Source organism: Cynocephalus volans, chromosome 16, assembly GCF_027409185.1.
Source record: "Cynocephalus volans isolate mCynVol1 chromosome 16, mCynVol1.pri, whole genome shotgun sequence".
In the NCBI taxonomy this organism is placed as follows: Eukaryota; Metazoa; Chordata; class Mammalia; order Dermoptera; family Cynocephalidae; genus Cynocephalus; species Cynocephalus volans.
In genome coordinates, this window is record NC_084475.1 from 48,714,450 (window position 1) to 48,836,345 (window position 121,896).

At 38.3% G+C, this 121,896-nt stretch overlaps 1 protein-coding gene and 1 pseudogene across 1 annotated transcript; one reads left to right on the forward strand and one right to left on the reverse strand.

The window, feature by feature from the left end:
- The first annotated feature begins 35,230 nt into the window (after nucleotides 1-35,230).
- UHRF2 (ubiquitin like with PHD and ring finger domains 2) lies at nucleotides 35,231-113,926 on the forward strand. The gene is made up of 16 exons (XM_063080528.1): nucleotides 35,231-35,695; nucleotides 41,615-41,848; nucleotides 55,822-56,081; nucleotides 74,189-74,407; nucleotides 85,470-85,579; nucleotides 87,650-87,836; nucleotides 91,855-91,978; nucleotides 92,524-92,631; nucleotides 94,921-95,025; nucleotides 99,452-99,558; nucleotides 102,869-103,031; nucleotides 103,730-103,870; nucleotides 107,683-107,779; nucleotides 108,092-108,249; nucleotides 111,708-111,806; nucleotides 112,933-113,926. Exons 1-16 carry the CDS (start codon nucleotides 35,543-35,545, stop codon nucleotides 113,077-113,079), a joined length of 2,412 nt encoding a protein of 803 aa, XP_062936598.1. The 5' UTR covers nucleotides 35,231-35,542; the 3' UTR covers nucleotides 113,080-113,926.
- Nucleotides 78,500-78,564, reverse strand: LOC134365285 (U4 spliceosomal RNA; annotated as a pseudogene).
- Nucleotides 113,927-121,896: the final 7,970 nt, after the last annotated feature.

Sequence of the window (121,896 nt, forward strand, 5' to 3'; positions counted from 1 at the left end):
CTCGGGTCTCACACTGCAAGATCGCAAAAGCAGAGAGAGCAGAGAGAGAGCAAGGCAGAGTCTCCTCTTCTTTTAAAGCCCTCAGAACCACACCCCTGACCACCATTTTTAATCCATTCACTACTGCACAGTCCTACAATCCAATCACCTCTTCAAAGCTCCTCCTTTAAATTACCATAATAGGATTTCCCACCCTCGTAACAGTCACAGTGGGGGCCAAGTTTCTAATACATAAAACTCGGGGACACAATTCAAGCTTCAATGAGTTTTGAGGGGACATAATTCAATCCACTACACACTGGGTCATGATGGCAGAATTTATCTACCACAGAAATTCTCTCTGATACTTATCAAGTCTCATATCTATGACAGAAAAGGAAAGAGTCACTGAGGTGCTTAAAGTACAGAAGTTATCAACCCCTGGCCTTCTGATTCTTCCTGCACATCTTTGTGAATATTCTACTCTTTCAGTTTTCTGGTACCCTCAGCTCACTCGGGCCATATTCTTAACCCTATACCACCTCGATTTCCCTTAACAGCTTTGGGAGAGAAACCTGAGTATATCATTAACTGGGTTCTGCATTTAGGGTCACATTCAGCAAAAATCTCATACTTATTCCCACCAGGAAAATTATAGAGGTCAGAGGGGCAGTCTTGGGAATCACTGGGAAAGCTAGTGAAACACTACCACACTGGCTGGGAGTAGCATGTAGTTGTTGTTTTAATTATGAAAAAGTTTATTTTTTCATCCAAAAAATATTTATTGAGCACTTACCGTGTGTCAGGCACTGTTTAGGTGCTGGGGGACACAGTGAGCAAAACAGACAAAAAATCCCTGCCTTCACAGAGCTTATGTTCATATGGGGGAAAAAATTAAATAATAAACACCCATTTGTCCACCACACAGCTTAAGACCCAGCATAGCTATTTACCAGAGGTTACAAACACTATACAAAGTCCTGCTGAAAACTGATTCCATCCTAATTAGCTTAGCTTTACGTCTCGCTTAGCCCCTCTTTTTTATTTATTCATATTTTAACTTGGTAGTATGGCTTCAAATATCCTATTATTGACTTAGAAACCTGCATTGTAACCCAGGTCACCTACACTTCTGACCAACTAGTTATGAATTTGAGGTTCCCACTACCCCCTCAAGTTCCATTATCTGTTAGGACAACTCATAGAAAGCACTATAGTTTTTACTATAGTTTTATTATAAAAGGTTTAAATCAGGAGCAGCCAGATGAAGAAACACATAGGATGAAATCTGGGAAACTCATATCAGATTATTCCCATCCCTGTATATTCATTCTGTCTTCTACTTACTCTTGCACAACCTGGTCCATTTAGATCCCAACTCACCTTCACGTAATATCTGCCAGCCCTCAAAACCTAGGCTGGGAAGCCAGAGCACATAGAAGTGTTAGACACTTGCTAGTTGGTACCTTGGGCTCCCTCTATAATTAATATGGTAGAGAAGTTTGGGGGCTAAAAAAATTGGCCATAGTAATCGGCCTCCCACCTCAAGCATACACTAAATTCTCACCAGAGCCTTTTCATGGAGCTCTCCTGATAGGTATGGGTGGGGAGCTAAGAGAAGAGGCATGAACCTTTGCAACAGTCATCTTGAACACCCTCTCATTTATTCCTGGCCTGCTGTCACTCTGAACCCTCTTTCTTCCTCTGAACTCTGTCCCTGCTTCGGTATGACTCCAAATCTTTGTCTCTCTATACCCCAAACTTTGACCCTGCCTCACCTGCTTCACCTGCTCACCTGCTCAGGTGCTTGTACTTGGTATTCAAACCAGGTGTTCCTATCAAATGACTTGTCTTTTCCTAATGAATTTTTTCTGATTTAGTTCTCTATTTGATCTCTGATCCTGTCTTCCTGTCTAGGAAAGCTGGATAAGCCTGTCAGAGAAGATAGGCAACACACATATTTGGAGGCACCAAAGATGAATTCACAATGTCTGTATTTGCCAAGAAGGCAAATACATTTATAATACCAAGAGCTAACATTTATATGCCACTTACTATGGACCAGGAACTATTCTGAAGTTTCATGCCTTAATTCATTTAATCATCACTATAGTTCTTTGAGAGAGGCTCTTTATTATTTCTGTTTTACAGATTAGGAAACCAAGACTCAAAGAGGTTGATGGAGTTCAGGACATGCTACCCTAAAACATGGCACCTCGGAATATTGAATATTTTAAACTGAAAAAAAAAATGAGAAAATGACAGAAGCGGGAAGGTCACTCTCACCTTCTTCTGGCCTTTTTCCCATGAACCAGGTCATAAAACCTAGGAAGGATTTTCTGACCTTCCTCAGAAGCAGCTTGTAAAGCTATGAGATTACAGTTGTCGTGTTAAGGCAATAGCTACACTAAAGCCAAAACATTTCATTATTGTCAGGGCTAGGGCTCAGACCCTTTAAACCCATTATACAGACTGGGTCACCAGACCCCTCATGTGCCTGCTGGATTATCAGACCCCTCACATACAGGTCATGTGCTAGGTAATTAGAAAAGATCCTGGGAGCCGTTGGCAAAGCTGACAGGTTCATTCCAACACAAGCTCAGTCCTCAGCTTCCTTAGCAGCTGCAGTGGCCTCCTAGGGCACCCAGGGGCCCTGGCAGCAGCAGTTTACAGCAGCTTGCAGCAGCAGCAGCTTGTATCAACAGCCTCCAGCAGCAGTAGCAGCCTCCCCGTGGCCCACCCCCCACCCCCAGGGCATCCCAGGAGCATGGGGGGAGGGGGGAGGCACTGTGGATCAGAGCCGTTTGTCCTTTATACTTAAGTCTGATAACCCAGGAATACCTGGGTGTGAGTTAGACAACCCAGGAACGCCTGCACACACATGTGCAATTACATCAATAACCAAGGAACACCTGGGTGCACGTGCACAGTTAACATTTACATCAAAGGGGCTAGCTCATGCTTAGCAAGATTCCGGACACCTGAGGGATCCTGACCATTTATCCATTTCATTTTCCCTACAGTTGTCTAAAAGGCAATGGATTCTCTAATTTTTCTGTACATGATTGAAATAAATGTTTTTCCTTCAAATATTTGCATGGCTAATTCTCTCACATCTGTTATGAAATGAATTGTATCCCCCTCAAAATTTATATGTCAAAGCCCTAATCCCCAGCATTCAATGCAGTGTCTGGCACATAGTAAGTGGTCAATAAATAAATGACAGGAAGAAAGCAAGTCCCGAGGGTTACTGAGCCCTCCTCATATCTCACCAAACTCCATAGGACAGGAAGGAGGCAGGGCTGGAGTCAAAAACAGAGACCTGGTTTGTGCTTAGAATGGGGTCAGCACAATGACAAATAGTAAGTAGCCTCAACAAAAGATCAGGGCAGCCAGAGTCAGAAAGGCAAACTGTAGTCAAACCAAGGACACATCTGAATTCCCTAAAAATGTAAGGGCATGAAAGCAGCCTAGGACTAGTTCTGCCATATCACTGGTTGTTAAGTCTCATGGCTTTTACTTCTGCTTGCTTCACCTGCTCCGGCAATGCCTCCAGAATGCTCTGACGGCTCCTCATTCTGTCCCGGTTCTCTTTTGCCCTTAGCCCAGGCAGGATCAGTGGTGATCTAAGGAATGGGACACAAGTCTACTCAGTTCCTTCAAAAGTTTCCTTCCAGGCCAGCCCATGGCTCACTTGGGAGAGCGTGGTGCTGACAACACCAAGTCAAGGGTTAAGATCCCCTTACCGGTGGGGGGGGGGGGGAGGTTTCCTTCCCTCCTAGAGTCTGAGTGTTCTAGAAAAGAAAATGCTTAGATTGCTCCCCCAGGCAACAGCTCAGGCAGTCTCTCCAGACTCTGCTGGGAATCTCTTGCTTTGGCTGAGCTTCCCCCACCATCCATCTTGTTGTCTGTCACTTGAATTTCACCACTCGTCCTGGTCCTCTTTGAATTACCTTAAGCACTTTACTCAGAAGTCTCTGAGCAGTCCGATCCAGCATATGGGCCCCTGCAAGAGGGGATTTAGAGCAAAGGAATAGAGAGAAAAATCTGTAACACACCCGTTCTCCCAGTCACCTCCCTGACTCACAGCTTCTCCTCAACACTAGAGGGTGCTACTCACACAGTCACTTTACCCTACTTTGTACCACACAAACCCCATTGTCATGTTCTTCACCCCAAACCACCATCAGCCACAACTCTTAAAGAAATGTTTATGGAAGCCTAAATCTAGGATTCTGCATGCACTGTGGATAAACCTCTGTTCCTTAAGTAGAAAAAAACTAACCTTAACCTGTAGAACCTATTGCTGTATGAGAAAGGGGTTGGGGGAATTTTTTTTTAACTCCATAGAGTATGGGACAAAGTCCTCGTATTTTTGCAATGCCAAGCAAGTAGGAGGGACTCCTTGTTCTGATCTGAAATGAGGAGAAAAATGTTTCATTGAATGAAGAGGTCGTTTGACATGGTGAAGAGAGAAGCAAGATGATCAATGTGGGGGTTCAGTGGATAAAAAAAAGAAGGAAGTGATCCAGGAGCTGCTGAAGTTGACTAAGGAAGAATCACAGCTTGTCGCAATGCATCATCCCCCATCCCCCAAACTCTGAGAGCCTGCAGCTGTACACCAGTTCCACACCTCATTACCTCATTCCCAATCATCTCGTTGGGAGAGATTCCCTAACCTAAGTGACAGAGCCTCAGAAGTGGGGGAAGGTGGGGAAGGGAAGAGTCCCCATTCCTAGCATCCTTAGCTTGACCCTTGAATGCATCTTCCTGTAAAAATATTGCTCATCAGGTAGCCAAGTCCTATAGTTCTGTTAGAATCCTACTTTAGAGCATTAAGGGTTAAACGTAACTAACCACCATGCATAATATGGTTACTATGGAGAATGCGTTCTGAATTCCACATAACTCACTTCTACAAATGAACCTTTGGAATTCTCCCATCCTGAAGAGGGGACAGCTTATGCAACTCTCCCATCCAAGCACTAACCAGGCCTGACTGACCCTGCTCAGCTTCCAAGGTCAGATGAGATTGGCTGTGTTCAGAATGGTATGGCTGTAGATTGCTTATGCAATTCTCAAATGAGAGAGCAAGATACATTGATATCTGTTGGAACTGATAGTTTCATAGAACAAGAAAAGATTATATGTCCTTTTTGCTTGAGAGCTTTCTCATATTGCCTTTTGATCATCCTGGAGGTCAAGAAATATGTTCTCTTCCTTCTGGCCAGTCTTAAAGGACCCGGAGGCCACTGATTGGCACATCCATTGATTCCAGTAGCATCAAAGCAAAGGTATTGTGTCTCACTTGCTTAGAGATTTAAAGGAATAAGTAAAATTTGAAAGCTTAACTTTTGCTTCTTTGGGCTTTTTGATCATGAAAACTGCTAAAGCATATTTGATAAAAGTACACTTCTTTACTGAAGTTTAGAGAGTCGAGTTTATCTAAATTCAGATTATTAAACTGTATTTTAGCTGCTTTAGCATTATTGTTTGTGTGTGCCTGTGAAAGTGACACAGAGACAGAGAGACAGAGAAAATGACTAGTGAAGCCGAAGTCTAGTTAACTCTGAAAAGACACCATTACTAACTGAGCTCTAGCTCATTGTTAATATGCAAGCTAGTCACCAAATTGTATTTATTCTTTTTGGAGGCCCTTAGAAAAACAATGCAATCATCTTCTAGTGCATGGAAATATTTCTACACTGCAAGTTTTTCTGGAAAAAAAACAAAACAAACCACACCATGATTTGAAAATAGCAAGAGATGAAACAGGCTTCTTTCATGTGATGCTTCAGTAATGAAAATTATGTGTAAAGAATGTCCTCCAAATATTTAAAAATCATTCATAAGTGGGAGGACAGTGATAAATCCCAATAAACCTCTATCTCATGCATTTGAGTACTTGCTATGTGCCAAGGACTTTATATATCTTATCTTCTTTAATCCTCACTAAAGTCCTTTGAGGAAGGAAGTAATACTCCCATTTTACAAATGAAGAAATTAAGGCAGAAAGATTAAGGAACTTGCCCAAGTCTTCACAGCTTACAAATGGCAGAGAGGACATTTGAGTCCAAATCCATCTGACTCAAAGCCAAGCTCTCAGCTCCTCTGCTGCTTCCCAAATGGCAGAAATCCCACTCCCACTATGACACATCAGCTACTATTACCAAGGGTAGCCTAGGGGCATCTTTTCAGTGTAGCATCATATGCAAAGCACTCCCAAAAGTTTTCTCTGTAGGAAAAATGCCACTTTTTGCTAGAGCAAGGCGTTCCTGAAATTGTCACCAGTAAAAAATCCTTTAAATTAAAATAATATATACTTTTTGTATGATAGACATTCTTTAAGCAAGCATCTTTTAGAAGTAGAGTATGAATAATGCTATGCAGTCTGCATAAAGAACAGGCATAATGTCTTGCAGGGATATAGGTGCCCTACTTGGGGGTCGGGGGATGGGCATGCACAAGCACACTTAGACTCCCACACACCGTTCTGCTACCCCCCAAGAGAATGAGGAGGCATTATTGTGTGCTAGTCCCACCTCTAGCCTTGTACAGAAGCTTGTTAATATTGGGAGGCTCAAGCCTGGTGACCTGAGCAGGTCATTGCAAGCCTCTCTTGAGGCTGTGGCTGAACTGTGGTGGAAGTTTGGATTGCGCCCCTTCACCTCCCCCAGGATAGCTGATAAAGCTCTAGGAGTATTAATCCTTCTTCCCAGCAGATGAACAATGCCTATTAGCTCCTGTGGGTGGACCTTCATTAGCCGCCTCTAAAAATGGCTGATAGGCTTCAGGAGAGAGGCCATCACCTCACATGTCTCCTAAAATGCAATGTATTAGAAATGTAATCAGTTTGCATCCGCCAGCCCCCCTTTCCCAACCAAAGCTCTGGATATTCATGAATCATTATGTCTGTTTGATTTCAGAGAGTTTTGCTGAATTGCCTCTAAATTTCTCTGGATGGGTGAGTAGGAATGAACTTGGCCTCCCATAGCAGCTGCCAGCCCCAGTATCTGTGAAGGCAGGGTTTGTATCTCCATCCCTACCTGAGCTGATTGGGTGGACTCAACAGGAACCTGTCCTCAGGGCTCTGAATTTTCCTTCTTTAAAGTCATATTCCCTAGGCCCAGGGACTAAAGAAAAGCAGAACCATTGCCTTGTTGCCAGGACAACCAAGCAGTTTGCTCTCAATCCAGTGGCTCCTAACAAAATGCCCAATTTCTCCATGTTGGGAGGCAGAAGTTGTTCTAGTTAGGGTAGAAGTTATATTCCAGGTGGTCAGAACTGGAACAGTATTTGCCATGTGGCATCAGGAGGTCAGGAGAGCCAACTAATTCAGAATCTGTTAGAGAAAGCTTACATTTAAAAGCTGGTAAGACAAAGAGCTAATTCGTAACCCAAAGAATAGAGGTTGGGATTACAGAACCAGGACTTGAGAGTCAGGCAAACTGGGCTTCAGTTTATAACAAGAAAGGAAGCAAATAAAGGGGTCCAAGGGCATTGCTATAAAGAACCTCAGGGTGTTTGTGAGTGAAGGAAAACACCATGAAACACAAAAGGATACATGGCCAGCTTTGTCAGCCTCACAGCAAAGTGCAGTCTTCTACTTCCTGCCCAACTCTCGGGTTAGTTGGAACAGGTCCTGTTTCCAGTTCTAGGCCCAGGAGTGTGAATCAGAGAATCATATTATAGAAAAGCTCCCTCCTCAGAGCTGTGATACCACATTGGCTACATCCTCACACTTTGGCCTATTTTGATCTCTGCTTGACCACAGACTAGCTCAAGAAATCTCAAAGCCACTTCTTACGAAAGGTCTTCCTGTCCCAGAGTTTTGCAGATAAATCTCAGAAAAGGTCCCAAGTCAGCTTCCACTTAAGACTCTGCAGATCTAAGTGCAATCTGACTGTCAGACAACCATACCAATAAAACAAAAATCCAAACACCTCAACATGGTCATCAAGGCTTGGCCCATCAGTCCTGTCTTATCACCACAGCCTCTCATGATTACCTCCATCCAGCCTCAACAGTCTTTTTGTTCCTTGATTATGCCAAACTCTGCTACCACCCCTAGATCCAGGCCTTTCCCTGAGTCCTGCACTTTATAGGATCCCATCTAGTTTTCTTTCGTTAAATCCCTTTCCTATAGAGTGAGGCCCACAAGCCAAGGGACATGCCTGCCAGGACCCAGTACCTCCCATCTTTCTAGATCACACTGATGATTCCTGGGACCACAGAATGGACTGTCCAAGCAGCCTCAAGACTGCTGCTAGTGTTTACAAGGACCTCCTCCCTAGGTCCATCCTCCCGAAGGGACCACTCTCACTGGTATGTACATATCTAGACTCTGTGTTACCCGCATATCATGGCATACGGTGAAATAGAAAATAATCATTGGATAGAGAAATAAAATTATTCAACATATTTGGTTAGATCTGCCCAGAGAAAAAGTGAGTTAAATTAAAAGCAGTACCTTCAGTGCCCTGATGGTCAACTCATTAAGGTTTTGTAAAACCAGAAAGCCTGGGAACCTTTAGAGCTCAGATTTCCCCCAAGAGGCTATTAGTCCTTGCCTTTTTTGTTGAAAATCTTGGAACTTGTTCCATGTTTTCCAATATACCCAGCATCTCAGAGCCTTGAGGATTAAACTTGGCATTTCACAAGTTGGTTGCTAAATTAATGCCACAACACAACCTTTGTCATTGATGGTTAAGACTGTCTCCTTAAAATATTTTACAAATTAGAATGCCAATCATATTTGGACTCTGGTGCAGAGATTTGAATATTTAGTACTTGCTATTTTAAAAAGAGCTGGCTTACTGACACATTTTAAATGATAAATGTAAATAAAAGTAATCAGATGCTATATGAATATTCAAAAGGTCTGTAGCTCCAAGCAATATTATTAAGGAATAGTAAGTTAATTTATAGACTAAGACATCTTACTTGTTAGTACAAAGGAAAATAGAATTTTTATTTCTGTTGTGCAAATATTTTTAAATGCTATCTGTGGTTAACTTTTAAAAGCACTCTATTTTCTTTGAATAGCTAATCAAGATGATATTGAATGTTCCTAACCCAAAGAACTAACAAATGTTTGAGGTGATAGACATACTAAGCACCTGATATGATCATTACACACAGTATGAATGCATCCAGATATCATACTGTATTCCATAAATATATACAGTTATCATGGGCCCATTAAGAAAAATAAATTAAAAAGAGAGAAATAGAAAGTAGAATAGTGGTTACCAGAGGCAGGGAAAGTGGGGCGGGGTGGGGGGTGCATGGAGAAAGGTTGGTAGACTGGCACAAAGTTACAGTTAGATAGGAAGAATAAGTTCTGGTGCCCTAGGATGACAATAGCTAATAATATTGTACTGTATATTTCAAGATAGCCAGAAAAAAGGATCTTGAATTTTATAACCACAAAGAAATGATAAATGTTTAGTTGATAGAGATGCTAACTATTCTGATCAGATCATTATACAATATACGCATGTACTGAAACAACAAACTGTATCCCATAAACATGTACAATAAGAAAAAAATTTTTTTAAAGAAATATAACTCTGTACCCCATAAATACATGTAATGAGTATGTTTCAACAAAAATTTAAATAAATGAAAGTATTCTATTTGATTTTTACTTCATCTTCTCTATTAATTTTATAGAAATAGTGGAGAGAAGCTGTCTTTCAAAACTTCTGCTTATCTACATATTTATGTTTCCCTTTCTAAATTCTACCACCTGGCTGGATAAGGAGAATGTGAGAACTATTTTCTTAGTTCAGATTTCTTAGAAAACTGAACATGAGGCAAACTTTGTGCTAATTCTTCACTGGAGATTCAGTCCCTGGGAGGTAAGAGTGCGGGGTGAAAAGGCAAGTGAGGTGGGACAGGAGAAAAAGGTAACATAAGATTGTATATTTACTGAGCTGGCCACACCTTTAAGAGACTGTAGAGGAAATAGAGGAAAATGGTCAGGGCCTCTCATATGTTCAGAATCCTGTTGAGCATTTGATGTAAATATGCATGTGTGCCCAGGTGTTCCTTGGCCATTGCCTAATGTAATTGCATATGTGCACCCAGGTGTCCTGGGTTATGGACTTAAGTATAAAGGTAAAGCAGCTCTGGTCCGCGGGGCCCTCTGCCCCCCCACCCCCGATTCCCCCAGGGGGGCCACAGGGAGGCCCGCTACTGCTGCTGGAGACTGTTGCTTCAAGTTGTTGCTGCCAGTGCCCCTGGGATGCCCCAAGAGACCACCACTGCTGCTGCTACTGCTAAGGACTGAGCGCATGTTGTCTGCCAATGCCTCCCGAGATCTTTCCCAATTACCTAGAGCTTGTGGACCTGCATGTGAGGAGTCTGGTGACCCAGCCTGGCATGTGAGGGGTCTGTGACCCAGTCTGTACAATGGGTTTGAAGGGTCTGAGCCATAGCCCAGACAACACAAATGGAAACTTAGTATAACTAAAATAATGAAATGTTTTGGCTTTAGCAATACAGTTGCCTAGCCATACAATTAACATAGTCATGTAGCTATTGCTGTAACCCAACAGAGACCTAACAAGTTTTTTGGTGATGTGATGTAAGGAGAATTGAAGGTAGATGGTCAGGGTCCCTCAGATGTCCAGAATCTTGCCAATCATGTGCACCCAGGTGTTCCTGAGTGGTCTGACTCACACCCAGGTGTTCCTGGGTTATCAGGCTTAAGTATAAAGGACAAGCGGCTCTGATTCACAGCACTGCCCCGCCCCTGGGGTGCCCGGGGGGGCGGGGGGGGGGCAGAGAGACTGTTACTGCTGTTGGAGGCTGTTGCTGCAAGCTGCTGCTTCAAGCTACTGCTGCCAGGGCCCCTGTGTCCCCCGGGGGGCCACCGCTGCTACTGAGGAAGCTGAGGACTGAGCTTGCTTTGGAATGAACCTGTCAACTCCATCCATGACTCCCAGGATCTTTCCCAATTACCTAACTTGTGACCTGCATGTGAGGGATCTGGTGACCCAGCTTGGCATGTGAGGGTTCTGTGACCCAGTCTGTACAATGGGTTTGAAAGGTCTGTGAGCCCTCGCCTGACATGTGGGATATCTCTAGAGAGGCTGCTTGGAATAACTTGCATCTTAGCATCTTTGAAGGGGAAGCAATTTATCCATCAGCTTTTCTTCATCTCCTCTCTCCCACTAGAAAAATTTGCCCCATACAGTATTAACTCCATGCTGCCCCTGACTTGTAAAGGCAAATTGATTTTGATTCTCCTTTCTGGTGCTTCTGCAAAGATATCCTGCCCACCAGCTTGTGCCTGGGACTAATGCTAGACTAGATGTATCATGGCTAACAATCATCTGCCATGATCCGTCTGGTTTTGAGAGAAGCAGAGACATGAATTGAAAGAATGTGAGGGGAACTACCCCTACACCAACAAAACATGCAAATATCCTTGAAATCTGATAGTGGTGCTAATTGCTGCAGTCCTTTCTGGGGTGAAGTATTGTTTCTAATTGATATTCTTGACTGGGAGTGAAAGTGGGGTCAGTTTCTGACACCTCCACTTGGCCTTTCTGAAAATGAGCCCTTAATCCACTCAGTGCAGGGAATTCATGTAAGAATTCTGATATCTAGTCCATCTGATACCTATTCCATTTATATATTGAAGGACTAGGAAAATTACTTCAGGGCAGGTCTGCTGACTTCCTGGTTTTACTGCAAATTAAACTCGGGCTATGCCTTGCTAGGGCTATTGTTAGAATCCTGCCAATGTAGCCAATTGTGTGGCTAGGGTTAGGGCTAAAGCTAGAGCCCAAAGACCCTTCAAATCCATTGTACAGACTGGGTCACCAGACCCCTCACACTCAGGTCCATGCAAGGTAATTGGGAAAGATCCCAAGAGCCATTGGCAGACGACAGGAGCTCAGTCCTCAGCTTCCTCAGCCTCAGCAGCAGCAGCAGCTTACAGCAGCCTCTAGCAGTGGCGGCTTCCTGGAACATCTCGGGGGCTTTGACAGCAGCAGCAACAGTCTCCAGCAGCAGTAGCAGCCTCCCTGTGCCCCCCCACAGGGGGGCATCCCGGGGGCACCATAGAGAACAGGTACCACCAAGTTTCCTGAACTAGTGTACCCAGCACTAGTGCTTGTATATTTTCTATTGCCTTTGAGATGGGAATGTCCTGTAGCTTCTTCCAGGGAACATAGCCAGTAATGGGTTCTTGAGTAAATTCATTCTAATGTTCCTACTTTCCTGATCTATATGACCCCTTTGCTCAATATAATGCCAAGACAACATCACCTCACATACTCTAGGCCATTGTCATGTCCAAGCTTTAAGGAGCCAACCTGACTGTGTTTAGATCAAATCTAGGTCCCAGAACATTGAATCCTGAGTCATAGGAGAATATCCCATACCAGTGAATTCTCCTCTATCCAGCCTTATATTCTTCTCCCAATCTGATATTCTCAAAATCCAACATATGTTCCCCTGTTTCCTGCTGGTATGTAGTGACCAGATTCTGTCACTTGTTTGGTAGGTAAGCTATTTCTTCCCAGAGCAGGGATTGTACATTCCCTCTCAGGCTGTGCTGAAATATGATCCTGGTTACTGGCCTGGAAACAATCAGGTGTGGTGGAGGCAGCTTTTGAGGAAAACAAGTATCATCCTGTTAGGCACCTGCTTCGGGTGAGGTTATTGCACAGTCTCTGGGCAAGGGGAAGCTGTTCTCCTTCAGCAGGAGGGAGCAGGTTGGTTCCATTGGCCCAGAAACATTCAGGGGAATTTTCATTTCAGGTTTTTTAGGTTTATCCATTCAAATATCCTCATCCCAGGTCTTTGTGCCTTCTTTACCATTTGGGCCCTGGCTTTAATATAGTATATTCATTAACGTTGCACGTTTAATTTATTTTACATCTCTACTAGCCTTATAATTAGAATCTGAATCTGATCTTCCACCTGTTCTACCCTGAGGCCAGACTGCCCTTGAGACCTGTGGTTTTCAGAGGAACCCTTAAGTTAGCAATTAGCTGCCCTAAGCCTACTATTTTCTTTTTATAAGAAAAAGAAAACTTGAACTGCTACCAAAAACAGCCACCCATGTCACAAGCCTTACAATTATCATTTTCTGCATATTGATCTTCCAGTGCCTCATCTTCTGCCTTGCATCTCCTCCCAATTAACCACAGGCCAAAGCTTCATTTGTTGTGATCTTACTTCAAGGGGTTATTATAGCCCCATTTACCACCAGCAATGGGGTCCCTATTGCTTTTAGTCAATAGGCAATCGAAATCCCATCCTGAGAGTTTGGTTTATAGAGCTAATCCTGGAATTCATTTTCTTCGCCTCAGTTCCCTAAAAAAATCAGAGCCTGAGGCAAAGCTTTTGTGCTATTTGTGCTAATGTTTTATTGGGGGGTGCAGTCCAAGGGAAGCAAGAGCGGGGAAAAAGAAATAGAGCTGGGAAAAAGAGAAGACAAACACAAACTAGTGTGCTACTAAGCTGACCACAGCTGTATAAGGCACATGACTGATTGCTCAGTGTCATGAGATCTCTCTAGAAAGGCCACATAAGTTACTGTGTCTTGAAATCATCTGTCAGGGAAAAGAAGGGTGGGCAATTTACCTGCCGATTCCTTTCTGTTTCCCATCTCTTTTTAGTCAAGTTTGCCCCATATGGCATAATGCCCTTGCACTTCCATCTTCCCCCTGGACATCCACTTGTTCCAGATGGATCAGACAGGGCCCTAGAGTTACTGCCATAAGCAGCCAAGAATGATGGAACCTGTGGGGTCGAATGGATCTTTGAAGGCACATAAGCTAGGTCTGGTATAGGCATGAGCACAAGAGAGGGGGAAATGTTATCCCACAACTAGAGCCATACACACTTATTATGAAAACTGTCAAAGAGAAACAAAGCTGGACACCAGTCAAAGGCAGTAAAGACAGATTTTACTCAGTAACTACTGCAGTAGAGAAGACAGTCTAGTGTAAACTGAGCTCAACTTTGATCTGTGTAGAAGTGACTGCGTGTTTTAAAGAAAGAATGAGGGAGTAGGGAGAGGGGAATGAGCTGGGGCTTGACCAGACTCAGGGAAGTGGAAAATTACAACAAGCGGGTAGGGGGGTAGGTCAATGTGATTAGGCCATCTGGGTTTGCTAACTGGTGCTTTTCTAAGTTAGGCTTTTACCCTCCCACAGAGACTGAGAGATTGGGGCTCTATCTCCAGGTGTTGACTGAAACAAACAGTAAATTCTTTTGGCAGCCTTGAGCTTTCCCAAGTAGGAATTTAAAGGGGGGGGGGGAGCAGGATACAGGTCATTCCAGGATACAGCCTTGAGCTGTAGAAACCATGCTATAGTTTGTTCAAGTCTCTTAGTTACGTGCGTGTAGAGGGTTGGGGGAGAGCAGGGGGGTGAACAAAATCATTTGTGCTGACAGTCTGCAGCCCTTACAGGCCAAGGTTGAGGCCTAGTCAAGAAGAGGGCCCAGAAGAACCGGAGCTTGGTCAAAGAGAAAGTCTTTTTCAGGACACCCATGAACTAAGGACTGTAGTGTCTGATACATATCACTATCTGACATCAGCCAACTCTCCACTCGAGAACATCCTATACCATACATGTAAAAGCAAGCCTTTTAAAGCTAGTGCCTTTTACTGCATTTTATTTATTTACTATTGTTTTTTATTTCAAGAGTTTTTTAACTTCTGGAGGGATGATGATCAGGGTAAATGGGAAGACATATATATAAGTTAGTGAAGTTCTGTTGAATTTCAGTAAGAGATCCTCTGATACCAACTCTTTGTTCCCCATGGCGACTCCCTCAACCAAACGTCCTGTTCAGTGGAGCCCTGGACTTTCAGACTGATGCTCATGTATATTTTGTCCCACACTTCTCTGAGAAAGCTGGATGTTTACCAGTTCCTGACTGACTCACAGATGGAAACCGCAGCACCTTATTATAAGACCCCTACTTCAGCCTCCTAGAGCCACAGATAAGTGTCTTCAGGTTTCAATTCTGCCCCGACCCCTGGGCATTCTCTTCCTGACATCCATTGACTCCAGCAGGCCAGCCTTGGCTCTTTAGGCCAATTCAATGTACTAGAGCCCTAGCTTGGCAAGGAATGTTAAAAAAAACATTCACCCCAGTAAGAGAAGGATCTTTTTTCCAGCTGGGTACCATCCCCTCAACCTTGACAAAACAGCAAGAAAACCTGATAAATACCCTCCACTCTTCTCTGCAAGGCATTGGGTAGCTACACTGTAATTTAGTAAGAATGGATTAAGCCCCTGAACCTCTAAAGGAGTTAGTAAATTAACTCTAGTTTTCTACTGTCCAAGGAGAAATGGGTGTTTGTTGTTGTTGTTGTTGTTTAGGGAATAACAGGCATTACCTTCTACTTATTACAAATTCAGATTTTAACATCACTGACTTATTACAGACATAGTTTTTAGAAAACAAATGTCTTCATTAACCTGGCTTAAAGTTATTTAAATTCAGTTTAACGGTAAAGTGACTTGTGTAAAAACTAGGTTGCCACTCTGAAATTGTATAATATTATAGTCAAGAATCTGAGTTACTGAGTTACCTTCAAATCCTAATCCAACTCTGTGAAAAACCTACCTGGTGTGTCTCAGAGGATCTACACCTACTGCTAAGATGCATTTAGACTTTTCAAACTTCTAGCTTCAATTTGTTTTAAGAAATCTGAATATTAGATTTACAAAATCTCTATTACAGAAAACTTGGGTTAAGAGAATTATTTTCCTAAGAGTCATTTCTCTAGAAATAAAAGGTTGGATAAAGAGGGGAAATGACCCAGATGGGCTATTTTGTTATCATAACCAAATTTTGTTATAAGACTGTCTGTGGGTAAAAGAGAACCATAGAATCTTATCCTTGAGTTAAATATTTTGACTGATCACCTGCCTAAGAAATGCCTGGAGTGATATTTTGCATATTCTTGGGACTTTCCCCAAATAAGAATCTGTTAGGATGGTGTGTCAAGAATCTACAGTTTAAATGACCTCTGCAAGGGATTCTTATGAACACTGAAGTTTGAGAACTAGGGTAGAAGGAGTTAAGCACTCCCATACATTGCCCTTAAGAAGGCAAATCAAAAAAACTTTCCTGGAAAGCAGTTTAGTAGAACCAACCCTGGGTTAACCAAGTTATCAGATAAACTGACACTCTATTCCTTCTATAAACCACACTGCTGGCCAGGGCCCATCAAGTCCTTGATGCCAGTAGGCTACTCTTTGATCTTCTCTTGCCATTTTGTATTATCTGCCTAGAAAGGGTCAGTTGTGTGTGTTTTTTAAAAAACTTTTACGCACACTCTGGTTTCTCTTCAGATCGTATAAATCTTTCGCCTTTTACTAAAAAACTTTTATGCCATTTGTATTTGTTTTGTAATTATGTTATTTAATAAATATTAGGTAAAAGAAGAAAAAGAGTTGTCTCAGAGAAGAATAATTTGAATGCTTTGGATAGATTCTAAAGACAAATTACAACATATAAATGTCAAAATAGGAGTAAAAGATTGGGGGAAGAGTAAACATTGTGAGTGATTCTGTACTCAGATTGCTTTGTAAGTTTTTTCAGTTCTTGCTCCACCTTAAAAAAAAGGGAAACTAAAAATCTTAGACAATTCATTGTGAAAGTCAGTTATCCAAGAATGATTATGTGGAACTTTAATCAGAGGTCCCATTGTCAACAACAAGGACAACAAATTCCTTGGTCCTGAAAAGAAATTTAAAATTTCATCTAAATTAGTGAATGAATATACATTTATATTTTTAACTTATTTTTTATATTCATATTTTAGCCTAAAATAAAATGTTTCTTGTATAAATATTTTATATATAAAAATATTTTTATGATTCCTTTCTTTAACCAGCCATTGTGATTAATAGGACATTGACCATCTTTTATCACTTTGGTTAGGAGAGCTTCTATTCTTTGTGTCAAAATATACATGTTCTTTAGTCCAGTAATTAGACATACATTTAGGAATTTATTCTAAGGAAATAATCATTTGTGTGCATAAAGAAAATATATAGATACAGATATAGATGTGTACGTGTATGTGTGTGTGTTGTTTTCATGTCAGCATTGATTACAGAAGCAAAACTTTACAAGCTTCCTAAAATGCCCATCAACAGGGGTTTGTTAACTATGCAGAACTACCAGAAATATTAAAATAGCTCTATATATAATGAGAAGGAAATACTCCGGTTATTCTCTTAAGTATTAAGTGAAACCTATATACACATAGAAAAATGTCTAGAAGTATTTACATAAAAATATTTACACTGTTTTTCTCTAGAAGATGATAGAAACTCATATGATTTTTTTTCCATTCTTTTTATCCATGTTTTCTACAATTAATATATACTGCCTAGGTATTAAAGATAATAAAAATAAAATGAAGAAAGTTTTGGGCTTAGAAAGACAATAATTTTTTTAGTTTTAAAGTTGATCAGTTCTGATTCTTTGACTACTTAAAAACATATTTACCTGTGTGGAGCTCAGTGGGAATGACCACATTGTTCTCTGAATTTTCTACCACAAAGCAAGGTACCTGGATCTTCAGAAGGAAATTTTTCATTTTAATCATGTTTCTCTGGATATTGCAATAGATTTTTTATCACTGCATTATAAGCTTTTGAAGTGCATTTATTTACCACTGTGGGTGGGGGACAGTGGGAGAAAGGGGGAAGACTTTCTCTTTCGATTTTCATAAACCAAGCCAAAAATATTAAGGTGAGGCACAAAGATACATAAAAATTTCATTTCTTTCTCTTTTTTTGGCACTGGCTGATACTGGGATCCAAACCTGTGAACTTGGTGTTACAAGGCTGTGCTCCAACCAACTGCCAGCCAAAAATTTCTGTCAGAAAACATCATAGAGCAGCAACAATAAAAATATCTTAGCTAGATTTTCAAATAAAATTAAAATATTTTACAATGGGTAAAATCTGTGGTTGTAGTTACAGGGGAAAAGGAACAGATTGTCAGTTTTTCTAACTTGAATTTTGAAAAGTAAATTAAAAATGTCTTTTATATCTATAACTTTAAGTGATCATAATATCATGCTTTAAATCCTAATGAAGGATTTGAATTTTTAAAAGAGTGGAATTTCTCTGAAAACAAGCATGCCCAAACTTGCCAGTGCACAAAAGCACCCCAGCTCTGCAGACAAACCAAGTGAGCAACCTCAGTCCTCCTGTCTTGCATCCTTGTCTTTTTTATTGAAAAATATGAAAGCCAAATCAGAACAATCATCTTTCAAAACTACTACCTCTTATTCTAAGTTGAAGAGCTATTTTTAAGACAAAAAGTACATATAGTTTATATCTCCACAAGTTATAGACACAAAGCTTTCTTTTCTCATTACATACTTCTAGCATTTATGAATTTGAATTATTGGGTTCTTTGGTCTTACAAGAAAAAACATTTAATCTTAACAATATAGCTTTAGAAAGCAAAATTCTTTACTATTTTAGGATTTAATATGAACCACTGAAAGGAAAAAGAGCTCTGAAAAAATCTCATTTCGTTTTTTAAATTTGTAAAGTAAAACAGGTCATGGGCTGGCCCGTGGCTCACTTGGGAGAGTGCGGTGCTGATAACACCAAGGCCAAGGGTTCGGATCCCATATAGGGGTGGCGGGTTAGCTCACTGGGTGAGTGTGGTGCTGACAGCACCAAGTCAAGGGTTAAGATCCCCTTACCGGTCATCTTTAAAAAAAAAAAAAAAAAAGGTCAGATCATGGTATTCTTTTTCACAGTGTCAGTTTTCTATTCAGGTATGTCTTGTTATTTATCTGTCAGTGATCTTATTCTCATTTTAGATAATTTAAGTTTTCTAAGCTTAATATTCAACATGTTGTTATAATTCATTCATTTCTTAGCAATCCAAAGTTCTACCTGGCTGAAGTAAATTTTAAACTCCTAAATTCGTTGCAGGGTGTTTTCTAATAGCGATCCATACTTTATTTAAGGTACTTTGCTGTTTATAATTAGGAGTAAGTTGTAATCTTAAAAGGAAAGAGGCTAGTGAGAGAATTTCAAATTCATGAGTGCAGCAATATCCCATTCTTCTGTCTAGCTGCTTATCGCATAGACAAAAATTAGATTCCCTTTCATGGACAGAAAACAGAGGTAAAAAAGTAGGGAGGTTCAGGAGAATCTTTAAGACTAAAGAAAGTCTTTAAGAATGAAGCCAGGCAGTCCTGAAATGGTGTTAGACATCTGCTGGGGACTGAATTGTGCCCCCACCCCCCCCAATTCATGTGTTTAAGTCCTCATGCCCAATATTAACTATCTTTGGAGATAGGGCCTTTACAGAGGCAATTAAGGTTAAATGAAGTCATATGAGTAGGTTCCCTAATCCAATATTGCTGGTGTCCTTATAAGAGGGAGTGACACCAAGGATGCGCATGCACAGAAAAAAGGCCATTTGAGGACACAGAGAGAAGGCAGCCATCTGCAAGCCAAGGAGAGAGGCCTCAGGAGAAACCAAACCTTGATCTTGGACTTCCAGCCTCCAGATCTGTGAGAAAATAAATTTCTGTTCTTTAAGCCACCCAGTGGGTAGTATTTTGTTATGGAACTCCTAGCAAATTAATATAATATCTGAAGCATTTAAGTCACCAAATATTTTTAAGCCACAGATAAATGCCTACCAATGAAAATAGAAACAAACACTTCAGGAATCTTGCAAGTAATTTAACAGAAAGCAAGTAACTAAAGACTGTAGTAAATTGGTTCTACACACAAAAGAAAACAGGATGACCATGGGGGTCTGGATGATTTAATGACTACGTCATGATTGAATTGATGGCTTCAGAACTTAGCCATATTCAGATTTACCATTTTAATCACTATATATGGACTGGGACTGATCCCAGAAAAGGTACAAGGAAATCAGGGAACTCATACTTCCTCTATACACCACTATTACATCAACTACTGACTTGACTAGACTTTGTGCTTTCACAGAGACAGTCAGGAGCCTCTATTCTATATGTACGTACATTCTAAAACCATGGGACATATAAAAATTCTTCTAGCAATAGTATGATAATTGTCATGAGAGTTGCTTAGCTGAAGTTATTGAATACAAAGTCTGACAAGGACATGCTCCCTGCCTCAATTACATTCAATCTCTTTGAGTTTCTCTTGACCTTTTGAAATTAAAATTCATTTAGCATATTTGCTGACTTTGGATAAAGTTGTTAAATATATGCACCAATTTCACCTGCATTCATTTTCTAGCCCAGCATTTTTCTTCCACTGGTTTATGAATAATTCAGAATAGTTGAAATCCTTAAGGAATATATTTTTGGTGTAATCCCCTCTTTTAAAAAAAAAATTTGTATTTTGCTTCTGTTTTCTCCCCAACCTCATGGTCTCAGAAAGCTAATTGAAAATGTATTTTGGCTCTTTATGTTGGCTTTTTAAAATTACACACATGGAATATTTTTAATACACACCAAATAAGTCCAGTAGGTCTCATTCTTTCCTATCTTCTTATTCACACCTTTAGACTTTTTATCAATGAACCTATACCACACTGTGAGCCAAGCTCACTCTCCCCAACCTTTCCCACCCTGGCCTCACCTCGAGGGTTTAGTCTCCCATCCCCTCCTGCACTTGTCCCTGCTGCAGCAGTCTGTAGTCACATATCTTCTAACTACCACTCTGCAATGGAGATCAGTTCACTTCACTCCTGGTGGACCTGTGAATTCTAGATCACCATCCTCTCTCTATACCGCGTGGTTTCAGTTATATTGGCTTCAGGGGAGAGTTGTTTTGTAAGGCTGCTCTACTGTTTACTGCTTTGTCTCTTAATTCCCTGTCCACTGCTCTCACATGACTAACCCGAGGTTGGAGAATGGGTAATATACTTTTCTGAAGAATTGGGGAAAAGTGAGAGCGAATTACAATGTTAAAAAAAAAAAAAGTATAGAACTTGGTGCTATGAGTCCAAAGGAAGAGAAATAAGGCTTTCATATGGGTCACCTTGGGTGAGCACCACAGGTCCTAGGCTTGCTCCTACCTCCCTCTTTCAAAGTTCGCTCTGCTACAGAGAGCCCCTCTTTACCCTTCACAGTGAGATTCTACACCTTGCCACTTTGGAAATATCCTACTCCCTAGCACAGGAGTGACGTACTTGTTCTAGGCTCTGTGCCCTATACCCCTCCTCCCTCTAGGGATCTGAACATTTTCCTAAAATCTTCATTGTTATGTCTAGAATAAAAGTACATGGAGGCTTCAGCAGAATAGTTCAAGATTTGGGGATTCAAAGTATGCACTCTTTCATGAAACCTTTGCTAGTTTAGAGTGAAGCTATGCCTCTCATTCCTCCTGTGTGGATCTAGTACAAAATACACACGCACACATGCACACACATGCATGTGCACACACATAGCACACATGTTCATACATACATATTCACCCGTGTGTGCATGTACACAGCACACATACATACATGCACACATGCATGGTCATGCGTACACACTACCATACCTTTCCAAAAAGAGAACAACCAACTTCTCATTAATATCCTTAACTGCAGAACCTGCAGAAGATTTTAAATTTAACCTTACCTTTGACCAGATCAAATTCTTACACTGGTCATTCTCCCTAATTAATCTCTGGAAGAGGAAGAGGAAGAGCAGAAAGCTTTTCCTTTAATATCTCTATACAGATTATACAGATCAAACATGAGACAGGGATAGGATTTATGTTTTCATTTATACCAGCAATAGGTTCACTTTTTCTAAGGATGACATCTACATAATTATGTGAATATAGGCTTAGATAAACATTTGATATACATACAGTAAAGTGAGCAAGTAATAAGTGTACAGTTCAAAAATTTTTTTCATATATAAACCACCCTGGGGCCATTACCCAGGTCATAATATAGAATATTACCATCACCCAGAAGGTTGTCTTGTGCTCTTCTTAGTCAATACCACTAATTTCTCCTCTCTCCAAAGTTTTAACTTCTGACACTATGGATTAAATTTGCATCTTCTTGAACTTTACATAAAGTTAATCATATAGTATGCCTGGCTTTGTTTACTAAATATAATGATTTAGAGATTCATTCATGTTGTGGCCTGTATCAGTAGTTTATTCTTTTTTTGTTGCTATGTAGTATTCCATCATGCGAATATACTAAAATTTGCTCATCCATTCTCATACTTATAGACATTTAAGTGGTTTCCAGTTAGGGGCTATTATAACTAAAGCTACTATGAACACTGTTGTACATATTTTGTTGGTAATATACACTGATTTCTGTTGCATATATACCTATAAGTAGAATCACTCCTAGGGTAGGAATATAGAAACTGCCCAACAGGTTTCCAATTTTGTTGAATCAATTTACTTGCCTATCAATAATGTATGAAAGTCCCAGATGCTCTATGTTTTCACTAGCACTCAATATTATCAGCCTTTTAATTATTAGTTCATCCTAATAGGGCTTACATTTCCTTGACAGTGATATTTAGATATCACTAGTCCATGCATATAGTCCATTTAGATGTCCTCTTCCATGAAAGTCCTGTGCTTATTTTTAATTAGGTTGTTGTTCACACATATTTTCTATATTATACTTATTTGTGATATGTTTTGAGAAACTAAATGTTGTCATATTTTTAAAAACAATTTTTATTGCTATCAATTTGAAAACAAACAAAATAGTAATTTCTAATGTCTTTCACATTGCACATGATATATTCTGAGGAGTCACTCAAGAAAGTACATAATTGTGCCTTAGCTAGGATTACATAAAATGGTACTGGGTCATGAGACTGAGGTAGATCAAAGTTTACCAGCATTAGCTGGTCATTAGCATTAGCTAAAGAAAATTCAGCCTGAACCATCAAATATATGAAACACACTTAATCTGTGGTATACTGAGGGATTGAAAGATTATGAGACATAGAGGCCAAGATTAGAACTAAAGCCATAAAAAGTTACTAGTGGGTAACCTATTACTAATATGTTTAGTAAAATATGATGTTTTAGATTAATTGTAAAAATTACCATAATTATATCCATATCCTTTTTCAATGAGACTTTGCAGCTTCTCCTACCAAGAGGAGGAGTCATTTTTCCCTTTCTTTGAATTTGGGCTGGCCTTGTAACTTGCTGTGGCCATTGAAATCTGTTGAGGTGGCCCTGTGCTAATTTCAAACCTTGACTTCAAGAGGCCATGTAGGCTTCTGCTGCCTCTCTTAGAACCCTGCACATCCACCATATGAACAAGCCTAGGCTAGACTCAAGTGGTGCAGTGACAGATCACCTCAGGACCAGCTAGCCCTGAGACCTGAAGAACTGCTCAGCTGAGCCCAGCCCAAATCATCAACGTATGGAATAATCAGTTAAGCAAACAGCTATTCTTTTAAGACTCCAAGTTTTGAGGTGGTTTGTTATTCAGCAAAATCTAACATATACAAGAAGTATATCTGAAGAAACGCACATAAATTGCTTCTGAATCCTGTCAATAGCTGCTACTGCCGCTACTGATAATTGCAGTCAACATTCACGGAATGGTATGTTAAGTTATCACATGTAAAAGGAAAGAAAGAGGCCATTAGAGCTTGGGAGAAGAGGAAGACAGACCTACAGAGTTCACGAAGGTAGGAGAAGTCGTGATGAGAGAAAGAAAGGACCACTCTGACCATTTTGGGCCCCAGTGATTTTAAGACTGAGTACACAGAGCAAGAGCTGACACAAGCTGCTGCTGTGCCCTTCATATGAAGTTGCTTGGAGGCTGCAGGGGAGAAGAGGGCCTTTGTGGCCCTCAGGCCAGCAAGACCGCTAAGAGGTTTTCATGGACCCACATAGGAGTGAGGGATCACAGACAACTGAAAAAAGGAGCTTCCTAAGAGGCTGGTGAGTCACCGCAAGGGATCCATGCATGGCCCATCTCATGGAAAGTATTTGGAGTGCGGGCAGTGGAGCAGACTGGCTCACCAAGGGAACATTGGGGCAGGCCCACTCAGTGGAGACTGGTCAGGAATACAGAACTACATGGAGTGCAGTTTGCTGAAAAGACACAGGCCCAGACCAGAGTTTCCACACAACCCGGGTGCATCAGAACTCACAAGACCCGGAAGTGCTTACAAGGTCAACAACTAAAATCTGAGCTGCACAAAAAGCCTTCCCCAGGGAATCAGCAACAGAGCAGCAATTTAGCTCAACCATGGGGCTTAAGTGCTGGCCCCCGTAGGAAGTTCCCCCATTTTAGAAGTAACCAAAGGACAACAAATCAGTTCTAGTGCAGAGTTTAAGTGGTGGAAATAGTGAATAATCCAACACAGAACTGAAAGAAAAAACAAAAAACCCACAGATTAGAAACAATTTCTGATATTAACCAGTAAAATTCTAACACCACCAATGAACACATATAAAACCTAGAATGACCAGAAGCCTCTCAGGCTCCCAAGCCAGGGTAGTGGGAGGGCTGAGGGCCTCAGCCCTGCCCCTCTGACATCCACATCCAGCACAGTGCCCAGCAATGACCACCAGGCTGCCGGTGGAAGCACCCTGGCACCTAAGCCAGGGTGGTCGGGGGGCCAAGGGCCTCAGCTGTGTCCCTCTGATGTCCACATCCAGCCCAGTGATGACCACCAGGCTGCCAATAGAAGTACCCTGGGCTCCCAAGTCAAAGCAGTGGGGGGCCAAGGGCCTCAGACATCCTCCCCCAAAGTCCACATCCAGCCAAGCCATGACTGAACCACCAGTGGAAGCCTCTTGGGCTCCCCACCTGGAATGAAGGGGATACCATGGGCCTTGACCATACCCCCTCTCCTTCCTTTTCCTCCCTCCCCAATCCCCTCCTTCTTCCCTTATCCCCTCCCCCCAGCTGCTCCGCAACATTTTAGAATGTAAAAATAATAATAATAATAATAATAATTAACTTTAAAAAAGAAAGACACAATAAATAATCATAACAATATGTTGAATGTTCAAAAGAAGAAAACAGAAGTGAGGTAACTAGAGATGGGAAAAGGGGAGGGGTAAGGGTTAATGGAGGAATTGGTAAGCCACAAAAATTGATTACATTGTATAATGTTGAATATACTAATTATCCTGATTTCAACATCACATATTACAAACAGGTATTTTCAATGCTGTACCCCACAGATATGTGCAATCAACTATGTTCCAATTTAAAAAATAAAGTAATTACATGTAACATCTCATTTATTTTTACCATCCTTTTTCATAAATAGGAATAGTTTTGAGGGTGTTCAACCTCTTAGAACCAGGGAATTTATAAGAATGTACAACAAATTTTTTTCTATGCAAAAATTATAATTATCTGTATAAAAAAAAGGTGTGATTTATCTGCCTCCCTGAGAAGAGGAGATGGGGTGGGAGGGCATGAAAAAATGTGATGTGGGATAGAACAAGGAACATAGCCATATCTCTTCCTATACAGGCCTATAGATTATGTGAATTTGTTCTTGTGCTAAGTAGACACCTGCATAGACTCTAGTCTATGCCATCCTTCAACAACCACTTATTAAATATATCTAGGTACACAGCACTGAGTTTTGTGTTAGAAACAAAGATAAAGAGAATAAATACCTGTCCCATAGGCAATCAAAAACGTAATAGGGAAGACAGGCAAACAAATACAGCTCTAAGTGTCAGAGTAGAGATATGAACTAAGTATACAGGGAATGTATTTTCTTCTGCTGGGAGGTGTCAGGAAAGGCATCTTGGAGGAAGTGGAATTTGATGGAAATCTTGACATATGAGTTGATATTTTCTAGACAGAGAAGGCATGGAAAGAAGGAGTCAGGCCAAGTTCAATAGAGGATAGGTAGAGGAGTAGGTAGAGAGTAGGAGTTTCCTTACTCTTACCCTCAAAGGTAAAAGATGAAAATCAGAGTCCAGTGAGGCTCTCCACAAATCAAAATTTAGCAAATCTGTCAATTTTACCTCCTAAATCAATTTTTCTTAAAATTTCTTCTTAAGGTGTAGTAAAGAACCTTGAGCATTTTCTGATTGTTAGACCTGCCCCCTTCCACTGGAGAAACTGTTTTAGAAACTTTATGCTCAGCTGTCTTCATCTCAAACTCTGGCTTGCCTGTTTCCTGCACCCACCTGTATCCATGTGCTAATAGGAGATAACAGTCTCACACCGCCCTAAGGTCTGGATGCAAATTAGGCTCCAGAGCTGACCAATGAACTGTGTCCCATAATCAGCCAATACAAATTAGCAGGACTGCATCCCTCATTTACATAGAAAGACCTGAATGGGAACTTGGGCCGAAAGTCAGGGTGGGAATTTTGGCTATATAAGACTGCCTGTTTCCTTTGTTCAGGGAGACACTGATCTAGGAGTCTTCACTCCCCAGTGCTCTCCTTGCTTGCAAGCAATAAAGAGCTTAACATCAAAAAGAGCTGTAACACCAAAAAGAGCTGACAACCATTAAAAGAGCTACAAAACCAACGTTGGTCTTGGTCTTGGATCCCTCTGTGCGAGCGTCTCACAACAAAGGCAGAGGAACATGATAAGGATGGGATTGGGATAAGTTATAACCTAAAGATGCTTTTAGGGAATGCAAGATATCTCAAGATATCTAAAATGTCATAAAGTATACAAATATATGTAATTTTTATCTTTTACTATAGAAAACAGATCAGCAAACTGACAATTATGAGCCTGCATGATAAGCATTAAACTTGAGGTATGATAATTTTGTGGGTATCATCTTGAAAGAATACTATTTCATTAAGCTCTAGTAATTTTATGAAAAACACAAATATTAAATAGAAAATTCTTTGCTACTTCCTTAGCCTTAACCTCTTCTTCCAATAATCCCATGCCCATTATATCTATTTAGTTATCCATTCTCAAATTTAAGAATTCAGGTAATGATTTTAGGGAGGAACAAAGTAAAAAATTACTTTGGTGCATGTAGTACACAGTTTTCAAAGATGGCCCTCAATGATCCACACCTTCTAGTATTCACACCTTGGTATAATTCCTTCCCCTTGAATGTGGGCTGGACCTAATGACTTCTACCAAATAGAATATGACAAAAGGGATGAATGTCACTTACATTACTAGGTTACAAAAGACTCTGACTTCTGACTTGCTGGACTCTCAGTTGCCCTCCTGGCTTGCACACTTTAATGAAGTTGCCATGTTGGAGAGATCAAGATGGCAAGGAACTGAGTGTGATCTGCAGTTAACAGCCAGTGAGGAACTGAGGCACTGAGTTCAACAGTCTACAAGGAACTAAATCCTGCCAACAACCACATGTGGAAAAGGATCATTCCCCAGTTGGGTCTTGGTATGACCATAGCCTGGCCAACATTTTGATTGTAGCCTGTGAGAGATCCTGAAGCATAGGAACCAGCTAAGACATGCTGGATTCCTGACCCACAGAAACTGATGTAGCGCGTGCGTGTGTGTGCGTGTGTGTCAGGGGATATATGTGTGTGTGTGTGTACATGTGTCTACATTACATACGAGGGTACTGTGAAAAGTTCATATTATCTTTTAAATCTATTTTTCCATGAACTTTTTGAAGTAGCCTTGTACATAAGTGTCTCTCTGTATAGATATATATGAAATGTTTAATTTCTTAAGCAAACTGGTGAGTAAAAAGTGTTCATTACGTTATATAAATATATTTTTAAAAATATTTTGTTGAAAGAGAACTGGAAAAATATGAGAACCTTGTTTTCATCAGGAATTATTCGATTTGGGGCTTGCTGGTTAGTGCTCAGCCTTGTAACACCAAGGTCATGGGTTCAGATCCCCACACCAGCCACCTGACAAAAATAAGTTATTAGATGTTTCATGATAATCAGAGTCATCACTTTCTTGTACTAAATCACCAATTCTAAATCAGGATTTTTTTTACAATGTTGACTATCTTCAGTGGCAAACTCGTAGATCTAATTCAGTTTGCTATTTCAGTTTTATAGACCACAATTTAAATTATGTCAATAGCATTACTCATTTTTGAACATCACTGTAGATTAACTACATTGTTTAAAAGAAATACTCTGGGCCGAGCCTGTGGCACACTCGGGAGAGTGCAGCACTGGGAGCGCAGCGACGCTCCCGCCGCAGGTTCGGATCCTATATAGGAATGGCCGGTGTGCTCACTGGCTGAGTGCCGGTCACGAAAAAGAGAAAAAAAAAAAAAGAAAAGAAAAAAGAAATACTCTGTCAGAAGATCCTGAGATGTGCATGGAGATGAGTTCTGAGGTGCTGGGCAGAAATGTATTGCAATTTACAAAGGAAAACAAGGGGAGTACCAACAGGAGCAAGGAAAATTCTTCCTGCTGTGGATAGTGGCAGTACAATTGGAGCCAAGTGTCTTTCCCATTGCTGATAGTGACACTGCAATTGGAGCCAAGATGGAATCCTTAAGCTTACCAAACGGAGTCATTAGCCTCAACCTAACATTCATTAGACTTAAGATGATCTACTCTGTGTTCAGTAATGAAGGGAAAGAACAAAATTAAAGAATATGTAGAAAAAATGTGCCAGATCAACTCAATTCCTGCTCAAAATCTCATTAAAATAGGGCCGGTCCATGGCTTACTCAGGAGAGTGCAGTGCTGATAACACCAAGGCCGTGGGTTCGGATCCTATATAGGGATGGCCGGTTCGCTCACTGGCGGAGCGTGGTGCTGACAACACCAAGCCAAAGGTTAAGATCCCCTTACTGGTCATCTTTAAAAAAAAAAAAAAAAAAAAAAACTCATTAAAATGATAGTAAATGGATTTCTAATGTAGCAAACCCAAAAGAATAAGAGAGGAGAGTGTAGCAGGAGAGATATTAACACATCTTTAGAAGATGAATAGACTATGGACCACTTGCTGATTTATATTCCAGAGAGATGCTGCGCAAGAGTCTTTGACATTCAAACGGTAAAAAATACAACCTGAATATACATCAAAAAGAGAATAATTACATTTTGGTATGCTTAAAAATGGAGCATTATATACCTGTAAAAACTAAGTCAGCAAACTATGGCTCACGAGCCAAATCCTGTATTCTGCCACCTAATTTTTGTAAAGTTTAATCAGAACACAGGCAAACCCATTCATCCACACATTGAGTAGAGCTGCTTTAGTAGAGCTGCAGAATGAAGCAGCTGCAAGAGATCAACTGCCTATAAAACCTGACATATTTGCCATGTGACACTTTAAGAAAAAAGCTTGTACTGAAACTACACATCAACATGAACAGACTCAGAAAAATGAATTTTAAAAAAAGCGGCTTTCAAAGTTATAAAGAATCGTGTCATATAAAGTTTAAAAAGACACAGAGGGCCGAGCCCGTCGTGCACTCGGGAGAGTGCGGCGCTGGGAGGGCGGCCATGCTCCCGCCGTGGGTTCGGATCCTATATAGGAATGGCCGGTGCACTCACTGGCTGAGTGCCGGTCACGAAAAAAGACAAAAAAATAAAAAAATAAAAAATAAATAAAAAGACACAGAAACTTATTATTGTTTAGAGATTCATGTACGTGTGTTAAAAGTATAAAGACATTCATGACAATAATAAATACCCAACTTAAGACAATGCTTATCTCTCTGGAAAAGAGAGAGAAAGGGGAATGGAAGCAGAGAGGAGTTTTAACTACTTGCAATGTTTTACTTCTAAAGCAAGATGGTGAATACAAGAATGTTCATTATATTATTCTCTATACTTTTTATATGGCCAGTGTATTTAATAATTTAAAAACTCTTTGGGGGCAGGCTGTGGCTCACCTGGGAGAGGGTGGTGCTGACAACACCAATTCAAGGGTTAAGATCACCTTACCAGTCATCTTTTGAAAAAAATAAATAAATAAAAATAAAAATAAAAACTCTTTGGTCATACTAAAAATTAGAAGGAAAAAATTAAATGGAGGACTTGTGTTGAAGATTCTGTTTTCTAAAAAATGGCTGCAACAATATCTTTCATCACACATGCTCTTCTTACAAAGTGACTTTGAATACTACTCCCATGGAAAGTTGAGCTCTCTATTAACTCCCCTTGAAACTGAGTGGGCTTTTGTGAATTTTTTGATCAAAAGAATATGGTAGAAGTGACACTATGTGACTTTCAAAGCTAGACCATAAGAAGTGATACAGCTTGCACTTTCTTCAAGGACTATGTAAGTAGTCTGACTGCCCTGAGGAGGCCCTGTTGTGAGAATGCCCAAACTAACCCACAGAGAGAGACCACATGGAGAGATCCTGAGACTTAGGCAGAGAGAGCCCTAGCTAGTCCTGAACTGCCCTAGTCCCTGTTCTTTCAGTTCTGGCTCCAGCTGACTATAATGGCATGAAAGACCTTGAGCCAGAATTTGGGCTTTTCACCTGAGCCATTTCTGAATTCTTGTCCCACGGAAACTGTGAGAGATAGTAAAGTGACTGTTATTTTAAACCTCTAACGTTGGTTTTGCAGAGCAAGTTGTATGTGACAACCTAACTGGAAGTCAAACCCTAAATTGATCCCATCATACGAAGCTGAACCCTAATTGCTGTCAAAAGACAAAATTACAGCAAACTTACTTTAAAGATCTAACCGGCTTTTATTCGAGATTCTAAAATTGGGCAACATCTCATTCTTTGAAATAGAATGGGCTTTTGCTGAGCTTACCAAAGGAGTTTGGCTTTATAGGCAGAAAAATGCTGAAGAGCAGAAACAGGGAACAGAAAGCAGGTATGTCATTTCAAAGTTACTTTCCTTATACGATTAAAACAGAGGAAAATTTATCATGCCAGCTTGCTCAGGTAGACTGGGCCCCCCTCGGCCAATCGGGTAGAATGGTTGCTATAAGTCTCCTGGGTTTTGTTTTGTTTTTTCTTTAAACTGGCCCATTTCAAAGTTCAGGTTGATTATATGGCAAGTGATTTTATTCTGGTTTGATCTAGTCTGCTGGGTCTTAGGTCAGGAGCCTAGTCTAAAATAATGGCCTCCCATAAATTTTGTTAAATACTGCCTTCTGTGAGAGAATTCTGAGATGAATTGATTCAAAGACACAAAAAGATTCAGCAATAGCAAATTGCAAAAAGCAGGGATAAATTTAAAAAATTAAAAATTAAAAAAAATAAAAGGACAAGTTGCAGGAGACTGAAAAATGGGATAAATTGCAAGTTTTTAGTAAGAATTCCAGGTCCCTACTCCCACCTGAGCTATCAGGTTGTCCAGAGAACCAGAGGCACTGCAGAAAGGAGGAAGTTTATTCTGTGGATAAAATGAAAGGACAAACCTCCAGAGAAATAAAAGAGGGACAACTTGAGAAGTAAAGAATGCTGGCTAGAGAGGAAGCACACTGGGGGTTTAAGCACTAACACTGTCATACATTGGTTACATGTCCTTGTCCAAATCTTTCCGTCATTTGTTAAAGAGAAGTTAGACCAGAATGATCTCAAAAGTAGATTTCCACAGTGAAAATCTGTGATTGTATTAGAAAGAGGACACCCTTTAAAATATGACTAATTTAAGTAATGAGGAACAATATTCAGTGCTTTTTAGCTGATGGAAATTCTAGTTCATTTCTTATAACATGTAGTTCTTTTTAAAATAGCATTAGAAATTGTAACAGAAATTGTCCAGTTAAGATAATTTAATGGTCCCTCCTCCCCCAAGGGACCAATTATAGGTGTATGGGGCAAGATACAGGGAACTGAAAGAATGCATGAATGTAGGACTAGTGACTGCAAAGCTGTTACAACCCCTAGACCTAAAGCAACAAGGGAAGGGAGAGCTTACAAGAACATGGAAGAATGAGTCATGTAGAGCAGGCCACTTTAAGAAGAGGAGTGACATATCTTGAAGGTGAGAGATGGCCTGAGACGACCTTTAAGGGAGAAAGCCAGGGGAATAAATATCCTGACCTCATTCTCTTCCCATCCTGCAGTTTCCTGTCTGGGCTCCCTCCCCAATGGTCAAACTCAGTTGGAAGCTTGAGAGTACTGTCCCATGTACACTCTGTAACCTTCGACTCCAGGACATCAACTAGGTAGAGAGTGACCCTGGAGGAGCAAAAGGAAGATCTCCAGCATAGAGGTGCAGATGAAAGGGTGGCAATCATAGCTTCAGAGAGCAGGTTCAAATTCATTTTTTAAGATATGTTTTTGACTTTGAGAACATTGAGAAAACTGGAGACATTCTGAGGTATGATAAAATTCTAGAATTAATTCTACAATCAATCCTTTATCTTTCTGTTTTGCCTCTTTTGACTTGAACAAATATGGATCATGACTGATGGTATAAACTTCAGTATTTGCTTTTCATCCATGTAAATAATTCCTCTTTTATTACTTAGTTCATATCCAAATTGTTGCAGCTACAAAATTTGGTAATAAGTCATGATATATCAAAATGTCTAATGTGTTTTTTATCATAGAACTTTTATCTTGCTTTTTACAACTGGGCAAATTCCTAGGCAGATAACGACAGCATTGAAGAGAAAAAGAGAAAACCTTTGTCACGGTACTCAGCACTGTACAGGAAAGATGTTATTTTGTTACATATAGAATCATTACCTGCAATTATTTACGCATACTCTAAGTAGCTTACTGCACACATAAGCTCATCTTTCCAGATGTGATTCATTTGGCCTGCAGAGGACAGATATATCATTTCTGGGTTTTACGTGTCTAAACCCTGCCCTGCCAATCCTTTGGGACCTATATTGACTAGATTAACAAAAATCCTATACAGTCTCAGTAGATACCCGATTTTGATGGTAGTCTTTTTTCCTAAAAGGCTCTTCATTGAAGCTCCACCACATGGAGAAGGATAAATGTCCTCATGGGAGTGAGTACAGGAGGTCTCAACTGGTTCCTCTCTCAGAACTTTCCTACTTCTCTTCAGTGCCTCAAGCTTGTACTTCCAACTGTCAGACATCTCCATCGAGATATATTTTGGATGCATTTCAAGTGCAACACAGCTCAAATGGAACTCACTGAATTTTCCCAAATTGCTTCCTCTTCTAGTTAAGATAAAAGCTTCATTATTTACCCAAGATATCCATGTAAGTCCCCCAAATGAGAAATTTGGGAATTATTCTCAACATTCCATTTTCCTCGTCCCTCATATCCACACATCCTACAAGTCTTACAGGCTCGATTTTCTGGAATACTCTGGAATACATTCTTTCCTCTCCTACCTACTGCAGCTAATTTTACCAAAACTTACACACTTGCCTTTTCACTAAGCTTTCTGACAATAATCTCTTCCCTTCACCTCCTTGTCCCTTACTTTTCCCCTAAGGCTTCCTGCCACATTCCTTCTGCTGTCTTTTCAATACATATTTAATCACATCAATGCACTCCTTAAAAACTTTAGTTTCTCCTTGGGGCCTACAAAAATCTACTGCTTTGAATGCTAATCTTCACACACTGCCCTTTTCTATGCAGTCTCTTCTGACCTGTGAAAATGCATACTTTCTGTCTTTGCTTAAGCACTCTCCTTTTGGGCATCCTCTGCTTATCTAAATCCTCTCTATAACAATAGCACTAAAACAAATTATTGTGTACTACTAAGGGATAGGCACTAAACTAAGCACTTTACATTTACTAGGTGTTATAAACACCATCCACTGAGGAAATTGAACCAAGTAATTTGTTCAAGATCACATTTTAAGTAAACAGCAAAACTGGGATTATATCTCAGGTTCATTTCAACCCATAAATTGAACATTTAAGTGCTTCCCACTACAATATACCACCTAACTCAGGTGAAGGAGTACACCTGTCCTTAAACTCTCAGGTAATTCTACTCCCCCTTCTCTCATCTATACTCAGGGTTTTAACCAACATCAGACTATTCAGTACTAAATTATTCTTTAATGTTTTAATTTTTGCTAAATCTTATCTCAACTACATCATGAATTCTTTGAGCAGGGATCTAAAAAAAAAAAAAAAATCTTAATTCCACAAGGTCAGAGCATATCCTTATAATAGGAAATAGTTATCCCTCATTGGGGCAGGTCATAAATGCCCTTTAGATATTTCTTTCACCGCATTTATGTATACAATGAATACTCAGTATTCAATACAATGAGAGGTTCTGGGTGAATGTGAAATTTTCAACAATAGGAGAGACCTGAAATATGTACATGTATTCTATTTTTTCTGTACCGCCCTTGCTGGGCCATCTTTTTTTTTTTTTTTAAATTATACTACTGGCCTTGTCTATGCTTGCGGGTTTTTTAAATTGGTTGTTACAAAAGTGGTGCTCTACTTTTATGGGAATAATTAGCACCGGTCTGAATGAAGTTACCGATTTGGCAAAAACGAATATAAAGCCCAAGTCGTTTTGTTTTCTGCTTTCATATGCTCTCTCCCTTACGAAGCCATATTTTCATTTAAAATAAGTCCCATTAGGCAGAGCTGCAATGTGCCTATTACTGAAAATTTATTTCTATTAGGATCTTGGAAGTTTTTTCGTCGGAGGTGTGTAGTTCTGCATAACTAATGTTTTCCGCAAACCCGCAATCCCTTAGGCCAAAGGCACAGCTAAGGCGGAAGGTCGACAAAGGGAAACATCGGGTCTCGCGAGGGGCTCTCTCAGCGGAGGCACTGGCGTCTCCGGGGCCGACGGTCCGTGAGGGCTCGCGCGGCCCGCCCGGCAGAGCGATCCCAGCAGGACCCGCGGCCTGTGGGCCTGGGCCCGCCGCCGCGGCCTAGCGGCGGGAAACCCCCTGGAAGCGGGCTTCCGGGCGAAGGCAGCATTCGGGTCGGGCGGAAAACGTGTTTGCGAAGCAGAAGGGTCCCTAGAGCCTTTCCTGGGCGACTGGCCCCACCAGGCCGCGTGGCGGGCGCTGTCAGACAGAGCGCGGTGGACCACGCTCTTTTTCTTCCGTGCTTTCTCAGAAGCGTAGGCCGCGCCCGCCCGCGCCCCCCTTTCATGATCGTACAAGTGCACGTCAAGGTTTCTTATTTTTGGTGTGTTTTTGAGACCAGAGAACCGTATAGGGTAGGCGAGACGAGTCGTCCGCCCCCTCAGCCCAGAAACCAGGACCTAGAAGGGCAACCGCTCTGGGCGGCCTTTTAAGCTGCCAGAACCCGAGAGCTAGAGGGCGTGCCTACAGCCCAGGTGCAGGCTGTGGGGCAAGTAACGGCTCTCGGCAGTCCCGCCTCTCCGCCCCGCCCACTTTAGTTCCCCCGGGTCTGTAACCACCTCCCGGGCCGCTACCTCTTTAAGGCGGAGCCATGTGCGGATCTCGCGAGATCCGCGTTGGCGCCGTGACCTCCATGTGGGAGCTACAGCTCTATAAGTAAACACTCAGCGCGGCGCAGACATGGCTTCTTCCTATTTGTGAGGCGGTGGCTGGCAGCAGTGTCTGGGACTGGTTCCGGTTTGCTCTTCTCAGCTTGGCTGGGCAGGCGCACGGTCTAAGAGTCGTCGTCGCAGCCGCCTGTCGGGCCCGGCGTCTGGTCAGTCTCCCTCTCGCTAGTGCGCGCGCACGCCCGCCCACCGCGGAGAACCGGAGCAGCCGGGGAAGCGGCGCGGGCCGGGCCGGGCGGGGCGCGGCGTCCGGAGCACAGGGGGAGACAAAGGGGGCAGGCGCCAAGATGTGGATCCAGGTTCGCACCATCGACGGCTCCCAGACGCGCACCATTGAGGACGTGTCTCGTAAAGCCACGATCGAAGAGCTGCGCGAGCGGGTGTGGGCGCTGTTCGACGTGCGGCCCGAGTGCCAGCGCCTCTTCTACCGGGGCAAGCAGGTGAGGCGCGACCGCCGCGTCCCTCGGGAAACCCGGGCTGAGCAGCCGGGCGCCTCCAGACGCGCGGGCCGGAGAGCTCAGTGCGCCGCGCGTGCAGGGCGCACCTGGCTCCGCTTCGGGTGGGCAGCTCGGCGAGGCGCAGGGTACGGGGCTCGGCCCTTCCGGGGGGCGCAGTGGGGGCCCTGCCAGCCCCGACTGTAAGTGTGCCCGGCAGGGTAGGAGGCGGGGGCGCCCCGAGAGCCGAGGGCCTCGCCATTTCTTTGTGGTGGGGCAGCGGCCGTAGGCACAGGGCGTTTGGGTTCCTCGCTTCCCGCGCTCCGCGGGCCCGGGGAGAGCAGCGGGCTCTGGTGGCCGTGCTACAGCGAGGGAGGGGAGAACTGGCGCCTCCGGCTTTGGACAGCGCTGACCCGGCTGAGGGCTCGCATCGCTTCCGTGGATCTTCTGTGTCTCCGGCTCTCAAACAGTAGGGGGAAACTCAGGCATTGTCTCTCAGGCATGAGAACCTTAGCTCTACCTCCTCACTGTGGAAGGATTTGGATACGCTGAAGACTCGAAGGGTTTCCAGAACTTCTGCTCCCTCTCTTCACCTCCTCTCCTAGATTCGGAATCTATCTGGGAGGTTAGAGACCTGGGTTGATGTAAGCGAGGCTGGGGTGAAAACTGCCAGGGACAGGCAGAGTGGAAAGGAGTATAAGACCGTCTTGCCCTTCTTACTTCTCACCTTCTAATATTCCCCTCATTCAAACTTTTAACATAGCACTGCGGCATAGCCACTGGTAATTACTGAAAGTGTTTTTGGTGGTGAGGGTGTTTGTGGGCGTCTCTGGTAGTTACATGATGTGGCCATGATTTGGCCAATTAAAAATTTTTCCTATCCTTCGAGTCTCTTGTAGTCTACACCTAGACCCCCAGACCCTTCATAGAATCCTGTCTTTGTCTTTTTGTTGTTAATCCATTAAAAAGTTGGCGTCTTGCAGTTGATAGACCACAGTCTGGCTTCAGTCCTGTGGTTTGAAATAAATGTAGTTCTTTTTGATTCTGTAGAAGTAGCCTACATCTGCAAAGTATTTGAGAGGAATATTTTTTCTCCCCTTCAGCAGACTTACGCTTCGAAGACTATCCAGAAATTTCACAGTAACAAATTACACACTGGGAAGGAAAGAGCCGGGCTTTTTTGTTTTTTGTTTTTTTAAAAATGTTATACCACTTTCCATCTGTGTTCGCAGTTTTATACTGACTTGTTAGTGTTTTTGATTTGGAAAAACAGGTGGTCAGTTTAGTTGTAAGCTTTGCTTTTGAAATAATTGCACTTGTATTGCTGTGCCTAAAACGGCTGATAACCTTTCTTCCTTTTGGTCAAAGGTGAAAAGCATGTAATCAAATCTTGAATTTTATTTTCTTGTTAGGGGCAATAGTAGATGAATTCCTGGGATACCTGGAGACCAGCACCAGAGATAGAAGTGAAGAATGAGAATGTATTCCTGGGCAACACCCCTAAAGTCTAATTATCAAATATGCTAAAATAAAATGTGCACCTGTCTGTCTTGAGGAAAAGTTAGGAATTGGGTTAATTCAGGTCAGCAAAGCAGACTTTCAGTAAACTAGGAAGCTGGTTCCAGATTCTGGAAAAAACTGTTGAGGATAACAACCTTTGTACTTCTTCCCTAGGACAGTGGATAATTCACTACTTTGATTTCTTCAGCCCGCTGACAAACCAGTGAGGAATAGACCTTTGGTGCCAGCCATTGACTTGGAGACAGAAAAGGAAGACACTGCTGCCAGCTTTGGTCACTTCCTTAAGAGCTGACAAGTATCCGTGGCAGTGATTATTTTCTCCATTCATATTTGGAGCGCCACAGTTCATGGTCAGGGTAGTGTATCTAGCACACAGCTCCTGGAGTGGCATCAGAGAGCCGTCCTTACCCTGTAAAATAACTTTGTGTTCATTAGAAGATGACATCACTTCCTCAAGATGCTTTACTGCTGCATAGTGAAAAATGTGATAAAAACAAATTGTGTCTGCAGTTTTAAGGGGCATCCCTCTCCCTGTTTGTATGTTAGGTCTACTGCTTTTAATCTTTGAGTATCAGAATCACTTGTGGATATTTATTATAGATGCTCAGCTCACTCCAGAATAGTTGAATTTAATAAGCTCCCCTGGGAGATTCTGAGGAACACCAGAGTTTGAAAATGTCGAAGGGTAGTTTGTCTCCTACTTTCTTATTATTCAAAGTATGTCCTTGGATTCTCAGGACCAGCAGCATTAGCTTCACCTGAGAGCCTCATAACCAGACCTACTGAAGCAGAATCTGTATTTTAACAAGGGCCTCAGGTGATCTGAATGCAGATTAAATTTGAGAGGCAAGCAATGTAACTGACTCTACTTTTGAGGGTCAAAATGGAGACCCTCATTCAACACAGGTGAAATTCAGGGTTGTTAAGTTCTGGTTAGAGTAGGGTCGTCTCATTTGGGCATTCTTATCCAGGAGGTTGAATTTGAGGCACCCTGAGGATTGAGTCTTTTTAAAGAAGAGTTATGTTGTTGGGTCTCTAAATTTGAGAATCTAGTGCTTTTCCTACTTAGGATTTCTTCTCCCCTCCTCTCTTTCCCTCATTACCACTATAGCGATGGCCTTAGAATAGATGGCAGATGTGGGGCATGAACCATAGTTGAAAAAACTAAGTTGTCTTTGTTTTCACACAGAATACTAAGGTATTTGCCTATTTAAAGGAATAGGGAGAGCTGGGTGCTGATAACACCAAGGCCAAGGCTTCAGATCCTCCTACACCAGCCACACACACACACAAAGTATATATTCCTGTATTATATGATGTATATGCAATACATCATGAAAAATACGTTTATTAACTTATGCCCTCCAACTGCATCCCTTGTCAGTAGTCCCTTGAGAATGACTTACCCACTGCCTTCTCAGCCACTGCCACTTGGTATTTGCTTCCTAGTTTTCCTCTGCCTCGCTGTTGCAGTTCTTCCTGTTACCTCTGATTTCTTCTTTCAACCCAGTAAAAATCCAAGAGTGTGGTCTGACAAAAAATCCCAACCATTCTTGCTTCTCCAGTACTGTAAACGCTGCATTTCCCATCTTCTAGTATGGCAGTTTTCAAATACTTCTCTCAGATGTTGGGATTATAATTACATGCCTGAAACTCATAGGTGCTTGTAATTTCCAAATAACCCCATCTGTTTCTCCCTACTTAGAGCATAATTTGAGTGACAGAACTTTTAATCTGAACTTTCATTAAATATGGAAGAACTTCAGGATTTTTCAAGTAAGTCATTCCAGCACTCCTTACGATTCTTCAGTGTGTGAAGCTTTGTGGAATAAAGCTGTGTGGAGCTTGCTATGCAATGGGTAATAATCACTATTTTAGGAAGACTGGGAAGGGTGCCTATGAATTGAGAAAGGAGGAGGTTAAAAAATAAATAATCGAAAGCTAATTTTTTTAACCTTTTTCTGGTTAAAAAAAAGTCTGTCATAGCAAGTTTGAGAAAGGTGTTTACAAGTTATTGTGGACACAACTTTTATTACAGGGCCTTATGTTTAGTATTCCACTCTGACTTTAGACGTTACTTCTCCTGTCAAACCAAGTTTAGAAAGACTACCACTCGAAACTGCTTTTATTTACTCCTGATGATCATTTAGTTAGAAACTAGTCAGAGGGATTGAGTATAGGAATGTCCCCAAGGTCCCTCTGAATCATGTGCATCAAATTTCAATGGAAAAATGTTTATGGAAATAGGTTTCCAGTTGTTTTACCACTTTACTATTTTTATTTTGGGGAGTGCCCTACCAGTTAATTTGCATATTTTATACTCTTTCAGACTTTTACTTTTCTAATTTAAACACTTAAAATTGTAGCATATTGATCAGTTTTGTTAGGTTGTACTTTTTTCAACTCTTCCAGAATTGGGGTGTGTATGTGGAGTTTGCTTTTGGGGTTTTTTTGGCTATTGGAGAATGTCAAAATGAAGGTGTGTGAATGAAGTTTTTGCTCCCCGAGTTCCCCTCCTGCTCCCCCCACCCCCCCTGCCCACCAGGAGCTCAGGACTAGAGTTCTTTTTTTTCCCTCTTAATAAAGTAATATTAACATTTCTTTCCCAGTAAGGCTTATCTGCTTCCTGACTTGGGATACTTGTTAGGCTTATTTAGATTAAACATGCTAACTAACCTGTGAGATAGTATCTAATTTAATTCCCCCACGGGGAAATTTGTGACATTCTTGATCCCTTGTTTTATTTAACGAATGTGAGTACCTATAATATGCAGGATTGTAGGTGTGTTCTCGGTCCACTTGTATTTAAATTACCTATCTAGTACATTAATAGGTTTATAATTATTTTATTCTTTGGTTGGCTTCTCAAATATGGTCTTATTGTGTTAGAGAGTTGTGAATGGTTACATGTATTACATATAAAGAGGGAAAAATGGGCAATGTTTAAAATTGGTTAAGTTTCGGAGGAAATGATAGTTCTGATCTTCAAGTTTAGTTTTCTTGTTTCACTGTATCATAGTGAAATAGCCAGCTGAATTTTTTAAAGAAACAAAATGGAGAATGGAGACTTAGATTCCTAGGGCTGCTGTAATAAAGTATCAAACCTGATGGCTTAAAACAATAGAAATTTGGGCCGACACCGTGGCTCACTCGGGAGAGTGCGGTGCTGGTCGCGCAGCAGCGCTCCCTCCGCGGGTTCGGATCCTATATAGGTATGGCCGGTGGGCTCACTGAGCGCGTTGCTGGCGACACCAAGCCAAGGGTTGCGATCCCCTTACCCGTGTCTCTCTCTCTCTCTCTCTCTCTCTCTCTCTCCCTCCCTCCCTCCCTCCCTCCCTCCCTCCCTCCCTCCCCTCTCTCTCACACACACACACACACACACACACACACAAAAATACAAATTTGTCTTACAGTTCTAAAGGCTAGAATTCAAGGTATCAGCAGGGTCATCCTGTTTCTTGGCTTATAGATGCATCACTTCAGTCATGTGGCCTTTTCCATGTGTGTCTCTGTGTCTAAATTTCCCTTTTTTGTAAGGATACCAGTCATATTGGATTAAGGTGCCCACACTGATGACCTCAACTTAATTACCTCTTTAAAGACCCTATCTCCATATATGGTCACATTCTGAGATATTGGTGAGTTACGACTGCAACATAAATTTTGGGGGACACAACTCAGCCATATCAATACATTCTGCATTTCTTTTGTAAAATTCCTTGACTACCTCAGTAAAGACCCTATTTCCAGATAAGCTCTCATTCTAAGGTGTTCTGGGTTGGGACTTCAACAGATCCTTTTTGGAGGACATAATTCAACCCATAACCCTTTCCAAGATAATTTGCTATTAATCCTGGAAGACTTTATGATAGACTTGATCTTTACAGATGAACAGAATTGGAGAACTTTAGGCAAGTAGCATGAGCAAGAATAATTATTCCTGTTTGATTAAAAGAAAAAAATTACAACATTTCATCAGTGTTTCAGAAAGATAAAATGGATGACTTAATGTCTTTGTGAATACAAGGTCATAACACAACTAACTTTCAAAATTCACCTTTTCTTTCCTGTAGTGGATTCAGGCACTGTTCATTAAAATAAAACTTAGTGAGGAAATTAAATGTAGTTTAAAGTTTTTCTCCCTAGGTCATGAGGTCACAGCAGTGATTCATTTTTGGTTTTAATGGCTAGCAACATTCCCTGAAGCTAATATAGAGTGAGTCTTAAGAATTTATTGGGGTCCAGAGAAGATGCTGACTTCAGAGAGCATAGAGTAATAAGAATGGTTTTAAAACCACTGAATTGCAGTGCTATGAATTTTATTTTAATAGTTTGGCTAGGACGTTTGGGCAGCTAAAGACGTAGAGAAGCATTTTAATATCTGGGTTTTTTTTTTGTTTTCAGCTGGAAAATGGATATACTTTATTTGACTATGATGTTGGACTGAATGATATAATTCAGCTACTAGTTCGACCGGACCCTGATCTTCCTAGCACATCTAAACAGACTGATGTACAGGCCAAACCCTGTTCTAAAAGTCCACCTAAAGTAAAGAAAACTTCAAGGGTGGGAATTTCCAGTCAGCCATCTACGTCAACTCGTGCCTGTCTTATTGATCCTGGCTTTGGACTGTATAAGGTATGTTGTCCTCTTCAATCTTATTGTTAGTTGTGAGAGTACAGATAGCTGTTCTTTTGAGGATGTTGTGAATAAGTAAACATTGATTACCATTTGAAAGTAAAGATTGCGCTGTTAATACTTTAAAGTAGTCTTTAAGAATTGCTGAATGTATAAATTGTATATGTCCAGTTTAAAGAGTAATAAAGCAAACACCTGTGTAATTCCACTAAGATTAAGTAGTATAATGATGCCGGTACCTTTTTAAAGCCTCCTGTGTGCCCCTTCCAGAACACATCTCCCTCTAAGAGGTAAACTACTTATTCTGACTTATATGATCATTTTCTTGTTTTTCTTTAAATGTCTTTTTGTCTATATTTGAATTTTATATAGTTTCTACTTCTCAACATCAATTGATAGGTCCTTTGCATATAGCTGTATTTTTCCTTTTCACTCTTTCATTAGCATGCGACAGTATATTTATCCATGATTAGTAGATATCTGGGCTGTTTCCAGTCTTAGCTGTTTTGAACCTTCTAATATCTTGGTACATGTGTTTATAAATTTCTACTTAGGAATAGAAGTGCTGGTCCTTCACTCACAGGATATTGCCACTTATAGGATATTGCCAAACTGCTCTGTTTTGTTCCATTGGTTTGTCTATCCCTGTGCCCATACTCTTTTTTAAATTTATTGTAATTTATCAATATACAGTGTAGTTGTTTTTCGTATACCTTTACCAGTTCCTCTTTTCCCCTCCCTCTGCCCCCTCCTCCCCATCAACATCATATCTGTTCACTTCTTAAGACAAGTTCAAGGAATTGATTGTTGTCTTCTCCCCTCACCCCCTTTGTTTATTTTTAGCTCCCACAAATAAGTGAGAACATGTGGTATTTCTCTTTGTGCCTGGCTTATTTTCACTTAATATAATTTTCTCCAAGTGCATCCATATTGCTGTGAATGGTAGTAGTTCGTTCTTTTTTATAGCAGGGTAGTATTCCATTGTGTAGGTATACCAAGTTTTCCTTATCCACTCATCTGATGGTGGACATTTCGACTGGTTCCAACTCTTGGCTATTTTAAATAGTGCTACAATAAACATGGGGATACAAGTATCCCTTCAACATGATTTCCATTCCTCTGGGTACATAACCAGCAGTGTAATAGCTGGGTCATATGGTAGATCTATTTTAATTGTTTGAGGAACCTCCACATCATTTTCCATAAAGGCTGCACCATTTTGCAGTCCCACCAACAGTGTATGAGGGTTCCTTTTTTTCCGCAACTTCATCAACACTTATCATTCTCAGTCTTTTGGATATTAGCCATCCTAACTGGAGTGAGATGGTATCTCAAAGTGGTTTTGATTAGCATTTCCCGAATGCTGAGTGATGTTCAGCAGTTTTTCGTGTGTCTGTTGGCCATTCTTATATCTTCCGTTGAGAAATGCCTGTCCAGCTCCTTTGCCCATTTTTTAACTGGGTTACTTGTTTTTTTCCTGTAAAGTTGTTTGAGTTCCTTGTATTCTTGATATTAATCCTTTGTCAGATGTATGCTTTGCAAGTATTTTCTCCAACTCTATTGGTTGTCTTTTCACTCTGTTAATTGTTTCTTTTGCTGTGCAGAAGCTTTTTAGTTTGATATAATCCCATTTGTTTTTCCTTTGGTTGCCTGTGCTTTTGGGGTTGTATTCATGAAGTTTGTACCCACTCCTACTTCCTGGAGTGTTTCCCCTATGTTTTCTTTAAGGAGTTTTATTGTTTCAGGATGTATATTTAATTCTTTAATCCATTTTGAGTTGATTTTGGTATATGGTGAGAGGTATGGGTCTAGTTTCATTCTCCTACATATGAATATCCAGTTTCCCAGCACCATTTGCTAAAGAGGCAATCTCTTGCCCAGTGTGTAGACAGTGAACATGCAGAAAAAGAAAACAAGAAAGCTAGCCCATTTACAATAACCACCACAAAAATACTTAGGAATAAAGTTAACCATGGGTGAGAAAAATCTCTACGAGAACTACAAACCACTGTTGAGAGAAATTAAAGAGGGCACAAGAAGATGGAAAGATAATCCCATGCTCTTGGATTGGAAGAATAACTTTTTTTTTTTTTTTTATGTCTTTTTCGCGACCGGCACTCAGCCAGTGAGTGCATCGGCCATTCCTATATGGGATCCGAACCTGCAGCGGGAGGGGGAGCGTTGCTGCGCTCCCAGCGCTGCACTCTCCCGAGTGCGCCACGGCCTAGGCCCCTGGAAGAATAACATTGTGAAAATGCCTATACTACCCAAAGTGATCTACAGATTCAGTGCAATCCCCATCAAAATTCCAATGACATTTTTGTCAGAAGTGGAAACAACTATCCTAATGATATGGAATCACAAAAGATCACAAATAGCCAAAGCAATCCTGAGCAAAATAATTATGCTGGAGGCATAACACTATCTGACTTTAAACTATACTACAAAGCTATAATAACCAAAAACAGCATGGTACTGGCATAAAAACAGACACATGGATCATTGGAATAGAATAGAGAATCCAGAAATCAACCCATATACCTACAGCCATCTGATCTTTGACAAAGGCATCTGTGCTCATAGTCTTATAAGTAGTGAAGACATAAACTGTCTTGATATCTGCCTTTCTCCCATCTCCTAAATTTCATTCCTCTTCAGGGGTGTCTTGGTTTTTTGGCTTTCTAAGACTTGCATATAAGTTTTTGAATTAGCTTGTCAAAGCTTTGCATATCTGCTGGGATTTTGATGGGATTGCGTCTATAGATCAGCTTGGAGAATTGACATCCTTATGATGTCAAGTCTTTTAGTTCATGAGAGTGACAGATCTCTCCATTAATTTAGATCTTTGACATCTTAATTAGTTCTCTTTTTTCTTTTCTTTTCTTTTCTTTTTTTTTTTTTTTAAAGATGACCGGTAAGGGGATCTTAACCCTTGACTTGGTGTTGTCAGCACCACGCTCACCCAGTGAGCAAACCGGCCATCCCTATATGGGATCCGAACCCGTGGCCTTGGTGTTATCAGCACCACACTCTCCCGAGTGAGCCACAGGCCGGCCCCTTAATTAGTTCTCTTTACATATCTTGTTTGCTTTATTTCTGGTAGCTTTGTTTTTGATGCTTTTATAAATGGTTCTTTTTACTTTTATTTTTATTTTCCTTTTTAAAAATTGAATCACAATTGATTATACGTGTTTTTGGGTTCAAGGTTGACATATGTTGATCAAATCAATATTATTAGCATATATATTATTACAAATCATGCTTATTCTTTATGTCTCTTATCTGATCTCCCCATCCCCCTCGCCCCCCACCCACCTCTGATAACCCTAGATTTCTTCTCTCTTTCTGAAAGAGTAATGGTTAGTCTGATTAGTTGCCTGGATGATCTGTCCAGTGTTGAGAGAGCTGTGTTCATGTCCCCCACTATTATTGTAGAGCAGATGTTTCTTCTGTCACTCTAGAATGGGCTTTGTGGAGAGAGACATCTTCTTTTCTTTGGTCTCTGTTGGTGACTCTCCTGTGTCAGTGCACTGAAGTGGCTGGTGGGCCATCTGCATGGTGGTTGTTGTGTCTAGCCACATTTGTGGCAGCCATGGCTATTGTGCTGGCTGTCGTGGGCCATCCACATGGAAGTAGTGTTTTGGGGTGTTCCTTTCCCGGTTGTGGGAGGAGGGTTTGGTCTCTGGCTTGGTCTGTTTTTACATTCTAAGTTATTGTTGCAGAACAGTTGGGTGGGAGGGGGAGAAGGGAAGGGGGAAGGAAATAGGGTGGGAGGAGGAAGGAGTGGGGGCATGTTTGAGGCCCTTGGCACCACCCTCATTCCTGCAGGGGAGACCAGGGAGCTTCTAGCGGTGGTTGTTTGTTGGGCTGCTTGTGGATGTCGGGGGTATGTGGCTGAGGTCCCCCAGTGCCCTGGTTTGGGAGCCTGGGGTGCTTCCTGTGGCGGCTTGGTGGTCATCACTGGGCTGGTTGGAGATGTCAGGGGGCAAGGGCGGGGCATGGCTAAGGCCTATGGCCCTCCCAACTCCCTGGGTTGGGAGCCCAGGGGGCTTCTGATCCTTCTAGGTTTTACAAGTGTTCTTTGGTGAAATGAGACCTTTACCAGTTAATATCAAACTTTGTCTCTGATTATTCTGTATTTTTTCTGTCAGTTCTGTGTGCGATTATTGGATTATTCGCTGTGCCTATCACTTAAACTCTGCACTGGAACTAATTTTGTTTTCCTTTGCTTACTTATAAAATGGGGGAACTTCCTGTAAGAACTAGCATTTGAGCCCTGTGGTTGAGCTAAATTGCTGCTATTCTGATTCTCTGGGGAAGTCTTTTTTGTGCAGCTCTGAGTTTTAATTGTTGACCTTGTAAGCACTTCTGGGACTTGTAAGGGCCCATATACCTGGGTAGTGTGGAAACTGGTCTGGGCCTATGTCTTTTCAGCAAATTGCACCCCCTGCAGTTCTATATTCCTGACTAGTCTCCACTGAGTGGTCCTGTGCTGATGGGAGGGCAGATCAGCTGACCATTCTGTGCCCCTGGTGGGCCCATCTCCCTCACCACCCACATTCCAAACTTTCCATGGGATGGGCCATGTGCTGGTCACTTATGATGACTCACTGGCCTGTGAGTGGCTCCTTATTTTCTGATGCTGTGGCTCCTCACTCGTATGTGGGTCCACAGGAACCCTGTTAGTGGTCCTGCTGGCCTGAGGGCCACCAAGGCCCTCTTTTCCCCTGCTGCCTCCAAGCAACTTCATAGGAAGGGCAAAGCTGTGGCTTTTGCCACCTCTTGCTCCCGGGTGCTCATCAGCTTCAGCCTGGAAGCTGCAGCATTCAAAATGGTGGGACTGATCCTTTCTTTCTCCCTCTCATCATGGCTTCTCCTGCCTTCATGAACTCCATAGGTCACTCCTTCTCTTCCCCTGAGCTCTAGTGGCCCTAGCTTGGCTGTTGTTGCTTTTAAGTAGTTGTAAATTGGTTGATTTGTGGGAGACAGTGACACTAGGGACTGTCTATTCTCCCATCTTGGCCAGAACCCAGCCAGTGATTATTTTTTAAAGTAGTACTTTGTTCGATCATATGTAGAAATGCAATTGGTTCATTTTGCACCCAGCACCTTTTCAAGTTCTGTTAGTGTAGAAATAATTGAGTTTTGCTTCATTCTTTTTTTCTTAATTCTTATAGTTGGGATAAATTGGCATCTAGACTCAGTTTTTCAAAGCATTTTTGAGATTAAAAATTAAAAATTGGTAGATGAAGTGAATTATTTAAGAAAATGCAAAATCAGGATCATTTTGGATCTGTGGAAAAATGCAAACAGATCCGTATATGTAGAAAGATTCCAGAAGACTGACAAAAAGCTATATCTTGTGGGAGAGGGGAATGCCAGGTTTGGGTTGCTTTCACTTAGTTGTTTTAAAACCTATGAGGAATAATTACGATGTTACCTAATTTAACACAGCATAAAGAAAGAAAGTTTCTGAGTGCTTTATAAATTTAGTTTTACACTGATAGGGATATTGATGTGCTTTTTGTCATGTTTTACTAACATACCAATGTAAGACCTAAGTTATATTTACCAAATAGAATTATGACTGTATTAAAAGAACGTAATATCTTGACCAAGTATGGTTTGTCAGGAAGTGGGGATGGTTCATTATTAGGAAATGTTTTAATATAATTCATTGTATTAGTAAGCCAAATAAAACAAATTATCTAATTTAAAATGTTTTCTAGGCCAGCCCGTGGCTCACTTGGGGGAGAGTGTGGTGCTGATAACACCAAGGCCACGGGTTCTGATCCCTATATAGGGATGGCTGGTTAGCTCACTTGGGAGAGCATGGTGCTGACAACACCAGTCAAGGGTTAAGATCGCCTTACCTGGTCATCTTTTATTTAAAAAAAAAAAAAAAAGTTTTCTCTATTAAAATACAAATTTGAGGGGCCGGCCCGTGGCTCACTCGGGAGAGTGCTGTGCTAATAACACCAAGGCCCCAGGTTCGGATCCCATAGGATGGCCGGTTCGCTCACTGGGTGAGCGTGGTGCTGACAACACCAAGTCAAGGGTTGAGATCCCCTTACCGGTCATCTTTTAAAAAAATAAAATAAAAAAATAAAAAAATAAAAATACAAATTTGAGTCCATTCCTGATTTAAAAAAAAAAAAAAAATTCTTAAGAGGAACAGATGGAATAGATGAATATTTTAAACTACACTAGGCATCATGCTTAATGGGGGAGAGGAAACCAGAAGCATTCCCATTAAAGACAGGAGCCAGTTAATGCTGCTGTTATTTGACATCTTTCTAGAAGTGCTAGATAATGTGACATAGGCAGGAGAACAAAGTAAAGTGTAAGTATTGGAGAAGGCAAAGTTATTACTTATGGATACCTGGAAAAGCTAAGAAAATGTTTTAGAATGGATGAGCAATCAGTAAGGTGGCCATTTTCGAAGTTAATATTGAGAATACTAATAGCTTTCTGTGGTACAATTAGTAGAAGAGGAAAAAAAATTGCAATAATGAAAGGTAAAATCTGAGGATAAGTTAAAACTAACGAAGTAGTGCTCACAAATCAGACAGAACTTTTAGCACTGAAAGCCAGCTTGCTGTTTGTCTACATCACCAGTTAATTTCCTTCCTCTTTCAGATATCAGTACATCTACATTATTTTTTTCTTTGTTACTTTTAAAATACTTATTTTAGAATGATTTTAGATTTAGAGCAAAATTGGGAAGATAGTGTAGAGTTCCCATATGTCCCACACCCAGTGTCTATTATTAACATCTTACATTAGCATGGTATATTTGTTAAAATTAATAAACCATATTTCCTTAGCTTTTACCTAATGTCCTTTGTTCCAGAATCACATCTAGGATACCATACTATGTTTAGTTGTCACATCTCCTTAAGTTCCTCTTGTCTGACCTTTTCTCAGACTTACGTTGTTTTTGATTGTCTTAACAGTTTTGAGGAGTTCTCATCAGGTATTTTGTAAAATCTCCCCCATTAGGATTCATCTGTTTTCCTCATCATTAGACTGGGTTTCTGTAAAGTGTTTTTTCATTATGTCATATCAAGGACACATACTGTCAACATTCTATTTACCAAATATAACTTAGGTTTTATATCAGTAGGAATTTAATGTTAACATTGATGTGAATTTTAATCACCTTGCTGAAGTAGTGTTTAAGTTTCTCCATTGTTAAATTACCTCCTTCTCCCCCGCCTTTCCAAACTACTGTTTCAGAGGAAACCGCAATGTGAGTGACCCACACTTGAGTGGGAGTCATGTACTTCACTGTCTCGAGGGCAGAGTATCTATAAGAATTACTTGGAATTATTCAGTGTGGGAGATTTGTCTTTCCTCTCCCATTTATTCAGTCATTTATTTAAATTAGTATGTACTCATGCTGAAATTGTTCCAGTTTTGGCCATTGGAAACTTGGCGCGTGTGCCTGTGTGCGTGCATGTGTGCTTGCTCATGTTTAAGCATTTTCTCATTTTCTGGCACTACAGGATGCTTCTGGTTCATTTTGTCCATTTCCTGCTCCAGTCCTAGACTTAACGATTTCTCCAAGGTTCCCTGGTTCCTTTAATTGGAGAGTGATCTTAGAAACCAAGATTTGGGCTCTAGATATCCTCCTTGCTAGTGGGGTGTCATTGCTTTTAGAGCCCTTGGCTGACAGCAAGGAAATATATGTATGTATACTAAATAATCTATGAATATTTATGTAACCATGTGCATCTAGACTAAGTTTACATTATTACTTTTTAACTTTTTTGGCTAGAGTTTAGAAGCTGCTACTTTTTTTTAAAAGATTTTTTTATTTGTATTTTACTTTATCAATATACAATATAGAAGCTGCTACTTTTGAATTGAATTGTTTTGGGCAGTGAAGGGATGAATTTGTTTTCATAGGAGGACCAGTTTATATATATCTGCAGATCTGAGATTAATCAAGGTTAAGCAGTTCACGTCAACTTGAATTTTTTTTGTTTAGCAAACTTCTCAATACCCCATCATGCCTCTGCTCCCCAATGTATTTCAGAAAAGCATCATGAGAAGCTTTTCTCAACAGGTCTTAGTTTATTTTCAGTGATAGTGCTTTGGTTGTCAACTACCAAACTTAAACTTTTAAAAAAAAAAAATTGACATCTCTTATTTCATATTAATATGTAGTATAGATGTTATGGACTTTAGCTTTATTATCAGACCTGGTTTCAAATTCCAGTTAAAGTTATTAGTTGTACTAACTTGCAAGTACATTTTACATTAAAGCTTTATTTCCCTATTTAGAAACACGTTGGAACCTGGCACTTAAACTTCTAAAAGGCTACTTTGTTATTTGTATAGTAATATCTTTAAAGTTGCATTTAACCTTGTTAGTTGAAGAGGCTAATTACAGATTGCTTTTTTATGAATCTCAGTAATTATCACAGGTATTTAAAAATTTCAACTAGTGACTTAATTTCTTTCATATAGAAAGGCTTATTTCTGAATAGTTCATTCATTCCATAATATTTCGATATCTAGCATATTTGTAGTTGGTATTAGGGATAAACAAATGATATTTTCCCCACCTTCATGGAACTTCTTTCAAATATTAGTTTCTACTTGGCCAAACAGAAAACAATTCAAGCTGCTACTTTTGAATTGATTTGTTTTGAATTTGCTTTGAATTTTCTGTATTTTCCTTAGTACAAGAGTAGTTAGGATATCAGAATTTTGTTAAATTGCTTCTAGGTCGGGCCGAGCCCGTGGCGCACCGAGTGCGGCGCTGGGAGCGCGGCGACGCTCCCGCTGTGGGTTCGGAGCCTATATAGGAATGACCGGTGCACTCACTGGCTGAGGGCCGGTCACGAAAAACGACAAAAAAAAAAAAAAAAAAAAAAAAAAAATGCTTCTAGGTCACTTAAAAATGGAGAATATTTTTTTCCTTTATTTTGAATTCTTGTCTGTGCCACTTTTGCTTTGTAAAGATTTTACTTTTATAGATATATAGAGCTTTCTGTAATTAAAACTGTTTGACGAACGAGGAAGCAAAGTTTGGGGACCTTTCTTTCCTTTTGATTGAAGTATCCTTTGGGACCTCATAAGCAGATACAAAAGGTGGATTTTCAAATTAACTTTACTCAAAACTGGCATAGGTAAAACTTTAAACAATATATTAAGGTGAAATTTTGATCAAGTTATTACCCAATGTCATTCTTCTTTGCCCTATTTGATAACTCTGAGCAACATTTGGTTACTTTTAGATAGTTTCATGTTCGTTGAAAGAAACTAGATATCATAACATTTGTTTATTTATTTATTTTTGTTAGCTGGCCAGTATAGGGATCAAACCCTGGACCTTGGTTTCAGCACAACGCTCTAACCAACTGAGTTAAACGGCCAGCTTCATCATATTTGGGAGTCTGTGGAAGGTTGTGTAGAGGCTGGGTCTATCCTTTCCCATTATACATTGAACATAAATTGAATCACACTGACTCTAGATTAGTAACTATTTTCTGAAACAAAGTACACTTTTGACACCTAAACTGATTTTAATTTTAGTTTTTGGATATGGAAGCTTTATATGACTCAAATAAGATTCTACCTTTGAAATGGCTGTCATCCTGGCCTAAATGATGACTGTTTGGAATGATGATGGTAAGATTTTAGAGTTTAGCACAGTGTGTAGCACTGTTAAACTTCTTACATTTTTTAAATGAAAATTATCAGTAATCTAAGTAAAAATCATTTTTTTAGTATATTCCTGTATTTGTTCACAGTGCAGTTCTGCTTCTTAATATTTAAACTTTTTGATTATGAAATGTAATACACAATACAAAAGAATAGAATTTAGTGAAATATTATGAAGTCAGTGTCTATAAAGCACTCAAGTTAGGAAATAGCAATACCCCTAGAACTTCCCATGTGCCCCCCTCCTGATTATAATCCCTTTTCATAGTTGTACAATCTCTATGGTAATCATTCCTTTGCACTTTATTAACTTTAACCTTTAACAACCTATTAATAACCTTTAACCTATTTATGTAGTCCTAATTTTCCTGTTTCTGATTGTTATATAAGTAGAACTATATTGCATTTTTTGATTTGTAACTGAAGAAACATGAATATGAATCATGTTCAGAGTTGGAGAAACCTATGTTCTCAGCTTAGCTCTCACATTTTTTAGCTATATCTCTTGAGGGCAAGTGTTTTTCATGTCTGAACCTCATTAGAAAAGAGGAATGATTTTGTATTGGAATTAAAGGACAATGTATGTTACAGTAAATTGCTAAAACTAAGCAGAATATGGCAATAAGATTGTATTCTGTGTTTTAATGAGTCATAAAGTTGAATACTTTGTGTAAGGAGACAGTTTCATTTGTGCATACTATATGCTTGCTAGGTTGGGACATTATATGGATTTTCTTATGTACATTGTGAGGTATGTTCTAATACACTGCAAGGTATGAAGCTGGGACAAGTTAAGCAACTTGTTCTAGTAGGTGATAGATTAAAGACTTGAATCGAGGTTTATCTACAGAGTTGGAGTGTTTTCTATAGAGCAAATAAAATGGCTTGGAAATATACCCACACAGTAAACTCTTAAACTCTCAAATATTTGCTGTTGGTATTTTATTTTATAGTGATTCCTCCTTGCCTCCCATGCAGCAAGTTTTTTGTTTTTTTATCAAATACTTGGACATATGGAAGACTTTCCTCTAAATGTGGCTATACCTTTGATATGAATAAATTCAGCTCTTAAGTGCAGATTCATATAGTTGGCTTTTCAGAAAAATTTTCCCAGTGACTTTTCATCTCAAACTTCCTGCCCATATTAATCTTCCTTAAAATTTTTATATTTCATGATATTTTGACATCTTTAAGGAGGGGGGAGTGGGGAGAGCATGCTGGCTGGGGAGAGACTGCCCTTTCCAGGGCTAGCTAATTTTCTAAAGACTGTAAACAACTTGTCAGTGAGCCTGCCTTTTGTATACAGAGCAACCAGTCCTGAGTTCATACCCCCAACCAACTCTTATGTAACTCTCACACACCAAGCTAATATTCCTCTGCCCTAATCACCTCAAAGCTAGGTACCAGCCAACTAGAGACCGTCCCTATAATCCAGAGCCCACCACCATTATTCAAAGTAGCCAACCTTAAATTGTTTCCTGGAAAACACAAAGGCTCTGGGTCCCCCCTTTCCCTAGTTCTTTCTGCCTCCTGACCAAACCTGGCATTTCCCTGTGTGGCTCTGTGTGGTGTGCCCCTTTCTCTTGAGAAATGTAGTTCTTTCAATGGCATTAACCTCTCTGTGTTGTCACTCTGTTACCTCAAAATCCCATGGGTACAATGTTCCCACACACATAAATTCTGTTCTCATCTTTTTGTCATCCTGGTTTTTTTTGCTACTCTCTTCTGGGTGACTACTTCAGTACTTAGCTTTCTAAGTAATCTAGTGGAAATTACCATGGCAGTATCATCTGTTTTCATGTTGATCACACAGGTTTAAATATTTTTCTTAACTGCCTTCAAAACCTAGGCTTTGCAAAAGAGCTTTCACCTCTTGCATGCAGTTTGGCCTAACTTAGTATGTCTGTAATGTGCAAAAACTTGTGAATTTAACAGCATTTCCCCCCACCCAATTTATATGCATTATTGTGAATAGTTCACTTTACAGTTGGTCCTCCATATCCATGGGTTCTGCATCTGTGGATTCGACCAACAACAGATGAAAAATATTTGGAAAAAAATTGTATCTGCACTGTTTTTCTCGTTATACTGTATTGTTTAGGGAACAGTGACAACTGTTTACGTAACATTTACATTGTATTAGGTGTTATAAGTAATCTAGAGATGATTTAAAGTATACAGGAAGGTGTGCGTTCGTTATATGCAAATACACCATTTTACATCAGGGATTGAGCATCTGTGGATTTTGGTATGTGTGGGAGGTTCTGGAACCAATCCCCCATGGATACCAGGAGACAACTATACTTAACAAGAACTACAAATTTTATTGTCTTATTATCAGTTATAAATCTAGGTTTACTCTATCTACTCAAAGAATGCCCTTTGTGAACTAGTAAGTTCTATGTGTGATGTTTAAGCAATGGTGGTATTTTTAGGTGGGTTTAGGTTTCTGTTAACTCTAATTGTATTGCTGAATATTGAGGTATCCAGATACTAGATCTGCCTGCTAGTTTCTCATATTCAATAGTCAAATTCAGTATTTCATTTGTACCTCTTACTGTTCCATAAGTAAGGTTTATATTGCTTAATGTATATTTCTGCTGTTAACAACTATGTTATATTCTCTGCTACAACAATATTTGTGTACTGGTATATGAAACCTCGTAGACTTTGATTTACTGTGAAAGAGTAGTAACCTGTTATTCTCCCAATTATGATGGACCTTAACATTGATTATCTTTCATTTTCTGTGTTGCCTATAAGGGACTACATTTCTTTAAATTTGTCAGTGACTATTATGGAAGAAATGAGCCTATATCCATTTAATACATGAATTTATTTATGAAATGTATACCAGTCCATCTCTCATTCTTTGTCATACCTAGCCTGGTTGGCCCTTAGGTCTGTTTTCTCTTAAACTTTTCATTCTGTTGTATTGAATCTTATGTCTTTGAAGCTATTTCGTTGCTACCATGTCTGGTAATAATAGTTAAATACTTTTTGGTTTTGTTTGTTCTCTACCTTCTGTGTCAATGTGGTGGTTTGCAATCTTCTTATACTTTTCGTACCTTATTTCTAAGTTCATTGCTTACCTTTGAAGTTCCTGTTTACCTGTCTTGTCATCTATATCAAGCTTCATGGTATAATGGCAAGAACGTAAGCTTCAAGGTCAAGAGTCCTTGAATCCTGGCTTTATATTTCATTAGCTTTCACCTACAGCAAGTTAATTTCTCAGAGCCTTTGTTTCCTTATTTTGTGAAGTAGGAGTTATTAAGCTTGTTAGGGTTAGACAAACCTAAATAAGGAACCTTGTGTAATATCTGGCATGTGTATATTTAACTTTTAGTATATATTTTCCCCCTAAGCTATGCCATCTGTCAGAATTATATAAGACACCTTGAGTGGTCTCATAACCTCAAGGAACAGCTACCTTGATGACATGTTGATCTTGGGTTGGTGATTTCATTTCTTTCTGTTGAAGGGATCACTCTTGGTTATTGTCCCGAAAAGTCCTTGACCTTTTAGACCAGTGTTCTCAGATTTTTTTAGGAGAGAATTTTTTTATATGTGCTTCCATTTTTTAATTCTCTGATCTACCTATTTTTTAATACTCTTGTTTACCTTTTTGTCAGATTGTATGATTTAGTTCTGGATCACCCACTAGGCTTGACTACATCCATTTTATACCTTATAGCCCTGTTCTTTTTATATTTATTTTTCTTTGAGGTGATAAATGTACAGTATTTGCCTAGTGAGTTACTGACTTGTAGTACAACTTAACCCCATTTTGTATAGATGGGTTCACTAGACTCTTCGTGTTCTTATGCATAATTCTTTTTCAAACTTTTTCTGTTTAATACTTTACAGTTTTCTAGTTGGGCTGTGTAAGTTATCTTTAGGATTATGAAGAAATTAATGGAGGAAATTAACACAGTCATCATAGTTTAAAATTCTGGCTTTCTATTTAATGACATTCTAACTAGATGACTTGCCAGAATGACTCTTGGGTACACATGAATTATATTTTTAAAAGATTAGCGTAGACATGGGTAAGGAGTAGTTAAAGAAAACACCTATTTCATTGAAGGAAATTGGGAGGAAAGTTAATTTTCATTTTAGTAAATAACAAAATAGTACAATCCAAAGAGAATAGCTTTGATTCTTACCTTTTAAATCACTTTAAACATTAGAGCAAATATTGTTTTTCATGATAACCGTCAAATAACTTGACTTATATTAAGGTTTTTGAAGCAATAGATGAAATTACGCTTCATTAACTAATTTTAAACTTTTTTTAGGTAAATGAATTGGTGGATGCCAGAGATGTCGGCCTTGGTGCTTGGTTTGAAGCACATATACATAGTGTTACTAGAGCTTCTGAAGGACATTCACGTGGCAAAACTCCACTGAAGAATGGCAGTTCTTATAAAAGGACTAATGGAAATGTAAATCATAATTACAAAGAGAACACAAATAAATTGGACAATGTACCTTCTACGTCTAATTCAGACTCTGTTGCTGCTGATGAAGACGTTATTTATCATATCAAGTATGATGAGTAAGTGCTCATGGTGTTGAGGACTTCATTCATGTTTTTGTTTATAGAAGCAAAAGCTACCATTTCAAGATTATTTTAAATTGTCTTTCTGAAGAAATCATTTAGAAGTCATTTTCAATCTATTACTCTTTGTTTCTTTGGTGGTTGTAATCTAATGAATAAGGGCCCTTTAACTCAGTCATCTCTGGCTCAAAAGTGGTTTTTAGTATCCCAATACCTGGCTTAATTTAGGATGTGCAGATTGCTTTTGGTCTCTTCCTCTATTATATTAGATTTTTTGGTATGTATTTTAAGACGTAGTGTAATAACTGTTAGAGTGGGGCCAAAATATTTTTAAACAGCTTTTATTGAGGTAATTCACACACAGTTTACCCTTTTAAAAGATATAATTCAATATTTTTAACATTCACAGGATTGTGCATTACCACAAACTAATTCTAGAACACTTTTATCTCCCTGAAAGAAATTGCATGCCCATTAGTAGTCACTGCCCAATCCTCCTCCCTCAATGAAATGTTTTAAAATGTTAGTATGAAAATAGTGTTGAGAATTTTCTTTGAGGGCCTAGATTCTAACACAGATTGGGGTTTTTTTGGCTATTTTTAAAATTCTGGCACAAAAGTTACTGTTGGGACACTAAATAAACTTAAGTTACCACTCTAGTAATATGAGTATGTACCACTTAATATGTATGGAAAATATTATGCTGCCAAAGTCTTATCAAATAGAATAGTTCAAAATCCTAGAGTGACTGGATTTTTTCCCTAACACAGATGGTATAAAATGACTTTAGGGACAACTCACATTTCCAGGATTCCTGGAAAGGGGGGGAAAAAGTAGATCCATTTAATCTTTACTTTTCTGATTTGTGGTTGTGACTAACCTGCCAACATTGCTTATTTTAAATGAGCCATCATTTGAGCCATCATACTGCTTTTTACCGTAGTAGATGGTAATAGAACCAACAGCTAGAATGATTATTAAGATCTGGGATTGGCCAGGATTGACAATATTGGTGAATTGAGGCTTTGAGGGTGGAGTAAAGGGATTGAAGTTGGTGTGTTGATAATAAGCAGTCTCTGGATTTATAAATGCCGTGGCAAAAAGGCAAGCTGCTACAGTTGTGGGGGACTTTAGCTATTTGTGGTATCTACTTTTAATAAATAGTGTTTAAGTTATTGATTGAGCTTTATCTCTTGGAGAATGGAAGAAATAACTAGGAAAACTGCTACCTGGGGGTCTGAGTCTGGCTAATAAATTAGTTTTTAATGTGCAAAAAAGATTGTTTAGTATGGCCCAGCATAGAAATGGAGTAAGAAACTTTAAAGACTAAGTGAACTAAGACCTATTAAATTTTACAGTTTTAGGGGCTCTTAAGGTTTGTTATGGAGTAAGACTCTCTAAGGGATAGGTCGAGTGTTTGAATTTGGTGTAATAGTAGAACACAAAACACAGTACCATAGCATTTATTTGGCTATTTCTTTAATGAAAGAGAAATTTGTGTTTATTAGAATAAATGTTAGTAAAAGGGAATCTAAATCCAACATGCATGAGAAGACTAAAATTATGTGCCCTAAATAATCTCATGTGATGGAAGTAAATGTTTCAGTGCTAGCAACTTAAAAGATAATGATAGCTGAACTTTCTTTGAGAATTAAAAGATAACAGAAGCTTAGTGTGGTAGGTAAATGTCATGTTTAAAAAGAGAAAAGGATTTTATAAAATATAGTATAAAATATAGATGAGTCCCTGGATAAAAGTCTCAGATAACAAAAGCCTGGCATAAGCACCTAGAAATATGGATGTGATTATAACTCCTTTAAAAGTTTCATTCCTCATGAATAGAGAAGTGAATTAAAAAATAAAAAGTACATGTTTTCGATAAGTAATCCAACAAGTTCCTCATTGGATGGAGGATATATTGAAGAGAGTTGGTGGAGTATATATCCTAGGAGTAGTAATAAACAGATTTTTATGAAGTAATAAGCGCCAAAGGAGTCAATAGAATGTGGCTGTGAAATAGTTAAACTGTAAACCTGTCTTATAAGTAAGCTTTCTAGAATAAGGTAGATGATGCTATTGTTGTACTAGGCTGGCTATTCTCTTCTTGGAATATTGTCCTCCAGCTCTCAAGTTTTAAAGACAATACCAACAGGACCTGATGCATGTTCAGAGTAGAACTAAAGGTAAAACTAATGAGTATTTGAAAGAACTAAATATTTAGCTTGAAAGACTTGGATCATGATAGTATTCGTATTTTAAAAGCTTTATCTAGAAGGAAGTTCTGTACAACAGAAAAGGTAAGTTTAAGGATAACCTAAACTTCTTATCAGTCAAAGCCCTAAAGACAGAGAATGGTCTGTTTTGAAGAAGCCAATTAACAAGCATTGACCATCTACAACCATAGATCAGAAGAATTAGTAGAGATGACACACTGCAAAGAAAATTTAAAAAGTCAGTGATTGTATTAGATGATCTCTAACTTTAGTGTAATTTTTACTTCCGAGCTAGTGTTTCTCAGTCATTTTTTATCAGCACCACACTCTCCCGAGTGAGCCACAGGCCGGCCCCTCAGTCGTTTTTTAGTACTTTAACTAAATAGGCTTTAAGTACTTATAGGCTACCATCCCGTTCCATTTGTACTGATTAAGTACTACCATATTTCCCTCAATGAACTTACTTTTCATTTTTCTCCTACTAGAGTAAGTTGACAGTAATCTGCTTATTCAGCAAACCTGTGCATAATCATATATCCAGACCTGAGTGTAGCAGTGTAGTTTGAACAAGCTCTCATTTAGCAAAGGCAGGAAAGTATTGTACATGGGATCAAGGAAACTGCCTCTGGAATTCTTTTTGGATATGTAGTGTTTGTCAGTTTAAAATGGAGTTGCTTAAAAGCTAGTATCAATCTAACATATTATTGGAGCAGTTGAATTCTGTCTTTCAACTTCATTAAGACAAAATTGCTTGCTGAATCAGACCAAGATAAATAGGTATCCTCTTGCATATTCAATTCCCACTCCATTCAGAGCAGAGTTAAAAACAATTTTTAGCCTATTAGGAATGATAGCCTTTACAGATTTAGGTAGATGGGCTTTAAAAAATAAAAGGTTAAGATGTAATATTAGCCATTATTCTAAAATATAAATGAAATCATTTGTTTCCTAGTCTGTCTCCACTTTTTTCTCTCAATTATAGATACAAACACTGTAAATTCATGAAAAAAAAGTTGAAATTTGAGATGTTTTAAAATTTGAGTTTTCCTGTTTGTAAGTGTCCCTTTTCCATAGTTTTTTTTTAAATACAGGCTGAATTGTTGAAGCTTCTTGTGAAGATTCCATAGTTCGTCAATCTTAAGGCCTAGATTATGCTGTTAACTCTGAATCACCGTTACCGCAAATAACGTAAAGTAGACATGTGGGGTAAAGTAGACATGTGGGGTTAGATCACAGTACCTGGCATGAAGTAGACATTTGTGGATTTTTTTTTTCTGATTGCTGTTCTGTATCACTCATCTATCATCACCCTTGTTTTATTAAAAGTCACCCAACTTAGTTAGTACTTGGGGGAGAAAGTTGATTGTAGAATATTAAATTTAGACTCTAGAGATTTAAAGGATTCCAAGGAATTTCTAAATTTTTAAAAACACCCCTTTAGGGCATAAACAGCTTCCTAAGTGTTTATTCCTATCAATTATCCTCTCTGTAGTTAATATATTAAAAGTTAACATTCTTAAGGGTCCCGAACATGTAAATTCACAAAACTGTGACTGTAATCTTGAGAGTAGAGACCATGATGTTGATTGAAGCAGAAGAGGTAAACTTGCAGGACAATCATTTTCTTAGTGTTACTGGTAGGTAATGTCCGTAGCATAGTTTATAGTTTCCTGGATTGTACTGTCTTATGTGCCAGGCTTTGAGCTAACTTCTTACATGGATACTCATATAATCTTTAGCACAACTGTAATGTTAGTTATATTAACTCTTCGTATGAAGAAACCAAAGCTTAATTATGTAACTTGCCAAAGGTCATATCCACTAAATTGTCTGACTTGAGACCCTAGGAGTTAACCAGTATGCAGTATTGTCATTCAGTCCAGACATGTTACATGTAATTGGCAGTAACCTACATTTCTATTACCTTCAAAGGTAAACTACTGTATATTTAGCAACTATGACCTAAAGATTTGCTTTAGACTTTGCCTGGGATTTAAAAAGCCAAAAGCACACATACAACTTCTTTTGTTGAGTTAAACCATAGGTATGTCAGCAGCTGAGGTCATCACACTGAATTTTATCTGTACTCATCACTTGGCTGCTTTTTCAGCAGACAGATGTTAAAATCTTTGTCCTCCTTTCTTAAGAAACATTTGTTCACAGTGGATTTGGTTTAGATTCATTTTAATTACCTAGACTAGTGGTTTTCAACACTGGCTACACATCATCAAGGAAGTTTTTAAAAATATCAGTGCCTGGAACCTACCCCTGCAGAACTTCTAATATAATTGATTTGAGGGTCCCTCTAGGCATTGGTGTTTTCAAATGTTCTTCCCCTGTGATTTTAACGTGCAGCCATGATTGAGAATCACCAGTGGTTCTCAAGGTATGGTCTTTGGCCAGTAGCACCAGCATCACTTGTTAGAAATGCAAATTCTTGGGCTCACTCCAGATATAATGAATCAATCTCTTGTGTTGGCCCAACAGTGTGTATTTAATAAGTCCTCTGGGTGATTGTGATGTACACTCAAATTTGAGAACCACTCATTTTTTCCCCCCCTTCAGCCTTGTTCGTTGCTATCAGGCACCTGCTACTAAAGAGCAATGTGGGATAAAGGTGTTAATATTTAGCAGTTTAACTAAGTATAGTAAATATTTTATTAAAAGCCAAACATGATACACAATACCTGAAGAATAAATGTTCATTTATTTTAGCACATGTCTAGGTGGTATGTGGCTTGTTGATTCCCTCATTCTGTTTCCATACAATGTTATTAGAACTCAAAGTCTTTTCTAAAAGAAATTATATTTCATTCAAACTAAATGATCTGTAGGTAACATTAAATGAGGCACCATTTCTCCACTGTATAGTCTTTATCTGTATTAACTTTACATAAAGTAATGTCTATAATCTGTGAATGGAGAATTTATTAAATTCTTGAGTGGGGGAAAATACTCTAATTGTTGAGTATTCTGAAATCTAGTCTTGGTTTTCCTGTTAAATTAGCCTCTTTTTTTTCGTCTTTTTGTGACCGGCCACACCGCCCTCAGCCAGTGAGCACGCACCAGCCATCACTTATATAGGATCCGAACCCGCGGCGGGAGCGCTGCTGCGTTCCCAGCGCCGCACTTGATGCGCCACGGGGTCGGCCCTAAATTAGCCTTTTAAATATGCCAGTCAGTCCTTCTAAGTCAGGCTTCTTGAAGTTGAGATAGGATTGAACTAGATTTCATTCTCCCCTATGTGCTTTTTTTTTTATATTATCTTTAAAAGATGACCGGTAAGGGGATCTTAACCCTTGACTTGGTGTTGTCAGCACCATGCTCACCCATTGAGCTAACCGACCATCTCTATATGGGATCCGAACCCGTGGCCTTGGTGTTATCAGCACCACACTCTCTCGAGTGAGCCACGGGCCAGCCCCTGCTTTTTTTTTTTTTTTTTTTTTGAAATGTTATCAGTGGGTGAAGCAACTCAGTCTCTGGTCATTACAGTGTAATCAGCCAGTAAATTTTTGATCAATTCAAATATTCTCTAAAGAAACACATGAAATTGTTAGTCATATGGTCTAGGCTTTAATTTTAGGCCACAGTTACCACACCACCACCTGTTCTCTTTATCTTCTTACTTCCAAAGATTTAACATGTACCTTTAGTATTCTTACAGCCCAATTACAAAGGTAAACTTAAGAAAACGATTTGTTAGTGTAGTGACTTGCTTTTCTTTTATTGCTTTCTTAAGTTCAGTGGTCTAATTTAGAGGTCTTGATTTGTATATTTTAGCTGATTTCTGAAAGGAGACAACTCAGCTAGAAAATACCTGGTAATGTGAACAAGGAAGTATGTATGTAAAGAAGGAAAAATTCTTATAAAAGTTACATTTCTATGTCATATTTTAAGAATGAATAATTAGTCTATACCTAAGCAAAGTTGCAACCTTTAAACCTGGGTAAATGATTGCTAAGAGCCTTTTCATAATGATATCAAAATTAAACTATAGGAGCTTAATCCAGTAATTCTCTTGTTAAAATAATGCTATGTGCCAAGCACTACACAAGTACTTTACTTGGATTATCTCCTGTAATGCTTATTAAAAACTCAATGAAGTAGAAATTTATTTATAAAATGGAAATAACTGTGAGGTGTAAAGAGGTTAAGTAACTTGCCCAATGTTGGAGAGCTAGTAAGTAGTAGACCCGGATTCATCAAAGCACATGCTTGCAACTACTTACTGCCTCTCATTTTTGGAGAAACATGCTTATGAAAAGATACTATAAAACATTGTCTGTATATAGCATATAAAGTAATTAACCTAACTTAAGTTTCTATTTCTTCTCTCTTCCGTCATGATGCTCCCACATAACAGATGTCATAAACCAGAGGTTCTTTACTTGTCCATAAATGCCTGTGTATATTTTTCTGTGGGGAAGACCCTTAACTCATTTGTATTAAAAGGGTTTTTTAAACCAAATAGGTTAAATTCAGCTTTTAATAAATACAGTGTCAAGTCTTTACCATGGAGTTGAAATCAAATGGAAATGTCACAGCACACTTAGGACTTTGGGAGTAACTTATACTAGGCTGTAATTAAAAGCTTATCTAGCAAATGTCTTAGGATGTTGTCATTGCTCCCAGCATTCCTTAAGACTTTTGGAGCTATTTTCAGTCTGTGGTGCATGCTTTTGAGTAGCCTTAATTATGGCTACTGCAAAGAAGTCAGTGAGCCAATCCTGAATAAAATCAAGTGGTATTTTTAGATGAAAGTAGTTTTCCTGTAAAGTAACAATTCTGTTTCTTGACTGTATTGATGTAGTGATCTGTTTCTAAAAGAGTTCCAAAAATGTTTTGTGCAGTGTCAAATGTAATAATTTCTGGGTTTTGATGGGAGAAATAGATTTTCGTTGAATGAAGTTAGTGTCATATTGATCTTGAGTAGAGGGAGCTAGAATGAAAGGTTTAATTTCACAACCCTGGTGCAAGTGACCAGTCTGCCTTATTGCTTCTTGGTTGTTACTAATGTACTTATTGGAGACTTAGAGTATTTCTTCTAACCTTCTATGACTTGCAGGGTCCCAAATGGATGGTAATTAGGAGAGGGGAAGATGTTAGACTCGCATGTGACCTTATCATTTCCATGTGTCGTAAGATCACGTAGTACTTAGAAAAATGACTTCACAGATATCAGTTGACTTTTACCTTTTCAAATTTATGCATCATCCCTTTACATTAGTGTTTCTCAAAGATGGCCAAAAGCACTGCAGATTTACTCTGGTAAGGTGTTTAAGATGCACATTATTAAAGGGGAATCCTTTAATAACCTACAGGGGGAAGGAGACCTTGAGTAGGGCCCAGGAATCTACTTTTCAAACAGGTATGCCAGGGGCCTGTTAAGTATACAGAGCCAGTGGTTCTTTTCATAGACTATACAGTTCGGCATTAGATTCATAATTTGGTTTGAATTCCAGGTCTTCAGTTTATTGGTATGGGTTTTTTGTTTCAAATCTTTAAGCTCTAATTTCCTTATCTATAAATATCTACTTGATCTATGTATTTTTTTCTAATGTTGAAAAGTATCTAATAATAGAACCAAACTTTGTTTTTTCATTTACTAATAAAACCAGGTTATTTTGGTAAGTACTCTTAAATAATACTTAGAGGTAGTATATTTTTGTCACAGGTATTTTTTAAACCTAACTGTGTTTCCACTGTTATTAAAAAGTTACCCACCATTGTTAGTGTTCTAAAATTGAGATTTATTTCCATGTGCTATGTAAAATCCCTTTGTAAGCAGTTTTAAGTAAGTTAATTCTAAATTGTCTGAGTAAGCTTTAAATTTAAGATGTGAAACTTCATGATGTTATCAATTAGAGTAAGAAATGCTTTCTTTTTATATGTGGTATGACATTAAAGATTTGCTAAACTAGAAACCTACAGATGAATGGAGTCCTTATTTAAACATATTAGCCCCAGGAAACCATGTTTTGAAGGAACAGGGTTTCAGTGATACTGCCTTTAATACAGTTTGAGTCTTTTAGAATTATTAGCGTACAATCCACCTAAGAAAATGTAGTTTCACTATTCTCTAGTAGTCTCCCCACCCCCCCCCAAGAGAGCTTTCTCGGAAACTTAATTCCCTCGGCTTACTCATTGATTATTTTCTGTTAGCAAAAGCCGGTTTTTGCTAAGATGTGACATAGTTAAGGATAATCAAAAGCGTGTGCTCTGAAGGGTGAGTCTAAAAGACTTTCATTGTACATGGAGCAATGAAAATATATTGGGAAAACTTAATCTTAGGGTGTATTTAAGGCTTACTGGGAATATTGTCTTTAGTGGTTCTAAACTCAAGGGTGCAAAGTAGCTAACTAGAAGAATTTTCCTTAAACCTATAATTAGAGTAATACCTTGACTTCCAGGTTCTGAGAACTAGGAAGTCATGCAGAAGAGAAAGAAGGACTCTAGTTTCTTCTTTCCACAGGTATAGGGTTGTCCCTTATCACAGTGAAGGTATAGTTGAACTTGATGCATTCTTACCTCTCTGTGCCCCACTTCTTTGGAGATACCTTGAGCTTCGTTTAGAAGTTGATTATGTTAGGGCTGGCCTGTAGCTCACTTGGGAGAGTATGGTGCTGATAACACCAAGGCCATGGGTTCGGATCCCTATATAGGGATGGCCAGGTAGCTTACTTGGAAGAGTGTGGTGCTGACAACACCAAGTCAAGGGTTAAGATCCCCTTACTGGTCATCTTTAAAAAAAAAAAAAAAAAAAAAAAAAAGCTGGTTATGTTTACACACCTCCTAAAATGTTTCATATAGTCTGCCCAACCAGTTTTCCTCACTGCAAATGCTGGAAGAGGACAAGTGCTTGGACCAATTTGCAGTGATTGCTTCAACTCTACATAAAACCTCATCAGAAGAGGGAATGCTGTGAGTGGCTGTATGTACTTGAAAAGACTTTCTCCTGAGTATGGTATAATTAACAGTTTAGCTTCCTACAGGTTTTTGTTGTGTTCCTGAAGAACAGCAGGATACCAAGGATTAAGCAGCAGGAACTATGGGGCTGAGAGTAGATTAGTATGGCTGGAGCATAGATGGTATGTGGTGAATAAGAATAAATGTGAGTAAAGATTTCCAGTTAAACATGGCAGACTAAGATATATGTTTGTACTCCTTTCCTCTAGAAGACAGTAAAAGAATAAATGCATAAATGCTGCAGGACAAAAAAGTCAAACACAAAAAGCAAAATTTTGGAAGGTAAAATGCTAATGGATAAGTGGTACCTAACTTAGGCCAGAGAAAACAAGCCTAAGGATGAGAAGCTAACAAACACAAGCATGCAAGTAAATTGGCATTGGAAACCTTGGGAAGACTCAGGCCTTGGATTCACTAGGTACTTTGGAGGTAGGCACATGGAATAGGACTGAGAACAATTACCCCACCCAAGGTTTAAACCAAGAAAGACAACAATACGGTATCCAGGAAACAGGATTTAGCATAGGAGGTAATGGAAGGAGATCCCAACATGACCTCTATGAAATAGATCTAGGTCTACAGAGCAAGGTGTTCAGATTGGAATAGGACAGAGGGCTCTAGAAGAAATATTTTGAAGCCCAAAAGATTAGTAGAGTGCTGGAAATATTCGAACATAGAGGAGTTTTACAACTGTGGCAGAATAGAGATAGAGTAATGGCAGGTACATGGGCCACTAAGTAAGTAGCAACCAGAAAGAGTGAAGTGGAAGAAAGGAAATATAATTAAAGTATGTTATGTTAATTAGCTATGAATACTACTTAGTCAACGTGTGGGGGGAAAACTGATTTTTATAAACGACAGTTTGTATAGGTGCTTAAGAGCAAGAAAAAGTTTGTCAACCCTTGTTAAGAGTGTGGAGCCTAGAGCCAGATGATCAGAGTTTAACCATGTCTCTACTTTCTGTTATTGCCCAAGTAAGTTTAATTTCTGTGCCTTATCTGTAAAATGGGGATAGAATAGTGTCTACTTGTCGTAAGGATTTTTGTAAATATATGTGAACACTTTGGGTGATACCTTGTGTTAGTAATCATAAGAGCAGGATGGAGGCAAGTGAACTCTGTATAGGAAACGGATAGAGTAACATTTTAAAACAGCATAAGCATTTTATTTAAGAATATGGAAGTAAATAAGTAGCTAAGAATTGAAAGTGGTTGCCTCTAGGGAACAAGGAGGGGTCAGGAGTATGGTGGGTTGGGGCCAAGAGACTGCTTGTCTTTATTGTAATGTAAGCCTTGAGTGTTACCTTTTGAATTTTGTACATATACAGGGGGAAAAACCTTCAAAAAAATAGGAAGAGCTTTTTGTGTTTAGTGTTTGGTTAACTTGCAGCATTTTAATTTGTTTTTATGGGCCGACCCCATGGCGCACTCGAGAGTGCGGCGCTGGGAGCGCGGAGACGCTCCCGCCGTGGGTTCGGATCCTATATAGGAATGGCTGGTGCGCTTGCTGGCTGAGCGCGGTGCGGGCGACACCACACCAAGGGTGGCAGTCCCCTTACTGGTCACGAAAAAGACAAAAAAAAAAATTTTTTTGTTTTTATTTGGGAAATCTTTAAACATGCAGAAGTCGAGAATAGTGGCATGAACCCATCCCCTAGCTTCAACCATTTATCAACTTATGGACTATTTTGTATCTATACTGGCATCCCTGAGCAACACTGCATCATTTTGAAACAAACTCCAAACCTTAAATCATTTCAATCATAAATGGTCTAATAAGTGGTTTTAGTGGTATGGTCGGTACGTTGCTCAGATCTTCAAGAAGGAACTTTACTGACCAGTGGCAAGGGAGTGCGGTTAGCTGATAACCTTCAACCACAGAGCTTCTGCAATCTGCCACTATATTTGAGCCAAGGATATGTTCTTGCCTGGCATGCCCCAGCCAGTGACCAAGTGGGACGGATGGGACTTCTAGGGCTAGGCAATTTGCCCAGTATGGGTCCCTACGGTTAATCTCTGCACCTGAGTTCACCATTGGATTGGTCAAGACTTTGTCAGTTATACCACACTGAGGTTTTTCCTGCCCAACTCTCCTTCCTTCCTTCACCTTTCAAAGTGACAGACCAGCATCATGGTTTAAGGGCTTTGACTGCCTAGTTCTATTCCTTCCTATCTTTCATAGGTGTCATCTTCATCTTGACATCTGCTTCCCAGAGCATCCAACAGATGATCCAACAGATGAAGTAGCTAAAAGGAGGATTCTTCTTGGAGTTTGCCTAGAAGAGTTAACATTATCAGATCTGAAACTGATCCTGCTTGTGTAGTTGGCCCTTGGCTGGTGTTTGGAAACTTAGATTTCAGGAGGAATCCCATCATTTCCTGATTTAAAAAATAATTTGCCATGCATAAACTGAGTAAACAATATGGTTTATGCTGAATACCTGCTACTGGGAGTCTGGAATTTTGGTATGTTAGGCACTGAGTACATGTGTGACCAGGCCCTGATAACCTTGAGTATTCTATAATGAGCTGCCCTGATAGACAATATTTCACACGTTGTCACAATTTGTTGTTGGAAGAATTAAGCATGTCCTGTGTGTGACTCCACTGAGAGCAGACTTAGAGCTTGTTTACTCTTGTTGCCACACGTTCCTTTGCCCTTTCCTAATTTTGCTTTATGTCCTTTTGCTGTAGTAAATCATAGCCATGAGTACAGCTACGTGCTATCCTGTGAAGAGGAGTCCTCTGAGTTCTCCTAGTGAATCACTGAACCTGGGGATGGTCTTGGGGACCCTGATACAAAGTATAACAAATCCCACGTACAATTTGCAATGATTCCTTAATATCAAATAACCAGTCAGTGTTCAGTTTCTTGTTTTCTTTAAAAATCTACTTAGGTTGTTCGAGTAAGGATCAAAAACAAGGTCTATACATTACATTTAGTTGATAGGTCTCAATCTACAGATTTCCCCTCTTTTACCCCCCTTGTTATTTACTTTAATAAACTATGTCGTTTGTCTTGTATAGTTTTCCCATTCTGGATTTTACTAATTACTTCTCTGTAGTGGTATTCAGCATGTTCTTCTGTTACTTTTTAGTTTCCTGAAAAACTAATAGTTTCCTCTAGACGTTTGATTGGATTCATATTCTGTTTTTAAAGACTACTTGAGAGATGGTGTTTACCTGTTGCGTGGCATTGGCATTGGGAGACACCTAATACCCTCTTCTCCCTTTTTAGGGTAAGATTCATTCAGGTATTGTCAGCCCGATGTATCCATTGTAAAATTTGTTACCAGCTTGTGATGCTTCTAGCAACCATTAATCTTTACCTAAATCTACTGTTTTATTGTTTAAAAATGGTGATTCCTCATTCTGTTATTTCACTTATTAGCTATAATTCTTTTATAAAGAGCTTTCCTTAATAACCAATTGGTTTGTATGTGAAAGGTAGGATAAACTCCGATTCTTGACCTTTTCAGTTTTCAGAATAGGTAAGTTCCCCATCCTCCAAAGGTTGACCAATGAGGTTTTTACTTTTAAGTATAATGAACTTAGAATAAATTAACACTTGTTTTAATCTATCCCAGTTATTTTTGGTGCCCATATTATCCCATCTTTGGCCAGTGGAGGCTCCTTCAAGTTGAACCTGACATAATAGTTTTTGAGTGCTTCATCATGTTCCAGTACAGTAGGATGCCCCAGGCCTGGTCTCAGCCATCTCCTCAAGGAGCCCCAGTTGTTTTTAGTTAGAGGTGGTATTTAGAGCATGTAGTCTAGGCTATTCATTGGCACTTATTTGGTCATGTCTCTAGGTCTGTTCATTGGACAGAGCTAGGAAATACCAAATATACTATGGCTTTATATTGATATTTCCAATTAAATTTAAAGGGTTATATTTAATCTCTTTAGATTTATATTTTTTCCCTTACCCTGAAAATCATGGTTCCTAATATTACTGCTGATTTACTTTATCCTATTCATATGGTAGTTTCAGACTAACAGTACTAATATTGCCAACAATATGACTACTGAGTGTTCTTTAAATTTCTTTTTGTCCTTAGGAAATGCATCATTTGGCTGTATAGTCATTTTAGTGTGTTTTCAAATCACTTAATAGTTCCTCTGTATAGTTAAGCCACCAGTTGTGTACTTTTGTTATATTTTGCTTTTGGTTTTTAGGGATTTCTCACGTTTTGTTAATTTTGTTTTATAGTTATATGAAACATTATGTAGTTCTATAGCTAAATCTCAAAAAAAAAAAGTACATTAAGAGAAATTGAGCCTCCATCCTGGTTCCTTGTACCTTATTTCTTATCTTGTTTTATAAGTAACAATATTTATTGGTTTTGCTTTACCCTTCTGTTTTAAAATATAAATGTGTATACACATATTTGTGTTCTTTTTTTTGTGGTTGGCTGGTATGGGCATCTGAACCCTTGACCTTGGTGTTACACCACACTCTAACCAGCTGAGCTAACCAGCTAGCCCAACACAGGTTTGTATGTGTACATATACAAATGTATATATTTGTATCTACATGTACATACACTAGATAGAAAATAGCACACTACACATACTGTTTACACCTTGCTTTTTGAGTTAATATATCCTGGAGATCACTTAACAGCATGTGTTATTTCTTCCTTTTCTATAGGAACATATTTCATTATATAACTGTACCATGTTATCTTAAATGGCTTTCTGTTGTGGACATTTGGTTGTTTCTAGTTTTACTATTACAAATGGTGCAGTTTTTAAATAGCTTGTGTATATGTCTTTTCATGGGGAATTTGGTATTTGTTTGGAATGGATTCTTAGAAGTGGAGTTCCTGGGTCAGAAGGTAAATGTATAGGTAATTTTGCTGGCTACTGCCAGATTACCCTCTACATGGGAAAAGTACCACTTTGTATTCCGATCAGCAATGTATGAGAGTACCTGTTTTCCCATAGCCTATAAACATTGTTACCAAACTTCACAAAATATTTTAAGTAGATCTGTGTTTTAGAATCTTAACTTTGGTTTGAAAGGTGTGATCCTAAAGACAGGGAGAGGTGTTGGCAGCAGTCTGAGAAATACAGATCTTAACTAAGGGGATAGAGTAATGTCAGAGAAGTGTTAATGGAATATTGTAAGGAGGACTTAATAACTCAATGGAGGCATTATAAGAGGAATTAGGGGTAATGCCTAAATTTCTGAGAGCATGAAGGGTTTCTTCCAGAGACTACTAAGCATCAGCAGATGATGGGGTAGGGGAATTCCATTTTGGATACTTTGAATTTGAGATGCTTCTGGGACATCTGGGTTAGAGGTGTAGTTGGATATATGAATCTGAAGAAACGAGTTTGGTTAACTGGAACTTTAGGTTCATCACTATATAAGTGTTAAGATACATGTAGGTGAAGATGCTCAGGAAAAATACTAATATTAGGTAATACAAGTGTTTGAGCTCTTGACGTGTTCTTGGCTTTAAGGGGAATTTTATGTGCCCCTTCTATGTTTGTTTTTTATCTAGCAATTGACTTAACATCTCTTTGTTAATATCTTTTTAATTCTAGAAAATGTGTATACTTCATTTTTATGACTTGGTTTTTACAGACTTTCTATATACATATTTCCATATAAACTATAAATACATATAATCTACATAATTCTGTTCCAAAGTTGTACATATTTAGTTCCATTGAAAACCGCTTAAATTCCTTTGTTCTGATGGTATGGAATGACTTATTTTGCCCTGTCACCTTATAAATTTATATATAATTTATACCTTATAATTTTATATACAATTTAAAATCTTTGTATAGGTTCTCTACTTTGTTCAAGATATCTCCATTCTGGGTATCTAATTTTTATTTATTTATTTTTTGTTTTTTGTCTTTTTCGTTACCGGCACTCAGCCAGTGAGTGCACCGGCCATTCCTATATAGGATCCGAACCGCAGCGGGAGTGTCGCTACGCTCCCAGCGCCGCACTCTCCCGAGTGCGCCACGGGTTTGGCCCTGGGTATCTAATTTTTAGAAACTTAGGCAAATGGAGAATTCTTTTGCCATTGAAATATGCTTTTAACTACATTTTAAAAACAAGTAGAATGATAATGTCAGAATATAATTCTTACATTACAGCTGAGAAAAGAATCTCATTTAAAACATTTTTCTGGGGCCGAGCCCGTGGTGCACTTGGTAGAGTGCTGCGCTGGCAGCGCGGCGACGCTCCTGCCGCGGGTTCGGATCCTATATAGGACTGACCGGTGCACTCACTGGCTGAGTGCTGGTCATGAAAAAAAAAAAACGACAAAAAACAAAACAAAACAAAACATTTTTCTGTCTATACAGCCTTAAGAATACTGAGGCATGAAACAAATTCACAACTCTAGAATTAGATGTAAAAAGATGTAGTTCAACCTACCTCATTTTATAGGTTGAAAGAAATGTTATTTTTCTGACCAAACCATTGTGAAACAATATGAGTATATAAACAACAGATGTTGGGCTAGAGACTGCTAAATTTAGTATTAACTATTAAAAAGTGGGATTGAGGGCTGACCAGTTAGCTCAGTTGGTTAGAGCTCAGCCTTATAAACCAAGGCATGGGTTCAGATTTCTGTACTGGCTAGCTGCCAAAAAAAAAAAAAAAAAAAAAAAAATTGAAGTAGAGGAAGGAGAATTGAATCATAGACATGACTTTGTGCTCGTTGGTTTCCTTCTTTAGAATTATTTCTGTGCCATAATGACAAAATATTAACAACTGATATTTACTTACCCCATTATGTACTATCTTAAGTGCTTTAAAGGTCTTCTCATTTTAGTTCTCAAAACCACTGTATGAGATACAGTTACCATTAGGTACACTTTACAGATGAGCAGTAGTCATTGAGGTTTAGTAACTTTACCATGGGTACACAGTAGCAAGAAGTCAAATTGGGAATCTAACCTAGGCGGGCTGAAAATAGAACATTTTTAGTGCAGATACTACCAGGATGATAAAGGGATTCAAAATCTTGTCACCCAAGTTGAAGGAAATTTGTTAAAAATAGTGTCTTCAATTACAAGAGTTCAGAAGATTGGAGGGTGGCAGGGACATTTAAACTGTGAAGTATTAGATGTATTGTGGAAAGAGTGGTATAGATTTCTTCATGGAACTAAGGTGTAAAATGAGTTTCAAAAGCTTATCTTTGATCCAGTATCAAATAGTTTCTCTTTCCTATGTCACAACCTGTGTGAAGGCAGATAGATGGCTTTCCATAGTTAAAACTACCCCTTCACTTATGATTGATTGGTTGCTTGAGAGGCTCGGTATAGAAGGGAATTATAGCACTGAGAAGGGGGAATGGACTGGTCTCTGAGGCCCCTTGCCAATCATGAGATTTTTTTTTCTTTCCAATTAACTAAAACTTGATTCAACTGGGTGATTAACTAAAGATCTCACACAGGATTGATATCCATTTATTCTAAATAGTTAGAACTAGGTTTGTGTAGTTCCTGTTTGATTTGGAGGAACCAAAGCTAGCTGTTAGAGCTGCTTCTAACTTCAGACCCACTTTCATTTTGAGCAGGCCACTCTTAGTTGGTTAAGGGTTAAAAGTTTCTTGCCTTAGTTTCTACCTTGTTAATGCTGTCACAGTAGGGTATAATATTTAATTATTCTTGTGTTTCTGTAGCACAGTAAGTTCTCAAACTTGAGCGTGCATCAGAATCACTGAGAGGATTTGTAAAAATAGATTGCTGGGCCTCATTTCCAGAGTTTCTGACTCAGGGTTTGAAGTGGAGCCCAGGAATTTGCATTTCTAACACATCCCCAGATGATGCTGATGCTGGTGGTCTCAGGACTTTGAGAGCCACTGCTATTAATTTGTCCTACCTTACTTGAACTTTTTAATAAAGAGCAGGAACCAGAAGTTATTCTTGTCTCTACTATCTAGCAATACATAAAGGCAACAGGTCTTATTTCATAGAAGCCAGTGTAGACTTTTATATTGCTGTCTTTGGCCTGATGATACCAAGAAATTAGCCCTAAAATTGAAGAACCTTCTAAAGTTTTAGGTTCAGGTCAGGTTTAGCTTACTTTTAGGAAATATGAATAAAGCTAAGATTCTGCTAGAATTCTTTACATATTACATATAAAATTACATGGTTTTTTTGTATGCGTGTGTTTTTAACATTACTAGGGAGTTAGCTAGGTGTAAGAACTAGAATCTTACCTTTCTCTTCCTGAGAAAATGGAGGCTGTTGAAGCATGCTAGGTTCACATTCTTACACATAAAGCAAATGGCACAACTCGAAGAACTGGTTCCAAGATTAGGGACAGGCCAACTTCTAGTTGTATTAATATAATTCTTAAACTTTTGTTAAAAAAAATGTGGATCAAGAACTTGTGCTTTTACCCTCCCCGACTTCTCCCCTTCCAGCTAGCAATTAATGTCTAAGACTTTAACAAGAATTGCTTTACTCTAGGAATTAAAATCATGAATGTATATTATTTAAGTGCCATTAAGAAGAATATACAATCTCTCATCATTCAGAATATTCGGATTATAATAGCGATACTTGACTGAAGGACAGGTTACATATAACCTGTTCTGTGTGTTCTACAGAAATAGTATATAGACCCCTGAAAGTAGATGGGATGGTGGTTCTTGAACATGGGATGATACTCAACAAGCTTAGGAAGAAAGCCACATCTCCAAGGCCTAGTGGGGGTGGGGAGAGGGTTCATGCTTGCACTTTACAACCTGTAGGTATCACAGTACAGGTGAGAGGCCAACATAAAATATACTTGCTATTTAAGGACTTTGCAAACTGTTTTACTTTTTCTCCTAAATGATTAACTCTGCAAATTAGGTCTTTCCTTGTATCGGATATAATTTTAGATGTCTTTGGCAATGATCATAAGCCATGTTCTATGATTCTCTTTATCTCTCCTCAGATATCCAGAAAGCGGTACTCTAGAAATGAGTGTCAAGGATCTTCGACCACGAGCTAGAACCATTTTGAAGTGGAATGAACTAAATATTGGTGATGTGGTAATGGTTAATTACAATGTAGAAAATCCTGGACAAAGAGGATTTTGGTTTGATGCAGAAATTACCACACTGAAGACAATCTCAAGGACCAAAAAAGAACTTCGTGTGAAAATTTTCCTGGGGTAAGATTTCTTCACTCATGCTATTTAATTACTGAATTAATCAAGGAATATGATTTTTGGGTATTAGGTGCATGTTCCTTAGTAAAAAAAAAAAAAAAAAAAAAAAGATCTATGAAAGATGGAAATTTCTATACTAAAAGAATATTTTTATAATTCTTGAATTTTTTATTAAGAATGGCTTAAATCTCCAGCTCAGGTTAGAGATATTATTTGGAAGAATCTTGGAAATAATGAAATATTTTATTAGAGAAATCCTTACCTCACAGGATTCTTGTGGAACAAAATAATAAACAGGCATTTTAATAGCTATGGGTGCTATGAGGAGTTATGCTGATCTAATGGCAGTGGATGATTTTCTAACCAGCTATCTGCTGTGCTTCTAAATCTAGCTGAAAATTTTCTTCCTAGTAATATATTTTTTTAATGATCAATATTATCAGCATGTTTATCATTACAAATCGTAGTTATTCTTTGTGTCCCTTACCCAGTCACTCCCTAGCCCCCTTCCCCCTTTCCCCCCTCTATTAACTATAGGTCTGTTCTCTCCTGAAAGTTCAATGTTTTATTGTGGTCTTTCCTTTCCTTTCTTTTCCTTTCTTTCCTCCCTCCCACTTATGAGTGAGGACATGTGGTTTTTCTTTCTGTGCCTGGCTTATTTCACTTAACATAAGTTTCTCCAAGCTCATCCATGTTGCTACAAATGGCAGAATTTCACTTTTTTCCCAATGGCTGTATAGTATTCCATTGTGTATATATACCACATTTTCCTTACCCAGTCATCCATCAGTGGACATTTAGGTTGGTTCTTTAACTCACAAAATTTAACAAACTTAATGAAGAGAATTCAAAATACAAAAAGTCACCTGAAACACCAAATCACACAGATGTTCCGTCAATTCTTTGAGAAATACTTTTAGATGTTTTTTCCAAGTGATAAAGTACTAGGCATTGTTTCACAGTTACCTTTTTACACTTAGGAAAATATGTTACCATCTTCCTGGGTCGTAGTCTTCTGAATAGTTAATTGGCTAAGTAGCCAATTAACTTTCAGTTAACTTTTTAAAAAACAAAATCTATTAAACTGTTTCCAGTGTTTATTATAAAAAATGTTTAAACATCCTTGTACATGCACTATTGTGCATTTCTTTTCTTTAGAATGAATTTTTAGAAGTAGATTTGTTGCATTGTGCATTATGGATTTTAGAATGACACTGACAGTTTCCTTTTACATTAAGGGAAGCAGCCAAAAGTAATTCTTGTCAAGTTCTGATTAACTGGATTTGTGACATGGTGACAAATCTGGGAGCAAGAATCTGCTTATGGTTAAAAATACAAAGGAAGGACAGGTAAACTACAGTCCCTATGACTGCCTATTTTTGTAAATGAAGTTTTATTGGAACACAGCAATGCCCATTGATTTAAGTATGAATATTATCTATGGCTGTTTTTGTGTGCTCATCAGCATTGTTGAATAGTTGTAACTGAGACTATCTGGTCTGCAGAGCCTAAACTACTTACCTTCTGTTCCTTCATGGAAAGTTTGCTGACTCCTGAGATAAAGAAAAAGAATATTATAAGGTGCTGAAATAAGCTTATATTTTAGAAAACAGATTTCACAACTTCAGGTTTGGTCCTATTGCTAGACTATGGATGTAGCTCCATTACAGACTTCTAAACAACTTAAAATTGTGATATGGATACGAATCATGAAGAGAGGGAGAAAGCACCTAAATTAATAGGCTATGTATACACGAGTATAGGAAGTATAAAAAAATGTATGCACGATAGGAAGAGTTAACAGTACTCATAGCACTGAGCTACAAAAAAGCTTGCTATTTAAAAAAAAATGTCTCCTCAAGTGATTCTGAGGTATACTTAGAGTGCAGCACCTTGGCTGTAGGAACTAGAACTAAGATTTAGTGGAAATTATAGATAGGCAAATATTGGTTTGAGAGAACAGTTGTTTGAGAGAACGGTTATGTGATAGCTGTCCCAACAGTAAAATACACTGTCCTGTATTTTTCTAGTAAAAACTTAAATGAAGTGTTAAGAACACAAGAGCCAAAAAGGGAGCCTGGTAACTGCTGAATGGGAATTTTTTTTTTCCCATGATCAGAAATCTTTTCTCCTCGCTGAAAAGAACAGATAATTAGGGTGAAGGTATAAATGCATTCTGCTGTTGATAGACAGTTTGGGGCTGTGGCAAACAGTGCTACCATGACATCATTGTACCTGCATCCAGGTGCATACATATATTAATTTTTTCCAGGATGCTTCGTGTCTAGGAGTAGAATTTCTAGGTTTTAAAACCTGTGAATCTTTAACTTTAGTAGATATGAGGTCTTGTGGGACCCAATGATAAGTGGTTGTACCAAATTACAGTTTTGCAACAGTATAAGTGTTCCCCTTGCTCTGCATTCTCATCCACACTTAATTTTGTCAGACTTTTTGTTTCTGCTAATCAGATGAGTGTATAATAAAATAGTACCTCACTGTGGCTTTGATTTGTATCTTCTTGACTACTAATGGGGTTGAGAAACTGTTTGTATGTCTTTTGGCAATTTGGATATCTTTTGTGAGTACCCAATTCTAAACTTTTGTGCATTTTTGTTGATTGGGTAGTCTGTCTTACTAGTTTTTATGAGTTCTAATTATGGAGACTAGACCAGTTACGTGTGGCAAAAATATTTTTTCCAACTCTATGGCTCATCCTTTCTCTTTGTGATGTTTGAATAGTTGTTTTCTTAATTTTAATATAGTTCATGTTATCAAAGTTCAGGGAAGTTTAATCAGGTATCTTTATATACTCATATATATGAGTTATCTATATGCTCATATAGGAATACAAGAAACCTTTGATCTGGGATCCAGTAGCTTTACTAGATTTACTAATTTTAATTTACAGGTTGATTGTTTTGAAATGATTATAATCATCTGTGAATCATGACATTCTTCTTCTGTCTTTTCCTTTACATTTGATTTCTTCCTTTTGTCCTATTCTTCATCTGGGCCCTTACATTGTTGAAAAGAATTGGTGGTAGCAGGCATCTTTTTCTCCCTATCTTCAAGAGAAAACTGTCAAAATTTCATCAATAACTACATTGTGTGATATATGTATTTTATAGATAATGCTTTCCTGGATTTGGCTTGACAATATTTTGTGTAGGATTCTTGCATTTGTGCTGAGTGAAATTCGTACGCTAATTTTCCTATCTAGCTGTCCTTCATAGATTATGCTAATTTCGTGAAATAATTTGCTGAAATATTCTTCTATATTATGGTAGAGTTTTGTGTCCTTTTCTTGAATGTTCGATAGAACTCTTCAGTAAAGTCTTCTGGGGCTTAGTTTTCTTTGTGAGAAGGTTTTTTATGATTTTTATTTTTTCATAAAAATAGAAGAAATTATTCATATATAAGAATTATTCATAAATAAGAATTATTCATATTTTCTTTTTGAACTATAATTTAATCTTCTAGGAATTTGTCAGTTGCATCTGAATTTTTAAATGTACTGTCATAAATTTGTTTGGTAGCCACAGATTTTTGAGGTGTACAGTGTCTGTTGGGATGTTCCTTTTTTATTCCTGAATTTAGTTTGTAACTTTTTGATCAATCTCACCAGAGATTTGTCAGTTTTGTTAGGCTTTGCAAAGAACTAATTTTCAGCTTTGATTCTCTCTATTGTATTGAAGGTACAAAGGAAGAAGCAAATATAGGATGTGATTTTTAATCTGCCTTTGAGATTTGATAAGGGAACTTGGTAGTTTAAGATCATGCTTGTTTTTGTTTTGTGGAGCTGGCCGGTGCAGTGTTGTTTCTATTTTTAATTTGTGAGTACCATAAAGTGAATATGCTTGAACTGTCTAGTTCAAGTTAACAAATTGTAAGTTTTTATTTTCTTTTTCTGTTTCAATGTTGAAGAAAATTTAAAACACAAGTTTAGGGTTTTAATACACTTTCCGAAATAGTTTGTTTACTTACTATTGTAATATATTTTGTATTTAATCCATATGAAGTTATACTAGTTTAGATATTCATAAGTAAAAAAGAAAAAACAAAAAGCTGAATGAAAAAAGAAAAAAAAAAACAAAAACAATTAGCAATAATCGCGTCTCGGATAAACCTCATTGGCTATGATACTGCCACTGCGCAAAAAAAACCAAAAACAACAACAACAAAAAAATTAGATATTCATAAGTAAAGTAGGATTTGAATCCTGTAGCAAGGAAACTTATTTAACCTTACTAAAACTATAGATATAATTTATTTTCAGTGTCATTTTTATGGGGTTTAATTTATTTACTAAATTTTTTTCATACCTGTTTGTCATGAAATCTCTTTAGTGATCATTCTTAACACTGAATATACCCTTCTAACAGAATACTTACTTAGTACCCATATCAAGTTATAAGTCAAAGCTCACTGTGCTCCAACCATGTTGGCCTCCTTGTGTTGCTTAATCGTATAAACACACTCTTGCCTCAGGGCTCTGTATTTGCTGTTTGCTCTGCCTGGTCTGCCTTACATAGATGCTCATTTGGCTTGCTCTGTCTCTCATTTCACTTCTCTGCTCAAATGTCACTTCAGAGTGGCCTTTCTTGATTACCCTATATAAATCACACATCTACATCCCTGGCATAGGTTACTTGGATTCTCTCTTACTCTTTTTTTTCTTTACACTATTTATTATCACCTGACATTTATTTGTCTCTCTTACCCCATTTGTGTTAGTTTCCTGTTGCTGCTACAATGAATTACCACAAACTTAGTGGTTTTAAGCAATAACAAACTTATTTTACAGTTCTGGAGGTCAGAAGTCTTAAGTGGGTTTCGTTTCACTGGGCTAAAATCAGCGTGTCAGCAGGGATGTGTTCATTTTTGGAGACTCTAAAGGAGAATCTGTTTTCTTGCTTTTTACAGCTTTTAGAGGCCTCCCACATTGCTTGGCCTATGGCCTGCTCTTCCATCTTCAAAGCCAGCAATGTGGGATCTCTGACTATTCTTCTGTAGTCACGTTTCACTCAGGCTCTCTTCTGCTTCCTCTTCCACTTTTAAGGTCCCCTATGATTATATTGGATGCACCTGGATAATTCATCTATTTCAAGGTCCTTAATCATATCTACAAAGTCCTTTTTGCCATGTAAGATAATATATTCTCATGTTCCTGGGATTAGGACATGGACACCTTTAGGGCCCATTATTCTGCCTGTAATAAATACCACTGGAATGTTAATGCCTTGGTTTGTTTGTTTGCTGCTGTATGCCAGGCCCTGTTCTAGGCACTAGTTACAATGGATTTTCAGTAAATACAGTATTTCATAGATTCTGAGCGAATAGAATTTCATGTTTTTAACATCTCTGAAATCAAAATGTATCTTAAAATTGCTACTGAGCTAACTAAAGTGTAGAGTTCTTCTAGAGATTTTAGTTTGCTTCTGCCAGTCACCTGGGAGTGCCATTTAACTTTAACTTAAATTCTCTGCTTGAATTTTTTGGGACCACTCAGATACTGTGAATTCTAACTTGCGAACCTGCATGAATCTTAGCTTGTGGTTCAATTCTTAGAGGATGCTTTTTCTTCTTATATCCAGAGGTAATGTTGAAGCAAGTATGTTTACTTTATCTACAAGGTAGTTTATTTCCCATTTTTCTTTTACTATTAAGGACTGTTTGGCATCCCAGCTTTTTTGAAGGTCCTTTGTAGATACCTCATCTCAGGCCTTTTTTCTTTCTTGGAGTTATATAATGTGTCTTATAGTTGTTGGCTTCCATTTAGTGTCCCAACTTTATTTGGGGGTTCTTCTTAGACTGCCCCATTTTGGGCCAATTTCTTTTTTGGTAGTACACAAAATAATGTTTTACAGTTGTTAGCTTATTACACTCAATCAAATATGAAATTTCTAGAATGAGTTTATTTGTGTTTTTGGTTATGATCAATGGCTTTATGCAGAGGAAATGTCTCTGATGGGCTTTTAACTAAAATGATAGATAAATAAGTGAAAATGTGATTTTTAGCTTTGAAGCTACCTATTTTTGTGACATTGATTGGATCACTTAAAGTACATGGAAAGCTTTTGCTTATGGGTAGAATGGGACAGCTGGCTAGAGATGAGCACTCTTACTTAAAACAACTGAAATAACCAGATCAAATAGTTATCTGTTGCAGGGCAGCACAGAGTCAAGGTGAGCTGCTGGGGCTGTGACTCCAGAGAGGGAAGAACTTCAGAAGGCAGCTGGCTTTTGTAGTTGTGTTTTGCCCTGTGGAATCTGCTAATTCTGGATGCAGTGCGAAACCTAGTTATGAGCAACTGGGAGCAGAGTGGGAAATCATCAGAGCTTTGGGAACGTATTTGGTTGTGGTGGTGTTTTTTTTCTTATTGCCCTTGGCCAGTAAGGGGATCCGAATCCTTGACCTTGATGTTATCAACACCATGCTCTAACCAACTGAGGTAACTGGCCAGTCTTTTTGGCAGATATTTGGGATGCTTTCAAGCATATGGTCCGATTTCACCTTAGGACTTTAGCTAAATCCTGGGCTTCTGCTGGGCAGGAGGCTGAAATTTAAAATGCAGAGTGAAAGTTTCAGCAGTCTTAAAAGGCAAACATTAGATTTTAGGATCACTGGTGGAGTCATTCCACAGACTGTATGACAGTCTCTTAGTTCGAAAACTTGATGGCTGAGGCAAATAGGTAGACTAAATCTTATCAAGGTTGTAAACCAATCTTGACTCAGCATCGTTGCAGATTAAAATGTTAAACCACCACATATCTCCCCAGCAGAAGGGAAGGTTCAACATTCTTTACATAAGTTAACATCTGAAGCCTGTAATGTTTTATATAACACTGCCCATCATGGAGCCCAAAATACTATGCTGCCAAAAGACAGGGCCACATAATCAAAAAAAAGAGAAGAAAAACCAAAAATAGAAATGGATTTTGATAGTAGGTGACCTTGATAATTCAGGTTATCAAAGAAGGACTTTAAAAACACTGTGATTAATATGTTCAAGCAGATAGATGAAAAGATGGTATATTTCAACTGAGAATTAGAATCTATAAAATAATCATACAGAGATTATAGAACTGGAAAATAAAGTAAGAAAGTAGGACCTTACTAGTTTGATTTAACAGCAGATAAGACACAGCAGAAGATTGGATTAGTAAACTAGAAGGAAGGTCAATAAAAACTGAAACATGGAAAAAATAATGGGAAACACAGAATGTTAGACACATGGGACCTAGTGAAAGTTCTAATTATGTGTATTTGGAGTTCCCAAAGGAGAGAGTGGAGTGAAAACAGTATTTGAAAGTGTTAATAGTGAGAACTTTCCAAAACTGAAAAAAGTATCAGTCCAAATCAGAGAAATTCAGTGCACCTTGAGCGGGATAAATATGATGAAAATACAGTGGCATATCACAAATAAGACTGCTGAAAACTAAAGATTAAAAACAGATGGAAGATGACTGAGTTCTCATGAGAAACAAAATAAGCCAGAAAACAATGGAATGGCATGTGAAAACTTACTAAAAAAACAAAAAGAATTCCCAACTTAGGGAATCCTCACCTGGGAGAGCGGGGTGCTGACAACACCAAGTCAAGGGTTAAGATCCCCTTACTGGTCATCTTTAAAAAAAAAAAAAAAGAAAGAAAAAGAAAGGGATGAGACAATGTTGAAAATGAAGCCCACAGTTGATAAATGGAATTAAAAGATAGAAATAAAATATACAAACTTTATTAACGTAAGTTCCATCAAGCTCAAGACATTTTCATAGGTGATGATACTAGCCATTTAGTCCATCCTTAAAGAACTGAAGGTCTTGGGAATTAACCATGTCAATGTAGACATTTTTTACATTATTAACTGAAGAAAAATGGGTGCCCTTCAAAGATTTTTTTTTTTTAAGATTCGGAAACAAAAAAGTCAGAAAGACCCAAATCAGGACTATAAGGTGGATTCATCTCTCAAAATTGCTCTTGCTTGATGAGAGAAATGAGCAGGAGTGTTGTGGTGAAGGGCTCTATGAAGCTTCCCTCCCTGGGTGTTTTTCTGCTAGAGCTTTGGCTAACATTCTCAAAATAAGCAGATGTTAATGTTCTTTGGCCCCTCTAGAAAGCCAACAAGCAAAATGCCTTGAGAATTCCCAAAAACTGTAGCCATAGCATTTGTTCTTTAGGCTGGCTGGTTAGCTCAGTTTGTTAGAGCACGGTGTTGTAACATCAAGGTCAAGTGTTCCGATGCCTGGACCAGCTAGCTGCTGGGAGAAAAAAAAAATTGCTCTATACTGGTTCACTTTTGCTTTGACGGGGTCATTTCTACCTCTTGGTAGCCATGGCTTCGATTGTACTTTGTCTTCAGGATCATCCTGGTAGAGCCGTGTTTCATCTTCTGTTACAAGTCTTTGAAGCAGTGCTTCAGAATCTTGATCCAGCTTGTTTCAAGTTTCCATTGAAAGGTCTGCTCTTATCTGCAACTGATCTGGGTGCAACAGTTTTGGCACCCAGCAAGCACAAAGTTAGCTCAATTTTAGTTTTTCAGTCAAAATTGTGTAATTGAAATGTCTGTAGTCCTGGGTATTTTTTCTGCTGTTAATTGTCAGTCTTCTTAAATTCAATTAGGACATGAACAAGGTTAATTTTTTTTCTTACAAATTGATGTTGGTGGTTCATACTGTGGGCTTCATCTTCAACATTTTTTCATCCCTTCTTTTTTTTTTTTTTTTTTTTTTTTTTTTAAAAAGATGACCAGTAAGGGGATCTTAACCCTTGACTTGGTGTTGTCAGCACCACGCTCTCCCAGGTGAGCTAACTGGCCATCCCTATACAGGGATCCGAACCTGCAGCCTTGGTGTTATCAGCACCACACTCTCCCAAGTGAGCCACGGGCTGGCCCTTGTCTTATCCCTTCTTAAAAAAAGTTACCCATTTGTAAACTGCTGATTTCTTTGGGGCATTGTTGCAGTAAACTTTACATAGAGCCTCAGTGATGTCACTGTTCTTCCACCCAAGCTTCATCATAAATTTGATGTTTGTTCTTGCTTCAATATTAGCAGAATTCATGTTGCTGTGATAGGGGCTCTTTTCAAACTGACATGTTGTCCTTGGTGCCTCAAACTAGATCCTGCTCAGACATGTTGTAATAAGTTAATGAACTTTTTTTGGTGTTAAAAACAAAACAAAAACCCACAAAGCCTGAAATCCAAGCATAGTTTTTTCATAATATGCATTTCCCATGAACGTTTTGAAGACCTCCATACATTTCTAATGAAAGTATCCTTTAAAAATGAAGCCAAAATAAAGAAGTTGTCAAACAAAATCTGAGAGAATTAGTCACTGACAGAACTTGGCTAAAAGATATACTAAAGACTTTAAGCAGAAAGAAGGTGATCCCAGACAGAAACATGGAAATAAAAGAAGGAATTAAGATCAGGGGAAGGGTAAACATATGGGTAAGAATAATTGGGCTATTAAAAAAAAATAACGAAGTTTAAAATATAAAATTAATTTATTAACAAATTAATATAGTAGAAATGGAATAATATGTATTACATTAATCCAGAAGAAGGCAATTGAGACTAAAACACGTAGATAAAATAGAAAAATTAGTAAAATCATAGAAATCCATCCATATCAGCCATTATATTAACTCTATGTGAATTAAATATCCCAGGTAAAGACAAAGATCAACAAAATAGATTAAAACAAAAATAAACCCCATATGTTGCTAATAGAGAAGACTGTAGTCACAGAAGCTGAAAAGAAAAGGATGGTTGGGATTCTAGGAAGATGACGACAGCATAGATTTTTTTCAGTTTCCTCAAATGTCCTTATAAAAACTTATAGAGCAACTAAAATATCTAATTCAAAAATACTACTACATCTATAACATAATAGGTGGGATAATAAGTAGTTTAACCTTTGGGGGCCATATAATGTTACAGCTACTCTGCTGTAGCATGAAACCAACCATACATAATACATAAACGAGTTGTTGTAGCCCCAAGTTTTAATGAAACTTTATTTACAAAAACAGGCAGCAGACCAAGGTTTTTTGACTCTAGATCAACTACTGATTTATGGGAAATATGAAGGTACTTAAAACAGTTTGTGGAAAAAATAGAATTAAAAGTTAATACAAATCTTCCATGAACTTTCTGAAGACCCCTTGTACAGATGACAGAAAAAGCTGTTTACACTTCAGGAATGCAAATAAAATCAAGACTGTGAAACTCCATAGGACAAATGGTTGGAGTTCTTCAACAAATTGCAAGGGAGAGCTGATGTAGGAATTTAATAGAGACTTTTAAAACACAGACCAAACTATACCATATGCTTAGGGAGGTAGACAGATTATAAGATAGAGAATTAAAGTAACTATAACTCTTGGGAGGGCACGAAGAAGTTGTTACTCGGAGGGGGCATGTTGAGGGCTTCTGAGGTTGTTGACAGTTCTATGTTCTGTCGTGATTGATGATTGCTAAAGGATGTGCGTCTTATCATTGGTTAAGCTGTACGTTTATCAATGCTGTCTTCTGCATTTGTGTATATTTGACATTAAATGTTTTTTTTTAAAAGGGTAAAAGGATGGAAATACTCTTTAAGCAAATGCTAACAGAAAAGTAGACTTGATATGCAGAATACAGACATTTTATGAGAAGATTTAGTGTTCTTAAATTTGTATATACCTAATAACATAGCTTCAAAAATATAAAACAAAAGCTGACAGATTAAAAGGAGAAATTTTAATTGGCAGGGTACCATTTTATCTAGTCTTTAAACTAAATTTACAAGATAGGTTATCTGGTAAGTAGGTAAGTAATGAAGTCTTGGAATCTTTTTCCCTGATAGTTTCCTAAAATTATCCTTAACTTTGAATGTTAACTAATCACTATTGTACCTTTACCTACTATTGGAAATGATAGTTCAGAGTGATTGGAATAGTTATAATCCCAATTTGTAAATAGGCAAAAAATTCACTGAGTTTGCAAACTAACTTTTAACTATTATTTGTATGTGGTTTAGATTTTGCAGCCAGAAGTTAACCTTTCTTCCTTTTTTAAACAGGGGTTCTGAAGGAACATTAAATGACTGCAAGGTAATATTCATAGATGAAATCTTCAAGATCGAGAAACCGGGAGCCCATCCTCTTTCATTTGCAGATGGAAAGTTTTTAAGTATGAATTTTTCTTTTGAGCTTAGACCACGTGTGTTGTTGGGAAGAAGTCTAAAACTTGTAGGTGATACAAATTTATTTTCAAGAACAACAGTTTTGATCTAAGGTCGATTTTGGTTTATGGATTTTTCTCAGATGATAAAATTTCATTTTCAAAGACATATATTCTAATCTTGACATTTTATTGTTCCTTTTTAAAATTTGCTGTTTCCTCTGTTATGGATTCTATCCAGAGAAAAAACCCATTTCAGTAATTTTGAGGCCATCAAAGACTAATTTTTAATGAGGTTTATTTTTGTACCTGTGGAGCCTGAGAATATTAGTGCTGATTGAGTCTTGAGTTTTTGGAGGAGGTAGTAAATGAGGTTTATATAACCATTAGAATGTTAGAGTGCAGCCCTTCCTCTTTATCATATAGATTTTTCTTGCTTGATATCATAGCTGGTAACAGAGGTAAGACTAGATTCTAGGTCTTCTCATTCCTGGTTCAATCACTGTCTTGCAAATAGATTACAAATAAATTATTTGATTACAAATAGATTAATATACACTGTTTATACAGTGTTCTATACTCTTACTGCCGAATTTCTTAGAACAATCCATTGACTTTATGCCATGTGTCAATGTCTAGTATATTCTGGAAAAGAAATACTTAAGACCAAAGGGTCCTGCCTGACCTTATCTTTCCAAGGTAATTATACAAGATTAGAACAAGACAAGACCTTTAACAGGTCAATGAATAGACTTCCGTGTTACCGGTCTAGGCCATTCTCATTTTTTGAGGCTACAATGCTAATACGTCTAGAGTTAAGAAAAAACCTTAAGGCATGTTGAATAAATCTATTTAATGTGACTTAGTCGTTCTTAGTAAAACACAATAGAATACCAAGATTGACTAGGTTCTTACGTCTTTCTCTGTTCTTTCCTACTCTCAATATATCTCTATATATTTGTTCTCTCCTATGCTTAAAGCTAATCATAATACCTTTGAACTTGTGTGTAAAGAATCTTTTCAGAACCAGACTGCCACTGGTCAGATCACTCTGCAAACCAAAAATCTAATTGTGCCTTTGGCATTTTCTGTCTGTTCTGTTTCCATTGCTGATATGTTGTTATAGCTACTGTAGTAGAAAGAGAAACAATATTGTAATCTTCCACTAATTAGCAAGAACAATCAGTGATCAGTCACAAAGTTAGTAGTGAAGGCAGTAGCATTATTCTTCCTCCCTCTCACTTGTGAGGTACAGTTCCCCTTTCTCTTACATTGCTAAACCAGCTCTGATATGGCAAATTTTCTCACAAATGTATTGCATATATTTATAAGAAATTCATAGTATAAAATTATACAAACTCAAACAATATTGAACTCCCAAGAGGAAGTCACTTTAACAATGTGTCTCATTCCAGACATCTTCCTGGGTCTGTATAATTCTTTGTGTTTTCATACAATTAATACATTAATATTTTTAATGTTTTAAAAATATGTTCTGCGATTTCCTTTTTGAATTTAATATACACAAATACTTTTTATTCTTGTAAACTTATCTTATTTTTCATGAAATCTATTCAGCTGTTCCCCTTTTGATTGACATTTAAGTTAACTTTTGGTCTTATGAACATTGCTGTAAAACTTTTGTGTTCAGTTCTATTTATTAAGTAGTTAGGTCTAAACAACTTCATTTAACAAATTGTATCTCCCTTGAAATTTTAAGATATCCTGTGGTGCCACAATGAGATCACTACACTGCCTTTGGGTATCTTGATTTACATTTGGGCAACTGTGGGTCAGTATATATAATTTTTAAGTCAAAAAATGTACATAATCTTCATGTTTTCTGGTCATTAGGTTTTTCACTGGCATGTGCCTGTGACCCTCCCTGAAATTCTGATTCAGAAAGTCTAGGATGAGACTTAAGCATTTATTCTTAAAGTCTCGTACTTTATTATTCCCTTTGGTTCCTTTCTTTTCATTAAAAAAGCTGTATGCTGTTTCTGTGGGTTTTTCTTCATGAAATTTATAGGTATAAAGATTATTTTAAGACTGGGCTTGCTATAATTTTGTTCTTAATAGGGAAAAATGACCCTGAATGTGACCTGTGTGGCGGAGACCCAGATAAGAAATGCCGTTCTTGTTCCTGTCATGTATGTGGTGGGAAATATGAACCCAACATGCAACTTCTATGTGATGAATGTAATATGGCCTATCATATTTACTGCCTGAATCCACCTTTGGATAAGGTCCCAGAAGAGGAATACTGGTACGATTATCAGGTTTTTAGTTGTCATTTTTGTTATGTAAAGAATTGAATGTGAAATATGTATTCCAGTCACCAAAAGTAGATTTATGAAGATATATAGTGTGTATTAAAGTGCTTAAAATGTTATGAAAATGTTATAGCCAATGGGTACTTGGCATTGATGTCTTTGATCTCTGTAGCTTCAGATCTAGTCTCTAGCTCCGTTTTTTAATTGCTCCAGTCCCTTCTCCGATATGGAATCTCTGTTCTTTCAAAAATGCCAATCTGATTGTGTCACTCCTTTGCTTCAGAGGCTTTATGTTGCCTTACAGGACCCTCATGATGTTATTTAGTTACTTCTCTGGCTATATCTCTTACCACTTTCCTCTTCCATTTCCCCAAATACTCTTCTCTCTTGCCAGATTAAACATCTTTCAGCTCTTTAAATAAGTCATGTTCTTTTTCTCCTCTGGGTATTCACACTTGGCATATTTTCTTCTTGGAAGCATTTTCCTCTCTTTTCTTGACTACAAGATGATATTATTCATCCTTCAGCTTTTCACTTAAATATGACTTCCTCTGGTAAACCTTTATGGATGTCCCTCTCTATCCCCCTACTGTCTTAGATGTCCCTGTTATTGTTCTACAGTGTATGCTAGAAGTAGCACAGTGCTTTATATGGATTATTGTATTTAATCCTGTGAAGCTGATAAGTAGAACAAGGCTCCAAGATCATATATACTTGCCAAAATCCATACCTCTTCTATTGAGTAGTGATAGCTACAAAAATAAGTGATTAGAAAAGAGACTGGAAAAAACGTACCCAAAGTTATTACCTTTTTAATACCATATTAAGGAGTTTTTGTTTGTTTTGTTTTTTTTAACTCTGGGCCATATTGCTACCATTGAGAGTATTTAAGAGAGATTGACACAGTCAGAATTACTGATGTTAACAGATGTGTAGCTGGTATCAATGTGAAGAATAGCTTGTTCTCCCTTCCTTTGATCTCTCCCCATCCTGTTGGGAAGGTGGTTGCTGTATTATGACAGAGGCTGTAGGTATGGGAGAAAGGGGGAAGGGATATAACTTCTTCCTTTCACCACCTGCTATATCACATGGTCACACTCTGAATTTTACTGTCCCTCGTAACTATGTTTCATCTGACGTCTCATGTTTTCCTTCCCTCTGTTACAATGGATGATATATTCCTGCTTCTCTAAAATGCAAAACCTTTTACCTGCTCTCAGTTTTCATATCCTTTTGCCTTTCCAGGAACTTCACTTCCTGCAGTTAATTCCTCTCCCGAATTGCTATTACTAGGTCATTCTCATTAGTATCCTAGAATTTCTTTGAGTTTTCAAAACAGGCGCACACACAACTCCCTTGATCCCATTTCTCCCACTAGCTGTCCATTCCCTCCTCTACTTCCTTCACGGAAAAGACCTTCTCATGAACTATTTCCACTAACTGTTTCCATTTCCTCTCCTCCCATTCATACCTCAGCACTTCACTCTGGCTGTCCTCCACTAAATCTGCTTATGTCAGGCTCACAGATACTTTGTATTTCCAAACCTAATAGTCACCTTTCAGTCCTCTCCTTACCCTACTGCTCACCTGCACACTGTTTTTACAGATTTTATGACATCATATCCTGATTTTCCACCTAATTCATTGGCCTTTTCTTCTTAGTATCTTGTTGGTATCCCCTCACCAGATTTCAGAGTTCCCCAAAGCATTACTCTACTTGTTGTCTCCATGCTTACTCCCTAAATGATGACCTCATTCAGTCATGAGACTTTACCAACCTGATAGTTCTGAATTTATGGCTTCACATCTAATCTCCCCTGAGCTTTATATTCCTATATCCAATTGCTTACTTGATTGGCATTACAAAATTTGTTCAAATGGAGATCTTGGTTTCCACAAACACTCAAAATCTTGCTTCTCCCCCAATCTTCAGTAAATAGTACTATTACTTGTTCATGCCAAAAAGCTAAACTTCATTCTTGATTCTTCCTTTGCTCCCTCACATACTTTACATCTAATATATCAGCAAATCTTGTCAGTTCTTCAGTCTTTCTCCATTCTTACCCCTGAGTCCAACCACCATCTCTTCCCTGAACTTCTCTAATAGATGCCTAACTAGTCTCTTTGCTTCCACAATACTCACCTGCTGTCCTTTTACCTGTAGCAGCACAGTGACTATACTAATTCCTGAATCCAGTCACTTGCCTGTTTGAAATCCCCTAATGTCTTCCTGTTGCACTTAGAGTAAAATCTAAGCCCTTACCATTATGACCTGGCCCATGTCTACTCTCTAACTCCATTGCTTATCATTAGCCTCTTTACTTACTAACCTTCACGTATACCCATCTTTGTGTTCCTCAAAACATACCATTCCTTTTTATGCCTCAGGACCTTTACACTTACTGTTTCTTGCCTGGAGTGCCTTCCTTGGCTTATCTACTCCATCTAAGGACCATGCCATTTCTAGTCACTCTTATCACATAACCCTGTTGTGTTTCCTTTATAGCACTTAACACTTTCTGAAATTCTTCCCTTGTATGTACTGTTTTTTCTTAACTACCATGTATAAACATTTTGATCGTGAACATTTATCCCCAGCACTAAAATAGTACCTGGCACATAGGACGTTCTGAACAAACCTGTTGAAGAAATGAATCCTAGGGATGACTTTTGGACGATATAATTAGAAGACTGTCTCATATTACTCTGCGGAGTATCTCTAAATATCAAGGTCTTTCACTTTACCTGGAAATCTTCCTTAATCTTACATCTTTTCTACTTCTGCAACTCATGTTGTCTGGATATTTAACTTCTGAACTCATTTCTCATCAGACAGATAATACACAGGATCTTTGATAAAATTATAAAGTTATAAAAGTGAGCATATAAGGTAAAATATAGTCAGTCTTTAGAACAGATTGATTTTTGGAAGGCTTCCTAGTTTCCCAGTGTAAAAGGATTTTAATTTATAGTATTTAGTGCCTTCTTGGACATAATTTGCCCAAGACCAGGGCCCGAATTATTTCTATTTTTCTCTCCTGTAGTGCTAAATAAGGTATCTGATAATTAGGCAGTCAAGATTGACTAGTGGGCCTAAATGTCTATTTTACTCTAAAGGCCACATGGAATAATTATGAAATTATGAAATGGAAAGTGTAGTCGAGGGGCTGGTTGATTAGCTCAGTTGGTTAGAGCATGGTGCTGATAACACCAAGGTCCATAGTTCAATCTCTATATTGACCAGCTGCCAAAAATATAGAGAGACATATATGGACAAAGAAATTTAAGGTTAATTGGGCAATGGCTGTTAGATCTTTGTTCAGATAGTCCCAAAGTTTCTATTCTCAATGACACAAAAATATCCCCATCTCATTCTATAGGCATATATCTTGGAAAAGATTTAAAGCAGCTTGTGATATACAAGTTACAATAGGGTGACCAACTGCAAATAGGCTAAAGGACAAACAAATGTAGGGCATTAAAATTAAGCTAGGGATAAGGCTAATATTAACAAACATCTTTGAATCCTGTATACTTGCTATAATAGACTATACGTTTTTGACTGGGAATTCTAATAAGCAATTTAGATGGAGAGATGTATCCATTGGATAGTTCAATGTTTGGTCTAGAAGCATTTATTCTTGCTACTTTTGTTTTAATAAGAACTTTAAATGAATCGTTTCTGTTCTTAGGGTCAGTGAAAAATTAGAGTTCATTGTGCTATTTGAATCCCACAGCTTTGTCGTTTGAACCAAATTTGAGAGTTTATAATGTTAAAATCTTTAAGTACTCTAAAAGAATGACACGATTTTTTTTTTTTTTTTTACAGCTGGCCTAACCATGTAAATATTCTTAAGTGTAGTACTTTATAATACTTTAAAAAGCCAGCTGAAGTTCTGTAATATACACAAATAATGCATCTTAAAACATTCTAACATAGAAAGACCATTACTGTTAACTGGCCTTAAGATGGTATTGTCAAAATTCCTTTGTTCTTTACTTCTTTTAAAGGTATTGTCCTTCCTGTAAAACTGATTCCAGTGAGGTTGTAAAGGCTGGTGAAAGACTCAAGATGAGTAAAAAGAAAGCAAAGATGCCATCAGCTAGTACTGAAAGCCGGAGAGACTGGGGCAGGGTAAGGAAGAAATTCCTCTTTTCTTCCTAGAAGCAAGTTATAATATACAGTGTTTCAGTACCAATTAATAGTAATGGTATAAAAGATTAAACCATATAGTTATTTGTTAATATCAGTGATACTTAAATTACATAAATACAGTTGGCCCTCTATATCCATGGGTTCCACATCCATTTATTCAACCGTGAATCAAAAATATTCAGGGAAAAAATAAAAAATAATACAAATAAAAAGATGATACAGAATAACAACTATTTATATAGCATTTACATTGTATTAGGTATTGTAAATCTAGAGATGATTTGAAGAATGCAGTAGGGTATACCTAGTAGATTATATATACAAATACTGTGTTGTATTTTATAAGGGACTTGAGCATCATAGATTTTGGTATCTGGGGCTAGGGAGTGTCCTGGAACCAATACCCCATGGATGTTAAGGGACAACCGTAGTTGGGATTCTATTTTACTTACATCTTACAGGAATTAGGAGCTTTCATTAAGATTTAACCTAAGTGCTTTCTCAGCTTGTTTTGTGATTTATAGGGAATGGCCTGTGTTGGTCGTACAAGAGAATGTACTATTGTCCCTTCTAATCATTATGGACCTATTCCTGGTATTCCTGTAGGATCAACTTGGAGATTTAGAGTTCAGGTATGTTTTAAAATTGGCTTTAGTTGAGAGGGTAATAATGGATAAGTTCAAATTGTAGCAATGTTGATGTCTACTGATTATAAATGGACCTAGCTAGTACCATATGGCATTCAGTGGTTAGAATGAAAAATTTTCTTTAGGATGAGTATACTCTTTCCCAGAGGTTAACAGAGGAATATACATCATGGAATTAGGCATCAGCTGTGCCTTTTCATCACTTTTACTGTTCTGTTACAGTTAATGTAGTTAACATTATTGTCAAGCTTTCTAAAGATTTTTTTCTTGCAAAAATTTGAAATATTAAGTTGTTCCTGTAAGTCATGTGGTAAATTTTCATTTTCTGTCATTGAACTCTAAACTTTTAGTTTCAGGTGTTTTTTGGGGGGCTTATCTTTCTAAATGAATGCCGAGATATTGAGCAGAAAGAAGTACCAGCTAATCCAAGAATAAATTATTTCCCTTTTCTCCTTGAGGAAGGCTCTGTTGTATTTATTCCTAATTTCTTATTTGGAAAGATAATTTTATCATGGAAAACTTAATATGAAAAAAAACAATCTCTTGAGTAAAGCAGTTTCCAATTAGAGACACCCAGGATTCTGATCTTTACTTTCAATAAGAGGGTTTAATTTTTATATTGAGTGGCCCTGGTACTTAGACCTTTGATACAATTTTTAAAATAAAATAATGTAATACGTATACATAGCTTGAAAAGTTAATTACTGATATGATTATATCTTAAAAACCCACCCTACTTTTTCATCCCCGTTTTCTGTTTCTCAGAGGTAACCACTTTAAAATCTTAGTTGTTTCCTCCGTATTTACCTTCTAATTTCTACATAACATTTTTATACTAATTTTTTCTTTATATTGTAGTTTTATTAACCTTCTATGAAAGGTGAACATTTAGTTTAGTACTCACTCTGTGTCCTTTCATCCTTGCAATAGCTCTATCATAATTTTAGTTGAATCAGTATTTAAGATTAATATTATTATGACTTTGTATCTAAATACAATACAAAACTATAAATACAATAAAAATACACTTCGTGCATTTATAATTGCCTTAATTTTTGTTTGCTTTATTTTTTTGTATACCTGTTACTTCTGGACTCTAAAGGCTCCATTTATATGGTCTAAGATGACTATGAGTTTGTTGGCCTGAGCAACTAGTAGGATGGATTTGCCATTTAGGAAGTGCGGAAGATTCAGAAGAGCAGATTTATTTTTACCAGGGTTGGTGAGGTGGGAGAATCAAGTGACCCTATCTTCTGCTGAAGTGTCTGGTGTTTCTGAGGCCTTAACTTTTCCAGGTTCTCTTGATTTTATTAGCTTCTAAAGTGCATTTTCCCAAGTTCACTGTGGAAGCTTGAATTTCAGCTTCCTTTACTCTTTAGGAACAATTATATGACAAACAGATGAACTACAATACCTTTCTTAGGTAATTTGAAGTACACAAAGAAGTGACACTGGTTTTAGTGAGGCAGAATTGAAGATACATGAGATAAAGCAGAGGGCCACTGAAGTAGAATAGCATGAGTAAACTAGAAATGGATAGCATGTTTTGGTAACATTGAGAAGTTTTGGATCAAGCATATAGGTTTCATGAAGGAGAGGAAATAAGGCTGGGAATATAAATAGGAGCCAGATTGAGAGGGGATAATGTATAATGCTTAACTCTGGCCTGGTACTGTGGGACCATTTAATATATATATTAAGCAGTTGAAAGTCAAGAGCAGAATTGTTCATTCTGTTTGTGATAGAATGGATTTGAAGGAGCAAAACTTAAAGGCATTAAAAAGGGGTCTTGTGAGCATTCATGGAGCAAGCTAAAATTGAGCAGTGGAAGTACAAAAAGATGGATTTGAGAGATTTAGGAGGTTGAATCAGCAGTCCTTGTGACCAAATGGATTTGGAATAAAGGAGAACAATGGAATGCATTTTTGACCTGGCAAACTGACTGGGAAACAGGGCCATAATCAAAGATGAGAAATAAGAGAGAAGAGGTCTGGATCACTGATAGTTCTCTTTTAACTGAGTTGAGCTGGAAGTTCCAGTAGATGTAAGATGATATTTAATAGTTATTGTGAAACTCAGAATTCTAGGCCCAGTCAGTTTATCAGCTCAGTACCTAAAGGATATATTTGGGGAGAGCAAAATTGAGAGAGCAAAAGATAGAACTCTGGGTGAGACTCAGTTCTTGAGTTTTTAGGGTCCAATAATATATACAAAAGCATTTTATAAATGTAACTGTTCAAAGGTATTTTCAGACTCTCTTTGCTTATTTTATAGGTGAGCGAAGCAGGTGTTCATAGGCCCCATGTTGGTGGAATTCATGGTCGAAGTAATGATGGGGCTTATTCTCTTGTCCTGGCTGGTGGATTTGCAGATGAAGTAGTAAGTCATGATATAGCCTTGTTCTTTAGAACCTGTCTTGATCATTCAGTAAAATACAAAATCTTAGTCTAGGATATATCAAATACTACTCTCTCTTTTTAGCATAGTTTTTATGTTGAAGTGATCAGTTCTATACAAGTCATAAGGTAACCCAATTGGCAGTGTTTAATCTTTACATGTACTGATTTGACTTCTATGTTCGTGACTTACATAAGGCAAATACATTTTCCATAGAGTTAGTTTTTAAAAAACTTGCTATTTTGAGATAATTGTAGATTCAGGCATAGCATTAGAAATAATACAGAGATCTTGTGCCCTCTGCACAGTTTCTGCCAATGGTGACATGTTGCAAAACTGTTGAGTATATAGTACATATCACAACCAGGGAATTGACACTGATACAGTCAGGAGGCTAAACATTTCTCTGATCGCAGTTTCCATTATCGTGTTGTCTTTTTATAGCTACATCCATTATACTCTGCCCCAACCCTCCCAACCCCTGTCAACCTGTAATCAATTCTCCATTTCTATAATTTTGTCACTTTAAGAATTTTTATAAATGGAATCATGTAGTGTGTAACCTTTGGAATTGCCTTTTCACTCAGCATGGTTCTCTGGAGATTGTGGCATGAGTACTAGTCCATGGTGTAGATGTACCACAGTTTGTTTAACCATTTACCTATTGAAGAACATCTGGATTGTTTCCAGTTTTTATCTATTAAGGGTAAAGCCACAGTAAACATTTTTGTACAGGTTTTTTGTAAACTAAGTCTTAATTTTTCTGCGATAAATGCCCAGAGGTGCAATTCCTGGGTCATATGGTAGTTGCATGTTTAAGTTTTTATAGAAACTATAAAATGGTACAGAGTGACTGTACCATTTTTATATTCCTGTTAGCGATGTATGAGTGATCCAGTTTCTCTGCATCTTGCCAGCATTTGCTGTTGTTAGTATTTTTTATTTTAGCCATTCATGTAGGTTTGTAGTGATACCTCATTGTGGTTTTAATTTGCATTTCTCTAATGGCCAGTGATGTTGGACATTATTCATTTGCTTATTTGTCATCTGTATAGTCTCTTTATTAGTGTAGCTCTTTAGGTTTTTTGCCATTTTCTAATTCAGTTGTGATTGTTTTTTTACTGTTGATCAACTACGTAGTTGGCAGGTATTTTCTCCTAGTCTGTTTTATTTGCTTGCTTTCCTGGGATGTCCCAATTATGAATTAGAGTAACTGTGGAGAGCAATAAATGTAGTATGTTTTCAGATAAAAATAGAAAAGCTTGCCATCTTTTTGAAAGGCAAATTTGGCAGTGCATTTACCTTAACAAGGCAAAGGAAACTGAAAATAGAAATATACAGGTTAATCCTTTGTATACTCCTTTAGCATGCATACTCTGAAGCTATATCTTTATTCAGAAATACAAAGGATGTTATAGTTTATTATAGTCAGCACTTAGAATTTTTTTTTAAGGCTTATAATAAAACGAATAGAAGTAGGGTCTCTTTAACATTTGTTTTTAGTATCTGGTCAATTGTATTTGATCTGAGCCTTGACATTTGTTGTGTGTGAGACTTTGGCGAAATGATTCAACACCAGTAAACATCTATTTCCCCATATGTAAAATAGAAAAAATAGTATTATTTTATATCAGAAAGATGGTTATGTTAAGTGAGGTAATTTTTATAGTCCTGGAAACATAACAAGGACTCAAATGTCGGTTATGTTCTCTGTAGCAGAAGCTTATTTTAAATATATGAAGCATATCAATCATGTCATTGGAAAGGTAAAATTAAGTATCAAGTTCAAGTGGGGTGGGTGTGTTACTTTATGCCATGTTTTGAATGTAGTTACTAGAAAAACATTAAAACATTTGTGGAGAAAAGTACTGATGAACTGTTAATTATTTGTCTTAAGTAGTTAATTCTAAGTCTATTAAATAATGTAAAGAAGAATTTATTTTAGGACTAAAATGACAAGTACGCTTAGATTGCCAGCTAAGATGTGTCTAGAGATATTAGTGTATTTTATAAATGTTTTCAACCTTTTTTTCTATTGCAGGCAAGTCATATCTATAGCAGTAGGTGAGGGAAACCTGAATAAGCTTTTCTCATTCAAGAAAACATTTATTCTGAAACTTTTAATTTGGTATGACATTCATGGAGCCAGTGGTCTTTTCTGTTTGAATAAATGGAAATGAAACTCTTGAGTGCCTGCTGATAATCTGGTTAATATTTTAGTCTAGTAACTTGAGATTTAATCAAATGCTAATTTTAGTGCCCTGTGTTTGGATGACCTCTCTTGAGAAATGAGGACCCATGAAGATGATCTGCGTCTTCTCAGTTGTACTGAGAAGTAGTTTGCTAGGTGGTCAGGAGAAGACTCTGAAGCCATGCTGTTTGGGTTTGTGTCCTGGACCCATCTTTTCCTAGCTGTGTGACCTTAGGCAAGTTCTGAACCTCTGCCTCATCTGTAAAATAGGGTTTATAATACTTACCTCATAGGATTGATGTGAATTAATCATATGAAATGAATTGATCATATATAAAATGTTTGTCCTAACCCAACACGCATATAGTAATTACCAGTAGCAGTGGTAGTACCCAGTTTTGTAGGCATGTGAAGGGTATTATGAGAGAGAAACTGGCAAAAATTGAAGCTATATTCTAGACAGCCTAGAATTAAGGTGTCATTAAAGGAGTCTAGGGAGAGGTTAGTGGTCTTAATTGTGCTTTAGGATGATTTATCTGATAGTCTTTAGGAAGGAGGTTGAGAAGATTGGGATGAAGGCCTTCTACTTCTACTTAATGGTGATGGCAGGAATGGGAGCATCTAGTTTGTTGTTTTGGAGAGCTGCTTTAGCCTTATTTAGGCTGTTGCCTCACTGGGGCGCAATTTAGTGGATCACGTACTAGAAGATGTGACAAATTTGGACTGATCTTTTTTCCATAGGAAAAATAGTCTGAAATAATATTACTTTAGCTCTGACAGTCTGGCAGTTCTTTTTTTCCTTATAATTTAAAGATTTTGTCAGTGTAATGATTGAAGTACAGATGAGTTAACTTTAGTGATGTTTACTTGATTATTTGCTACTTGAAGAACAATCAGTAATGTTTTTTCCTTCTGTTTTAAACTCTATTTAGCTTAGGTTGCTCCTATTATGTTCTCCAGATCCCCACTGCTTTTTCTTTATAGCACTCCCATGATTATGATTACTTCAGAAGTTAACAGAATTACGAATATGAGTACCGTAGAGTTAGTCCACATCTCACGTGGAAGACTGTTTGTGATCAATTTAGTCCTGGACTGTTCTAGATGTATTATTAGAATTCCTTCAAATGGAATACACAATAAAAATGAAATTCCTTAATACTTTTAAAAATACAGAACTCAATATTGGATCAACAAAAAGTGAATTTAGGGTTTTTGGACCAGTAAAAACACGTTTAAAACTATGAGATTGTAGTTATGGCTTTTAATTCGAAGGAAAAAGAAGAAAAAATAATTGACCTCTATAACAAGTAAGAATTTAATAGAGAAAACTTGATTGTCGAAGTTCAGTCTGAACTAACTAAAATAATCACACATTAAAAAAGAATCATTATTTAGCTAATATTGGTAGATTTAATTGTGTACTGATAGTTTTCTCACTTTATCCTTAGTACTGAATCAGGTAGTGATTTAAGATCCATGTAATTGTATTGCTGCTACAGAAATAATTGTGGAGCTAGTGTATGTAACATCTTTTGGCATGGGTTTTGCCCCCATTATTTAGCAGACACTTTATACTACTTGTAGTTTTCAAATTCTTTTCCAGATTTCTTTCTAATGGTAGGTCATTATTTTACCGGAATGTAATATGGATGAACCCACTGATTATGAAATGTAGGGAACTGAACTTACCATGTTGTTAGAATTTTAATATGAAGTTTTTAGGTAAACTTGCTTCATAAAACTTATTTAATGTCAATGTCAGAATTTGAAATTTAGCAGGAAAATTAGGTATGGTGTAGATGACACTAGGGAATTCAGTTATGGAGTGTTTATCAGAAGTGGTACTATCTATAAAGAATCTACAAGCTAGTATTGATAAGTTTATTTTAACATTGAATTAGATGAAATATTCCCAACCCATAAGACCTTATCTTGTAACATTCTATAGATTATTTGACTATACGTATAGCACGGGAATAGCCATGTTTGGAGATGTTGGAAACTGACTTTAAAGTGAAAGCTTTAGGCCAAGTGATATAACTGGAAGGTACACTATACACAAGATTGTATTTCAGTTTTGCATTATTTTGGTGGACACCTTGAGAGATCATGTTAGCTCGTAACATTCTAACCAAATGTTCTGACTCTGAAATAAAAATTGGTGAAATTTTATACTGGTCTAGGTGTCATAATGCAGAAACTCTTCTCTTACAGGACCGAGGTGATGAATTCACATATACTGGAAGTGGTGGGAAAAATCTTGCCGGTAATAAGAGAATTGGTGCACCGTCGGCTGATCAAACATTAACAAACATGAACAGGTACTATTAGTAAGGATGTTTAGGATTTGGATGTTGGGTAAAAAGTTTTATAGAACTAATTTGTAACTTAGACTGCAGGGCAGAATATTAAATTAGGAGTTAAAGATCTGAAATTAAAATTCCATTGCCTGATTATATAATTGTTTGTAAGCATCCTAACTTATTTCTTCATACTGTTATTTTTTAAATGACGTAATTCCCAGTCTTACTTAATACATGTGCTATGAAAACACATTGATACCTTTGAAAGAAAGGAACCTATATAATTGAAATGAAATTGAGGAAAAGGTGGCTCATCTACTCTCCCATAGGTCAAAACTAAAGTGATGTTCTACTCAACACAGATTTATCTTTTAAAATGACAGACTTTTTATTTTTTTATTTTTTTATTTTATTTTTATTTTTTATTTTTTTTGTCTTTTTCGTGACCGGCACTCAGCCAGTGAGTGCACCAGGCCATCCCGAACCCGCGGCGGGAGCGTCGCCGCACTCCCAAGCGCTGCACTCTCCCGAGTGCACCACGGGCTCGGCCCAAAGTGACAGACTTTTTAGAGGAGACTCACTAATGTGAAATAGAGTTTGTTTGGAGCCACATTTATATGTGTAAGTGAAACATCAAATAATTAGACCTGCACTTAAGATACTTTTAGGATTTATACTAATAAGATGTCTTCCAAGTATTGTTCCAAAGGTATGTTCATTTAGCTACAAAAGTGATCTTTCTAACTAAATCTTCTTAAGGCATTCCAAAAGAGCCACCTTTATTCTGTGAAGATATTGACATCCCAGCTCCCATGGGAACAAGAAATTTAATAATTTTAAAATGTTTTGTTTGGTAAATGCATGCTAATACCCATATTAATAATAGATAAGTAACCCAAACCATCAGATAGCAAAGATCACACACTGAACATTTTGTGACCGTAAAGTTAGTACTTCTTTTATCCTATCACTAAGCGTATTTTGCGGATTGAGTGAAAAGTATTTTTCACTGAATCAAAATTACTAAGCTTTAGGTAGTGTCCCTTTAATTTCTGATTACTGTGTGAAGGAAAGAGTATACCAGTATGATTTGGAGACTTTGTTGCATACTGAGTTATGTAGAATCTGTTTTTGTGTCTTCTATATTATTTCTGACAGTAGGATTATTTTACTGAACCAGCAGAGGAGACAGGTCAGATTTGCTGGTGAAAACATTCCTGAGGCAGAAGTCCAGTCCCTAGCTATTCTTTTTCTAGCAAGAAAGCAGCTCTGCAGGAGGAATGATCTTAAAAGAAATTAGAGAATCTTGAATTTACAAAGGACTTTTTCAAATCGAATCTGAAAATTATATTTTCTCTTTACTTATATTTTGCTTGAATGAAACTTCCTTCACAACTTTCACACTTGTATCTGGTAGGTTCCTTTCAAGCTTTCAAACAATCTAAGAAGTACTGTTACAGTCTCGTAGAAAAAATTGGCAATCAGTAAAAATGTTCGCTATTAAAGAGACGGTAGTGAAAATGAAATATTAACTCAAAACAATTTAGGATTGATTTATCATAGAGGCTTTAACATCCAGTCAGTTACTTTATACGTTATGCTGTGAATATACCCTAGGATTGTAAGACCTTTTGGGCAAGGGTACCTATATGTCTTACAAACATAAAAATTGAGATGAAAGGCCTTTAGCTCTGACCATAGTATACCCTTTCCCAAATAGTGGGTGGTTCAATTTGTTTTTGCTTCTCTGCTAAGAGATAGTTGGACACCTTCTTACTTCTGAGAGTTTATTCCTTTATCTTCCTACCTCTTCTACTTTAAGAAACTGAAGAGGGAAGCAAGGTAACCTGGCTATTCTTTATCAGGGCAGTTAGAGGCAACTGATTGGTTGAGCTGCAGGTAGGGTAAGGGCAGGGCTTTGTTCCTATTTTGCCTAGTTTCACCCTCTTGGAATCTTCACATACTTTAATAGCCTATATACTTACATGAAGCCAGAATTGAGTTGACAGTGCCAGTTAGTGGTGGCAGTAATTATGACTATGTGAGTGTTAAAGCATTCCACTCAGTGACATGAAGGTAGTACTTATCCTAGCTTTTTAAGAAGATGAAATATGTTTATCTCGATAGATATTCCATAAGTAAGATGTAATACTAGCCCTAGAGTTGATTGCTTCTACCTCCCAGCATTTTAGATAAAGAAGGGTAACTTGGCAAGCTTTAACTCTTTGACCACAGCTATAAAAGTTATTTTAAAAAGTCTTAAACACTTTAAGTTCATTTTCTTTATGACTATAACTATGGTCAAGACGTTGCATTTCAATGAGTTAGTCATATAGTCTGAAGTTCTGTTTTTTAAATTTGAACCTGCATAAAAACTGTATCATGAAAAAGTGTTTTATAGCATAACTGATTTTGCCAGATTGAGTGTACTTTTTTTAAAAAACCTTAGGTGTTCTCGGGGTTTTCACTTAAGTTAGGAAGTAGGTGTCTTAGAGGAAAATGCTTATTTTAAGCAGACTCTAGTATTTCTGGTAGGACTAGGTTCTGCCAAGAAAGGTTTTCTAACATCTAATAAGCTCATTGACTTACTACTACTGATTGAGTACACACACTAAAGAATTTTCAGCTCAGTCAGGTACTACTTCCAACTCAGTGTTTCCTCCTCATCCATGTATCATCAATAAAATGTGATCTCAAGCAGCTAAAAATCTTTATTGTTGTGATTTAGCACAGGCATTTGGATGCTTTAGTCTTATTTAAATTTATCTTTTTATGGAGGCCTTCAAAGAATATTCTGATATTGCACTTGTTCTTAATATCTTTTAAACTTTATGGAATCTCTGTGGTCTAGAATGTGGAAAGTAGACCTAGGAAGGTCATTTGTACCTTGCTGACAAATTTATTTTTCTGGATTTCTTTCTACATTATTCCAGCAATTTACCTTACTCCCTTATCAAAAATGACTATTAAAACAATCACTTGCTTTAGTTTTCCAACATTCTCCCTTCCCTCAACAAACGTTATTTAAAGAAAATTCCATGTATTTCTAGTTGTTTTCTATTATACGTGGCACAGATGTTATTACTTTCAGAAGAACCCTACAGGCTATCTGAGAACCAATCCCCCGGCTTGGGGGTGACATCAGAAAACTGATTTGTCTTCTCTGCTGGTGGGGGAAAGCATAATCCTATTATCTGGAATAATATGGAAAGAATCATAGAATCTTAACCATCAGGTAAGGCATAATTCACCTTTTAATTGAGCCAATGACTCGATTATATACTTAAAGAAAGATTACTTGGTATAAAGACTTTGTTTTATTTTTTAGGGCATTGGCCCTAAACTGTGATGCTCCATTGGATGATAAAATTGGAGCAGAGTCTCGGAATTGGAGAGCTGGTAAGCCAGTCAGAGTGATACGCAGTTTTAAAGGGAGGAAGATCAGCAAATATGCTCCTGAAGAAGGCAACAGATATGATGGCATTTATAAGGTGCTCTATCTGGCATGACATCTTGTTAGTCGTTCTTCCTGGGCTTTCAAGACAGGGTTGCTACAGGGAACTATTGTGGGTGGGCCGGAAGAAACAGTAGCCATCTTTGTTGATATTTCTACTTTTTCTTGAAATGCAGAAAGTGTACAAAGTGAGCTCTTAACTTCAATACTTTTCTTTTAAGGCTTATTTGAAGTTCCTAAGGGCACAGTTATATTTTGGGTTAAGATTTTTTTTATAAGTATACAGTCTTTGTACTTTAAAACCATTTAAATAACTTGGCCATTGAAGATCTTGATTCCGGTATATCTTTTCAGAATGATTTTAATTTTAATAGATTTTCAAAGAAGAACACATTATATATAATATTAAAAGTAGATTTGCATTCTTTGCTTAAAAATAGGGTCATCTACTGCCACCATTTTTATCCACCTATTATGCAAAATTCTGTTAATGAGCATAATATTGTTACTGTATTAAATTCATAGCAGTCTATACTTACATTGGAACTGTTTTAATAGGAAATAAGGTCAAAACAATGTTTTAGTGAATATTTTTAATGGCTGTTCTTACAGCAAAGCAAGTAACTTCTGAAGTTTCATTTAGTTCTGGCAGGTTTACTTAAACCACTAATGTGATGGCATATGAATAAGTCTAAACTTCAAATCTGAAACTAGTACTGAAATATTATGATTTAGGTGGTGAAATACTGGCCAGAGATTTCATCAAGTCATGGATTCTTAGTCTGGCGCTATCTTTTAAGAAGAGATGATGTTGAACCTGCTCCTTGGACCTCAGAAGGAATAGAACGGTCAAGGAGATTATGTCTACGTTTACAGGTTAGATTACTTGTATGTTTATAAAAACGTACACCTCTATCCTATCTACATGCCTTAGCACTAGATATAATCCACAGCACTTGGTCAGTGGACTATAAGGGGTGAGGAATAAAATCGTGCAAGTATACAGAAGGAAAAGAAGTAAAAAAAAAAAAAAAAAGCTGCATCCTAGGTGTCAAACTGCCCCAAGACTAAGGGTTGTGCTTGGGAAATGCTGGGCTTGTCAAAGTAAATTATTTCCAATTTGAGTTGGAAATGACTTGAAGTGTGAGGGAAAAGGATTCATAAAATTTAGATATAGGAGGCCTTGAGAAGGAATGTTTATCCTAGAGGGCGTAGCGGGAGTGTCTCTGGTAGGGGAATGGTGGGGAGGTGGCTTCTAAGAGTGGTCTGCTTTCTACCCTTCTCACTTTTCCTCACCCCTTTTCTCTCTTTCCCTGCAAAGCTGCTTCCCTGCCATGCCACCACCTTTAGTGCTTTGCCTTTTTTTCCTCTTTGCCCATGCTCAGCTGTTAACCCATAAAAGACTATTGGTTTTGTGTGCATAGTGGAAGGTATGGCTGCATTTCCTCTTCACTGCCTGCATACGCTAGACTTTGTCCCTGACACTGATTTCAGAGCATGGTTTGAGTTCATTCCCCATCATTCCCCATCGTTGTGCTTCCCATAAAGACTGCCAGCTTTGTCATTCCCTTGGCTCTGCCCACACTGCATGTGTAGGGGCTGAACTGTGAGCAAGTGTCTCATCACCCTGGCAGGTGAGTGTATGTCTTCTAGTGCAAGTATGTTTCTGTTTTTGTTTTCTTTTAAATTCATAGAATTGATTGTTTAAATGAGACACATCAGCTGCCAAAATGACTACCAAAATAATTCTTTCTATAACGAAATATAAAACTTGGTCAAATCCATTTTCAAAAGATTTTTCAGATCCCAATGTTCAGAGCATTGTAGATAGGTTAGATTTGAAACTGAACAGAAACATATAAGCCTATCTACTATGATAAGTTAGTAATATCATTAATGAGGCCTGAAACATGTTGACCTTTAAACAAAAGCTTTATCACAGAACATGGCCTCACCCCCCAAAAAGGTAGCCCGTTAAAACATAAGCATACTGAATTAATCCCTCTAGTCTAACCGCTTAGCTAATAGAGAATTTAGTAACTTAGTCACTTTAAGTCTTCTAAAAGCTTTCCCCCCCACCTCCCTTACTTTGGGAGATGAGAAATTTGGTCCTTAACTGCATCTTTTTTTTTTTTTTTTTTAAGATTGACTCCACAATTTACTATGATTCCATCTATTTGATTACTATCTATTGTGCTCTATGTTTGGTCCTCGCTTACCTTCATATCTAAATTCTACTTTTTGGGGGGTTCCGGTCAAGATGGCAGAATAAACGGTTCTCAACGTCACTCTCTCCCACTAATCAACCAATTTACAACTATAAAAATGTAACATCAGCCAAGCTGGGGCTGCTGGAGCTCAGGGGAAGAGGAGGAGAGACCTACAGAGTTCATGAAGGTGGGAGAAACCACGATGAGAGAAAGAAAAAGCTGCTTTGAGTTTTTTGGGCCATGGCTGCTTTAAGGCTCGAGCTGCTGAGCGCACGGAGCAGAAGCCGCAGAAGCTGCAGCTGTGCCCTTCAGATGGAGTTACTTGGAGGCGGCAAGATAGAAGAGGGCTTTGGTGGCCCCCAGGACAGCAAGACCACTAATAGGGTTGCCATGGACCCATGCAGGAGTGAGGAGCCAGAACAACCAGAAAAAGGGAGCCACTCAGAGGCTAGTGAGTCATTGCAAGGGATGGCACTGAGCCGGTCGCATGGGAAGTGTTTGGATCGTGGGCGGTGGGCAAGATGGGAACACCAGGAGAACACTGGGACACAGCAAGGACAGCTGACCTGCTCCCCAATCAGCAAGGACCACTCAGAGGGGACTGGTCAGGAATATAGAATTGCATCGGGTGCAATTCGATAAAAAAAACTCAGGCCCAGATCAGAGATTCTACAGAACGCAGATCCACCAGGTCTCTGGAGAGCCGGAAATACCTATAAGATCAACCATTAAACCCTGAGCTGCACAAAAAGCCTTCCCTAGGGAAACAGCAGCAAAGCAGCAATCTAAACAACCACACACTCAAGTACTGGTTCCCACAGGAAGTTCCCCCCTGTTAGAAGCAAAGGACAAAAAATTAGTTCTGGCCCAGGCACACCACCAGCACCTTGGGGCCTGCCTGGGAACCAGAGGCTTGGATCCAGGGACTGGACCCCATTCCCACTTCCAGGCAAACTGTGCCAGTGCCTCGGTGCCAGCACAGGGACCCGAGGCACAGAGAAGGGGACTGGACCCCGTTCCTACAACCAGGCAAACCATGCCAGTACCTTGGGGCCTGCCCAGTGACCCGAGGCAAGGAGAGGGGGACCGGACCTCTCTCCCACAACCAGGCACACCATGCCAGCACCTTGGGGCCTGTCCAGGGAACCCAGGGTATGGAGAAGGGGACTGGACCTCTCTCCTACAACCAGGCACACCAAGCCAGTGTCTCGAGGCCTGCCCAGGGACCCGGGGCATGGAGAAGGGGACTGGACCACCCTCCTACAACCAGGCACACCATGCCAGCACCTTGGAGCCCACCCAGGGACCCAGGGTATGGAGAAGGGGACCAGACCGCCCTCCCTCAACCAGGCACACCGTGCCAGCACCTTGGGGCCTGCCCAGGGACATGGGGCATGGAGAAAGGGACTGGACCCTTTTCCCCCAACCAGGCATACCAAGCCAGCTCCTTGGGTCTCACCCGGTAACCCGAGGCATGGAGAAGGGGACTGGACACACCTCCCACAACCTGGCACAGGGCACCAGCGACTTGGGGCCTGCTCAGGGACCAGAGACATGGAGAAGGGGACCAGACACACCCCACAACCGGGCATGTTGCCAGTGCCAAGGAGCATACTAGAAACATCATCTCCATGTAGGTGGCAAACTGCAGCCTCCACAATAATCATGGCTGCTATGAAAGCAACTAGATACCACAAGCACCACGCAAATGGTCCACCAACCACTGGAGTGTATTCACACAAGGAGAGTCACCAGCAGAGTCAAAGAAAAGAAGAGGATGCCTCTTTTCACAAAGCCCATTTCAGAGTGACAGAAGCAGCATCTGCTCTATGATAATATTGGGGGATACGATCACATCTCTCAGCATTGGACAGATCATCTAGGCAACAAATTAACAGTAACCATGATTCTTTCAGAAGGAGAGAAGAAATCTAGGGTAATTAGAGGGGGGAGGGGGAGGGAATGGGGGAAGGGGAGAGATTGGACAAGGGGCATAAAGAATAATTACGATTTGTAACAATACATATGCTAGTAATATTGATTTAATCAACATATCTCAATGTTCAACCCCCAAAATGTATATAATCGATTTTGATTCAATAAATAAAATAAATTTTAAAAAATAAAAAATAAAAAATAAATTCTTCTTTCCTTCTCTCAAACTTTTCAAGCCACCTAGTGACAATACCTGAAGACTTATTGTTCCTGTCTCAGATCTGAAACTAAGATTATTGTATTATGAAGTGGAATATCTTATAGTCAAAGCTACATGGTTTTACACAGAATCTATGGTTTTAATAGTCTTCTGTCCTTTGAATTATTTTTCTTTAAATGTCTATTTCCTTTATGTACAGCCTTTCACTTTGGGGAAAGTGTATACTCCTTCTCTCCCCCACTTTAAAAATTCCTCACCGGAATCTAGAACCCCCACCCCCTTCCCTGTGAAGCTTAAATCTACATTGTATTTTCCCCCGTCAGTATCCAGCAGGTTATCCTTCAGATAAGGAAGGGAAGAAGAATAAAGGACAGTCAAAGAAGCAGGCCAGCGGAAGCACAAAAAGGCCAGCTGCAGATGGTAGGTAATGATTACAGAACATAAACCTAATAACATACTTTTTAATAAAGAGAAATATTAATAGAATACATTGAGAGACTCATAAGAAATTAAAAGCAAAAGGATTTGGGGGGATGGGTCTTTTTGTGTATTTTAATAGTGTCAGAGCCAAAATAGCAAATATAGTATCCTGAACTCCAGGGGAAGTTAGATGCTGCTTTGTGTAGGTTATCTTCCTATTAAACATTATTGGTGCCAGGTAAGTCTTTTATTTCATAATTCTGCTTAGAACCATTTGTCAGTCTGCTGATACGTATTTTTAAATAAATCTAGATGAGTGTCCAAGTGCCTCCAAAGTGTTCAAAGCGTCAGATTCAGCAGAAGCAGTTGAGGCTTTCCAACTAACCCCTCAACAGCAACATCTAATCAGAGAAGATTGTCAAAACCAGAAGTTATGGGATGAAGTACTTGCATCTCTTGTGGAAGGACCAGTATGTAAAAATCTTTTTTAAATAGTAGTGTTTTAATGTTAACAAATGATGGAAAATAATTTCCTTATGAAGTATGATCTTCACAAGTCAGTCAAAACTTGATCCTTCTATCCAGTTTTCTCATCGAGTGTTTCCGTCTTTCAGAAATAATCTGAGGAAATAAATTTAAATGCTCTCAAATTTGTTTTAAACTCCTTTGATATTGGTTTTTGACTTCTCTATGCCTGAACTTGGCAATTTATGTTGAGGTACTGTTTCTGGAAAGAATGTTCAGTTGTGAAACATAATCAACTGACTCTAAAGGAAAATTTTTGTTATAGTTTAGAGATACCTAATAGCATAAGCCGTAAGCAATTCAGCACAGTTTTCAAGCCTACATGTTCGGGCTGGCCATTTAGCTCGGTTGGTTAGAGCATGGTGGTGTAACACCAAGGTCAAGGGTTCGGATCCTCATAGAGGCCAGCCACCAAAACAAAAACAAAGCCAAACACACATGTTCAATTTAGGGATAAAGTAAACCAGAGTTGATTTATTTAAATATTTTGTATTTTTAAATTTTTTTCCTTTTTTGGTAATCGTGAAATTTTAAAGTGAAAAGGAATCACAAGGTTAATTAATGTGTTAATTTTGTACTAAGCTATGTTTTGCAAATGAAACTCTCTTATTAAATCCCCAAAGTCGGAGGCTTCAAATGTATGTTATCTGTTCATTCTTTGCTCACTTGCTTTTATTGTGTCTTTAATTTTACTTACAAGTTTGAATCTTCTATTATTAGAATTTGACACTTTGTCATTTGTAATACACTTACTGTTCTGTTTTCTTTCCCTCCAAAGTGTTGTGATATGCAGCTTTTGTGGGTGAGCTCCAGTAGCCTCTCTTGAAATTCCATCTTGTCATCTTTTAGTAATTTCTTCCTTCCATTGTTCCTTTTATCTCTTATTGCATTAGCTAGATCTTCTCATAGCCTGAAATGCGGTTAATGAATATCTATATGTGCTTTCTACCTAGACTTAAAGAGAACTCTGACAGAGCTTTTGTGTTGCTTTTTTAAGAGAAAGTATTATCGTATTAAGGAAGAAACTTTCTAATATTTTTACACTTTTAGATATGGGTGAAATTTATTAAATACCCTTTGGATTTATATTAGAATCATAATTTCCTTTGCCTGTGAATGTGATATGTTGGGTTATCCTTTGTAGAATGAGGCTACATGTTTGGAGAACAGAGGAAATTTTGCTCTGTGAGAAGTGTTACTTGGCTTTTTAGCTAAGAGATCCAGGCAGTAATGGGTCTGACTCTGTCAGTTCAGACTAATTTTCACTTATAGCAAGTTAAGATACAGCAAGCAGTTATTAATCACAGTCTAATTATTCTGATTGGGAAAAATACAACTGGTTAGTGATATTTCCGGTGAGTTCCAACTTTGGGTGGGCAGGGGACAAAATAGCTTTTTTCTCTGTCTGTATCTGCTATCTGAGTACACGTGAAAGTTCTCTTCCCTGTGGGTGATGTCCCACTAGTGACAGGATCTGACCTCCCTAGATGAGATTATTGTAACCTTGCTGCTAGTGATTACTCAGGACATTTATGTACTATTACGCTGGACAGATTTCATGCCCGTTCTCTTCAGATAAGCTAGGAACACATTTAATAAGCCAGAAAAACCAGGTGTTAGCCAGTGGTGACTTTTAAATACATATATGTATATAAATTTATATCCAGGTTCCTTCCCAAGGCTCTATGTGATGGACATCCCTACCTGTTGCTGTAGTCTCCTCTTGCTGCTCTCCTATCCAGACTGCTTTGGCTACAGTGGTCTCTGTGCCGGTCTCTGTCACAGTCCCCTTATTCCTGCCCCTAGACCTTTTATACTCATACTATCTCTGGAGTTCTGTCCTCTCCATCTTCATGTGGCTCACTCCTTCATATCCTTTAAGTCTGCATAATCACTCATTCTTCAGAAAGGCCTTCTCGGTTACCCTTTCTAAAATAGCCACTCTTTAATCTGTTGCGTTAAGTTGCTTTGTTTCCTCAGTTATTACTATCTGAAATTGATTTTTCTTTTTTTAGTCTGTTCTCCTGTATGAATATAAGTTCTGTGAGAGCAGAGACTTTGCCTTTTTATTACCACTGTGTAGAGAAGTGCCTAGCACATTTTAGAAACTTGGAATACCTGTGGGCCAACCCCGTGGCGCACTCGGGAGAGTGCGGCGCTGGGAGCGCCGCGCTGCTCCCGCTGCGGGTTTGGATCCTGTATAGGGCTGGCCGGTGCTCTCACTGGCTGAGCGCGGTGCAGGTGACACCACACCAAGGGTTGCGATCCCCTTACCGGTCACGAAAATGACAAAAAAAAAAAAAAAAAGAAAAGAAACAAACTTGGAATACCTGTATTACATATACCCATGTTATAGGTACCCTTGGGGTATCAAGGAACTATCAGTCATTAACAAAGTAATTTGTTAGGAGAAGGGTGCCTGGTATAAAGTTTGGGTTTTTTCAACATTTTCCCCCCAGTGATATATTCTTTTAATGAGTTGCATAATATTTTGTTTATAATTCGCTTGGCTTTCATAATGCATGTTCACAAATCAGTATTAAGACATCTTTTGAAAAGTGACATTTGATTTTTTTAACTTGAAATTTTTGTAAATTCTATTTTTTTATTAGTATTTAAAAAAAGCATAAAATACACTTCTTATTGCCAAAAATAACTGAACTAAATGGAGAATTTTCTTTATGACTATTCAAAAAAACCCTACATTTCCTTCTAGTTTAAAAGAAACAAACAGTCTGGATAAAATGGAACCGGTAATAGCTTTTGAAGAGTATAGGGTATCTATTTGATTATGTTTAATTTATGGCTCTACTTTTTATAATTTAAGTAAACATTAGCGTCAAGAAAATTTGGGACTTTTGGACTGAGACTAAATATCAAAATAATCCTAGGAAAATTAAATATTTTATTAATTGTATTAGATACTACAGAGTATTATTGCCTAGTGGTTTTTTTAAAGTTTCAAAAAATAAATATTCAATTTTTGTAACAGCAAAAGATTGAATAGATAATGCATGTTCTTTTACTGAAATACTATGCAGTGCAGCTTTTTGAAAAAAGAGATCTGTATGTAAATGATCTTGAGACAAGCTGCCTTTGATTTTAAGTGGAATGTGAGGTTTCGGGGGACTTTGACTTTTTAATGCCTTATTTTGACTTTGCAACCTTTCCAACCCAGTGTCTAACATTTAAAACTAATGTGTAAAATAGAGCTTTGCTTTGTCAGTTTCTATTATATAACTTTGCTTTTCTCAGGTAGTTACAATTACTACTTGCTTTTTCTTTCTTGATAGAAAACACATTAAATGTGACTAAGACACTTTTTTTTCCTGATCACTTAGAATTTTTTTAGTATATTATGAACTGCTAACCCTTTTTCCCTTCCCCTTGGATGCCATTCTAGAATTTTCTGAAAAAATTGGAACAATCTTTTATGTGCGTCTGCTGCCAGGAGCTAGTTTACCAACCTGTGACAACAGAGTGCTTCCATAATGTCTGTAAAGTAAGTAGAACTTCTTTCTTATTTCCCTTGTTAGGCCTGAAGGCATACTAACCTCTATACCTGTTTTTAGCATATAAAGAAGCATTTTTCCATGAAGTAGAATGGTTATGGAACCCTGCCATTTAAGAACCATTTAATTACATCTTGGTAGTAAACGTTTTAATTTGATAGTAATTCAAACATACAAGGGTACTTCAAAAGTTCATGGAAAAATAGGATTGAAAGATAATACAAATTCTTCCATAAACTTTTTGAAGACCCTTCATATATTGTTTGAGGTATTCTATCAGGTTTGTAATTATTGAGGAGGGGTTAAAATGGTGTCAAAGAAAGTAAAGTGTCGTTGCTTTTTCCATGTAGCATCTTATGTATGTTTTGTATGGTACTGTGCAAACTGGAATAGTTTCATGCACTTACTAAAGAATCTAAAAAAGATTCTATCTGGCAGCATGCCCAGATAAATTGAGTATTGTGTTATCAGTGTGGTGTAAAAGGAAAATGTGAATTTTAGTCAAACCAAGGTTGGCATCTAGCTCTACCAAGTGGTGGTTGTTTGCCCTGACTTAACCTCACAACTCTAATTCCTTTTGTAAAATAGAAACAGACCTCCTACATATGTGTTTGTGCCTGACCTTGAGTCGGTTAACACTCTATATTTAGTACAGCTAAATATATTTTTGGAAGACCTATTATTATATGTTAAATGATTTGATAAAAATATATAACTTAGTTCTAAGCAAGGGAATCCTGAATTTTTTTTTTTTCTTTAGGGCTCTATCAGGAAAGAACAGGATCAAACACCAACCTAAAAGATTAGGCTAGTGGGAAACATACATAATCTCTGTCATTTTACTGGATTTAGAAATTGAAACACAGAAGTGTTAAAAATCATTTACCTGAAGTCTCACAATATGTGCCAGAGGTAGAACTAAAGCCATGACTGTAGACTTTTTCATAGTGCAGATTCAAACCTTTATAGTTGTTTGTTCTGTACATTTCTTTTGTTACCAAATAGTAAGTTTCTAGTTCTTGTTTAAAAGCATAAAGTTGTTGAATACCTTTCTACATGCTTTACCCTCAGGTGAAATTGGGTGTTTTATTTTTTACTTTTTTGGTTTTACCATAGGATTGCTTGCAGCGCTCCTTTAAGGCTCAAGTTTTCTCCTGCCCTGCCTGCCGGCATGATCTTGGCCAGAATTACATCATGATTCCCAATGAGATTCTTCAGACTCTACTTGACCTTTTCTTCCCTGGCTACAGCAAAGGACGATGATCTGTCTAATTCTACTGTGCTGTTCCTGGTGGGGCTTTTTGGACAATAAAGAATCTAAAGTGGGTGGGGAGGGTAGAAGCAATGGTGGACCATATCTTTCACATTTTGAAGCAGCTAATCCTCTTTCCCACATAGCCATCATCTTGTGTGTGTAGTAAGAGGCCCATTTCTCAACTGTCTTTTAAATATCAAAAGGTAGTTCCTGTCAGTAACAACTAGTTTAATGAGTAAAAAGTGAAAGCCTCAGCTCTAGTCGATAAACAAGTTATGATTTATTTTGCAACTACCTCAGGACAGAAAAGACTTATGGGGATTTTAAAAATCATTGAATAATTAGTTAAGTGAAGTTTTAGCTACACACTGCCTCCCAAATATTAGTTGTGCCTGGTTATTGTAATTTGATTTTTCAGAAAAGGAAATGATACTTGAGATCCTTGGAACGAACGCAGCTTCTGTAGTGTGTATAATACTTTTTTTAACGTCTCTTCTTCCATTACAGTGTGTGTTTAGCAAGGACAGGTTTATTTTTAGCCCATTTTGTGAGCTTCATTGTGCTTTTTTCTGGTGTTTTATGCAAGTTGACTACTAATGATTAATGAGAACAATATGAATGCATTGTTGCTGCATTAGTGTAATGTGGTGTGTGGTTTTGCACTTAAAAGAGGTATTCAGATGCTGTAGTTGTAAATGTTCATGAACAGCCACTTCTGTACTTAGTCAAATTGCTTTTAGTTAGTCTCACCAGTGGTTTTACATCTGCAAAGTTTTGAGGGCTGTGCTGACTTTTGAGAGGATTGAAATTGCTTCATATTGTGATTCTAAATTTTATATTCACTATATTCCCTAAAGTATACCTTAATAAATATTTTATGATCAGAAAAACAGCTCACTTTGGTTTTCTTTTTTACATTTTTCTGTCTTATATTATGGATTTTTAAGAATAAGTTATTTCCAGTGTTTTTCATTGTGCATCTTTGCTGGAACAGACATTTTTTCACTCTGGTTTTGATAATGAGAACTAGGATGAAATCTTAAGCACTGACTAAAGACAAATTTCATCCTCAGTTTGATTTTTTTTTATACTAAATGGGAAAATTTTTCAAAATAAGAACTAAGTGACTTCTGTTATCTATAAATTTTTATTCCATTTTAGCATAATGTGTTACTTATTTCATAGACATTAATATTTTAAAACATTGTTCTTTCTAGTCTCTAAACCATACTGCTATATTTTCAAAGTTTTAATGTGATCAAGTTCATCTTTCCACCCCTAAATTCAGAGCCAACATTTATTGAATCTTTACTTTGTACTAGTCACTTGCACATTTTTATTTATATTTATTTAATCCTACTAACAACTCTTATGGATGAACATCAGTGGCGCAGAAAGGTTAAGTAACTTGCCAAAGGTCATACATCCAAGCAAGTGGCAGAGCTGTGCTGTAAACTTAGGCAGTCTGAGTCCAGAGCTGGTGATTATTACTTCTATGCTGTATAAGCTCTCACCCTTAAATATATGGCAAAAGAATGTGTGCTTTTCCTGCATTCAGTTAAATTTCCCAGCATCAGTTTCTGGGAAGCACTGATAGCATAGTGATTGTCATTTAGGGCTAGTTTATAGACATTGGCGTAATTTTTATTTCGAAGAATCGTGTTTAAATAGGACCTTCTTAGATTGAAAGTGAATCATTAAATTGCATCATCCAGAGCTGTATTTCCTCTGGCATTGGCCACATTCTGCATGAAGTTTCAGAAATGTCCTCCAATTTCAGCTGCTTGAACTGGATTAGTTCTTTTTTTTTTTTTTTTTTTTTGTCTTTTTCGTGACCGGCACTCAGCCAGTGAGTGCACCGGCCATTCCCATATAGGATCCGAACCCGCGGCGGGAGCGTTGCCGCGCTCCCAGCACCGCACTCTCCCGAGTGCGCCACAGGCTCGGCCCTGAACTGGATTAGTTCTAAAAGTTCATTTTTATTAGTAAGATAACTGATTCCCACAGTTTTGGCTATGTATTGTCTTAATTCTGCTATAACATGATCAACTAGGAAAGAAGGCTGATTATAACTTAATGTGTCCACAAATATCAAAAATGGCCCAAAGCCAAGCAATTTTTAATTATTGAACTTTCTTTTTAAGTCATATTTTTAACATAAATATTTCAGTTTGTGTCTAGAAAATAAGGACTTTTAAGAAAACATAACCACAATACCATTGTCACACGTTAAAAACAATTTCTTTACATCATAAAATATCTACTAAATGTTCCAGTTTCCGTTGGAAAGGTCATAAGTGGGTATTTTATTTTTACTTGGTTTGAATCAGAATCCAAATAGACTTCACATTATGATTAATTGCTATCTCAAGAATTTTTTAATCTGTTTATATCCCCTCAATTCCTTGTATATATCATTTTTTTCCCTTCACCTTTTGCAGTTTGTGTGTTGAAATTGGATTTGTTCTTTATTATTTCTGACAGAATAGATTTAGATGTTTCTCTCTACTGTCTGTGAATTGGTAGTTACAATTAAAGCATGACTAGATTCAGATTTGATTTTTTTTTCTTTTTTTTTTTTTTGGCATAACTTCATAGATGGTGTGGTTGTCCTTCAGGAGACACATAATACTGGGTTATCTCTTAGGCTAACTTGAAAAAAAAAATTTAATATTTTTTTACACTCTATGATGTTGTTACAGAGCAGTTGGGAGAGGGGAAAGGGGGAGAAAATGTGATGGAAGGAGAAGGAGGGGCAGGGTTGAGACCTGTGGCACCCCCCACATTCCCACGGGGTGGGGGTGGGGGGTGGCGGGATTCCAGTGGAGGCTTGGACGTTGCTGGGCTGGGTGCAGATGTCAGGGGTGTGTGGCAAAAGCCCTCACCTCCCACCACCCCAGCTTGGGAACCTGGGGCCCTTCTTGCTGTGGCTTGGTGGTCATCACTGGGTTGGTTGTACATGTTGGGGGTCTGGTTGGGGCCTTCAGCCCCCCACGTCCCTGGCTTGGGAGAGCCTGAGTGCTTCCTGCAGCGGCTCGGTGGTCATTGCTGGACTGGTTGCTTGTGTCTGGGCTGGTTGCTCGTGTTGGGTGTGACCAAGGCCCTCAGCTCCCCACTGCCCTGGCTCAGGAGAGCCCAGGGCACTTCCTGCTTCAGTTGGGTAGTCATCGCCGGGCTGGCTGCTGGTGTGGGAGACTGTGGCCAAGGACCCTGACCACCCACCACCCCAGCTTTCGCAACAGCTTGGTGGTCATCGTTGGGGTGGTTGTGCCTGTCGGTGGGGAGGGTTGTAACTGAGGCCCTCAGCCCGCACCCTTCGGACTGGTTGTAGGTGTTTGGGGCATGGCTGAGGCCCCTGGTTCTTCCCCCTTCTGACTTGGTAGCCCAGGGGACTTCCAGTCTTTCTAGGTGTTATAGGTGTTCTTTGGTGACATGAGACCTTTACTAGTTACTATCAAACTTTGTCTCTGGTTGTGGGTACTTTGTGTTTTCTTTCAGTTCTGTGTTGGATTATTTGCTGTTCCCACCACTTAAACTCTGTGATGGATGGAACTAATTTGTTGTCCTTTTGCTTACTTCTAAAATGGGTTAACTTCCCGTGGGGACCAGTACTTGAGCTCTGTGGTTGAGCTAAATTGCTGCTTTGCTGCTGATTCCCTGCGGAAAGCTTTTTGTGCAGATCAGGTAAATGGTTGACTTTATAGGTACTTCTGGATCTGGTGCGATGTGGTGCACCTGGGTTGTATAGAAATTCTGGTCTGGGCCTGAGACTTTACATCAAACTGCACCCCATGCAATTCTGTATTCCTGATCAGTTTCCTCTGTGTGGTCTTGCGCTGATTGGGGGGCAGATCGGCCGTCCTTGTGTCCCACTGTTCCCCTGGTGGGCAGGTCTCCCCCACTGCCTGTGCTCCAAACACTTCCCATTGGATGGGCTGTGTTCTGGTCTGTTAGGATGACTTACTGGCCTCTGAATGGCTCCTTTTTTTCAGTTGTTGTGGCTCCTCGCTCTTATCCATGGGAACTCTGTTAGTGGTCTTGCTGGCTTGGTGGCCACCAAGGCCCTCTCCTTCCCTGCCGCCTCCAAGCGCAACTTCATCTGAAAGCCAGCTCCTGCTCCGTGCACTCAGTAGCTCCAGCCTGGAAGCAGCTGGGGTTTGAAATGATCGGAGCGGTTTTTCTTTCTCTCATTGTGGCTTCTCCCGCCTTCATGCACTCTGTAGGTCTCTTCTCTTTCCCTGAACTCTAGCATCCCCAGCTTGGCTGTTGTTGCTTTTCAATAGTTGTAAATTGGTTGATTTGCGGGAGAGAGTGACACTGGGGACCATCTATTCTGCCATCTTGACCGGAAGTTCTTAGGCTAAGTTTGAAAGATGAGTTTTTTTTCCCACTGGAATTTATTATATTTGGTAGGCTACAGTGATTACTATTAAGTACTCAACCACTTTCATATGGGTAGGATTTGAAAAAAAATTTTTTTTTCTAATTATAGGAGACAGGAGCACTAGTTTTAGAACTCACTTCTAAGTAATATGATTCTTTCAACAAATATGTACATAACAGTATGTTTCATGATATTAGGCTCTCTCACAACCTTGTTGCAACAGTTTAGCTAATAGAAAGGAACCCTACCTATATTCTTAAAGCTTTGGATCTTACTATAAGTCCTACTTGCATTATAAGGGCTGGATAGAGATCTGCTCTGACTTGCCCACTATCAACTATTTGCCCATTAGGGACCAAACCTTTCCCCATTATTCAGGATACTGCTGATTTGAGGGAATTGAGCTTGATGGCCCATTCACCACCCACTTATATTGGACAGAGCTATCCTCGCTTGCCCACTGTCTGCTCTCTGGTCCCCACAACCAGACCATCATAATTCCTGAGGGAACAGATATTTAGTAGCCTGGCTTAATCTGATCCTACACAAGAGAAAAAAAATGAGTACTCCACTGTATACAGGAAATAAGATCTACTTGGACCAAGCAGGCAGACCAATTGACTGCTATTGAAAAATGAAAGTAAGTTTTACAACTATCCTCAAGTATGAAATTGCATTGCATCAATAGAATAAAAACAAGCTGTGTGAAAAGTAATTTGAGATTACATTTCTCAGAACTAAACAAAAATGCAACAGACAAAACAGAATGGACTCTGCCAAAATTTGAATGTATTGCCAAGTATGGATGTGCCACAGTTTATCTATTCATCATGGATTATTTGGGTAGCTTCCAGGGCTTTGCTATTATGCATAAAGCTGCTGTGAACCATTTTATGTAAGTCTTTGGGAAATAGTTTGACAGTTTCTTATAAAATTAAAGGTGTACTTACCATACAACCCATCAATTTCATTAATCATTATTTACTCAAGAATAATGAAGATACATGTTCAAAGTGGTTTATACCATTTTACATTCCTGCTAGCATTGTCTGAGAGTTCTGTTTTCCCCACATCCTCACACTTGGTTTTGTCATTTTTAAAAATTGTAACCATTCTAGGGCCAGCCTGTGGCTCACTCGGGAGAGTGTGGTGCTGATAACACCAAGGCCATGGGTTCAGATCCTATATAGGGATGACCGGTTCACTCACTGGCTGAGCGTGGTGCTGACAACACCAAGTCAAGGGTTAAGATCCCCTTACCGGTCATCTTTAAAAAAAAAAAAAAAAAAAAATTTGTAACCATAAGTTGAACATTTGGTGACAGAAGAGTGGATTGTGGTAGTTACTGGTACTGTTCTGCAGGTATTTCTGGCTCTGAAGTACACGTGTTAGGATTGCACTTCCTAGCCTCCTTGTGTTTGGGTAGGGCCATGTGATCAGTTGGCCAGTCATGAGCAGAAATACTGGGTATCACTTCTAGACAGAGCATTTCATTGCCCTCCAGAGTTTTCTTTCCCCTTCCATGGAGACCAGTAGCACCTTAGATAAGACTTTTCTATCAGCCTAAATCCCAGAATGACGTTGATACAGAGCCCCCAGCCAACTTGTGGTGGACGTACAAGATGAGTGAGAAATAAATCTTCAAGCCCTGAGGTTTTTGAGTTGTTAGTATAGCATGACCTAACCTATCCTGACTGACAGAAGCATTCCTAACTTCCTCAGCTGACCAGCAGATCTGGAACTGAGTTTAACTGGTCTTTTAATTTTGTGTCTAGAACTGCTGTTTTTTTTTTTTTTTTTTTTTAAAGATGACCGGTAAGGGGATCTTAACCCTTGACTTGGTGTTGTCAGCACCACGCTCTCCCGAGTGAGCCACGGGCCGGCCCTAGAACTGCTGTTTTTAAACTGATTAATATACAAGCTAATTGACTGTGAGCTGTTGATAAATGTGGTAGGCAACTCCAAGATGGCCCCCAATGATCCCACCTCCTGGTATTTATTCATGTCCTGGTGTAATCTTCTCCCACTGAGTATAGGCTGGACTTACAGATTCTCTTATTATGAATAGAATACAGCAGAAGTGGTGAGATGTCACTTACAAGATCAGGCTACAAAAATTCTGTGGCTTCTCACTTTGGGTGCCCTCTCAATCCAAGGGAAGCCAGATGCCATGTAAGCTGCTATACAGAGAGGCACATGTGGCGAGGTACTGACGTCTTTGGTTAACAGCTGGCAAGGTCCTTGAAGCCTACCAAAAACCACGGGAGTGAGTCTGAAAATGGATTCTCCACCAGTGGAGCCTTGAGATGACTTTAGTTCATTATTGCAACCTTGTGAGAGACCCTCAGCTACAAGTAGCCAGCTAAGGCACTCCTAGATTCCTGACCCACAGAAACAGATGATCAATGTAAAACAAATCCACTAAGCATTGGGGTAATTATGCAGCAAAGATGACTAATACAGATAGAGTGACCATAAGAGCCAGTTTGCCCGAGACAGGCCCAATTTGCACTAGTTGCTTCAAAATGATTATGAAAATAAAAAAAAAAAAAAAAAAAAAAATGATTATGGATACCATTCACATTTCCTCTTTAAAATGCCCGAGATGGAATAACATCGCCCTATTGAGATTCAATTGAGATTTTCTATGATATAAACCTGAATGCTCTTTACTTTTGAAATACTCTTTCCCTATTGTAACCAGGAATTTTTGAACTCACTGATACTATTTTCGCCTTGAGAAAATGCAGGCACTTAAAAAAAAATCTCTAGATGAGTCATAATAGATGAGAAATGATAACTGGTGGAGAAATCCCATGGACATTTTGCCTGGAAATACTTTGTCTCTAAGTAGCTTCTAACTATCTCTGCCAGATTTCTAGATGTCAGGAGACATTTTTGAGGTGATTCTCACTTCTCACACATCTACCCAATTTCTACTTGTCTGGGAGATGTTGAACTAAATACGTCAGAGCTGGAATTTACCTAATTGGTGTCTGCTTAAGAAATCATAGTAAAACTTGCATGCGCTTTTGGGCTTATATGCATCCACCACACCACTAAAGTAACCTTACTCGCCTCCCCTCCACCCCAAACATAAACTATGTTTTTATTTGGATCCCATATATTTCTTCAACAACAAAAGTGTCACAAACATACATGATCTTATTAAACCCCTAAGTCCCTTATAAAATACTTCTGTTTCATAAAATGCAATACTCCTAACTCACATTTAAAATGTTTTTAACTTTTGATTTTGAAGTAATTACAGACTTGCAAGAAGTTGCAAAAATAGTACAGAAAATTCCTGTGTACTTTTCACCCAGCTTCCCCCAATGATAGCATCTAAGGTAAGTTGTCCATATCAGGAAATTGACACTGGTACTAACTTAATACCAACTGATACTAAGATCTTACTTGAATTTCACCAGCTTTACATGAACTCATTTTGGGGTGTGTGTATAATTCTATGAAATTTATCACATGTATAGATTCATGTAAGTAACCACCACCACAATGAAGATAACCATTCACTCATTAAAGAATGAATATAACCATTCACTCATTAAAGAACTTTTGGGTTGTTTCTAGCTTTTTGTCTGTTTAAAGCTGCTGAATATTCATATGCAGATTCTTGCAAGGACATAAATTTTCATAGCAAGTTTTCATTTCTCAGTGACATAATTATGGGTTATCCAATATGTACATGTTTCGCTTTATAAGAAATTGCCAAACTATTTCCCAGGGCGGCTGAACCATTTTATATTCCCATCGGTAACGTGTGAGAGATCCAACTGCTCTGCATTCTATTTTTTTTTTTTTTTTTAAAAAAGATAACCGGTAAGGGGATCTTAACCCTTGACTTGGTGTTGTGAGCACCACGCTCAGCCAGTGAGCGAACCGGCCATCCATATATGGGATCCGAACCCGGGGCCTTGGTATTCTCAGCACCACACTCTCCCGAGTGAGCCACGGGCCGGCCCGAACTGCTCTGCATTCTTGTCAGCACACAGTGCTGTCGGTGTATTTATTTTAGCCATTCTAACAGATGTGTAGTGGTATCTCATCATGCCTATATTTTGTATTTCCCTAATAATTAATGACTTATCATCTCTTTATGTGCTTATTTGCCATCCTATATATCTGTGAAGTGTCCAAGTCTTTTGCCCATTTTCTATGGATTGTTTATTTCTTAACTGTTGAATATGGAGTTCTTTATATATTCTGAATGCTCATCTTTTGTCAGATACATGATTTGCAAATATTTTTTCCCCACTCTGTGACTTGTTTTCATCCTCTTAACAGGGTGATTCAAACAAAGAGTTTTTAATTTTGATGAAGTCTAATTTATCAATTTTTTAATTTTTGGATCATGCTTTTGGTGTCAAACATACTTTTTAAAATTCTAGAAAATAGTTTATTACATATACCCAGATATTTT

Excerpts from the sequence above, each read along its gene's own strand:
- UHRF2 (XM_063080528.1), top strand. The coding sequence starts at position 35,543 with ATGTGGATCCAGGTTCGCACCATCGACGGCTCCCAGACGCGCACCATT. Across the intron at positions 91,979-92,523 it reads GCCGGAGAGACTGGGGCAGG|GGAATGGCCTGTGTTGGTCG; the intron begins GTAAGGAAGAAA and ends TGTGATTTATAG. Across the intron at positions 103,871-107,682 it reads GATTATGTCTACGTTTACAG|TATCCAGCAGGTTATCCTTC; the intron begins GTTAGATTACTT and ends TTCCCCCGTCAG.